The sequence below is a fragment of the Phallusia mammillata genome, chromosome 2 (assembly GCF_965637545.1).
Source record: "Phallusia mammillata chromosome 2, kaPhaMamm4.hap1.1, whole genome shotgun sequence".
Lineage (NCBI taxonomy): Eukaryota > Metazoa > Chordata > Ascidiacea > Phlebobranchia > Ascidiidae > Phallusia > Phallusia mammillata.
In genome coordinates this window covers 30,751,990-30,875,767 of record NC_137253.1, presented here as the reverse complement: position 1 = coordinate 30,875,767, position 123,778 = coordinate 30,751,990, and the positions used below count along the sequence as shown (strand labels likewise).

At 35.1% G+C, this 123,778-nt stretch overlaps 8 protein-coding genes across 8 annotated transcripts; all 8 read left to right on the top strand.

Annotated features, from left to right (window-relative positions):
* The first annotated feature begins 2,168 nt into the window (after positions 1–2,168).
* LOC145213294 (uncharacterized) lies at positions 2,169–10,050 on the top strand. Its single transcript, XM_080081522.1, has 15 exons — positions 2,169–2,316; positions 2,827–2,909; positions 3,431–3,584; positions 4,393–4,475; positions 4,871–5,024; positions 5,088–5,170; positions 5,998–6,151; positions 6,219–6,301; positions 6,736–6,889; positions 7,314–7,396; positions 7,960–8,113; positions 8,597–8,679; positions 8,738–8,891; positions 9,178–9,260; positions 9,884–10,050. The coding sequence occupies exons 1-15, from the start codon at positions 2,204–2,206 to the stop codon at positions 10,048–10,050; spliced, it is 1,785 nt and encodes a 594-aa protein (XP_079937648.1). The 5' UTR covers positions 2,169–2,203.
* Positions 10,051–10,689: 639 nt separating this feature from the next.
* LOC145213293 (uncharacterized) lies at positions 10,690–19,324 on the top strand. The gene is made up of 16 exons (XM_080081521.1): positions 10,690–10,759; positions 11,758–11,911; positions 12,368–12,450; positions 13,161–13,314; positions 13,789–13,871; positions 13,927–14,080; positions 14,517–14,599; positions 14,810–14,963; positions 15,451–15,533; positions 15,910–16,063; positions 16,707–16,789; positions 17,672–17,825; positions 18,451–18,533; positions 18,596–18,749; positions 19,022–19,104; positions 19,167–19,324. Exons 1-16 carry the CDS (start codon positions 10,690–10,692, stop codon positions 19,322–19,324), a joined length of 1,887 nt encoding a protein of 628 aa, XP_079937647.1.
* A 566-nt stretch (positions 19,325–19,890) lies between these two features.
* Positions 19,891–33,288, top strand: LOC145213292 (uncharacterized). Its single transcript, XM_080081520.1, has 21 exons — positions 19,891–19,958; positions 20,012–20,165; positions 20,772–20,854; positions 21,732–21,885; positions 22,424–22,506; positions 23,302–23,455; positions 23,718–23,800; positions 24,522–24,675; positions 25,174–25,256; positions 25,319–25,472; positions 25,554–25,636; positions 26,403–26,556; positions 27,069–27,151; positions 27,517–27,670; positions 28,175–28,257; positions 29,554–29,707; positions 30,161–30,243; positions 30,333–30,486; positions 31,575–31,657; positions 32,460–32,613; positions 33,165–33,288. The coding sequence occupies exons 1-21, from the start codon at positions 19,892–19,894 to the stop codon at positions 33,286–33,288; spliced, it is 2,478 nt and encodes an 825-aa protein (XP_079937646.1). The 5' UTR covers position 19,891.
* A 17,192-nt stretch (positions 33,289–50,480) lies between these two features.
* LOC145213291 (uncharacterized) lies at positions 50,481–51,347 on the top strand. The gene is made up of 5 exons (XM_080081519.1): positions 50,481–50,593; positions 50,652–50,734; positions 50,795–50,948; positions 51,013–51,095; positions 51,154–51,347. Exons 1-5 carry the CDS (start codon positions 50,481–50,483, stop codon positions 51,345–51,347), a joined length of 627 nt encoding a protein of 208 aa, XP_079937645.1.
* Positions 51,348–59,662: 8,315 nt separating this feature from the next.
* On the top strand, positions 59,663–63,764 carry LOC145213290 (uncharacterized). The gene is made up of 19 exons (XM_080081517.1): positions 59,663–59,775; positions 59,833–59,915; positions 59,978–60,131; positions 60,192–60,274; positions 60,332–60,485; positions 60,546–60,628; positions 60,693–60,846; positions 60,908–60,990; positions 61,053–61,206; positions 61,284–61,366; positions 61,429–61,582; positions 61,640–61,722; positions 61,798–61,951; positions 62,508–62,590; positions 62,656–62,809; positions 62,870–62,952; positions 63,008–63,161; positions 63,228–63,310; positions 63,589–63,764. Exons 1-19 carry the CDS (start codon positions 59,663–59,665, stop codon positions 63,762–63,764), a joined length of 2,268 nt encoding a protein of 755 aa, XP_079937643.1.
* A 450-nt stretch (positions 63,765–64,214) lies between these two features.
* Positions 64,215–65,273, top strand: LOC145213289 (uncharacterized). The gene is made up of 4 exons (XM_080081516.1): positions 64,215–64,224; positions 64,275–64,388; positions 64,587–64,740; positions 65,168–65,273. Exons 1-4 carry the CDS (start codon positions 64,215–64,217, stop codon positions 65,271–65,273), a joined length of 384 nt encoding a protein of 127 aa, XP_079937642.1.
* Positions 65,274–66,751: 1,478 nt separating this feature from the next.
* On the top strand, positions 66,752–74,721 carry LOC145213288 (uncharacterized). Its single transcript, XM_080081515.1, has 13 exons — positions 66,752–66,961; positions 67,282–67,349; positions 68,007–68,166; positions 68,650–68,756; positions 69,345–69,453; positions 70,059–70,232; positions 70,972–71,004; positions 71,063–71,191; positions 71,863–71,958; positions 72,156–72,341; positions 72,927–73,123; positions 73,718–73,916; positions 74,549–74,721. The coding sequence occupies exons 1-13, from the start codon at positions 66,919–66,921 to the stop codon at positions 74,719–74,721; spliced, it is 1,674 nt and encodes a 557-aa protein (XP_079937641.1). The 5' UTR covers positions 66,752–66,918.
* Positions 74,722–75,208: 487 nt separating this feature from the next.
* LOC145213505 (uncharacterized) lies at positions 75,209–119,390 on the top strand. Its single transcript, XM_080081807.1, has 64 exons — positions 75,209–75,369; positions 75,848–75,918; positions 77,019–77,166; positions 77,692–77,798; positions 78,020–78,128; positions 78,746–78,925; positions 79,370–79,508; positions 80,360–80,452; positions 81,189–81,310; positions 81,899–82,043; positions 82,459–82,586; positions 83,192–83,319; positions 84,198–84,315; positions 84,767–84,898; positions 86,176–86,389; positions 88,084–88,220; positions 88,780–88,992; positions 89,522–89,737; positions 90,368–90,556; positions 91,019–91,082; positions 91,373–91,494; positions 91,989–92,099; positions 92,545–92,711; positions 92,935–92,996; positions 93,074–93,148; positions 93,239–93,342; positions 93,783–93,911; positions 94,178–94,321; positions 94,762–94,857; positions 95,476–95,568; positions 95,869–95,953; positions 96,379–96,488; positions 96,978–97,052; positions 97,575–97,697; positions 98,167–98,358; positions 98,804–99,004; positions 99,546–99,764; positions 99,944–100,141; positions 100,456–100,638; positions 101,136–101,327; positions 101,846–102,034; positions 103,307–103,504; positions 103,912–104,039; positions 105,198–105,285; positions 105,647–105,838; positions 106,216–106,413; positions 107,294–107,401; positions 107,477–107,575; positions 108,545–108,757; positions 109,079–109,279; positions 109,713–109,919; positions 110,308–110,511; positions 110,595–110,690; positions 111,310–111,435; positions 112,015–112,221; positions 112,751–112,936; positions 113,421–113,654; positions 113,979–114,151; positions 114,597–114,752; positions 115,080–115,205; positions 115,379–115,497; positions 115,983–116,193; positions 117,135–117,307; positions 118,013–119,390. Exons 1-64 carry the CDS (start codon positions 75,273–75,275, stop codon positions 119,307–119,309), a joined length of 10,560 nt encoding a protein of 3,519 aa, XP_079937933.1. The 5' UTR covers positions 75,209–75,272; the 3' UTR covers positions 119,310–119,390.
* The last annotated feature ends 4,388 nt before the right edge of the window (positions 119,391–123,778 follow it).

Here is a 123,778-nt window from a genome sequence, read left to right as displayed (position 1 = left end):
TTCTCTTACACTGTGGTTATGATGTGATTGTTTTGTGTACAGGGAGCTTGAAAAACGTATGTCAAGCATAAAAACTGATGCTGACAGCGGAACAAGTTCAGCTCAATTGGAATGCTTCGGAATAAGTAACTAAATTGTCACATTTCTATGTTGTTTTAAAAGAGTGTGTTTTAATATAGTATTTTTGGATGATAATATGGAACACCAATGGAATGAATACATTTAGGCACAAGGCATGATGAAGCCATTTGGAATAATAGCAGTATATTTTTAAATAACCTTTTTTTATTTTATTGTAACACAGTTGTTGCTAGATGATTTGCCACAACCAATTTTGTCAGAAAAATCTGCAAAAATATATCCTACTGGTGTATGTCACCTTTGTTAGCTTTTTAGGGCATATTATTTTGGTCAACTATAAATTTCCAACCATTTTTTTCTTGTGGTCATTTGCAATTACCAATTATTCAGAACATTATGTTAACAAATGATATACTTCAGTGTGGATTGGAATTTGTGCTTGGAAATTATCTAGAATCATTTCTTCTGGTTTGTTAAATAAGAGTTTGTTGTAATTTGTGACTTGCAGGCAAACCGTTTAATCACAAACAATCGATTTGCAAACCTTTTTTATACAGTTATCTAAATTATGCTATTGGCAAGCTAATTTTTATAACAATTGGCTGTGGTTGGGAATATTGATTCCTGTGTAACTAAACATATTATTCCATTAACCAGATATGTGCATATAACTAGTAACTAGTATAGTTAACCTAAAACTAATAGAAGTATTTAATTCATCTTAACGCTCTGTAATTTTTCAGCTTTGCCTGTGCAGTGTCCAACTTACTATGGAACCCACACTCTCGATTGTCTGAAGGCTGTTTGGGCTCTTGTTGGATGTTTGCCAGCAGGAAAAGAATTTCCCGGTGTTTTGCCGACAGCAACTGTCAATGCCCTTGCTAAACTCAACTACAGGTTGTAATGGTTTGTTACAAATATGTGTTACAACTTGTTTAACATGTGCTTATGCATTTGAACATATATGTATTGTACGCTATGGTTAAAATCAGATGGGGCTGCATGTTTGTTTCTGAGTGATTGGCGCATGTCTAGGGCGAGCATTAAACTTCAGAATGTGAATAGAGATTTGTTTCACACCAATGTTTAAAGTAGTTGCATAAGCGGTTATTGCAGTAAACAGCAGAAAAACATGATTAGAAAACTACATAGAATATTCGTTATTGATGCTGTTGAGGCCTTACAGCAGACAGAACAGTGCAATTATGCACAGTAATCGAAACAACAAACAAATCTTGCACTTAGCATGTGTTTGCCTAATTGCTGGCCACATTAAAAGTGTTAAAAAGTGTTTAATTGGTTATATTTATCACTACTTGGGAAAAAGTTTTCTTTTAGGTATTTATAAACCTATATTTTATTCTCTAAAACAGTTTTCTTTATGATGAGTTTGAGTTCGTAAAGACTGAAGCAGATTCTGGTGATTTGGTGCAACAAGAAAACTGCTTGGGAACTCGTAAGTCATAACGCACTGTGATTTCTCGATTGAAGGTCTAGATTTGAACACATGTAAAATATTCGGCCTTTTTTAACAGGTTTTAGCAAAAGAATAGGAGACTTATATTAAGCCACATTTTATAAGATAAAAACTTGTTTTATGTTTAGTGTTACCTTTGAATGTAAAGCTGTCCCGAAATTGAATAAAATAGGTTTATTTTTTGTCAATAACGTGAGGATTAAAACATAGCATAAAGTATGATGCTTCACAGTTTATTTTTTACCACTTTGCCACCTTATAGAACTATTAGGTGCCTAAATAATAACTAAGGTCTGGTTAAATTAGGTATGGATGACCGAAAAGCGCTTTAGTTTGTGAAGCAATGAATAAAAAAGCAGTTACAGTGGCAATAATATACACAATCTAGCAGAAACATAACCAGCGGTGGGATTAAGTCGGTTCGCACCAGTTCTGTAGAACAGTCTCACAAAATTTTATGCAAACCGGTTAGCATTACTGGTTACTGTCAATGGACTTTTTGCAACAGAACCGGCTGTAAAATATGACTTTTGTGATAGAACCGACTGACAAAAAATGTGAATCCCACCACTGTACATGGCCTAGATATCCCAATGTATTTCAGCATTACCTGCGACATGTCCTACTTATTTTGGGCCTCATTCCATGGACTGTCTGAAAACAGTTTGGACCTCTGTTGGATGTTTGCCAGAAGGTGAGGAATATCCTCCCAAACTATCGACAGCTGAGTTTGCTGCGCTCTCTATGTTATCTTACAAGTAAGTAGCTGATATTAATAAAATTAAATATCGAGTGTTGTTGTATTCATAATTGAAACTTAGAGCTGGAATCACCCAGTCCGTTGCTTTCTGGATGAAGACTAATGAGCCTTATAGCAATAGATGTTAGTTCAGAAAAAACATTTAGTCGTTCATCCTTGAGTTTAAAGATATATATATATATTTACGAATTTTTCTGCTTGTTAGCAGATACTGATGATGCTATAAAAGTGACATATATATATATATTTAAACCTAAAGGATGAACACTTAAATTTTTTTTTTTTTCTGAACTTTTTTGTGTAAAAAACCACAACTTTAGCTTGTTTTTTTAACAGAAAAAATTGTTTGTGTTCAACACCGCTTAAAATATCAAGGTATCTCAAGATTGTAAGATTTGGCATGTTGCATTTAAGTGTTAATGAAAGTGTTAATCGAAATATATGACGTACCAGTAAACTGCAAGTACTCTTGTTGTATCTAAATATTTTGTTGTATTTTTTTCAACAGGACTTTAAAAAGTCACAAGGAAAGTGTAAAGGCTGATGCTGACAGTGGAGATGCATCTGCACAAGTAAAGTGCTTCGGTGTAGGTGAGGTTATTTTGTGTGTATTTGTTTATACTGGGCAACCTTTTGGAGACTTTCAACAGAATCGCCAAGATAGCTGTGTGGTTGGCGCACTAGCCTTTTTGTTGGTTGTTGGTTGTGGGTGTAAATTCTGTCTTGACCGCTTTTGATTACCTCAACAAACATCTTGAGCGGCATTGCTTTTAACGTAGTGGAACCTGATGGATGAAACTAACGTAAATTCATTGCAATTTACCTGGTTAAATGTCTGAACCAGAAATGAAATTAACCAGACTGCTATAAACTGAATCATCTCTATTTGTTATTTTCATGAATCTAAAGCTAAAAATAGGAGCCGCTAGAAAAATGTCACATAAAATTTAGTCTTACAAACTGTTCTAATTAGTTTTGTTCCCAAATAAAATCATTAATGTTTTTAAAGTTACGAAAACAAAAATAAATAAATTGCATGTAACAAATATTATTATTATGTTTAGTTCTATACTAGTATAAAACACAGGTTATAACAAAACTTTGCAACACAGTTTTACCTGCTCCGTGTCCAACATATTACGGAGCCCATTCAGACAAATGTCTTGAAACAGTTTGGAAAAAGGTAGGATGTTTGCCGGCAGGAAAAGCATCGCCGGACAAGCGGACAGTATTGGAGAGAACAACACTTTCTACACTGGATTTAAGGTGACCGAATTATTTTATTTATGTTCTGTTGTGTGTATTTACTGGTTGGTGTTAGTCTGTTCATAGATTGGCATGCATTTCACTTGCACCTCGCCATGTTTGATACTAGATTATTAAAAAGCTGATTATGAAGTTAGTGTGTCTTGTTGTATGTCAGTGACAATTTTGAAGGCAGCACCACAGTGATTGTGTAGAACAGTGCTTCTCAAACTTTTTTTGTTGTGACACCCCTGGACAAGTTTTTGTGGACTTGCGACGCACCAGCAATTAAAAGTTAATGAGAAAACTTATTATTAAAGTTGTGTTTATTGATACAACAACAAAAAGCCACATAACGGATCTATTCTGCGACGCCCTTAGAAAATTGAAATGACACATAAGGGCATCGCGACGCACAGTTTGAGAACCACTGGTGTAGAAGTCAGTTTTAGAAATACAGGTGTCATGGCTTCAAACCTTACCACTGGCAGAAATCTAACTCCATGGTAATGAGTAAAGCAGTGATTCATACCCTTTTTACTTGCTGACTTCTCCTAGAAGTTTTTTTTCATCCCAGAAACCCCCTTTGTGTTCTTTACTAACAAATGAATAAACTAGCAGAATATGTACATGTATTTTGAGTGCTTACAACTCTACTTTGCTGGTAACTTGTCTTTATGTTTGAATTTTACTTTGTAATATTGTTTGGATCAAGTCAGTTTTGGGTCACAATCAAATTTTATTTTCTCATCTTTTTAATGTTAGAACACTGATATGGTGACAACAGGATACTAAGTAAAAACCTTTGACAAGAATGTTTGTTTTTCAGAGCTTTGAATGCTTCATTAAATGCAACAAAAACTGCTGCAGATATGGGAGATCCTGCTGCCCAACTTGATTGCTTTGGATTCGGTAGATTATTATTTTTTATTTATCGAAACTCTCTTTGAATTTTTAAGGTTTGAGCTTCAATAAAATGATTGTTAGGTGTTTTTATCTTTGGGGAATAGCAATGAAAAGATAAAAATCTCAGAGAAATGAGTTTTGTTTCTTTTTTAGACTTCCAAGAAATATGCTGTGCATAATAGTGTGTCAAAGCGACATTTTTGTCAAAAAACACAACATTTAACAATATGTCTTGTCATCATAGTTAATATTAATGAATGTTTTCATACTTAAAGCCACATAAACTATTAAATACCATTTGAATCATCTGTTGATTGGTACTTTTAGCATGTGAGCAAGCAATCAAAATTTTTTTTGGTACTATAATAACTATGTCTTATGTTTGTTGACTATTTTTTTAGTTTTGCCGCCATCATGCCCAACATACTATGGACCTCACTCAGTGGCTTGCATGAAAGAGGTTTGGGCGTTAGTTGGATGTTTACCAGAGGGCGATGGTTATCCAGACAAACTGTCTACATTTGAAATTTCGGCTTATGCAGCACAAAACTACAGGTAACACACAGGTTTTTCATCTCCTTTGTCGCACTTGCTTACTGTTGATGAATTTTCTTTTAGTGAATTAATGCGAAGCATGGAAATTATAAAGAATGAATCAGACGCTGGCGATTCCGCTCAACAACTTAACTGCTTTGGAAGAAGTAAGTTATATTTTTGACAAAATTCAAATATGTTCTGTTGGCACAGAGTGTTAGTTCAATGGCTTAGGCCAGTAGTTTCCAAATTGTGATTGTAAACACATTTTTATTAAATAAACCACAGAGGTTACAATTTGCTTTCAACTTTTTAAAAATAAAATCTGCCATAAGAATAAGCTGTAGACCAGTGGTTCTCAACCTTTTAAGTTTGCGGACCGGTAAACTTTCAAAAATAATTTTGCGGACCGGTGGACTTTCAAAATCAACCCAAAATGTAATCACGACAAAAATATGCAGATCAAAAAAATACGAAAATGCAATTTAATGAGAAGTTTGCTGCTGTCTGTTTGATATCATACGTGTTAAACGCGGTTCTAATGAAGTTTTTTGCAAGGCGAAGTAGAGCGTTGACTTCCACACGATTTCTCTGCCTTCAACGTCTTGCATTTTGCAATTGAGATATAAAATTGTAATATATTTGGCGGACCGGCCGGAACGTTGACGCAGACCGGTGCCGGTCCGCGGACCGGCGGTTGAGAACCACCTGTAACGCCACATCGATGCATGACATAGGCCGTATTGGCTAGTATAGCCATCTAACAGCAGTCCAGTTTGTTGAGACTAATTGGCTAGAACACCTATCTTTGTCACCAGCTGCACTGATAAGACCCTATAGGCTGAAATAGTGAGCACTGTTTGCAGTTTATCATTTATTTTCTTGATGGTAAAAGAATGTTTTAACAACTGTATACTTTTTTTGCGGTTGCATGGAACCAAAACCAAGTGTGTATGTTTTGGAATTAGCGCTTATTTGCATTTTACTGTTTCAGATTTACCTGTTGCTTGTCCAACATACTATGGTCCACATACCAGGGCTTGTCTCAAAATAATTTGGACCATGGTTGGATGTTTACCAGCTGGACAAAAATACCCAGACAAGTTAACAGTACCTGAATATACAACAGTGTCTGTATTATCATACATGTTAGTGATTCTCCAGATCGGGCTACATTTTTTGACAGGTTTAATTTTGTGTTTTGTGATTTTTTAGTGCAGTAAAGTCTCAGTTTAACCAAACAAAGAAAGATGCAGATGCTGGTTCAAGCACAGAGCAACTCAACTGTTTCGGTGTTGGTGAGTGTTTTTATATATATTAGAAAACCAAAGTATAGTTATTCCTGTTCATAAACAGATACAGGCACCATATACCAACATTTAATAGGCAATGTATGCTAATCGGTTAATTAAAAAAAAAAATGCAGTTTTTTATGCACTATGTTGGTATATATTTTGGCCTAAATCATGCTAAATGCATTTAAACAGATGTGATGTCTATGTACTTTCGCCAGCTTATTTAAAATTGGAAGCCTTACTTGTTTCTTATTCCATGTTTAATTATGTTGATGCTTGTGATTTCTCATTTTAATCTCCACTTGTTGTATTATGCAACAGACTTTTGGTGATGAAGTGACCTTTATAGTATTTTGAAACATCAATACTAAGATTCAATGACTAGAAGAGCTATATTAGGTTTATGAAAATAACACCATCTGGACTCTTTTTTCAAGATTTCCCCCCGAGTTGTCCAACATATTATGGTCCCCACACCATTGCTTGCATGATAGAGGTTTGGAACAACGTTAAGTGTTTACCTGCAGGACTAAAATATCCACCAAAACTTCCTACTTTCGAATTTTCTACTTTGTCAGCTCTTACATACAGGTAACTGTGGAGTTCTGTTGGCTTGGTTATTACATGTTTATCCTCAGTGGGCGGGCAACACCAAAACATCTAAACACTGACAGTTAGTCTGTGTTCAAGATCCCAACAATACTACAAGTCTGTTGAAACGTATATTATCTGTATTTTCCCTGATCAGTATTATTATTTGATGTTTTTGGTTTGTCTTAATTCATGTGTTTGGATCAATGTCGCTCGAGTTTCTTGCCTTGGAAACCACTAGTGGCTAGGGCAGGACTAGAACCCTCAACCTTGTGAACACAGGGTGGTTGCGTTAACCACTCAGCCATTTTGACAAGACTTCAAACCACACATTTTAAGTTTGCCAATCTTGTTTCAGTTAAATTATTTGATTCCAGATTTACTTATTACTTGTCAACAAACTTATGTCTCTGTTCTGTTTCAGTGGTCTGTTAAACAGCACACAAACTATTAAAAGAGAAGCTGATGGTGGAGATGACATACAACAACTTAACTGCTTTGGAATAGGTGACCTTAAATAAACTGTTATCCCTGTGTTGTAGGCCTGTGATTAAATAAGCTCGCCCACATTTATCATGTTATCAAATAACTTTTCCAGTCAAATATCAAAAGTTCAATAGAGATGTACGCCAAGGTCACCAACTAAACAAGAAATTTTACATAAATTTCCAGGTGTAATTACTTTGGAAAGAAAAAAATGTACCATGTGTGTGGTGCTTAGCATTAACTGTTATACATATGTTGTAGGGCTCTGTATAAATAAACTTTCCAATAATTATCACATTTTGAAATAAGTTCGGTGTTTCAAATTGAATAATCAAAAGTTTAATAGAGATGCATTTGGTCGCTAATTAGTCATTAATTTTTGGTCACTAATTAAATGTTTACATACTTTTCCATGGGTAACTACATTTGAAAAAAATATGTACCAAGACTTTATGTATTATGTTTAGTAGATTTGAATTAAGCACTACCATAAAAACGTTGATGCTTTGTAATGAGTACCTGGCTAATGTTGTGGACCTAGTTTTTTTTAAAAAGCTCAATTATCAGTTTAAGCATTTTTGCAGACCTTCCTGTTAATTGTTCAACTTACTATGGACCACATTCAGATGATTGCTTGAAAGAAGTTTGGGCATTAGTTAAATGTTTACCTGCCGGCAACAAATATCCAGATTTGCTCACACTAACTGAAAAAAATGCTCTTGCAAGCTTAGATTTTGCGTAAGTATTTATATTTATGTGGATTAATTTGGTACTTTGCTTGATGTGCTTAAATACTTTGAAACTGTTTGATTAAATTTAGTATAAAAGAATTAAAATTTAAAATGGAGATTTAGGTTTGTGATTATTATAGTTGTAGAAACAGAGGTTGAATAATAATGAAAGATAACTTGTATACAGTGAACACTTTATATTACTGAAATTTCAGCTATGAATATTGTTGTTGCTATCAGTGACATTTGATAAAATTCCCTATGTAATGTACAATGCTCTGTGGTAGTTTTGTTTTTAATCAAGATTATCATCAATGCCTGGGACTAATTGATTTTGTCATGGGTATGAAAAAAACATTATCAACTTTTTATGAATAAAACTCTTACTTCATCAAAAAACTCAAAAAGTAGGAAACTCCAGCCATTCATCTATGTGCCTGCAGAGTTATTAGTTTAATATATGTCTGCAAGAGTAATGTTTTCTTTGCAGCGATTTGGTGAACAACATGAACACAACTAAAAACTTAGCAGACGGCGGTGACTCATCTCAACAGCTCAACTGTTTCGGAATCGGTAAACAAGATATCTATGCATTTTTCTATGGATTTTAATGTTTTCTTTTTAAACACAGATTTACCCACTGAATGTCCAACCTACTATGGCCCTCATTCAGTGGGTTGTTTGAATGTGATTTGGGAAAAGGCTAAATGCTTAACAGCAGGGCAGGACTTCCCCAGCAAACTTTCTCCAACCGAGCGTGCAGTGTTGTCTCCGCTAACATACACGTAAGTATCTATTATGATTAATTTATACACATACTTTTGCCTTTCATGTATCTTTAAGTTTCCAAAAGGTAAAACAATCTATCCATTATGGTTCTGGAGTGTATCCATTTTGATAAATTGTAACAACAGAAAACTGTGCTTTTCAAATAGTTTTAATTTTTTTACCTTTGTACATCCTAAATGACTATTTTAAATACCTTGAAATGATGCAAGTAACAAGAAAATGGGCTGTGTCTCATTGCTGTAGTTGTTTTTCACATTAAACAAAATTGTTTTTGTTTTTTAGGGCAGTAAAAATGCAATTTGAAACTACAAAGGCAAACGCAGATGCTGGGTCAAGTACGGCGCAACTCAATTGTTTTGGAATAGGTAATAACTTTGATGCTTTATTCAACAGCAGTTCAATATTATAAAAATTGTGCTCCACGAAATATGTGCTTATGATGCGGCAACGGCAGTTTGAGAAAATTTAAAACGCACACTTATACACACAAATGTAAACACAAATGTAATCATACAACAGAGGTCGCCACAATGTCATAACCTTTCTGGTAAAAGCATCAGCTTATTGTACTTAATGGGTTGAATCAGTGTACGCTGCCTGGAGCTTGCTTATCATGTAATGTTTTGTAAATCCTGGTAAATTTATTCTGGAAATCAATCCCTGTTTCTATTTGAATAAGACACTAAAGATGCTTTTTAGGAAAATATATTTATTCTTTATAAGACTGTCATCTGATTTTAACCGGGAAATAAACATTTCCCAACTTGTGATGTGTAATGTTTTGTCACATGCAGTGGTGGTATTCAGCCGGTTCGCATTGGTTCTATAAAATCTTCTAACAAAATTGTATGAGATCAGCAAACTGGGCTTTATGTAACAAAAACGGCTGAAAAATATGATTTTTGTGATAGAACCGACTGACAAAAAATTTGAATCCCACCACTGTATGTGACAAAACATTATGTGCCTGTTGATTTCATGTTTTCAGATTTTCCTGGTGTGTGTCCAACATATTACGGTCCTCACTCCTTGGATTGTTTGAAAATAATTTGGAACATGACAGGATGTTTGCCTCAAGGTCACAAGTATCCTGACAAATTAGGAACGACAGAACAAATTACGTGGATGCGTCTCAGTTACAAGTTAGTTATCTAAACAATATGGTACTGTCAGATACATAAATGGTTCTTCTTTATTTTGATGTTTCTGTATTTTATATTTTTTATGTGTCAATTTGTTGAAACAATTGTCTGAAAACATTGCTCTGGGTTTGCCTTCTGTTTTGTCATTCTGCCAAGAGATTTTGGTGGAAATTTTGCATAGTACACTCATACAATTTCACCAATAAAATAAAGTTAAATGATCCCCTACTATGAAGCTGACATATGCAGCCTAAGAGGCAGGGGATTGTGCTTGTGATTCGACTTATGGCGGTTTCTCCACTGAGCCTGTGTAGCTTAGTTGGTAGCGTGCGAGTCCCAGAAAGAATCCTGTCGTGGGTTCGAATCCCCACCTCAGGGCCAGATTTTTCTAGCCTATGTCTTACCATATGGGAATGCTTGGTGACCAACTGATTTGGTATGATGCCTTTAATGGGCCTGGCACACTACAATGTATATTTGAGTATGCTGTGATCGCTGGTCTGCATGACACTTCAGGGCTGATCCCAATTAAAAGTTTATTGTAAAAGTTACATCGATTTAACTCTAAAGCAAATGCCTAAAATTACTCCAATTGTCTAACCACTTTGTTCATTTTGTTTTAATGAATTTTGTATTAAGTGCACTGTTCAACATGACTAAGACCATCAAGGCAGACGCAGATGCTGGCGTAGACGTTGAGCAACTTAACTGCTTTGGAATAGGTAATAGTTTGTGTTCGTGTATTGCAGCTATTTGAAATCGTTGTATCTTTACTTGACTGGCAAAATAACACAAAGTGTATGGAAATGTTGGTTGTGTTGTTAAACTTACATATGAAGACTGCTTTAAGAAGAAACAGACTTGATTACTCTATTTGTTAGGGATGTGCCAAAATTGCAGATGTTCTGTTTGAGCATTAACGTGAGATGCTCGGTGCTCGGCCGAGCATGCTCGGTGCATTATGATGTCCCAAAAAATCCCCTTTCTACCTTTTAGCTCTACAAGGCCTCTTACGTCACCAGCGGTGTATTAAGCTGTTACAGGCCTCAGAAATACACGTTTTTCCACCATCTAATACATTTGAAAAATCATTTGTTTTGGTTCATAGACACCCTTTCGAACACTAGTTACTTATGTTAGCTGGGCATGAATATGCAAATTTAACGCTCAGGTCAGTTTGTGCAACTGCTCAGCCGAGCACCGAGCATCAAAAATAGGGATGCTCGGTACCGAGTACTCTGGTTCTGGCTCGACTCGGCACATCCCTACTATTTGTCTTTGCATGCTGCAAACTCCTTTGTAGGCGTAACTGATTGATCTTTTTAACACAAAATTTTGCATTTTATATGTTAAGTCGCCAAAATGAGATGTTGGTTGGATTGTGCGAGTTATAAAAGGCATTAAAAAACAGAACTATAGAACAAACACTTGAAATATCATAATCTTACATAAAACTTCCAGACGGCTTGTACATAGTAAATGTAAATATCAATTATACAATGCAGGCATAATTGATATTATTTATTGTATATTAACTTGCATTGTTATCTTGTCATTTATGAATTTTTTGATTATGACAATAAATACCCTTTTTTGTAACTGTACATACTATTTACCCATAACAGTTTCTGTTTATAGTTAAGACTGTAAAACATATTTGCCAGTTTGTGACTATTATCAAAACGTAAAAAAACATCAAATCAATGTATTCTGATATTAGACCTCCCTATTAAATGTCCAACCTACTACGGAGCCCATTCTTTGGATTGTCTAAAAAGTGTTTGGGCAGCAATTGGATGTTCCATTGCTGGTTACAAATATCCGGGAGTTTTGACATCATCTGAGGTTGCGACGCTATCGTCCATGACTTACAAGTAAAGATTTGTGTTCTTTGCAGTAAATTGTAGTGATGGGACAAGTACCCTGTACTCGGTATCGATGGTATTAAATGATTTCAGTGGTATTGATACTCGACGTTCTATACTGAAAGCTGGTTTACACTGTAAGAATCCGTCAACTTTTTTGCTAAAATTTGATTTGGAAAGCATAAAATCGGGAAAAAGTTCCGCCAGGTTACATATATTGTTTTTGCTATCATGTAGAAATCACATTTTTCTACATGCTTCTGCATATGTGTGTGTGCGCACATGTAGCCGGCCATGGCAGATAAATTAGCTAGTTATATACAACTAAGTACAACACTATATTTAAATACTCAGTAATTGGTATCAAAGGTATATACACGTGGTACTAGGTATCGGTACTCGTTTCGAAATCTGGTATCGTCCCATCACCAGTAAATTACTTTGTTCTAATTCACTTTTTCTTAGATCTTTGAAGGCACATATGACTTCCATAAAAGACAAGGGAGATTTGGGTGACAAAGCTAGCTACATTGACTGTTATGGTTTCGGTGAGTACTGAACATTTTTTCAAACTTAAGTAGCTATTAAAGCTAGTGAGAGAAAAATATTTTTATGTTGCAACTGTTTCTTGTTAAGTTGAGTTTATTTTGCTTGATGAAAATGAAACATAGCGACACAATTGCACTGAAAAATCACCAAGCCCAGTGACCAGTTTAAAATGTTCTGAAATGCAAATTAGTGAATAGCACAATTGTTGTTTTGTAATTCAAAATACAGTTTATTGCAGAGCACATAGTAATAAAAATGAAATGCAAATTTTTCAAATCCTTTCTCTGGTCTATTAAAAAAATTAAATACATTTAGTCTTACACCCTGGTCAATACTGTCAAATTGATTGTTATGACAATATGTTGAAAAAAAAATTTAGTATCCAGCAATACCATGTTTATTGTTTTTATTTATTTGCTTCATTGAAAAAAAATCTGTTGCCATTAGACATGATTGCATCAAGCAAAAATAACCCAATTTCAAACTTTCCTTTGATCAGCAAAGGTTGATAACTTCCAAATATTTGTTGAACTTATCTCAGAATTTCTTTAAATAACAAACTCTTTATGTTTGTTTTTATGCCATTTTTATGTGAAACATGTATTTCCAAGTTTTTTCTTCTGATTATGTTTCTTTTATACGTGTTTGCTTATTTAGCCTATGTTACAAAGTATTTTTATTTCAAAACACTGTTTCTATTTGTTTCAAGCATCTAGCAGTGCATGTGCGAACTTCTATGGTCCTCATAGCATGACTTGTTTACGAAGTGTTTGGAAATTGGCTGGTTGTCTACCTGCTGGTCATGAATATCCAGATAAACTCCTACCGTTGCAACTCAATATTCTTAACGGAACAAACTACACGTAAGTTTGTTTCCAACATTTTGAGCTGGTAAATCCATTGCTGAACTGCATCTAGCACCAAACATTAGTTTATGAGGCAGTCCATATATAAGCATGCCACACACTTTCATAGACTAAAAAAAAAGAATAAGAAAGTCTTTAGTAAAATTGTCCCAGTTTAACATTTGGTCTTCATGTATGCTAGCTTTTCCATAAGCTTTTACATTTTTTTTGCACAGCATGTAAAAGCTTTCAATTAAAACCATCTGGCTCAAAATATACTTTTGCTTAGTCCACACTAGTGATGCACCGACGGGTTCGGTGCATCACTAGTCCACACCTGTAGGCATTTTTGAAAATGTTTCCAACAATCTTTGATATTTTTTAAACCCTTTTTTGGTTATACTCCATTTATGTTTGTAGCACAAAATCCAGATACATTTAAAGAAGTGAGAAGTCTTTCTATGATTCTAACTATGCCTGTTGTTTTTACAGTGCGTTGGTTAATATTATGAACACAACAAAACTGGAAGCAGATGCCGGTGACTCTACGCAACAGCTCAACTGCTTTGGAATTGGTAACTTCTACATAACAAACTTGTTGCCTAGATTCTAACACTTTGTTATTTGCAGATCTACCAAATTTCTGTCCAAATTTCTATGGTCCACATTCTGTTGATTGTTTGAAGGAAGTTTGGAAGTTGGTCAAATGTTCGCCAAACGGTGACGATTTTCCTGATAAACTAACTCTCGCAGAAAAAGCTACTCTATCTGTTCTAAACTATACGTAAGTGGCAAATTTTTTTTTCGGTTTGGTCAAGCTCTTAGTGAAGAAACTTTCGACCATGAAAATTAAATGAACAAACATAACTTCTGTTGATCAATTGCTGTTTTTGATTTTAATGTTTACAGACTTAGTTTCTGGCAGACTACAATTTTATGGTATGGTTATTAAGGCAACGTTGGTAACTGCTATGCTAGGTTGGCTTAAAAAAGAGTTCAAAATAGTTTTTAAATGCAGATTTTTTGTCAGTTTACAATGAAACTTAAAAAATGTTTTTTGTTTTGTTTTGTATAATGAAACATGGAAAAAATGAACTACAAAACTGATTGACTACTATATTTAAAAAAAATTAAATCAGGATTTGTAAAAAATAAAATCAAGGAAATTTTTCCTGTGATTTACTTTGTGCTGATGATTTAATCTTATGTTTTCTTGATAGAGCTTTACATGACACATTGAGCAAAGTAAAATCTGATGCAGACGCTGGAATTTCTACAGCACAGTTGAACTGTTTTGGAAAAAGTAAGAATTTATTTTGCAAAAAATTAATTTTTTATCAATGAATTATTTAAACTTCTGATCTAAACTTTCCCAGATATTGTGCATTTTTTTATTATATATGCGCTACAACTGTAAAGGCATCATGCTCGTTATCTAACATTTGCATTCTCAATAACTTACATGCCTCAAATGACAATATATATTGTATATATACAATTCTGTTTATTTAAGATCTTCCCACCCTCTGTCCTACTTACCATGGCCCACACTCTATTGACTGTCTGAAAACAGTTTGGAGCATGGTTGGATGTTTACCAGAAGGGCAAGACTTTCCTGATAAACTTTCACCACTGGAGGTCGCAGCTTATGCTGCAATGAACTACAGGTAATGTTATGCACCTGTTTACGGCAAAATAACACTACCAAGCTTGTATCACAACATATAAAGAAAGGTGGAATGGTTGCAAGAATGGTAGTAGAACTGGGAATGATTCCCAGAATCAATTTACCAGGATTTAATGCTAATAGCTTATGGTTGTAAAATGTTTTAAATAGTTCTGCACAATGTTACATTAATTGTCCAAACCTATTTCTGTTAAACAATAAAAGACAGTTTTAAACTTTAAAGTAATGTTAGTGAGCAGTGAGTAATGCTATAGATTTGATTTTAAACAAGAAAACTGCCTAATTTAAAGTGCAAACACCCCAATAGGTTTAGTGGTCTCTGCAATTGCGGACTGCCACAGAATTAACAACTTTCCTTTGAAAACTACTGTGCCAAACAAATTGTTTTTGAAACATTAAAGAGTTGACTTTGGCAAAATCTAGACGCAGTTGTTTATCATTTTATAACTTACCATCCTATTTTGTAGTGAATTGGTTGAAAGCATGCAGACGATAAAGAATGAATCAGATGCTGGAATCCCAACTCAACAACTTAACTGCTTTGGAACTGGTATACCTAATATTTTAAAAGTTCTTCCCACCCACTTTATTTACTGTTTCTGATTTAGAAATATAGTAACTTTCTTTTCCAAACTTCTTCTGAAGATTAAACAGACTATTTTTCAGCTAAGTGATAAACTGCAGTTTAAAATTGAATATGTATTAAAAATGCTTTGTTAGGTGTTTTAAGTTGTAAACATTAGAAAATGTTTTTGTCCAGTGTACAACAAGATTTTACAAAATGCTAAACTCAGCTAGAATACTTATGGTGTCTTATGTTGTAAACAAAAATTTTAGTTTTTTTGCCAACATACAAAAATATATAAAAAAGCAATGACATGTACACACTTTCCTAAACATTTTTTACAACTGTCACGTTTTCAAAGATTTTCCTGCATTTTGTCCAACCTACTATGGTCCCCATTCATTGGATTGCTTAAAAACTGTTTGGAACAACAGTGGATGTTTACCAGGGGGAGATGAATATCCACCAAAACTTGCAACTCCTGCCAGAACACTGCTATCTGCTTTAACATACACGTAAGTTTTAATCGAAACAGTACAACAGCACTTCTCTATCAATTCTGGTCAATCTTATATCCAATATGCCAGGCTTTTTCTTGCAATTAGCCAGAAAATGGATTTCTCAGAAATAATTGGCTGTGGGATTTACAATCTGCATACAGTAGAGTTAAAGAATGTGTCAATATGCAATAGAGCAGACTTGTATTAAACCATTTAAAAAAGAGAAAGATACTTTATTCATTTAATACAGTGGTTCCCAACCGATAAATCCTGACTTAACAATTCAAAACTGTATCATTCCTTCCCCAATAGATTACATCATAGATGCCAAACCTTACAAAGGTCATTTAAAATTGGGCCTTCAAATTCACAGGCCATATTCCCAGAGCATATTCCCAAGTGTCTATTTACAAACCACATGTAAAAAATAAAGTTAACAAGTTTGGAACCTCTCCGTGTGGGAACAACTGATTCAATAAGTTATTCGAATAGAACCTTTATTAATATTTCCAGTTCAACGATTGTCTGATTACCATGAAAGGCACAGATATGGGGAAACTTCTACAGATGTTTTATTAGGATGTAGATAACAATCGAAGTTGTTTATTTATTTTTCGCATTTTGTGGATCAGATTTAAAACTAATATATTTTTTTCAGTGATTTAAAAACACAATTTGAAACCACAAAAGCTGATGCAGATAATGGTTCAAGTACAGATCAACTGGAATGCTTCGGAATAGGTACATTAAGTTTTGCCTTTAAATATTTACTGCACAAATGTTTTGACAGAATTATTGTCAAAACCGGAAGCAAAAGTTATGAACTAACACAGGGTGGTTCAAGACCGGGAGGATAGTTGGCCACATTAGGACTCGCTACTTTGTGGACTGCAATAGGAAAATATTTTTTTGTACTCTTGTCATCTTACAATAGACATATATTGACCTGCAGTTTGATGATTAGCGCTATAGCAAATCCCCACTCGATGACTGAATACAGAGATTGTCTGCGTGTTGCAGGCCAGGGTTTGGACCACCCTGAACTAGCTTAAAGTGGTCTCAACCCAGATTTAATACTTCTCATTAGCACTTTTTATGTGCATTCAATTGTATGCCGTTATAAATAAATAACATTAGACTTTAATAAGTCACTCATCATTGAAGTGTACTCAATGTATGACAACGGAATTTCTTCCTTTCACTACAAAGTATAGCTTAAACCCTAATGTGGCACTGCATGCTTTTATTCACAGACTACCTTGCACTAGACCAGTGGTTCTCAATGTTTTGTGGACCATGGCCCCCTAAAATTAACTTTTAGGCTCTGTGGCCCTCCTCAATGTGTAAACAAGAATTCATAATAATGAAAAACCTCAATATAGACAGATAGTATGTGAAAATCGATTAAAACATTAATTATGTGCATTAAAAAAGAAAATGGCTTATAGTGTGTGTTTCTAGTAAACCTACTCCCGTGGCCCCCCTGGGGGGTCATGGGCTCTGGTTGAGTGCCACTGTATTTTCAACACAATGACTTCAAATAACGTTATTTTCCACATAAATTAAAAAATTATGTTCTTGTGCAGCTAAACATTTTTCAATCACAATTATTTCTGTTACAAGATCTTCCCACCACATGTCCAACATATTATGGACCTCACTCAGTGGAATGTATGAAAACACTTTGGAAGCAGGTTGGATGTTTACCTGCAGGTTTGCAGTATCCTCCAATCCTGTCGGTTGTTGAGAAAACAGCTTTAGCAAAACTCAATTACAGGTAATGCTTGTCTTATTTTACAAATTTGTACTTAATCTAACTTTTTTTGAAAAAGTATTTGGTTTTACTCATGTAGTTCTAAAATCATTTATCACTCTTACAACTCCTTCTACTGAATCAGTAATGATTCATTTTTAACTTTGATAAACATTGTTTTCTGCCAACACAGTAAAGATTTATGATGTCTTGTTTAGAAAGTTGGTTGGATGCTTGCTTATTAAAAGTTACACTGTAGTTAGGTGATTGCTTCCTGCGTTGTAAAAAATGTACGCAATCTCGTCATAAGATTGTATTTAGTTAATCTTTGTATGCTCTACTATTTGCCCGCCATTATCCTTTTGGGTGGCATGTTTTTGTTGTACATTTTTAACAAAACTATTTTGTTCAATCTAAATAAATCTGTTATGTGAACTGAACATTTCTTTTCGGAAATAAGTTTGTAAAAATCACTACTGTTTGGTCGTTCACAATGTTTTAGGCAGCAGTTTTGAATTGAAATAATATTGAAACTAATTTGTATTTTTAACTCTTCTGTGAAGATTTGCTTCCAGCAATAAGAATAGAAACACAAAATATTTTTTATGCGAACAAAACGCTTTTGAAAATAGGTTATTTATTTTCACAGTGCTTTGCTTGGAAATATGAACAAAATAAAATCAGAAGCTGATGCTGGAAACAGCGGTCAACAATTGGACTGTTTTGGAATCAGTAACTTATTCTGTTTATTGTAAACGTCGTATTACAGGCCTTACATTATTGTTTTTGTTAAGGTCCTCCCGCCTCTTGTCCAACTTTTTATGGTCCGCACACACTGGATTGTTTGAAGGAGATTTGGACCATGGTTGGGTGTTTACCAGCAGGAAACGATTTTCCTGATAAACTTCCTGCTCCAGAAGTTGCGGCTCTTTCAGCATTAAACTACACGTCAGTTCAGTTTTGTTTTCACTGGGTTGTGGTCAACATATGAAGACAATAATCACATTTAAAAAAAAATATATACAAGAAAAAAATTATACAAATTTTTTACATTTGTTAAAATGTTTCATTGCTATGGTGGACTAAGAATGTAAAATATGTTTTTAAAATTTGCTATTGTGAAGCTAGTTTAGCTTTGGGTCACTGTGGTTTCTTCTACCAAATTAAATTGACTCAACCTACCCAAAAAACGTGCTAACTTTATGGGTTTTTATTTTTAGATTTTTGTTTAACCAAACTGCTTCTATAAAAAAAGATGCTGATTCTGGTGATGTTGCTGCACAACTAAAATGCTTCGGAAAATGTAACAACATTAAATTAAGAGTTAACTTTAAATACAATTTTACAACATTTTGTTGTCATTAGCCTTTCCGCCTGAATGTCCCAATTTCTATGGACCCCATTCGCTGCTATGTTTGAAAAAGGTTTGGAGTTTGGTTGGATGTTTACCAGAGGGACATGAATACCCAGATAAGCTTTCTCCACATGAAGTTTCCATTCTTAAAGCTCTGAATTATAGGTGAAGAAAATTTTAAATTGTAATTTTTCTGTTTTGTTATACCACTGTTTGCCAAGGATTGCTGAAATCGGGCTATATTGCATGTTCCAAGTTCTATGAATTAGTTTTTCCCCTTTTAATTTGTGAACAGGTTTCTGTAACATGGCCAAACAGTATAAACAGTATATTGAAATAACATTACTTTTCCTTTTGGAGTCCTTTAGCCTACTAGAACACCATCTAAATATGGAACAAAATTTGACCCCCTGTACCTATTCAACACATCACTATTTAAAAATTATCGCTTTTATCTGCACCTGTTCCCTTGTCATATGTGCTGTTCTCTCGTCTTTTTGCTGGTTTTACCTACTGGTTGGGTTTTATATTTTATTTGAAAATGACGTAAGATGTGTTAAAGCGTTAGTTTTTTTACAGCACTATTGGTTATCAATATCAATGTTTAGAACTGTGAATCGTGTACTATAACAATACTTAAAGCATATCTCGACAGTAGTGCCAGCACTAGTTGTTAACGTGCCCTGCACAATACTATACTTTCTTTCTATAATGTTTCAGTACACTGATGGACACCATGACTTTGATCAAAACAGAAGCTGACGCTGGCATTTCTTCCCAACAACTAAACTGCTTTGGAATTGGTAAGTACAAATTATTCCATGTTTAACATCATGTAATAATGGTTTTTGTTTAGATTTTCCTGTTCAATGTCCAACCTACTATGGACCGCATACCATGGACTGTTTGAAAATAATTTGGCTTAAAGTCGGGTGTACGGCAGACGGTGATGATTTTCCACCAAAACTTTCGTCCATAGAAATCAACGTTATGAAGACTTTAACCTACACGTAAAAGTTTACATTTATGCTATTTGTTTGGTTGTTTATAAGTTTACTCCGGCTATGTTGTGCATCTTATTGTTGGAAATAACTTGGTCACATTTTTATGGTTAGAAACTTGAGACAAAACCTGTAAACAGTTTTAAGTTGCATTTTGACATGCGGGCTCAGCCACCATTACATGTGATTATTTAAATAACAGAACATTCAATAACCTTTTTTTCCTAGCAACCTAGCTGCATTATGCTACACTTCATACACTTGCAGTGTTTGTTATTATAACTTACGATAGTTGTTATTAAACAGGTGTGTAGTGAAAAGTTTTACAACTTGTTGCTGTTTGTATTTCATACTTGTATGACAATTATTTGGATACCCATTGTAGCAGTTCACTATTGTTTGTTAACTAGCTGTAAATGTTTACAAATTTACGGTGTAGCTGCAGCGCGTTCAACCATTATCCACCAATTGTGCCCTTCACTATTTTGCGCTCCGTATCGTTTTAACGTTGCTCAGCTATTTCCAGCGTGATTGTTTTAGTGCTATTGTATTGCTAGGTGATAATTTTATTGTAGTGTTTTTGTGTGCTTGTAACTAAAGTTTTCTCTGCAACAGAACTTTATTGACACAAATGAACAACACAAGATTGGCAGCTGATAATGGATCAAGCTCTTCTCAACTTGAATGCTTTGGAACAGGTGAGCGTTTGCAAAGAAGTTTCATCTTAAACTGTTTATTTCCATCTGCTGTGAAAAATCTACTAACCCCATGAATCATGTCCGCTGCACAGTTAGCTAATTTTCGATAGGTGGCGTAAAGAGCACAAATCCTTGTTGAAGATGGTACATCTTAAAATATGTGCATGGTTAGGGCTATTAGGGTTGGGGTAAGGTATTAAAAATTCAATGAAACAACCCAAAAATTTAGTCCCTAATGTAAATTTTTTATAACTTATTTTCAAGTCCTACCCCTGTATAACCACTAAATATATAAATCAGACCCTATGCCACCTGTCGAAAACTAGTTAAATGTGCTGCTGATGTGCGTTATGGTGTAAGTAGCTCTACCATCTGCTGTGCTTATCTTCCCACAATGCTCCAACCATGTGTTTTTGTAACCTTTAGACATATATTGCCTTGTAATGACGATGTACGTGTAGCATGTTCAGCCCTCAGCCAGCGATTGTGCCCACCACTTTTTGTGCTCCATAACATTTTCTTTCACATAGTGAAATGCTTAAAGAACCATATTCCTAATGCAGGACAGCCATAGGGGACAATTTTTAAAATCTAAATGGGTCAAAAATTAACCGAGGTATACTGTATATTTTTGGCCATTATAAGCCTTGGCCTTCATAAACTAAAAGATTTTTACCTGGCCCTTGGCTTTAGGTTTTGCTTTGAGCTAAATGCTAAATGATAAAAGCAAGTTTGATGTATTTAGCCTTTTATTTCTGATGATGGTATGAACACTTGCCTAACAGTCTGAAATGAAGTATATTGTTGTTTATGTCAATTGTTGCTATTATATTCCCCCATTAAACTTTTCGTGTATATCAGTTCTTTTTTTGGACAGATTTTCCTTCCACCTGTCCAACCTACTACGGCACACATACAATCGAATGTTTGAAAACGGTTTGGGGAATGGCAAAGTGTTTACCTCAAGGAGATGGTTATCCACCAAAACTTTTGGCCTCAGAAATTTCAATTCTTTCAGCACTTAACTACAGGTTTTGTATTTGTGTGGTTTTGTAAACCAATCAAACAGCATGCAATGGTTGGTAGATAAAGGGCCGGTTCTCTGCACTGATTTTCAGCATAATACCCATTATTGGTATCAGTAAAAGGGCAAAACGATGTTCTGACTGGCTTTAGTTAGTTGTGTGGATGTTTTTTGCCATTAAAAGGATACAAATTTAGGTATTTTACTACAAACAAAATGTTAGCTTTAAATGTTGGTTTTTGGCTTACTTAACTACTGATCATTGGTAGCGGCTTTGCCTGATAGGTTGTGTATAAGGTTAACACATATTGCAGATGCCTCAACAATCACTACATCAGTAATATGTTTTGTGTTACTGTATTAAATACAATTTAAATCATTTTTAAATTTTAATGATGTTGTTCATAAGACCATCATAGTACGCCAGGCCTATTGAAAGCTTCATAAGTTCATGAGATGTTATATATACGAATTAGTTTGATATGCACTGAAATACCAACAAATCTGCTGATAAGTTGTTTAAACATTGTTGTATCCTCTTGTAGCACTTTACTGGATGAAATGAATAAAGTGAAATCAGAAGCAGACTCTGGAGATCCTGCCCAACAACTTAAATGCTTCGGAATTAGTAAGTCATAAACCTTTATTGGCACAGGCTATTGGTTATGGACTAGATTTTATATTTGTGCACGCTTAAAGAGGTTTATAGAGACTAAACATTTCGCTCAGGATTGTAAAAGCTAACATAATTTGTCAAAAAAATGTCCAATGTAAGGCGTCTTAATCGTTTATGTTACTTCTACATTTACATGTTTTGAAAAGCTATTTTTGACCACAAATACAATCTGATATATTGTATGAATTATATGTGGATCATAATTTTGCTTTAACAACCATAGTTGTAGACAGGTCATGTAGGCCTGGTCCAATTCAGTTTCATGTTTTATAAAACCTTGTAAATTAAAAAATAAAATAAAAATTTGTATGTTTATTACCACCACATCAATTTCGGTGTTGAGGACTTTTTATGTGCAGTTTTTTTTACTAATCTTAATTTATATAAATAATTTCAAGGGAAAGTCTTTTTGTTTACGGAAGGTCATAGCACATTGATTGCCTATGTCAAGAAACTCCCTTAAAGCATGTAATGTTTCAATTAACAATTGTTGGTCTTCCAGAACATTTCAGTGTGAACACCACTAAATCGGTCACTGTATTTTATTTGTTTTACAAAAACAAATGCATTTCGCTTTTAAGCATCATCTTGAAAGAATCGTTGCAGTTCTTTGCTTTACTTTCTTTAATAAAAAAAGATTTACTATGTTGGTGGTCTTCCAAGGTATTTTTTTGGACATCAACAATAGTTAATACATTATGTCTCACTGCAAAAGTTTGTTTATGTGATATTGTGTGATATTACCAGGTCTCCCTACAGACTGTCCAACTTACTATGGACCTCATACAATTGCCTGTCTGAAATCTATTTGGAAAAATGTTGGCTGTTTGCCAGCTGGTGATGAATATCCAGACAAACTCTCCCCAGGGGCATTGGCAGCCATTAGACCACATAATTATAGGTATATCAGTTTTAATTTTTTTGCAAAGAATAAAGAAATGTTAACTGATTCCAGCTATCCATCTATACCTTTACTGATTACTGGTCAAACTGGCGATCCCCTACTACAAAGCTGACATCTGCAGCTTACGAGGCAGGCAACAGTGCTTGTGATTCAACTTTCGGTGGTTTCTCCACTGAGCCTGTGTAGCTCAGTTGGTAGAGCTTGAGTACCAGAAAGACTTGCGTCACTTCTCAATCAAACTACTTTCATTTTTTTGCAGTGCCGTGCTACTTCACATGACTGAGATAAGAAATGAAGCTGATGCCGGGATTTCATCGCAACAACTAAACTGCTTCGGAATAAGTAACTTTACACTTTTATGCTATTTCTTAGTGATGGGACGACACAAGGTTTTGAAGCAAGTACTAATTCCGAGCAAAAAGTTGCCCGATTTCTTATAGTGTAAGCCAGGCTTTGGTATTGAAAACTGAGGCAAAATATTTCAATATCGAGAGTATCGGTACCACTAAAAATTTTTGATACTGTGTACTGGGAACCTGGTACTCATCCCATCACTACTAATTTTGTCTGTTAAACCAGTCAAGGTGGTCTTATGTCTATGGCTTGAAAAAAAAACCCAAGAAGTTTAAACTTTTTAAATATGGTACCCATTCTAAAATGACATAGTTTATTTTTGACATTTTTAAGTACGTAACAGTGTAAATGCAATGAAAATATTTGCAATGCCACCTTTCTAGTTGTATTGTGACTGTTGTGTCATTACAGTTGTATACTTTAAACAACAAAATAAGCTCCACCTACCATTTTAGTGGGGGGTTTTATATCAACCTTGTGACAAATGATTGTCACTAAAGTTTCAATGTAGCGATATATTAGTGTGACCACTGGTCTGCATGAATGTTTCAGCGCTGATCCCAGTTGTGAATAGATGTTAATCTTAATATATTGTTATGTCCAATGTTTTTACAATTGTTTAGTTTAGTGTGAGACATGAAATATACCCTATGAACAGCAGCAATAGTTAGTGTAGATGCAGCTTTTATTAAAATTTGTCTAATATTAGGTCCTCCGTCCACATGTCCTAAGTACTACGGCATCCACACATTAGATTGTTTGAAAACAGTCTGGAAAAATGCTGGATGTTTACCGGAGGGCGACGAATTTCCTCCCAAACTTTCCTCCACAGATTTTTTCACTCTCTCGGCATTAAACTACAGGTATGTGACAATTTTTGTGGTTTCAAAATCATTGAGAGTATCTGTGTTAAATGAAAAAAAAACAAAAACAATTTTAATAGAAATACTTGAAAATCGGTTTACTTGCAAAAAATACTTCACATTTGTTTGCATGTTTAACAAAAATTACTTTTTAACAGTGTAAAGTAACACAAAATGACACTGTCGTATTTTATACCAAAGAAATTTGTAATTTTGCTAACATTTTGCCCACCAGAATGGTTTATTGGCTTCATACAATATGTTTAATTGCCTTGTTAACTTAATTGCCATATTTTGGAACAAGTCATTTATGTTTAGAAAAAAGTTATATTTTTAATTTTTCAGTCAATAATAGTGTCCAAAATTTTGTAGTAACTTATAACTTTTTCATCAGTAGTTTTGTGGTAACTTTTTATATCAGCACCAAGTAAAACATGTCTCGCTTATGTGCACATGTTTTGTTACAGTATTGTATTTTACAAATATTTTGCTGTTCAGCCATTTGTTTGATGTTATGACCAAAACTAAGACAGATGCAGATGCTGGAAGTTCAGTTGAACAGTTAAACTGTTTTGGAATCGGTAAAAAACACTTGTATGCCGATTGTATACAACTATGTTTACAACAAATTTTTTTGTTTCAGATTTGCCAGTGACCTGTCCAACTTACTATGGACCACACAACGTGGATTGCATGAAAACGGTTTGGAAAAATGTTAAATGTCTATCTAGTGGTGATGAATATCCTGACAAGCTTTCTCCACCAGAATTTAGTAGGCTAAGTGCATACAACTACAGGTAAATGACACGACAACATATAGGGTACACATAACTGCATATACATAGCACTTGGACTGTTACGTTGTATATTTTTTGCAGTGCTTTGCTTGCCGATTTTACACAGATAAAGTCAGAAGCAGACGCTGGAATCATCGCAGAACAACTCAATTGCTTTGGCTTTAGTAAGAATTATTTTTTAGTATTTGTTTATTGCTTAGTGTTCTATTTCATAAAGAGTTTAACTTTTCAAAAAACATCATTTAGATCAGGGGTTCTTAACCTGGGGTGCACACACCCCCAAGGGGTGCGAGAACTGTTCCTAGGGGGTGCGGGGATGCTGAATCATTAAGGTTGGTTAGGTCTATTCTATTTAAGCAATTACAGAAGGGGGAGCGAAAATTAGTTAGTGATTTGAAAGGGGGTGCGAAAATTGGTTAGTGATTTGAAAGGGGTGCAGCAAGGAAAAAAGGTTAAGAACCACTTTTAGATTGTTTGTCTTTAGGTGCAATAATATTTTTTCTACTTTTTTAAATAACTCAGGAAGCGAATATATCTTTTAGTTCTGAGCATCAGCATACTTGGGGTTTTAAAGTTAAAGCGGAGAAACTTTTCACATAACTTCATTGTAGAAACATGTTTGCTGTAGAATGCACGGTAGTTTAAGGATTTTTACAGTCTTATTTTGCTAAAGAAAGCGTTTGAGCTGTTTTTTCTTCATTAAAAATGCAAATAAATAATAAGTAAGCTGTAGACAGTGCACAATGTTTCAACCTGTAAGGTCTCATCAGTGCAGCTGGCGACAAGAGCTGTATCGGCTGGTACAGTCATCTAACGGCACTCCAGTTTGTTTGGAGTAACAGGCTAAAAAAACAATGCCTCATCTATTTTGTTTGATGCCACAACTGGGCATTAACTACGAATGTTTTATCCCAATGTTTTATTCTTTAGGTTTTCCTTTAACCTGCCCGGCCTTTTATGGTCCCCACTCAATAGATTGTTTGAAGACTGTGTGGAGTATGGTGGGATGTCTTCCAGCAGGACTAGAATTTCCTGAGAAGCTCAGCCCAACTGAAATTAATACTTTGTCAACTCTCAACTACACGTTAGTGTTTCGATTTTTATAACTTTGTACTATTTAAATTTTCTATAATGCTATAAAGTGAAAAAAACTGAAAAAGATAAAAATTATAAAGTTATTTGGCATTGTGGTATTTGGTTTTTATAAAATTATTTTTTATTTAGCAATGATCCACCAAATGTGCCAGTTTTTTCTGCCTTATGTGTCCACATTTTCAGCTAATTTCAACTTCATGAGTGTTTCAGTCAAATTTTATCAGCTTTTTCACCAAGCTAAATGAACTGAACACAACACAGAAAATCTGCCAAATTTTGGAGTCTAATTGAAACTGTATTATTAATCCAAATTTATTTAATCATTAAGTTATCCATCCTTATGGATTGGGATAAATGTATTTTGTCTATGTGGCATCTTAAGGATGTAAAGGCATGCACAAGAGTATCAATTGGTGAAATGCACAAAAACAACGATAAAAAATGTGTAAAATGAATATATTTTCACTATTTCTTTTTGTTTCTATATTATTTCTCTGACAGATCTTTGTTTAATACAATGACACTCATCAAAACTGAATCAGACGCTGGAATATCAGCACAGCAAGAAAATTGCTTTGGAATTAGTAAGTCCAAAAATTAACCCAAACTAGTTTGCTAGTAATGTTATGTGTATTTTAGACAAGTGGCAAAGAATTTGGAAACTATTTTTTAATTCAAACTTTTAATTTGGTGTGTGGTTTTAAGCCAAGCGGCATCAAACATTTTCAAGACAATGTGATTTTGTTCAAAATGTAATTATTTCAAATTTTGTAGCAGCAAGTCTTAGGTGCATTATTACCTTTTAGAAATATGGTGGTAAATACTGCTGCTAGATAGAGATTTTTGGGCATTGAATCTGACAACTGGTAAAGAAGCTTGATGGGGGTCATTGCTTCTGCCCCAAAAGCTCAATGGGTTAAATTCTTGACTCTTTATTCTTTTATTTTAGATCTGCCTGTTGAGTGTCCGAAATTTTATGGACCCCACTCTGTTCCTTGTTTGAAGAAAGTTTGGGCTTTAGTTGGGTGTTTGCCTGCCGGAGATGAATATCCTGACAAGCTTCTGCCGGCAGAGATCAACTTTTTAAGCTCCTCAAACTACACGTTTGTTTACTTAATTATGGCTTCTATTCTATTTTTTTATTCCAAACTGTTTGGGAGTAAAAGTTATTTAGCTGTGTATTTTTTCTGTTCTTCTCTTCGTTTCCTGGTTTAGCTTAAATTTATTGACCCAAAATTGCTATGTAACGGTTTCAAATCTATATAGATGTTTAAAATCTTAGGAGAGGTATTACATTTTTTGTTTTTGTGCACAGTTTATTAAGTGTCAAGTTTTGACAGTCGGGTGATTTTAGTTAATTTAAACCCAATGGTTATTGCTGTTTGTTTGTTAGGCATTTTAGTGTAGTATAGTTTGGATTTTTTTGCACAAACTATTTGACTTAAATTAAATAGTTTTTTGCCAAAAATCGTTATGTTAATTAAAAAAAAAAGGTTTTATACATAAAGGCAGTTCAGGAATTATGAGCATTTAATGTAAGAGTTACAGCCGTGCATTAGAACTTGATCACAGTTTCTGTACCAGTTCTATCTGAACGTTGTGTTTAGGGCCTTGCATAATTTGATGAGTACCATTAGGAATGACGCAGATGCAGGAAGCTCTACAAAACAGTTGGACTGCTTCGGAAAGGGTTAGTACAGTGCGGTTTAAAACATTGTACTGTTTGAAACTTATGCAAGGTGTTACAGAAAAAGGCAGACTTAAACGTCAGTCATCTATAGTTGTTTTGCGGTAAATGCTGAGTGCAGCGTTTCCCAACCGTGGGTCGCGACCCCAACTGAAGTCACCGGACAATTTGCCTGGGGTCACCTAAAGCAGTGGTTCCCAACTTGTTTTAGGCAATGGACCACTAGCCCCAATATAATAAACTCGTGGACAACTTCAATGTTGATATATAGCCTACTAATTATATCCTTGGGGTCACCACAACTTGGCAAATGTTATCAAGGGGTCACAGCACCAGAAAGGTTGGGGAACCGCTGGCTTAGTGCATAGACTAGAGCAGGGGTGTGCAACCTTTGTCACTGTGGGGCCAAATACAATTACCATGATTAGATCGCGGGCCGCACCACAAGTTGATTTTACTTTGTTGCATACCAAATATATGCCTATATTGAGTTAACAAGTAAAAGTCGCATTTATTTATAGCTGCATTATTGCAAGGGCGCAAAGAAATACCACCAGGCGCATTAATCTGCTAAAAATATATGATTATTGGACTCGTTTGCCAGTAAATTAGAAATTTCCAGCGTCTCCGCGGGCCGCACAACCATTATCAACGGGCCGCATTTGGCCCGCGGGCCGCAGGTTGCACACCCCTGGACTAGAGTGTGCAGAATAAGGGTGTTCAACTTATGTATTTGTTTTCATAATTAAGAGGAATAAATTGCCTAGTGTTTCTATCCGTTTAAAGCTTGTTACACTCTTCAATATTAAAACAGTGTTTTGTGATTGATGAGACTGCATTTAGTAACAAATTAGATCATGATTGATTTCTAGTGTCATCATGCATCCAATCATAAAGCCTAAAAACATGAAATAAAAATAACACGTGGTAATCTCTTACTGGTGGAGACTGCTGCGGCTTAGGGGTTAAAAATCACTAGCATAGACCAGTGAATTGTAATGGTGTCAAATGTCAAAGCTTGCTGACTAGTTTAGTGGTTTGTTCAGCGCGTTTGCCTGCCACATTATGGAACAAAAAGGCCTTACCTAAAATTTGCTGTCCTTTGTTTGTCTGCCACATTATATGACAAAAAGACTTACCTGAAATTTGCTGTCCTTAGTAAAGACATTGCAAAGGCAAAGCTAAAGAATGTCTGACAAATATACTATGATAGTGTGTCGTGTAAAAACTTCTGTACATTGTTCAATCATAAACTTATCTTACAATTTGGCAATCAGATTATATGTTTTTTTTATGCAGCTCTTCCTACTACGTGTCCAAAATACTATGGACCACATGATCTTGATTGTCTGAAGACCACATGGGGTTTGGAGGGTTGCTTGGATTCAGGCAAAAAAGCTCCAGATAAAATAACAGCTACTGAGCGAGGGATCCTTTTTGCAATGAATTTCAGGTTGGTAGCTTTTTGACAAACAAAAGTTTTGCTTCTGTTTATATATTTTTTACATTGTTGGCAATATTTTTGCATTTTATTTTAAATTTTGAGTTGAAGAGCTTCATTTTAACACTATAAAACACAAAAACATTATTGACCGGCCACTCTTCAAACAAATCTGTTTAATTGCTTGTTCTTTTTAATCGGATAGTGATTGTTAATTTCAAGCCTATAATTTGCTAAAATAACTGTTTAAATGAATATTTCAGGTAATTTGTAATGTGACAAATTAAGATATGTGCTCTTTATACTCTGCATGTCATTTCACGCTGTTTTCTCACCTCTATGTTGCATGGTTTTTACATTCATTTTATTTAAAAATTACAGAAATAGCTGTCAAAATGTTATGTTCTATACAAATATATTGGCTTGTTTTTTTGCATACAATTAAACTGTTCATTTGCGTTATAGTGCGCTTGAAAGTGAATACAAAGCAATAAGGACGAGTTCAGATGCTGGCAACAAAACAGCGCAAGAGAACTGTTTTGGATTTGGTACGAATATAAAATACCCCGGTCCACTAACTGCTGTTTTGAAATGTTAGCATTATTTGTCTTCATCGCCATATGATAAATATTTGTAGTTTTTCCCCCCACTTGCCCTACATTCTATGGACCACAATCAATTGCTTGTTTGAAGTCTGTGTGGAAACTTGTGGGATGTTTGCCAGAGGGACACGACTACCCGGACAAGCTTCTTGCTTCTGATTTTTCTGCTTTGACAGTTCTTAATTTCAGGTACACATTTACTTTTTTTTGTCGAAAACAGTGTTAACGAGTTAAAACAAGCTGTCATGTTATTTCACGCAACACTTTAAAGCAGGGGTGGGGAACCTTTGTTACTGTAGGGCCAATTATAAATATCAAAACTGGATCGAGGGCCGCACATGTGTATAACACAAAGTGATTTTGCTTTGTTGCTCACCAAATCCGCTTAACTACAAGTATAATTCGTATTTGATTCTAGTCACATTTTGCCAGGTCGCAGAAAACTAGCATCAGGCGCATTATTCAGCTCAAGAATATGTAATAATTGGACTCGTTTGCCAATACTTTTAAAATCCAAGCGTCTCTGCGGGCCACACAACCTTTAACGAAGGGCTGCATGCAGCCCTGCGGACCGCAGGTTGCCCACCCCTGCTTTAAAGCCATACGAAAAAATAAATCTCACTAGGGAATGTTAAGAAGTTGATTCAGGTAGTACAAACTCAGCCAACCTAAAAAAAATTGAGGCAATTCACCTTTAGGTTGCACAACACACTTTGGGAAACACTTTGATAGAACATGTACCACCACTTCAAAACAGTTTAGTTCTCCAAAAAAAACTAACATTTGTGTTCTAGCTTAATGTTTTCATTCTATGTCTGGAAAACTAGCCTAAAAATGATAAAAGGTGCGTAATGGGAAAAAGGTTGAAGAGCACTGGTCTATCTATCACAGTGGTTCTCTGTCCCCCTACCAAAAAATGTATGTTGAAAACCCAACTAAACTGTATAGTCCATGATCTACTTGGAGAATTTTTTGCATTTTAAATTAGGAAATTAAATCATTTGAAACACACATTTAATTCTGAGCATTATAAAAGAAAATGGCTCACTGATTTTTGGTGGATGTTTATTGTGAGCCTACACCCATGCCCCACTGGTCTACACATTCAAACAGGGTTAGGTGGTATGTCATGATAGAAGAAGTCATCAGGTGGTAAGTGATCTATAAAAGGATAGAGAACCACTCCTATAAGGCATATATGAACCCCGGGTTAAAAACCCTTAAATTACAAGTGCAAAATAATATTTTCTATGATCTAACATTTGCTTTGTTTGAAGCTCCCTTTTAGATGAGATGACTCTCATAAAATCAGAAGCTGATTCTGGTGATGCCACTCAACAACAGAACTGTTTCGGAATTGGTAAGTTTTGTTTATTTATGAACAAAAGCATTAGTTACAAAACAAATGGAGTAAGTGATGAGTGAAGCTTTCAGTTTTTGTGCAGCTGCGTGTAGCAAGCAGACATCATACCTGCTTCAACATACATGGCATTGCATCATTGATAATGCTAAGGCATTTTGATAATGTATTTCAACAAGTGGTAGCTAAGGTTTATGCAATTAAACAGTTTATGTTATTAACTTGATTGAATTGTAGTTGCATATGTACCAAATTTTCTTAAAAAATGTCCCAAAAAGTTTATTTTTTGGGTTAATTGCAAGTTCTTTCCTTATTCTTAGCTTTATGTCGATTGCAGTATTGTTCATGAAGTAATTATGGCTTGTTATGGATCCCCTTCCCTGCATTTCACTCATTTTTTTTCTTTTCCCCCGGTGAAGTCAGTGAAGTGTCCATGCACTTTTGGCATGAAATCTTTGGTGAACTTAGATAAAACTTTCACAGATGGTAGATATGGTTATGCAGATGTGCCCCCAGTATTTAGCCCACTTGCTCCCAAAGTGTAAAACGCTTTTGCATGTTGCTGTGCACCACAAACGAAAGATTTCTGTGTTGTAACAGTACAATAAAGGCAACAGAACATACGGTACAGAGTTTCTGCCTGCAGAAGCAACTAAGGTTGTAAAAGACGGTGGATAATATTGGACATATTTAAAATTAAGTTAAGGTTATAAAGTATGTGCAATGGCAAAATGTGTGAAGCCAGCCTTCTAGTTTGCCTTGCATATTTTTTACGTGTTTTTTTATCCTACTCATGTTTCAGTTCTTCCTACTACCTGTCCAACATACTACGGACCCCATTCATTGGATTGTCTGAAGAAGGTTTGGATAAATGTTGGATGTGTAGCACAGGGAGATGAATATCCAGAAAAACTTTCTCTAGCTGAAATATCTACACTGGGAGCCCTAAACTACAGGTTTGAAACGAAACTGCATTATGGAAGGAATTTTTTATATGTATGTGTGTGTGTGCATTGAAACAGGGAAATGACTGCTGTAGAACAGGATAGTAACAAATAGACAACATGACATCAGGAATTATGTTTCCATGACAATTGTTAGACAAACAAGTCACAATAGAAATGGAAAAAAAACTAATCTTTAGTAATGCTAACACGTACAAATCTTAATAGTTGGACTGAGCTATTACGGTGGCAAAACTATGAGTAGCAAACTTCAAATTTCAAAAAGTATTTCAACAGGCAATCATGTTTTCACAAACAATAGAAATGAGAACGCACAAATATATGCTAGTTGCACATATTAATACTCTGCCTCAGAACTATCTTTGCAGCTTGCTCTTCTCTGACCTTTTTTAAATATAGTCACACAATAGGAAAAAGTTTGTGGCAAAAATTTCTTTAAAAAGTGTTTGTTTAAAAAGATGAGAAGCCTTGGTCTAATTTGTTTCAAATAATTGTAACAGTCTTGATGTTATAATCTTTTTGAGATAAATAATTCTTTGCAGTGCTTTGGTCATTGATTTCGAGACGATCAAAAATGAATCAGACGCTGGAATTTCAGTACAACAAGAAAACTGCTTTGGATTGAGTAAGAATTTCTGCAAATTATCTGTACCGGGTTTGGTATAAGGCTTGAAACTTCACAAGTTCTGTAGTGCTCAACTAAACTGAATTGAACTGTAGTCGTTGGTTTAAATCAGTGGTTCTCAAACTTTTTCATTATGTTTTCAAATTGGTCCCTTTGCTATTATTTCGAGGGCTTGCGGTCCTTAAGCTTGAAAGTGTATTTCAGAAAAACGAAAGTTGATTGCAGGATTTTAGCTAGTTATGCAAAATTGCGCATAACAATGATCCAAAGATAGCATTTGACATCACATACAAGACAAAAAACATTACGATTGTGCGCAAACAATTGCATTTTTGCTAATTGTCATACAACAAAGGTTTTTGTTTAACAATGGAGACAAATTCTACTTGGATTTGAACTTATTCAGTGGCACAAACTGATGCCAAATAAGATTATAGAATTACTTCAACCTTTTTGCGGTTGCCTCAAAATTTCCTCACGGACCCCTAACAGACCGCAGAACCCAGTTTGAGAACCACTGGTTTAAATAGTGTTGCAAAGCATTTTTGTTGCTTTGGCCTTCTAAGTTTGTTACATTATTGTTAAATGGACTGAACAACGCATTATGTAGACTAGACCAGTGAAGTTTTGTGATAAACTGTTTGTATAAGCTTAAAAACACTTTGGTACGCAAGCATGCATCTTTCAGTGTTTTAAATCAGTAATGTTAACATGGTTGGTAGTTGCACATAGATCTCGTTGCTACATAACGTAAAAAAATACATTGATATTTATATTATCCTTGAGGCTAAATGGAAACTGCTGGACGAGCTACATATTTGTTAATTTATGAACCAAGCATAAGCTTCTACAAGACTTGGGATGAAGATATGTTTTTTATTGCAGACTTGCCTGCTACTTGTCCAGCTTACTATGGAGTTCATTCCCTTGCTTGTTTGAGGACAGTATGGCATTTGGTTGGATGTTTACCTGCTGGTCATGAGTATCCAGATAAACTTGGAGCCACAGAGTTCTCCGCATTGGCCTCACTCAACTACAGGTGAATTAAGGAGAGAAAAATAGAAAACCAGATTTTTGGTCTTAAAATTGCCTTTATTTTGACAAACAAGCATAGAGCATGTTTTTTACTGGATCACTGAGTATTGTATTTTGCTACCAAGTCTATTAATTAGTAATACACAAACAAAAGTTTCAGTTGGAATAAATAGTTGATAAGCCACTTTTCCGATTCTATTTGCCTGCATGGGATTGTGATAAATAAACATAACATTTTCTTTTGTAAAATTTTTAAAATGGTGGTGGATAAAAATCTTCGTAAATTAAATTTTAAATAAGATATATGTATGGCTATTTACCAAATACATTTTTGTTCACTTTTCAAGGAATTTGACAAATGCAATGCTGCTTGTGAAAACTGAAGCTGATGGCGGAGATTCAACACAACAACTCAACTGTTTCGGAATCAGTAAGTTGAGTGTTTGGTTTGAGTACACTTAAGTAATTGTCCTGTAAACCAGTAAAATCTTAAGCTATAACAGGATGTTAGAAATTCCCTACCTCAGTGATCTTCATCCAACTTCTAATGATGTTTTCTTATCTGGAAAAAAGTATAATAAAGTGTATCTCCTAAATAATGCTGTTTAACAGAACATATCTACTACAAATATATATCTTTTTTGTGTGCCACATGCTGTGGTGTTAAGAAATTATTGTAAGTAATGCCTAAAAGCAAATTGAACAAATTGAACTACAACATTTGAAAAAATGACACTAAACATAATCTGTTGCATGGTTACAATTAAATAAGTACTGTTTTAATATTTTCACTTTCGGTTTGTAACATGCTCTCTGTTTAACTTATCTGAAAACATTTATGCATGTAAAACAAAACTCAATCTATGGGTAGTTTTTCAATCAAGTGTTTCTGGCTCATTGACCACAAATATTAAATCTGGATCTGTTCTAAATTATGTTAAAAACATATTTATTCTTGATAGTTCTTGATATTTGCTCACATATTTCTTTCTGCAGGTATTTGGGTGTGATGTGTCACTACAAAGTACTAATATTGGCGATAAGATAACAACATGAAAACCCAGATAGATATTAACACATTCACATACCCTCTTCCCTTGCAGATTTTCCCCACACCTGTCCCAAATTCTATGGACCTCATTCTCTTGATTGTTTGAAAACACTTTGGGGAACGGTGAAATGTCTGCCAGAAGGCGACAAACATCCTGAAAAACTCTCACCATCGGAGAGCGCTAAACTCAGCTCCACTAATTACACGTAATATATTACTGTATAGCACTGCTTCCTAATCAGTGGGCCATAGAGTTGTTTCCAAATTGACTGCAAGGCTAAATTAACCCAATAATGAGAATAAAGAAACTAGATGAATGTGGTGACCATCGATTTTATCAGTGTTACAGTTTGGTTGCAAAGTGCTCATTATTCTTTAAAACAATCTGCATTGACAATTAAACTTACACCATTGAGCAGCTATTAAGTGGTATCATTATTAATAAACATGCCCGTTGCCTTTTGTCCTTTTTCACTAATGTTTAAGTTTGTGGTTACTAATTTTGATTAAAAGGGACTACTGCTTTATTAATATCATACAGAAAAAAATAATACTATTAAGCTTAACTTGAACATAAGATGTTTAACATTGTAGATAAGTTTCTGTGCAAAGCACAATTTTTACCATATAGCTAATGTATTTATTGTATTAACTTATTGTACATCATGCACCTACAGAGCTTTGTTGAATGAATTTCAAAAAACCAAATCAGAATCAGATGCTGGTGATTCAAGTCAACAGTTGAATTGTTTAGGAATTGGTAAATATACAGATTTTGTGACCAATTCATATGCATATGTTCTGATTTGTGGTGACTGTAAAAAGTGTAATTAAAGGCTAGTTGGTTTTTCAAAATATTTTGGCAAAAAAATAGCATATTTCTTAATGTCTGTTTTGACATGTAATACATTGGTATGTTTATCTATTCATTGCTCTGAAGAACCCCTGCTGTCTGATGGGCGAAACGTCAACAAAAAGTTCTTGAAAAAACCACTAGTATTTTGTTTGGCATTACACCAGCTACACCGATTTGTTAAACATTTAACCTGGACGGAACGCTTGTTAGAAAAAGTTTAAAGCTCACAAATCAAAAATGTGATTTGAAATCGTGTTTTGCAACATTGCCACCAGCATCGTTGGTCTTGTAATACACTTTTATTGTTACACTGGAAATAAGTGACAAAAAAGGAACATGCTTTTTTCACAGGCATTTTAGCTAATGGTCATCCAATAATCAGCAATAAAACAACAAATTTAAACAGTCACCTGATTTTGCACAGTGGCTTGTGTAAACCATTTCTGATGTCTATTACTGCCACTATATTATTTCTTATACTGATCAATGTACAGATTTGTGTTTTTTCCAAAACTACGATAATATCTTGTATACTTCAGACCTTCCAACAGAGTGCCCTACATATTATGGTTTGCACACACGAGACTGCATGAAGGTTGTGTGGAATTTGGTTGGCTGTACACCATTGGGGCACGAGTTTCCTGATAAACTTTCAGCTTCAGAAGCTGACGTCTTGTCAAGACTTACATACAGGTAAATGTTTTTACTGGGATCAGTAAAGTGTTGAGATAGGTTCTTATGGTAGGCTAAAAGGCGCCAACCACATGATAAACAAATTTTGATGCAAATGCACTTTATTCTAACTACCTCTACTACATGGATATCGTCTGTCTGGTTACCAGGAAAAAAGCATGATAAAAGTTGTTTAAAGAATGGTAATTTTTTTTATTGTGGTGGGAAAGATGCTTTTCTTTACCAATAACGAACATATGTTCTATCATGGTAAAAACAATTCATCAGTGATATAATTTGCAATTTTTATGATGCAGCTACATTGATATTGTCAACCTCCACTTAAGAATGCTGTTGTAGTGATATGTTTGACTTCTTTGCCTAAATTGCTGAATGCTATTTTTACAATACAAGCAAGTTTGAAATGTAATTGCTTCCTCCAAAATCTAAACCCATGTTAAGAAGAACTGCATTAGTAATGCAGCCCTGATGCACATTGATATGGTTGACCTTAGCTTAAGGATGCTGTTTTAGTGATATACTGGTTTTCATTGCTTAAATTACTGAATGCTATTTTTACGACACCAGTAATTTTTAAATGTTCTTGTAGAGACATCAATGCAACGATGGCATCAATAAAAAACGAATCTGACCATGGTGATGCTACTGCTCAGCTGAACTGTTTTGGCATCAGTAAGTCTTATGATTGATTGTTTGTCAACACTGGTGTTTCTGTAAGTGTGTGCCAGTTCCCTCTCTAGTTTAACAACATTATAGATGTCTAAGTAAAAAACGTCAACATTTTTTCTTTAATTGATTTGATGTGTAAGCAATGAAAAACAAAAAGGGTGAATCAAAATTTTTTAGGATTTAATTTTAATTTAAATTTTTAGGGAATTTTGGGCAAAATTTTCGGTGTGAAGAGAAACACTTTACAATTGAAATGTTTTTTGACAAACAATCTTTTACTTTCCGAAGATCTTCCTACTGAGTGTCCAAACTTCTATGGAGTCCATTCAATTGATTGTTTGAAAACAATTTGGGCTTCAGTAGGATGTCTAGTAGCCGGTGACAAGTATCCCGCTAAGTTGTCAGCAACAGAAATCACACATTTCAGCATCTCGAACTACTCGTAAGACTTTTAACGCACATTAGTACAGAATCAGTGCAACTTCCTTCAAAACTGTATGTTTTCAGGGCTGTGTTACACTCTTTTCAATTTACAAGAACAGAGGCTGATTTCGGTATATCTGCCGAGCAACTTAATTGCTTTGGAATTGGTAAGTCTATTTGTTTCTTTAAAAGCACCGAGCCAATAGATGATAAGCTGCAGACAGTGCACACAGACCTGTAAGTTCTGATCAGTGTGGCTGGTGATGAGAGATAGGGTGAGGCCTTACCAAACTGAATGCGGTTGGATGGCTACACCAGCTGCACTGATAAGAGCTTATGGGTCTGTGTGCACTGTCTGCAGCTTATTTTTTTCAATTTCTTAATTGGATGTGATTCGCTAGTGGCTTATTTTTGCCTCAGTCCATAGTATGTTATAGGAATGGGCCAAAAATGCAAGTATTCTGTTTAGTCATGCACGCTCGGTGTATTGTGACATTACAAGCTGTTCTACATCATACAGTTTTGGCCTATCCCTAATATTAAGTTTATAGAGCTCTTCTGGCAAATGTAGTTTGTATTCTATCCCTAATATGTTAGACAACCTCAATTGAACAATATGTTCTCTCATTTAAGTGGACTTTTACTTGATTGCTTTATTACTGCTGATAACTTTCCTTTAACCAATAGACTTGCCTGTCTTCTGCCCACTGTTCTATGGACCCCGATTGAAAAGTTGCATGGAAACTGTCTGGAAATCTGTTGGTTGTGTAGCAGAGGGAGATCAGTATCCTGACAAACTAACTGCCACTGAACTATCTGTCCTAAGTAATGCAAACTACACGTATGTGACATTTTTTCGACAACTAGTATAGATTTTATGTGAGAACAATGTGTCATTTTTTGTGTGCAGATGGCTAATTGACTCTTTCCAGGCCATAAAAGATAGTTCAGACTTAGGCAATTCTGTAGATCAACTAAATTGTTTTGGAATTGGTAAGCTCAGTTTTGTTCGCTGTGTAACTTCAATATAGTAAATCCTTTCTTGCTAATCAAAATTCCTTTTTAAGTAAAGCAAAGTATTGCGACCATTAGGGGCTATTAATTAAAATCAGATGTATTAATTAAAATCAGATCTTTATTTATTGGTTGTATCTTGTTGTTTTATATCTTTGTTTTCAGGAACTGATGATGCTGATACAAGCGAAATGCATTTGTTTTTGTAAAAACAAATAAAATAAAACGACTAATTTAGTGATTTTCATGCTGAAATTTCCTCATTTTAGTTCAATATGTCGAAATATTTAAAATCCTAATTGTTAATTTTTAGATTTACCTACTCCGTGTCCAACCTATTATGGAGTTCATAGCATGGATTGTTTGAAGGCAGTGTGGATCATTGCAGATTGCTTACCCGAGGGAAAAGAGTTTCCTGACAAACTTTCCATTTCTGAAATCGCAAATTTATCTTCAACCGATTATTCGTAAATATATATGCTATTGCTCCCAGGCATAATATCAAGTTTATAGAGCTCCTCAAATGTAGTTTTGTTCCGCTGTTTCCACATCTTATACAAGTCGCCTTCATCAGGGTAAATAACACTGAATGCGCGCGTAGTACTACAGTGCACGGTAAACAAAGGAAAAAATAATTAAACGCAAGCACGTCACAACACGACACAATTGGATTATTCATAAATTTATTGTTTTAGTAAAAGAAGCTTATATTAGATGTCAACTTTCAAACATTTCAACATTCCACAGCTATTCTCAACTTGGTGATGGTTATAGTGCAATTATGTTGCTATTTTTTTATTTTACCATGATAAAAAAAAGCGTAACATGCAGATGTGTTTTGTGTTTGCAGAACATTGCTGAAGCAATTTCAAACCACGAAATCAAATGCTGATGCTGGGAGTTCAACGGAACAACTGAACTGTTTTGGAATTGGTGAATGCTCCTTGTTTATTACTTTGCGTTTTGTTTTCATTTGATATTTTTTCTTAATTTGGTTCTCTTGAATGGAACATTGAATTGTGGGTCACTTTATACTTTACCTTAGCAGCAATTGTTACCATGTTAAGCATAACTCCTGGTAAATTGATTCGTGTTCTATTACCATTGTCGCAACGATTTCCACCTTTCATTCTAAATATATCACAGGTTGGACAATGTTTATTTCCAGGTTATAATATATTCATTTTTTAATAAGATTTTTAACTGATTTTAACCTGGAAATAAAGATCTTAAATTTGCGACATTAAGCACAACAGCAACAGCATATCTGTGTTCATTCGTTTTGCAACCTTCGTTTTTTTGCAGATTTACCTGTTACTTGTCCAACTTATTATGGAATTCATTCGTTGCCTTGTTTGGAAACTATTTGGGGTATGGTTGGATGCTTGCCAGCCGGTCATGAGTTTCCTCCCAAGCTTCTACCTACTGTTCGGCATGCAATTGCTGTCAACAATTACTCGTGAGTTTTAAACATTGTTGTGTAACAGCAGCGCATTCAGTAATAATCCGCCAATTGTGCAATTTACTGTTTTATCCATAATGTTTTACACCGCAAAGTTATTTGAAATACACATTATTGTTTACTTAAGAGAAACTATTTAATGATGGAAATAACAGCCAAACTAGACTTAACAATGACATGCTTTATTGTTTAAATGTTTTAGCAAATGCTCATGCCGTCATCAGTGATATGAAATGACACATCAGTTACCAAATGAGTCACATAAAAAACTTTTATTTTTTGTTGCTAATACCTGGCTCTCTAAAAAAACAACACAATTAACAAGTACGGTAAAAACGGATTAAAAAAAAATCAGACCTTTTCTCTTGACCTGAAACACATATTCTGATACAAACAGTGTTTTTCTTGTGTTGTGTTTATTTCTACAACTTTACTGAACATTTGTGAATGTTTATCATTCCAAAATATGTGTTTTGAGCTTTTCAGCATATTTTTAATAGTTTGCCTTTTTAAAAAATACTATGCTGCATTTTATTTGAACCTCCATTTTGTTACAGAGCTGTTGTGCAAATTATGAACACAACTAAACAGAATTCAGACATGGGAATTGTTGCAGAACAACTCAACTGTTTCGGGATCGGTAACTCACCGTCATGCCTTCGTGTGATGTGTTTAACTATCAGTATTAATTCAAGTATCTGTTTAGCATTGCCTTCCACCTGTCCGAGATATTATGGAATTCAAACTATGGATTGTTTGAAAACTGTCTGGGGCAACGTCGGATGTTTACCAGAGGGACATAGGTTTCCTGATAAGCTTGCATTTGCCGAAATCTCAGCTCTTTCATCGGCCAATTACTCGTAACTCGTGCATTTCCTAAGAGTTTTATCTGTTTTATTAATGTGTTGTTGCTTTATATTATGTTTAAAGGACTTTATTGGACCAGTTCCAAGAAATTAGAACTAATGCTGATTTGGGAGACGCTGCCGCACAACTGAATTGTTTTGGAATCAGTATGTTTTCTGTTTTAATATTTACATTTTTTTGTCTATTATCACAAATTTTGTTTAGATTTGCCCATTGAGTGTCCAACTTATTACGGTCACCACACAAAGGCTTGTTTGAAAGTAATTTGGAAGAATGTTGGTTGTTTACCGGCCGGAGATGAATTTATTGATAAACTTTCTTATGCTGAAGTGACAGTCATGGCAGGGAGAAATTACTCGTAAGAAAAAAGACCGTCAAAGTTTCAAAAACGTAGACTGAAAAAGTTTTTTAGGTTTTGTCGACCAAGAGTTCTAAAGTAGAGCGGAGATTAACAAACAAACAACGGAGGCTGTGCTTGTTAAGCTGTTGTTATATAACACTGTGATTTCATGTAGTTTACAACAGTAATATGTTATTTATTGGGGTAACTTTAAAAAATATCAAGAGTGGTCAAATATTGCTTACAGCATTAAATGACTTTGAAACTTACTTATTTGGTCTCATATGTTTTCATGTCAATTGTTGTTAGATACAGATTTATCATTAGCTTTCAGTTAAAGTTATCTATTGTTCTTTTTTTAGTATAACAAAGTCTGCAACTAAGGTGAATAATATAGGTTATAGTTTACAATAGTAATATATTATTTATGGGGACCACATTTATATCAAAATCTAAATGACTTTGATGTCCTCTCCTTTGCTTTCATGTTTTTTTTTATCAAATTGATGTTAGACATAAGTTTATGATTATCTTTCGATTGACTTGTGTTCTTTTTAATCTGAAATATCTCTTTTAATTTAGGAATGTAATGGATATTATGACAAACACAAAATTAAATGCGGACTCTGGAAACTCCACCGATCAACTAAACTGCTTCGGTGTCGGTTCGTAAACATATTTTTTGTGTGAATACTTTATATATTTGTTTAGGATTGAGTTGTAAATTTAATGCATACGAAAAATGACAGCTGTGCCAATGTGTAGGTATGAAGGGAAAATATTTTTTGTTTAAAATTTGAAACCTGTGTATTTTGATGCATTTTTTTACCAGCTCTAAAGTTAAACAACTTTATTTGCTTGTTGTTTGTTGTTAAAAGACAAAAAACCTCAGTCAATTTAGGGTTGATGTAAAAGAAGTCATTCAGCCTTTAAGTGAAATATGTATATCGGAAAAATTTTAACGACAAATAACTTGGTGTTGTTATGAACTTAAATATATTTGAATAAAATATTTTTGTAATCTTTTGAAAGAATTGTTAAAAAATCATTGTCCTTTTTTAAATTTTGGTCTGTTTTTAGATTTACCAGACAAATGTCCAAAATATTGGGGAGTTCACACAATGGATTGTTTGAAGACTATTTGGAGCAATGTTGGATGTTTACCAGAGGGACATGAGTTTCCTGAGTTGTTACCCATCACCCAAATTAACAAACTTACCAAAACCAACTATACGTGAGTACTTATGTATATGTTTTGAACTAACTTTATTTATAAACTTGACCAGAGCAATATTTTCCAACGTAACCTTTTTAATGTGCTAATACTGGAAAATTCTTCGTGAAATCTGCTAACTTCATACAAAAACTTCAGTAAATTAGCTTAAGCACAACCCTTTTTTCATTCATTTTATGCTTATTTGTGAGCATTGGTAAGGTAACACATAAGTGTCAAGGTTTTAAATTAATGCTTCCAAACACTGTATATGCCTCACTAGGGGCACAATTTTGTGCCCATTTTCTTTTTTATTGATGTCATATTCTTTCAGCTTGTTTAAACCACATTATTGCAGTCTTAAGCTTTTTTTGTTGAAAACTGGTTAATTCTGTTGTGACATGACATTTATATAGGAATATTTATATTACCACATTGTGCATTGGAAGTTTCTAAATAATCTTGGTATGGATAAAAAAAAGTTCAAAAACGGGGTCTGAAATCGTAAAAAAACTGATTGAGATCTATGTATGCCTAAGGTGTAAACCCCACAAAAGGAATGTTTCATTCTTACCTGAATATTTCAATTTGTTGGTTTAAGTTTGCTTTATTTCTTCAGAGCTTTGCTGGCTGACTTTCAAAGTGCTAGAACCAATGCTGACCTGGACGATTCCGCAGAACAACTAAACTGCTTCGGAATTGGTAAAGCAGAATTTAAGTTTATGTAAACATATTCCATAGAGCAGGGGCGTGCAACTGTTTATCGCAGTGGGCCACAACTTACAGTTTTAATGATGCTGGGGGCCAGACAATAAAGCAACACATATCTTTTTAAACAGCTTATTTAATAGCAGAGCGCACACAATCAAGTTACTGTTTGATCAATGGGAGATTTTTGCTAACCTTTTCGTAGAATAAATGTCAATATATTTACTGCACCTATAAATCATGTTAATAAATCATTGCTAGAAAGGCAGTTCTGTCATAATGCACACTATGATGCATCAATGGGAATATGTCGTCACAGTGGATAAAACCTCATCACGGTGTGACGTTTTATAAAGTCAAAAATACCAGTGATGGTGTACAAAAAGCAACATTCCATGCTCTAGCAGTAAAAAGTATTCATAATTATAGAGTACTTTGAAGTCTGCGCGGGCCACGAAAATAGGTGTCGCGGGCCGGACACTGGCCCGCGGGCCGTATGTTGCACGCCCCTGCCATAGAGTGTTATTGCATAGACAAACCCAGATTTCAGATCTACTCTTCCAATAAAATTATTTAAACATTTTATTAATTATTATTTATTTATTAGACTGACTTATAAGTTGTGGCTTTAAAATTAACTTTTTAGTAGGGTCATTAAAAATTACAAATTTAGGCCTTTTAAAAGAAACAAAATATTGGCTTTTGATATTGGTTATCGGCCTATATTGGTTAACATTTAGCAACTAAAAATTTATGAAGTTGGTGTGGTCTTTTGGTGGTTGGAAGTTTGGAGGTTCAATTTAACCCAAGTTTCCATGTAGGGAAATAAAGAATTATTAGCATAATGCCAAAAGCATAAATGCCAGATCACCTACTGAGAAAAAAGACTCAAATAAATTTTGTTGTTTGAAAGAACATTGGTGGAATTAAATACAATGATTTTGGTGTATTTTTTAGACTTTCCCCCTGAATGTCCGAGATATTATGGAACGCACAATTTGTTGTGTCTCAAGGTTTTGTGGGCAATGGTTGGATGTTTACCAGCAGGTCGCGAGTTTCCACCCAAACTTTCACCTGCTGAGTTTACAACTTTGTCAAACACCAACTACACGTAAGATATGTTGGCAGCTTAAATATTTCAGTTTCAGTATCTCATACGAGCGTTTCTCTCCCCCCCCCCCCCCCCTCAATACACAGTGTAAGATGAGCCTAGGAAATATTTTTATGAGATTTTATGTCCACCTGATAATATAAACTCAATATTGGTTTCATAGTACACAAGGCTGCATCGGTGCTTCAGGGCTGATCCCAGTATGAACATATTCATCTCAGCATATTGGTTTCATTCATTCACATTTTTATTGCTTATGCCAGTGGGTACTCAAAAGAAAAAAGTCTGAGTCCCCAAAAAGCGAAAGGGCCACTTAGCTTAGATATAACATCAGTATTCAGTGTATAAATATCTTAAACTTGTTACTGCTCTATACAAGCTTTTAGAAACTTATGTTGTTATCATGACACAGTATATGTTTCCAAATACAAATTTCTTTTTAAAACTATTACTAAGTCATATAACGCTTGATGAAAGTTTGTCGCCTATGAATATATTTTATTACATCTATTTTACTATTGTTTAAACTTTGTATGTAATGCAGGGCACTGCTTAATCAATTCAACACAACCAAACAAAACTCAGATTTGGGAGTACCTGCTGATCAACTAGACTGCTTTGGAATAAGTACGATTTTAAGCTTTTTTCACATGCTAGCTTGATAAAGCATTTTGGTGTCATTAGCAGGGTTGCCATTCCGTCCTTATTTCTAAGATTTGTTCTTGTTCTAAAGCAGGGCTTTCAAACTTTCTTGCTCTGCGACCCCATTTTAGAAAAGAAATTTCTACGTGACCCCTTGATGGGTGTAGCCTATACATGTGAATGGTGCTTAAACAATAAATTTACGCACGTATACCATGTATTGTGACAATGACACAATAATGCACGATGCTTCGCAACCCCTTATTATATTCTGCGACCCCAATTTGGATGGCGACCCACAGTTTGAGAAGCCCTGTTCTAAAGGGCATTGTCTTAGAAAGTTTTTTGTCCTTATTTCTAAGAAATGTTCTTGTTTTTTGACTTGGGTCCTTTTTTTCTTATTTTTAACTATTTTTAAGTCATATCCCTACTAAAAGTAAACATATACACCTGAGCTGTCGTACGACACACAAAGTATTTTTGCAAACAAGGAGTTGCTGGAGCAGATTGTTTTTTGGTAAAAAATATGGCAATGTCACTGCTCGCATAAATGCAAAGATTTGTTCAAAAACATTTGTTTTGTTTTGTAAAAAAAATTTTTTGTTGGTTTTACTTATTTTGGGGCCCATGCTGATGGCAACCCTGGTCATAAGATATTGGTCCCACTTCAGAACTATGGTTTTGTTAAACAGACTTTGGTATGGTACCAGTCTCTTTTTTTCATGTTGTCGCGCAGTTTGGTGCACAAAACGCTTATGTTGGGGAGAGTGCCATTACCCTAATGAAGACTTTCTTATGGGAGATTAAATGTGAACTCTTTTCTTAACAAGCGATAGGCTACAACATACAATTCCTATAGAATTAAATGGATTGATTCCTATTAGTATTTTTTCACTAAAAACAAAAATATTTCAGCTATGCCTGCCACCTGTCCAAGATATTATGGAATACAAACCATGGATTGCATGAAGACAGTTTGGAGCAATGTTGGATGTTTACCTGATGGTCATAAGCATCCTGATAATCTTACTATCGCTGAAAAGGCAACACTTTCATGGACAAACTATACGTAAAACTGTTTTTTTTGGATTGGTTGTCAAATATCATAAAACATAGCACTGGTATTTATTTTTCAGGACTTTGTTAAACCAGTTTCAAGCTATAAGGACAAGTTCAGACGCAGGAAATTCTAATGATCAACTAAATTGTTTTGGAATTGGTAAAAATAATTTATGTTGGAAGATTTCAATACTCATAATTAAAACTCCAGTCCGTTGCTTGATGGATGAAGACTAATGAGCCTTATAGCAAGATTCTATTTGAATAAGATACTAACGATGCTGCAAAAGCAAAATATATATATATCTTTAAAACTAAAGGATGAACGACTAAATGTTTTTTTCTCAACTTACAGCCTGAACATTGTTTGCAGAAATGTGTATTTTATTACAGACTTCCCTGTGGAGTGTCCAACCTACTATGGTGTTCATACTATGGATTGCTTAAAAGTAATTTGGAAGAATGTTGGGTGTTTAAAAGAAGGTTATGAATACATGAACAATTTGACATCATCTCGAATAGCTTACCTACAAGCCATCAATTATACGTAAGTACATTAATTTATCCTAAAAGTGCAAAACTGTACTTAAAATTAAATACCCCGGCTCGTTGCTTGGTGAATGAAGACTATAATAGACCTTAATTTGTATTGATTTAGGTTCATAAAAAAATCATTTGTCCTTAAGATCTGTTTTATGAACATAAATTAAAATGCAAAAAAAATGAAATAACTCTGCTTTCAACTGTTTTCAAACATTTTTCCTTTGCACATTACTTAAATCTTTGACAACAGTTTTATTGCTAAAACTATTAAGTAATAAATTAGTAATTGCAGTCATTGCACACTGTTTTGACCTATAAGATAACAAGATATTGATTTGATAGTTATCTGACAGTTTTTGTTGACTTCAAGCTTGTTAAAGTAATCACAAATGTTTAAATCTCCAGGCTTACCACCTATGGTAATAATCTTACCCGAATTCGTTGGTACTTGAGATTGAATTAAATTCCTGTTGCATAGTCATACCTTAATTTGCGCACATATGCAGTAATATATTTTTTCAGAGCTGTTTTGAATATTTTTAATACAACGAGAACAAATTCTGACTTGGGAGATTCAATGGAACAGCTCAACTGTTTTGGAATTAGTGAGTTTGATACAATTTATTTTAAGTTTCACCCTAAAATCTTCCTTTAACCCTGTAAACTTTTTCCACTAATTATGCAGACTTTCCTGCTACCTGTCCAAGATATTATGGAATTCACACTGTTGACTGTTTGAAGACTTTATGGAATAGGGTTGGTTGTATTCCAGAAGGACATGAGTTTCCTGATAATCTTACATCTGCGCAAATAGATGTACTAGGATGGACAGATTACTCGTAAACTGTGTGCTTTATTATAGATCTGTTTAAGTTAAAATTTATTGTTGCAATTCTGCAGAACACTGTTGGCCCAATTTACTGCTACAAGGACCAATTCTGACCTTGGAAATTCGAAGGATCAACTAAACTGTTTTGGAGTTGGTAATTTAAAAATACATTCAAATGTTTGTATAATTCTGACAAAACAAGCTTGAACTAATCAACATCAGTTAATCCAGATTTTTGCCTAATCTGAACACATTTTTTTGCTCCAAACGGGTCCAGATTACCCGAGTTTTACTGTAACTTTATTTACATTGCTCCCTCCACTATTTGTACCTTATCCCATTTGGTTATCCAGTCACATTTAGAAGCTGAAAAATAAGACAAAAATAATTTTATCTGTTACAAGTTTGGGATTTTATAATTTATGTTTGATAGACAATGGTAAACATAGCAAAATATCTGTTGAAGAAAACCTCTTTGTTTTTGCTTATCCGGTTGAATTTATTAAGGTTCACCCCATCAAGACCTGATAATCTTGGTACTGTTATATTTTATATTTCAAGTGTGGTGACATATGTTTGTTTTTAGATTTGCCAACACCTTGTCCAAGGTATTGGGGAATTCAAACCATAGATTGCCTGAAGAAAATTTGGGCTATGGTTGGATGTTTACCAGAGGGACATGAGTTTCCTGATAATTTGACTTCTGCACAAATATCCATTCTTGAGTGGACGAATTACACGTAAGTTGTAGGCTTGTTTGGCTTCGTTCTTGTTTTGGTTCTGTGATATTGCATTTTGTACAATGTCCATGGAGTAAGTTTGCCAACAACTTTACAGAGCAATTTTAAACCAATTTAACACCACAAGAAGAAATTCAGACCTGGGTATAGCTACAGAACAACTGAACTGTTTTGGAATTGGTAAAACATTTTTTAACTCTTTTTTTACTTGTTTATTGTTTCGTCTGTTGACATTTTTACTGTCTCTAAACCACACAGATTGTTATAGTGTGGTCATTTTTTCTCTCAGATATGCCTAGCACATGTCCGAGATATTATGGAATCCATACAATGGATTGTTTTAAGACTGTATGGAATATGGTTGGGTGTATTTCAGTAGGCCATGAATATCCTGATAATCTCACATCTGCTCAAATTGCTAACTTGTCATGGTTTGACTACAGGTGTGTAAAAATTTAAACTTCTCATTTTCGACGTGTTTTGTTGAGAATATAAATGATGTACTTTGTGAGGATCTGGTTAAGTGTATGCCTGACACATAAAAATATTGTGTGAAGCACAAAAATTTAGCTTACAATATAGGCTGTATGGAGGGAACCTCCGGTGTTCCATAACGTTTATTATGGCCTGCAATAACTGCCAAAGTAACTAGTTAGTGTTTATATTTGAGAACAGTATTGCCTCATTGATTTTGGCATTATTAACTGTGGATTGAACTTTTTTGTAGAATTTCTAGTTTACAATTTGCTTTACAACAGCATAACATTACCGTACTCTCACATATTCAATACTTTTTTAGAACTCTGTTTAATAAATTTAACAAAACGAGGACAGATTCGGATTTGGGAGTGTCTAAAGAACAACTGAACTGCTTCGGAATTGGTAAATCCTATTTATTATTGGGAGATTATTATGTTAACTTAAAAAGAACTTTGTAATTTTAGACATGCCAAGCACATGTCCAAGATATTGGGGAATTCATACTATAGCTTGTTTGAAAACTGTCTGGAAAATGGTTGGATGTTTACCAGAGGGACATGAGTTTCCTGATAATCTTACTTCTGCTCAAGTTTTTAACTTGTCGAGATTAAATTACACGTAACACATTTGTCACTGTTTTATTTGAATGATTTAGTTATTTACATGATTTTTGGTTTTGTTTCAGAACTTTATACGACCAATTCAACACCACTCGAACAAATTCTGACTTGAATATTCCACAAGAACAACTGAATTGCTTTGGAATTGGTTTGAATTTTTGTTTTATGGCATTTTTTTCTTTGTTTTTCTTCAATCTACCATTTTGCCATGTGGCCATAAAACATAAAAAAACGAAGCATTGTAGGTTGCTTGAAAAACAACTACATCAATCATTGATTTATTTTATTTTTATAATTGAACAAACACCTGTATTGCTAAAATTGAAGATTTCAAAAATTAATATAGACTATTTTTTAATTGTATTTTATTTACTGCTTTTTTGTTTCAACTTTTTAAACTTTGTCATATCTCTAGATTTTCCTGCCACCTGCCCAAGATTTTGGGGAATTCACACTGTTGACTGTTTGAAGACTTTATGGGATATGGTTGGATGTTTACCAGAGGGACATGAGTTTCCTGACAATCTGACAACAAACCAAACTTTTACATTGTTTCGGACGAATTATACGTAAATATTTTCATTATTGTTTTGCTGGTTTTATACCCAGTATCAAAACCTTTTTTTTGCAGAACTTTGTTGAATCAATTTAACACAACAAGAACAAAATCTGATTTAGGAAATTCTAAAGAACAACTAAACTGTTTTGGAATTGGTAAATGTTCTGTTTTATTTTTGACTTTCATGTGGTCATTTTGGCTTCATGTTGCATGATTTTAAGAAAGAAGGTTATAGCGATTCAGCATTGCCACTAAATATTTTTATGTGTTCTAAATAGATTTTCCGGCCACCTGTCCAAGATATTATGGAATTCAAACCATGGATTGTTTAAGAACGGTATGGGGCAATGTTGGATGTTTACCAGAGGGACATGAGTTTCCTGATAATCTTACATCAAATCAAACTTATGTTCTATCTTGGAAAAACTATACGTAAGGATTGGCATGCTAGTACAGCTATAATCAGATTTTATCTATTTTTTGTTTCCAGGACATTATTAAACCAATTCAATGAAACAAGAACAAAATCTGATTTGGGAGATTCTGCAGCACAACTCAACTGTTTTGGAATTGGTATTGTTTATATTCTTTTTATTTGGGTTTGTCATATTTTCATTTACAAATGTCACATAGATTTTCCTGCAACCTGTCCGAGATATTATGGAATTCAAACCATTGATTGTATGAAGACTTTGTGGGACATGGTAAAGTGTTTGCCTGGTGGACATCAGTATCCTGACAATCTAACATCTGCTGAAATTTATACCTTGTCTTGGACAAACTACACGTAATTTTAGAAGCAATACCTCAGTAGATATTGAAATACTTCAATCAGTTGTATATTTTTGCAGTGCTCTGCTGAATAAATTCAACACAACAAGGACTAAATCTGACTCAGGGGATTCTGCAGAACAACTAAACTGCTTTGGAATAGGTAAAGAACTTTACCTTGATAGCATGAACTTTCTTTATGCATATTTCTCATTTTACAGACTTTCCTGTTGAGTGTCCAACTTACTACGGCCTCCACACTGTGGACTGCTTAAAAGTAATTTGGAAAAATGTTGGTTGTTTGCCTGAAGGACATGAATACATGGACAACTTGACATCGGCACGAATATCATATCTATCAGCCACAAATTACTCGTATGTGCTGCTTTCAATGCCTTTGTTCTGTGCTAACTAAAATTTTTGTTATGATTCAAGGGGTGTGCCATTAATAAGAGTCAAATGCCATCATTTTAAATCTTGTCGTATTACAGGTGCACAGGTTTTGCATAGAGTTGAAAAACAACAGAAAATCTTTTTACGAAACAAACTAAGATAAAAATTGATAAACAGTTTAACTGTAAAAATGTAAAGATTTGCCAATTTAAAGACTAAAAGTTTTGCTGGGCTGGGCTTGATCAGAAAGTAGAAAAAACACTTTCAATTCTGGGTTTCGGTCTTTGTATTTTTCGACATCACTGCCACACCAAATTTTACTGTCAAAACCTATTTATTTCAGGGTATTTGTTATTTTTTGCCCATTAGTCTCATACACTTTTTTGTTTTTCAGAGGTGTACTAGAAATAATGAACACAACAAGAACCAAATCAGATTCTGGAATTTCAGCTGAACAACTGAACTGTTTTGGGATTGGTAAGGGATAGTAATTTTGCTTTGCTCTGTTTAAAGGAGTTTTGGTTTTACTTTCACCTTTACAATGTAGATTTTCCTCACACTTGTCCAAGATATTGGGGCATCCATACAGTTGACTGCTTGAGAACTTTATGGAATATGGTTGGATGTTTACCAGAGGGTCATCAATTTCCTGATAATTTGACGTCAAATCAGACTTATGTGCTGTACCGAACAAATTACACGTATGTGACCAAGTTTTAATACTATCGTTTGAAGTTTAGGATTTATTGTTGTTGTTCTGGATTTCTTGACCAATAAGCTGAAAAAAACGTGTTTAAGCCTAATACACCAGGCAATATTTATTTGTGTCATGACTGAAAAACAATACAATATTGTCGTTACTACTTTACATTGCAACTTGAAATGAATATGAACTGTTTTGTTTAAATTACACTACAAAGTTTGCTTTATGATGAACCAAGTTAAGCGTGCAATTTTCCTCTTTTACTTGTTATAGTTTTTAAACTTTATGCACAATAACTTTTGCAGAGCTTTACTGAAGCAATACAACACAACAAGAACTAACTCAGACCTTGGCAGTTCTGCAGATCAACTGAACTGTTTTGGCATTGGTAAAAACTGTCTATTAAAAAATAATATCAACGTTTACCAGTTCACTGCTTGTGTTAGACTTTCCTGCCACATGTCCAAGATATTATGGAATTCAAACCATGGATTGTTTAAGAACAGTTTGGAGCAATGTTGGATGTTTACCAGAGGGACATGAGTTTCCTGATAATCTTACATCAAATCAAACTTATGCATTGTCCTGGACAAATTACACGTAAATTATGGCAATGTTGTGAGTTGTACAAAATTTTTGTTATTTGTTTGTCTTTTAGAGCTCTGTTAAAGAAATTTAACACCACAAGAACAAATTCAGATCTTGGAATTTCAAAGGATCAACTTAACTGTTTTGGAATAGGTACATTGTCAAGCAAAATGCTTTGTATAGTATTTTATTATTATACAACTTTTTTAGATTTTCCTCACACTTGTCCAAGATACTATGGAATTCACACTGTTGATTGTTTGAAGACTTTATGGGATATGGTTGGCTGTATTCCAGAGGGCCATGAGTTTCCTGATAATCTCACAACAAATCAAACTTTTACTTTGTCTTGGACAAACTATACGTAAGCATTGGTGGTTTTGAAGGAAAATGATATAGTTTGATGTTTTTTTTTGGTTTCCAGTGCTTTGCTGAATCAGTTTAATGCAACAAGAACAAAATCAGATTTAGGAGATTCTGCAGAACAACTCAACTGTTTTGGAATTGGTAGGTTGTTTTTGGCCTTTGAATTATACCTTTTTTATTTATTTTGCTCTTTATTCAGATTTTCCTGCTACCTGTCCAAGATTTTATGGAATCCAAACCATAGATTGTATGAAGACATTATGGGATATGGTTGGATGTTTACCAGAGGGACATGAGTTTCCTGATAATCTTACATCCAATCAAACTTATACACTGTCTTGGACAAACTATACGTAATGTTTTTGATGTAATTGATTCATTTTTACTGTTTAAATGAGGTGCTTTACAGTGCATTGTTGAATAAATTCAACACAACAAGAATGAATTCTGACCTTGGAAATTCTTCTGAGCAACTAAATTGTTTTGGAATTGGTATTTTTGAGTAATAGAATAATATGTTTTAGATGTGGTTGTAATTGCATGTTTTGTCAAGATTTTCCACACACTTGTCCAAGATACTATGGAATTCAAACCATAGATTGTATGAAGACATTATGGAACATGGTTGGATGTTTGCCAGAGGGACATGAGTTTCCTGACAATCTTACATCAAATCAAACTTTTATATTGTCTTGGACAAATTATACGTAAGTGCTTTACCAAAGGTTGTATGTCAGGGCGTATAGTTTCTTCTGTATGACTTTGGGTTTGTTTGAAGGGCTTTATTGTCACAGTTCAATGCAACAAGAACAAAATCTGACTTGGGTGATTCTGCAGAACAACTGAATTGTTTTGGAATTGGTCAGTATCAGTTTAAGCATCTGGTATTGGTTTTAAGTATTGCTGCCCTTTTTAGATTTTCCTGCCACCTGTCCAAGATATTATGGAATTCAAACAATCGACTGTATGAAAACATTATGGGATATGGTTGGATGTTTACCAGAAGGACATGAGTTTCCTGATAATCTTACTTCTGCTCAAATAAATATATTTCATTGGACAAATTATACGTAGGTCTCTTGTTTTGTTTTCTGTAGGTTTTCTTTCCAGACCTAAATATTTTCTTATAGCATAAACTGCAAACAATTGTAAAATGGGTCAGTTTTGGTGATAGAGTTTAATAGTTGCTTTTTTAGTTTTCGATAATGTTAAAAATAGTTGCTATTGTAGTATCTGTCTTCATGATTTTTTTTACTGAGTGCTGCTTTTTAGATGCTAATTTAGTTGCGTATGTTACCTAATGTGATAGTGTTGCTTCAACTTTGAAACTGCTGACAATGCTTTGTCACATTTGTAATCTTTGTTAAGAGATAATGCCTACAGTGTTTTACTATAATTTGCAAAATTCAACAACCCCAATTAGATTTTTCATTCAAGTCATTTACTTGGAATGCTTTTAGTTTGCTGCTCTTTTCTTAAAATTGACTTTTCTGGTCTAGTATCTTGTCAGCCAAAAATGTTTAGGAATCACTGCTTTAAACTGTCTTACACATTTTTTTCCTTTTTTTAGAGCATTGTTGAACCAATTCAACACCACAAGAAAAAATTCAGATTTGGGAATATCAGCTGAACAACTGAACTGCTTTGGAATTGGTAAAATTTTATTTGCTTTTGTGTGAGTTTTTATAGTACATCTAAAATGTGCAGGATCGCTTGGTGCACCTAAGTACCACTTTAACATCGCTTGGTGCACATTATACCGTTTGGTACACATTATAGCAATATAAAGGTACACCAAGTGATGTTACAGTGCACTAAGTGATGTAAATGTGCACCAAGCGATATAAAGGTGCACCAAGCGATATTAAGATGCACCAAATGATGCAAAGGTGCACCAAGTGATATAAAGGTGCACCAAATGATGCAAAGGTGCACCAAGTGATATAAAGGTGCACCAAATGATGCAAAGGTGCACCAAGCGATATTAAGATGCACCAAATGATGCAAAGGTGCACCAAGTGATATAAAGGTGCACCAAGCGATATTAAGGTGCACCAAGCGATATTAAGATGCTGCAAATGATGCAAAGCTGCACCAAGTGGTATAAAGGTGCACCAAGTGATATAAAGGTGCACCAAGCGATATTAAGGTGCACCAAGCGATATTAAGATGCACCAAAGGATGCAAAGGTGCACCAAGCGATATTAAGATGCACCAAGTGGTATAAAGGTGCACCAAGCGATGCAAAGGTGCACCAAGTGATATAAAGGTGCACCAAGCGATATTAAGGTGCACCAAGCGATATTAAGATGCACCAAAGGATGCAAAGGTGCACCAAGTGGTATAAAGGTGCACCAAGCGATATTAAGATGCACCAAATGATGCAAAGGTGCACCAAGTGGTATAAAGGTGCACCAAGCGATGCAAAGGTGCACCAAGTGATATAAAGGTGCACCAAGCGATATAAAGGTGCACCAAGCGATATTAAGGTGCACCAAGCGATATTAAGATGCACCAAAGGATGCAAAGGTGCACCAAGTGGTATAAAGGTGCACCAAGCGATATTAAGATGCACCAAAGGATGCAAAGGTGCACCAAGTGATCCTGTATATTTTAGACGCACCCGAGTTTTGTACAAATTTCCTATCTTTTTTATTTTGCAGACTTACCTCACACCTGTCCGAGATATTGGGGAATTCACACAGTTGATTGTTTGAAAACTTTATGGGATATGGTTGGATGTATACCAGAAGGACATGAGTTTCCTGATAATCTCACATCAAATCAAACTTTTACACTGTCTTGGACAAACTACACGTATGTACAACATTTTTTTGCTGGTTGGGTGGTTTTTTAATTATATATGGTACATATTTTTTCAGAGCATTGTTAAACAAATTCAACACGACTAGAACAAATTCTGATTTGGGAAATTCAGCTGATCAACTTAATTGTTTTGGCATTGGTAAAGTTATGAATAACGTTATTATTATTTTTTAAATATGTTGAGCATTTTTAGACTTTCCTGGCACCTGTCCAAGATATTATGGAATACAAACAATAGATTGTATGAAAACTTTATGGGACATGGTTGGATGTTTACCAGAGGGACATGAGTTTCCTGATAATCTTACATCTGCTCAAATAAATATATTTCATTGGACAAACTATACGTAAAAATACTTTTAAATATAATCAAGGCTGTATTTAAGGTTTTCTATTTTTCAGTTCTTTGTTAAACCAATTCAACACAACAAGAACGAATTCAGATTTGGGAAATTCATCAGAACAGTTGAATTGTTTTGGAATCGGTACAACACATATTGCTGTTCATAGTTTTCATGTTTTATTGAAAACACATAGTTTTATTATGTTTCTAGATTTTCCTCACGATTGTCCAAGATATTATGGAATTCAAACCATGGATTGTTTGAAGACTTTATGGGACATGGTTGGATGTTTACCAGAAGGACATGAATATCCTGATAATCTGACATCAGCACAGATTTTTACACTTTCCTGGACAAACTATACGTATGTGTTTGTCAATTTTGATTTCATAGAATAGGAACAGCACATGTCTGACAGAAGGCACATTACAGGTGTTTTTCATCTCATACTAAGTGGGTTTCATGTTTATTTTGACTTTGGTATTGTGTAATTGAAAAAAAATACATTAATGGTGTTTATTTTGTCATCCTTTAAAGTTGTTCTGCTTCATGATTAATCAGTGCATTGACATGTTACATTCAAAAAGTTGCTTGTCCTTGTCAAAGACAATAGTTGTAAAAACAAAAATTCAAGGTCTCTGAATTTTGACTTATTGGTTTGGTAATAAAAATGGAAAACTTTGAAATTAAACTTTTCAAAAAGTTTTCAGTTTGTGCCATCGAACAGTTATTATTTTGCAACACAAATTTTACATTGTTTTGTGCTTTCCTATTTGTAGGTTGCCTGTTTTAACTTTGATTTAAATTCTGTGTTTTGGCATCGTTTTGGTTAAAAAATGTACATAAAAAAGGCATGAATTTTGTATTGCTAAAAATGTGTTTACACAGGGTTACAGGGTTCCCGCGGGCATGGAAAACCTGGAAAGGTTATGGAATTTAAATTTGTATTTTTAAGGCCTGGAAAAGTTTTGTAAAAAGCCAACATTTGCAAAAGTCCTTGAAAAAGTATGGAATTTGGCGCCTGTTTTACCCTGAAAATGCCAGATAGAGATAGGAATTTCAAATTACGTAGCGCATGTATATTCGTTGCAAGTATGGTAAATTGGCTGCATCTACCAAAGCCTCTTTGCTAGTTTTACTATGGGAATTGCTCGATTTTTTTCCAATAAGGTTATGGAAATTTGTTTTTTTTTCTTGAAAAGTTTTGGAAAAGTCATGGAATTTATAAACTAAAATTGTGCGGGAACCCTGTTTACACAACCTTTTTTCATCTCATAATTATTACACTATAACGAAGGCAAACTTTGATATGCAGATCTATTTTTATTGCAGGGCTTTGTTGAATCAATACAATGCCACAAGAACAAGTTCTGATTTGGGAAATTCAGCAGACCAGTTGAATTGCTTTGGAATAGGTACAAGTTGTATTTAATCTATCTAACTTACCTTATACCTGCACTAAATTAACTTTTAATGGCTTGCATAAGATTTTCCTGCCACTTGTCCGAGATATTATGGAATCCAAACCATAGATTGTATGAAAACATTATGGGATATGGTTGGATGTTTACCAGAGGGACATGAGTTTCCTGATAATCTTACATCCAATCAAACTTATGTTTTTTCATGGACAAATTACACGTAAATATCTCCCTCTTGTGTTTGCTATTTTGAGAGTTATTGACATAAAATTTGTTGTACAGCTCGTTGTTAAACCAATTTAACACCACAAGGAGGAATTCTGATCTGGGGGATTCAGCAGAACAACTAAATTGTTTTGGAATAGGTATACCTAGCTCGGTAAAGAATAAAAGTATTTTTTTGTGATTCATTGCTTATGTAGATTTTCCTGCTACATGCCCAAGATTTTATGGAATCCAAACCATAGATTGTATGAAAACATTATGGGACATGGTTGGATGTTTACCAGAGGGACATGAGTATCCTGATAATCTTACATCTGCTCAGATTTTTACTCTTTCTTGGACAAACTATACGTATGTATAACTTGAAATCTAGTGCAATATTAAGTGCATTTGTTTTTGTTTTGTTTTAGTGCTTTATTAAATCAATACAACTGGACAAGAACAAATTCTGATTTGGGAGATTCTGCTGACCAACTTAACTGTTTTGGAATTGGTATAATGTTTAAAACGTGTTGATGATTTGTGTATGTTTATGCTGTGTGTGTTTTTAGATTTTCCTGCCACCTGTCCAAGATACTATGGAATTCATACAATGGATTGTCTTAAAACTCTTTGGGATATGGTTGGTTGTATTCCAGAAGGACATGAGTTTCCTGATAATCTTACATCAAATCAAACTTTCACATTGTCATGGACAAACTATACGTAACTGAATAATTGTTGACATGTGCTATGTTCCTTGTCTAACAAAATGCCAGCAGCTTTCTCATTGTTTAGAGCTCTACTGAACCAATTTAACACAACAAGAAGAAATTCGGATGCTGGAATTTCAGCTGAACAACTGAATTGTTTTGGAATTGGTAATATTTTGGAATAAGTATTTTTGTGTAATTATTTTAAAATGTTTATGTCTAGATTTTCCTTACACTTGTCCAAGATTTTGGGGAATTCACACAATTGATTGTTTGAAGACTTTATGGGACATGGTTGGATGTTTACCAGAGGGACATGAGTTTCCTGATAATCTTACAACTAATCAAACTTTTGTGCTATCGTGGACAAACTATACGTAATTGGTTCTGTAATGTTTATTTTAGTGTAGGTTTTTCATGTTTTTTATGCTTCTGGCAGAGCTTTGTTGAATCAATTCAATGTGACCAGAACAAATTCTGATTTGGGAGATTCTGCAGAACAACTTAATTGTTTCGGCATTGGTATGTTCCTAATGTTTTTTCAACCTTATAAAAACAAAACTGAGAATGGAAAATATGTCCACATAACTGGGCGATTCAATGAAATTACAGGAAATATATATATTTTGCGTAACTTTCATCTTTAGTGAGTTTAAAACCACAGGCAAACAATATGAACAAAAATAATCAATAGTAAACAAAACACTATGTGTCTTGATGTTGTTTATTTTAAAGGTTATCAGTCTAATAAACACATAATTTTATACAAACAGATTTTCCAGCTACATGTCCAAGATATTATGGAATTCAAACCATAGATTGCATGAAAACTTTATGGGACATGGTTGGTTGTTTACCAGAGGGACATGAGTTTCCTGATAATCTTACATCTGCTCAAATTAACATATTTCATTGGACAAACTATACGTACTTGCACCATGTATTTTTTTTAATTAAAAAACTTACTAATACAGTTTTATTTAGGTCCTTATTAAATCAGTTCAATACTACAAGAATGAATTCTGATTTGGGCAATTCTGCAGAACAACTGAATTGCTTTGGGATTGGTAAAGCTTATAATTTAAGTTTGTGAAAACAGGTTAACCAAATCATTTTTTGCATGTTTTAAAGATTTTCCTGCCACTTGTCCAAGATATTATGGAATTCAAACCATGGATTGTTTAAGGACTTTATGGGACATGGTTGGATGCATTCCAGAAGGACATGAGTTTCCTGATAATTTGACATCAAATCAAACTTATGTTCTATCTTGGACAAACTATACGTTGGTTAAACATTTAATTTTGTAGTTATCTTGATTTTAATAAAAGCTGTTTTGCAGCGCTTTACTAAATCAGTTTAATACCACAAGGAGAAACTCTGATTTGGGATATTCTGCTGAACAATTAAACTGTTTTGGAGTTGGTAAGTTTTTCTGTATTTTGACTGTCATTGATTAAACTTTTTTTATGGGTAATTATACATAGATATGCCTGCTACCTGCCCAAGATATTGGGGCATACATACAATCGACTGTATGAAAACTTTATGGGACATGGTTGGATGTATACCAGAGGGACATGAGTTTCCTGATAATCTGACAACAAATCAAACTTATGTGTTGTCGTGGACAAACTATACGTAAGTTATTCAAAGGTCTTTATATATTTGTAAAATCTACCACCTCTTATTATTAAACAGGGCATTGTTAAATCAGTTTAACACAACAAGAAGAAATTCAGATGCTGGTATTTCTGTTGACCAACTTAATTGCTTTGGTATTGGTAAGTTTTGGGTCATTGGATCAGTATTTTACTTTCTTATAAATTGCATGTGCCTAGATTTTCCTCACACTTGTCCAAGATATTGGGGAATTCACACTGTTGACTGTTTGAAAACTTTATGGGATATGGTTGGTTGTATTCCAGAAGGACACGAGTTTCCTGATAATCTCACAACTAATCAAACTTTTACATTGTCCTGGACAAATTACACGTAGGTTCTTGGAAGACCAATAACTATGTCTTAAATTTATCGGCTGTTATTGTTGTACAGGGCATTGTTGAACCAGTTTAACGCCACACGAACACGTTCTGATTTGGGAAATTCAGCTGATCAACTTAATTGTTTTGGCATTGGTAAGTCATTTGTATTCCTTTTACAATTTAGTTCTGCCAACATTGTTTGTATTTTCTGAACAAGATTTTCCTGCTACATGTCCAAGATATTATGGAATACACACAATGGATTGTTTAAGGACTTTATGGGACATGGTTGGATGTATTCCAGAGGGACATGAGTTTCCTGACAATCTAACTTCAAATCAAACTTATGTTCTATCTTGGACAAACTACACGTAAACTATCCATGTTTTATTTATTCCCTCATATTTTTCATTCAAATATAACTGTTTGCAGAGCATTACTGAACCAGTTTAACACAACAAGGAAAAATTCTGATTCGGGTATTTCTGCCGAACAATTAAACTGTTTTGGAATTGGTAAAACCTGTCAATAATTTTCTTCATTTCGACCCCCTTTTCCTTATTTGATTTATTTCTAGATTTCCCTTACACGTGTCCAAGGTTTTGGGGAATTCACACAATGGATTGTTTGAGGACTTTGTGGGACATGGTTGGATGTTTACCAGAGGGACATGAGTTTCCTGATAATCTGACATCAAATCAAACTTTTACATTGTCCTGGACTAATTATACGTGAGCTGAAAGTCAAGTTCTTTTTTTGTGTCTTAGGTCAATTTGTGCCTGTAACTGACTTTTCTGTTGTGTTTTAGAGCATTATTAAAGCAATTCAATGTTACCCGGACACATTCAGATTTGGGAGATTCAGCTGAACAATTAAACTGTTTTGGAATCGGTATTTTATTAAAAATTCATTCCTCTTGTTCATGTGATTGATGGTGTTTTTCAATTGTGTAGACTTTCCTGCTACCTGTCCAAGATATTATGGAATTCAAACCATGGATTGTTTAAGGACTTTATGGGACATGGTTGGATGTTTACCAGAGGGACATGAGTTTCCTGATAATCTTACTTCTGCTCAAATTTTTACACTTTCATGGACAAACTATACGTGGGTTGTTCAGGCAAATTCTTTTCAAGTTTAGGATTCATTTTGTTTGATTTTTAGAGCATTATTGAATCAATTTAACACAACAAGAAGAAATTCAGATATGGGAGTTTCTGCTGAACAACTAAATTGTTTTGGAATTGGTATTTTGTTGGAATATTGTTTTTTTATGTGTTATAAATCATGTTATTTATCAAGACTTTGTGCTTTTTGTCAAGATTTTCCTCACACCTGTCCAAGATATTGGGGAATTCACACAATGGATTGTTTGAAGACTTTATGGGATATGGTTGGATGTTTACCAGAGGGACATGAGTTTCCTGATAATCTGACATCAAATCAAACTTTTATACTTTCATGGACAAACTATACGTAAGCAATCTGAATAACTTTTGTCTCCTAAATTTGTGCCAGGGGTGTCCAACACGTGGCACATGTGTCAAAAACAAAGCATTTGAAAATGGCACGCAAGCTTATGCACATTCAGGTGGTAAACAGCAGGATTTGTCAGGCAATTATTATTTTTTTATTGTTTCTTCTTGGCCTTTATTCTAAAATTAGTAAAGATATCAGTATCAAGGTTACACAAAGCTACTAATTAATTTGGTCGTTTTTTAGCCCCGTTGCAAACTATTTGTATCTTGTGTCGCATAAACGGAATGAAAGGTTTCTGGAGTATCAATAAACAAGTTTACTCGCATTGGACGACATATTTTTTTTAAATTTATTAGATTGAGCCCATACCGTTAAGACATGGTTTGGAAAACATACCAAACGTTGGCACGCAAGCATATTTCAAAACCAAAATTGGCACAGCGGTGTTTTCGAATTAGACACCCCTGATTAATGCTAACCATTTAAACTTAATCAATTGCATATTGTGAAACTACTCTCTAAAGAAAGAGTAATGTCAACTTGTTTTGTGCAGAGCTTTATTACGTCAATTCAATATCACAAGAACTAAGTCCGATTTAGGAGATTCTGCAGAACAACTCAACTGTTTTGGAATTGGTTTGTTGTTATATATGCTTTCATTAGTATTGTCACTGTTGAATTATTTTCTGCTATGCCTTTAGATTTTCCTTACGATTGTCCAAGATATTATGGAATTCAAACCATGGATTGTTTAAGAACTTTATGGGATATGGTTGGATGTTTACCAGAAGGACATGAATATCCTGATAATCTTACATCTGCTCAAATATATACTTTGTCATGGACAAACTATACGTAGGATCATAATTCTCTTTATTTAATGTTTACAATATTATGAATTGTCAAATGTTCCAGGGCTTTGTTGAATCAGTTCAACACCACAAGAAGAGATTCTGATTTGGGTGTTTCTGCTGAACAACTAAACTGTTTTGGAATAGGTATTATTTGAGGCTATTATGTTTTTTTGCTTTATTAATGTTTGTATTTGTTTAGATTTTCCTTCTACCTGTCCGAGATATTATGGAATCCAAACCATAGATTGTATGAAAACATTATGGAATATGGTTGGATGTTTACCAGAGGGACATGAGTTCCCTGACAATCTTACTTCAAATCGAACTTTTGAATTTCACTGGACAAACTACACGTAAGTATGTTTATTATGCATTTAAATACATAATGGTGATGTCTCAATTCTTTTATATTTGTACAGGTCTTTGCTGAGACAATTTAACATCACGAGAACAAATTCTGATTTGGGAAATTCATCTGAACAGTTAAACTGTTTTGGAATAGGTAGATTTTTTGATTTTTTTCAGGAAATATATTATGTTTATGTAAACGAGTATTGCTCTCCCAGCAGTTTTTATTGTAAATATTCGCTGGTTTGGTGTCCCTTACAAGATAATAGCCTTTATCAGGATAATAGGAAATGTCTTATATGCCATTATTCTGTAAAGATCCCTTGTATGCGACGCCAATCTGTCTGGAAGAGCACATACTCGTTTATTATGCCTGGGAGTGATAGCTAATTTACAGCTTTTTATCTTTCTTGGTTCTGATGTGTTGTTTAGACTTTCCTGATGAGTGTCCAAGATATTATGGAATCCACACAATTGATTGCATGAAACTTTTATGGAATTGGGTCGGTTGCCTACCAGAAGGACATGAATTTCCTGATAATCTAACTTCTGCTCAGATATTTACATTGTCATTGACAAATTATACGTATGTCCAACTTAGAGTATAGTGTGATACACAAATATTCTTAAATTTGTATGTTATTTAAGAGCTTTACTGAATCAATTCAACTGGACAAGAACAAATTCTGATTTGGGAGATTCTGCAGATCAACTGAACTGTTTCGGAATTGGTATGTGTGTTCCAAAGTTATGGATTTTTATGTACTGAGATATATCACTCATTACATATTATATAGATTTTCCTTATGAGTGTCCACGGTTTTATGGAATTCAAACCATGGATTGTTTGAAGAAAGTGTGGAAAAATGTTGGATGTTTACCAGAGGGTTATGAGTCTCCTGATAATCTTACATCTAACCGAACTTATGAGCTTTCATGGACCAACTACACGTAATTATTGATTGTTACTTTGTAGTAACTAAATTATTATTTTGTGGCAAGGGTCAGTGTACACTTGCCCATCAAAAGTTGTTACCGGGCCAAACACAAACAGCACAATGCAGGCTAGTAATAAGCAACAAAATGTGTGTTCCATTTAAGCACTGCAACATTTCAAGATGACCAAAAATTCCATGATTTATGTTACAGATCTTTGTTGAGTCAATTTAATACCACAAGGACTCTTTCTGACTTCAATGTTTCTGCAGAACAACTCAACTGTTTTGGAATTGGTAAAAAATTATATGAAACTTCTTGTAGCTCAATTTCAACTGAGGGTTTTAGTAAAAATCAGTCTGATTTTTTAGTTATGCAATGAACACAGAATGATTTTAACTGAAAGCTTTAGTTTAATATACGTTATCTGCAACTGGAATTCTTGGCAATGAGTATATTTTGTTGCAGCAGAGTAACACAGTAATTTTGTGTAGATCTTCCTGGTGATTGTCCTCGATACTGGGGTCTACATACTGTGGATTGTCTGATAACAGTTTGGCATATGGTGGATTGTTTGGATGTTGGTTATGATTATCCATTGAATCTCAGCAATACATCTGTGTATGCATTATCTCGCATGAACTACAGGTATTGCATTTAAGACTTTTGGATATTACACACTTGATGATTCTGTTTTCTTTTAACTAACTAACAAACAAATCTTGCTGTTTGTTTTTAACTTAACTGCAATAACAATTATCTTAATATTTACCAGTAAAAATCAGGAATTTTTTTTTGAAACAACATTGCTATTTCCAGATCAGTCTTGTATGTTGGTTGTTGCACAATAATGAATCCTTACGTTCAAAATCCTACATTTTTTCTAGTTATAATGGCATTGCAAATGATTGTTATATGTTATGACAAAGTTTTGTGAGTTTATAACAGTTTAATTTTAACTGCTGTGAATTGTTGTAACATTTGCCTGTTATCTCCTGAAACTGTTTGTTTTGCTGTTTTGTATTGTTAAACTTTTTGAATAGTGCTTATTGTACTTTTTGTTTTGATTCAACAGCTTTCTACTTTATTCTTTCAACACAAGCAGATACAATGCAGATGCTGCAAGTGTGCCTGACCAACTTGCCTGCTTTGGAATGGGTAAATTAGATGTTATTGCTTGAAGTGCTGAAAAGTTCCTCGTGCTGATCAGTATTTTAATATGTGCCAACCTATAAAATGTAAACAGTGGAAGACTTTAGGTTGTGTATAGTTTAAAACAGTTTACAACAACTATATCTAACTCGTTTTTTGGTCCAAAGTCTTTTGCTTTTTTGGTTTTGGTTGCTGTTGTTATAACAGTCTGCTTTTCTTCCAGAGCCGTCCAAATCGCTTATTAACCCCTTTTTCATTGAAAAGGTCACCAGGGGGAGCTGGTAGCCACCTTAAGAGTCACTGATCGAAACTTAAGCCTAAGCAAAACTTTTAATTTTTCAGTGTACTTTACAAACTGCTCGACATACTACTGGAATCTGACAGTGGATTGTTTGAGTTTTGTTTGGCATCGAGTGATCAGATGCTCTGATCGTGGTCATGGTTATCCTGCATCAATTAATGACACAGGACTTATGCAGTACTATGGCTTTAATCAGAGGTTGGTCATTAAACCCATTATTACGGTAGATGTCTGTTTGATGTGATAATCTGACTTATACAATCAGTCCTGACATAATGTATTGATCTAGTCTAGTGTTTCTTTAACTTTTTAAATTACCACAATTATCAGCCTGTGCCATTGATAGTAACATGGAAAAGTCAGTCAATAATTTTCTGGATAATGTAAAAGAAACTGACTATTTTTTTATTTGGGGGCACAGTTTGAGTACTACTGATCTAACAGTGATAGCCTTTTCTAGTAGACTCCTTTACTTGTTAAAGTTCTTGATTGGTTTTCTATTTGACTGATTGTACTTTAAATTTGTGTAATAGAGATGTGAGAAGTTGGATTCAAACTATTCGATATGAGGCTGACAATTATCACGTTGATCAGCAACTTTACTGCTACGGAATGAGTAAATAATCTATCCTAGATCAAGTCTTTTATGTAGTAATGTTATTGACTTGTTGGATATAACTCTGTAATGTTGTAAACCGATGTCAAAGTAACCTAATTGTGTGAAAAATCAATTAAACATGTTTTTGCTTCTGAGTCATTGAGTCTTAGACTAAAAAAATCAAGTATTGATGTAGTAATGTCTTTAACTTGGATATAACTCTTTAATGATGTAAATCTCTGTCACAATAACATAATTGTGTCAGGTCATTCACACATCAGCTAGGTTTGAGTTTTTGCTTCTAAATCTGAGTCATTAAGTCTCAAAAAAACTCATGACTAGTTTTATAAGATGATACATTTTAAATGGCTACCATTTTGCAATGTGCTAAGTTGAACTACTATTGCAAAAGGTTTAAAAATGTGTTGGTTACATAAAGTTGTTTTGTTTAACTACATATACTGTTGCTTTCATCAATTAGTTTCTTTTTCATGTAAAAAACAGCTACTGTAGTATATTACAAAATGTTGTGTATTTCACTTGCATTTCAATGATTGTAGATTTAACTACAGCAAGTAAACAAAATTGTGTTTTGCATTTAGAAATTCCATTAGGTTGTACATTCTATCCTCATCACAATGACAATTGTCTGAGTTATATTTGGTTGAATCCCATTCGTTGTGTGGTGGAAGGAACATTCTATCCACCAAAGTTAAACACTTCCCATAAACACGTCTTGTATCAAAGTGGTGATCTGTATGATGTGCTTGACACTATGTGGATATTGTTTAAAGATCAGATGATGTGCTATGGACTGCGTAAGCATTATTGTATTGTGGTTTGAGTCAATAAATATTAGCTTTGTGTGATATATGAGTATTTTTTCAATCTACATTCCAATGTATGTAGATAAAAAGACATTTTCAAGTTCCTAATTTTGTTTTGTAATTCTCAATAAACTATTATTTTACACTGGAATTTTCTACTGTAAACATTTTTACCACTTTTTTGCTTTTTGTGTTTTTATTGAGTTGTATAATGAATTCTGTAACTTACTCTTTATATATGCTAAGCACCTCATAGTTTGTGACATATAAACTCTTTTTGGTAAGTCTGCAGTTTTTCTGTTTTGATTTAGGATTTCCAACAGTTTGCAACTACTTTCCGCCACACAACAGCACTTGTTTCGATCTTCTGTATCAGCAGGTAACAAATACTAAATTTCAATTCATCACTTGTAGTTTTATCCTAGGTGCATAAAATGTTGCTTTCCCAAGTTGAATGCGTCTTATTTTGAAAAACTGTACATGAAACACTGTGAACACAATATTGTTGTTGTTGCACATTGTTTTAGATCACATTTTTACCTTGCTTTGTGCTGACTGTTGGGTTTATAGCAATGAAGGATATTGATAGTTGGGGGGAATTCTCATCAGGCAATAGTTTGCTTTTATCTGCTTCGGTTGTAAAAATAAATTAGACACGATATTTTGCATTTATGTGCTTGGGTTTCAAAACAATAGGACAGTGATTCCCACCCTTTTTGACTAATTCCTCACTTAACCCTTTGAAACATTTTCATACCTCCCCAATAGACTGCATAGTAGATGCTAAACCGTACAAAGAACATTGAAAATAAATTGGGTCTTAAATCAACTTCACAGGTTGCATTCACAGAACTTGTTCTTCACTAGCTATACTCACAGAACTTGTATATTTATATTGAGTGTATATTTACAAACCACACAAAAAAATTCCATAACCACTGCAGTAGGACCTAATTTGTGGATAAGCATCTGTGAACTCCTGCTTCATTGTTCTGACCCAAAGAACAAACTTATTTCATTTTTTAATGTTTTTTAGGCTGGATGCAACTATATACTTGGGGAAATACCTCCTCAACTGATTCCTGGTTTAAACACAACACATGTTAGAGAAATACTTTATGAATTTGACATCATAAAAAATCATGCTGACACAAATATCACCATGGGACTCCAAGCAGAATCTTGTTACCAACCTCGTGAGTATGTTAGTTTGTTTCCTAGGTTGGCGGACAATGTCTTACAGCTTTATGGTCACTTTAATTTCCGGTAGATGTGTCTGTGTTACATTGAAAGTCTGTGGAACATTTGTGAGTTTTTTTGTTGTTTGCTGTTGGTGACTTTAGTGCTAGTTCAACCAACCAGGTTTCAGTGGGTTGGAGCAATGCCGCCTAAATTTCTTAGTCATGGAAACACAACTGCACCAACCACTTGGCTACCTTGGTGTTGTCAAGGCCAAAGCTAAACACTTTGAACAGGCTGTTTTACTGATTATAAATACCATATTCCAAAGAGGACGCATGTTTTATACATTTTTCTAGCTTTGTTCTTAAATTTTGTTCAAAATAGTTGTTTATTTTCAATGTGATAGGCAGGTGTGCACTTTAAAACTTGGGCTAGGTTGACCCAGCAGTTTTACCACAAGCCCCTAAAACATTAAACTTCATTTTGACTTGTTGTAGTTTGGTTTAAATCTGGGAATGTGACATTGTTGGTTGTCAGAAATGGAACAAATTACACCGAGGCTTTGGAGTTTTGTCTAGATCGTGATGCGGTTATCTTTAATGAGGTAGGTTTTTTTGGAAGTGTCAAAAAATCTCAAGATAAATAACTAGAACTCTCTCTTATTTACTCCTTTTTGTAACATACACAATAATGCAACGAATATAGTGGTGACAGTATAATGGATAAACTGTTCTTTTGATCAACCGACAATTAAACTTACAGCATTTGTATCTTATATATATGTGACTCATCTAACATCTTCAACGCCTTGAATGAGATGTCAAAGCATCAGATGGGTCAAACATAATTGTTAGTTGACCAAAAGGACAGCAATATAACATCCATGCTAAAAAATACAAATGCTACAAAATTTAGCCTTTCCGGTTTATATTAATTAAACCAGTGGTTCTCAAACTCGGTTTTCGGGGCCGCATGCGGCTCCCAAGTACTTATTTTGCGGCTCGCACCAGACCTCTAAAAAACATAAAACATTGCTATTTTAGCTTATAAAGTCATCTTCTTTAATGATTTTTCAAGGTTTCGTTTGTTTTGCGGCTCCCTACACACTTAAAAAATACCATTTGGCCCCGACAATAAAAAAGTTTGAGAACCACTGAATTAAACTGTACAGAATTTTCCTTGGTATTTTTAGATCAACGACACTGGCATTCAAAAGATCATTGAAAGGAAGTTATATAACTCAGTGGAATACTTTAATCTGAATGATTGGTGGCTGGGAATAGATGACCTTGATACTGAAGGTCGGTAAAATGTTGTTGGTTTATATTAAATAGGAAGTTATACGACAGGGTAGATTTTGGTACTGAGCAGGCCTAATACAGATTATAACAAAAAATTAAATTTACTTAGTTGTTTTGCCTTTGTTCTTTAAAAAAAAAATTAAACTATATTGGTCCCAAACTGGTGCAACAGCTCTTGCTGTCCTTGTATATGTATATATTCACCTCACAAGCTCAATAAAAATCTTACTGCATAAGTTGATTTATTTGGCTTCAGTGCATAAACTGCAATAAAAGTGTTATGCAAAGCAGTGGAACATTGTAAATAAAAGTGTAGATTTTTTCTCCAATTGACTAACAACATCTTTAAGTGCAAGAATGTAGAACCTATGTTTGCATAATTTTTTACTGTGATAATGAACTTCTGTACTCAGTGACAGACATTTTTGCCTGTCTGATGCTTTAACTTCAAATGCATAGAAGATTAGTTTGGCTGTCTATGTCACCTAAAAAAGCATGTCGTGTCATGGAAACAATAAAAACACACACAAATATTATTCATAATTGTGTTTTGTGCCATGGCTAGCTACATTGAAGCTCTGTGATAAGCAAGTTTACATCAATAGGTGACCTTATATGGAACATTGGGGATAAGTTGTTGCCAGGGGATTATGTTAATTGGAATCCAATGTACTTTGGTTTTCATCCAACTGACGATTGTGGAATATTCGAAGCAGACCAGGGCTGGAAATGGAATATTCGTGACTGTGCAGAATCTCATCCATTTGTTTGCCAAAAGTGTAAGTAGTATTTGTTAGGTTGTGTTGTCACTCTGTGCTTAATTTTGCGTGGTATAGGTTTAACACATATACTTTACTGGATACAGGGGGCAATAAACTGAACACTGAATGCTTGGTATCTTATGTAATTGCTCATTTATCTTATGCGTATTTGTTTATTCATTTTGTTTCGCTTTGAGATTCCTTTTTGATTTGAGTTTCTTTTTTTCAATCCAGAACTGCTGTAGTTGTACTTAAATAACTTCAAACTTTAAATCAAACTTTGTTCATTGAATGTTTAGTGTTTCTAAATATTAACTGGATTGATATCATTTATTTAGTATTATGTTACTATTGTATGTTTGGAGTATAGTAATTTGTAATGTATAGACTAGAACAGGGGTCGGCAACCCCTGGCATGCATGCCAAGGTTGACATGCCAGGTAGTTTTACATGGCACACAATCCGATTTTCGTGTTTATATTGAAGTATCAATTTAACTTGTTACACTGCTTGTTTATAGTTTTTGTCATGCCATTGTCTTAAATTCAGCCTTACATGCACAAAACACTTTGCTTTCTCTTTATTATTGTTATCTGTTGGCACAAACCACTATTATTTTGAAAAACGTTGCACACAAGGTCATTAACACATGGAAACAACAAGTAAATTGGCACATGTCGCCTAAAAGGTTGCCAACCCCTGGACTAGAATGTATTTAGATAACTGCTTTTTGACCACTTGTTATACTTTTTAACAGATTTTTGCAGATACCCACCCAGAGTTATGAAAGGTAAACATACAAATAATGCTATTATGTTTTACATGACAAACAATGTCTCTTTTTCTAGAAATAATGAAAATAAATTTCATCACGAAAGACACATGTATGCCTCCGTGTCTGTTGCATGAAAACTGCGTCAACAATACTTGTGTATGCTCAGAATTATATTATGATTACAACTGTTCGTGGAATGCAGGTAATTACCTGAGAATTAACCACTTTTTTCAAGTTGTAAATTCTCATTCCTGTCAAAAGAGCAAAAATTGTGGTTTGAAAAATGTTCTCAATGCGAAGCAATTTCTTTTCCCTGTCAATCTTTCTCTGTCAAAGCGCATGCTGGTGCAATCGTGCCCTACTAGTAGAAGAAAATTTGCTGCACAAACAATAAACCCCAACTTAACCTGCAAACTAACTAGACTTTGGTCTGTGCTTTAAATTATTTGTATCAAAAGTAAACTAAAATTGGCTGCAGACAGTTTTAGGCTGTTTCGACCCAAATGCTCTTATCAGTACAGCTGGTGACATGACACTGACAGGCTAGTGTAGCCAGATTTCAGCACTTAAATTTCTTGAACCTTAAATGCTGAAAAGTGATTCCTCACAACATATTGTGAGTGCCACAACCAGGTCTGTAAGGCCAATGTCACCAGCTGCATTGATTAACAATGAGACAAGACTGCATCTTATGTATTATCGTATCTGCACATCGCTATCAAAAGTTGGCTGTGTATGTTTTATTCATAACTTCATCCTAGGTTTGATACTGGTATACACTAATGTTGGTGACAGTGCTTAGTGTAGGGACAAAAACTGTAGATGGAACATTGCATTAGGATTATAACAAAATATTTGTCTCCACTTTTGCAGGTCTGTATGCTGCAGGAGATGGCAGGATTGGTAACAAGACCTTTGTCACATTTAAAGGAACTGCAACTTACGAACAAGCAACGGAATATTGTGCAGGTTTGTTATAAATTGTTCTAAAAAATATAACATGTGTTTTTTTGTTAAAAAAAAGTTGTTGATAATCAGGCTCGCATAGATTGTACCATTTGGTTGCATAGGCTTAAACTAAACCCCTCAGTTTTTTTTCATTAATACTTTCCAGTTATAAACTGCTTTCAAAGACAATAATACAAATTTGTGTACTTACATTTTAGACATTTGGGGAACATTAGCTGTGCCCAACACAGCAGAAAAACATGAATTCATTCTTTCCAAAGCAACTGGAAATTTGACTGGTTTCGCCACGGCTATGTGGCTTGGGATGACCGACTTGGACAAGGAAGGAGTTTGGAAGTTTGTTACCGGGGAACTGGTTAACTTGCCACCTGATTTTGTAACAAGTATGAGAACTGATTTTTATCAAACAGTAGGGCTAAGTACATCATAACATATTACAATGCAAAATGAACAAATGTTTTAACACAGGGGTGTGCAACAGTTGTTCGTTGGTGTGCCAAATAAGCAGTTATAAAATTATGGGTCACCAGAGACTCAGTGTGAGAGAAAACAGTCACAAATAATAACAGACCGGTAATTTTCTGAAGTCCTCATCATAAAAATGCCCACCCTCTTGATAAACGATGGATGACTTCAGAGTTTTCAGCTTGTTTTAACGCTTGCTTAAATTAAAACAGAATTGCCGGAGGGCTTAGTTGGGTAAATACATTTCATATTGCATTTCACACATTTATATGTATTTTAACTTTTCCTGTTATTATCAACAAATAATCTTTTTTCCTGTAATTTGTGTTTTTCTACTAGCTGCCTGTTTGTAGAAACTCCTATTATATAAAAGTCTGTTTACAAATATAACTGTTTTTTTAGAAAATATAACTGGTTTGTTTCGTTCTTTAATGTACACTGACATTTATTGGGTGGTCAGTAGAATATGATTGAAGTGACTTAAATGCAAATTTCGTGTATAGATTTGACTGGTGATGGCAAAATTCCATGGTATTCATACAACACAAGTTCCAGCGACAAGCGATGGCATTTTTACTACGATGAGGCTGATCTTTTGTTGAACAAATCTGCAGCGGTTGATTTTTGTGCCCATATGGAAGGTCATCTTCCTATTATTCGAGATGATGATGAAAATACTAGAATGGGTGACTTTCTAGCTGTAAGTTTGTTTGTTCTGAATGCTAATGAAAAAAATACCTTTTTTTCTCAATTGTGTGCTTTGTCAGTTCTCTGGTCATTTGTTTGGATAGTTTCAACAGAGAATTAAAAAATGAAAAAAAAATTACCACACAAAATGAATTTTATGGTAAGTAAAACAGTTAATTATGGGTCCCATTCCCTGAAAGGGTCAAATATTGATTTTACATGATTTGTTTTCTTTTTCCCGCCCCAAAGTTTGTCCGACGCGTTTTGCCATGAAATGTTTGATGGATGTGGATGAAACTTACACAGATGGTAGACATAGTTAACAGGAAATTAAAAAAAAACTTACCACACAAAATGCGTTTTATGCTAATTCAAACAGCTGATGGTAGAGATAGCTATGTAGATGTTGCTTCTTTTGTCTTTTTTTCAAAATAACAGTCTGCATTTTACTTGGCAATCTCTATTATGTTTCATGGTTGATAAAATTTTTTGAGATTTTTTGATGATTGTCTTGTGTTATTTATACTTTTCAAGCGAGCACAGACCACCATGACCAACTTCGGGGTAACTAGCTCAGTTTGACTTACAAGGCTTTTTTTTCCTTCAGGCCAACCAAGCAAAATGGAAACTGGCATATCCTGGTGTGCCAGACAGAGTAACCCATGAAAGTGCTTGGATAGGAATGTCACGAGAAGCTCATGAACCATTGCAAAATTTAAAATGGGACGATGGGATTATTGCCAACATGCCAACACTGTGGTACAACTGGAGAGGTCTCAGTTTGCCTTCTGAGAATATCAGCAAAAGTAGGTGCACTGGAATAGCAATAGTAGGGTTGAGATTTCTTGACCAAAACAAAAAATACATACGTCAGAATTAGGACCCAGTGTAGAATAGGATTTCCAAAACAAAACAAGCCACTAAAGTGTATATAAATGGGTGCAATTGATGTGGCCTTCATATCACTGATGATGAGCATTTGCCGAAACGTTTGAACAATAAAGCATGTCGCTTTTTACGTCTATTTGGGCCATTATTTTTACCATTAAATTTATGAACAGATCCGTATATAGTGTTCCAAAACAAGCCATTTTTGGAAGATTTTTCCTACTTTTAAATCATTTACTTTGACTTTTGCTTCTGTCAAAGACTAAATTTTCACAAAATAAGCAACCTTAAGAACTGATCTAACAAGTTAATAATGCTAACAGTGGCGTTTTCTCGTGTTGAAAGTGTATTCATGTTGTAATGTCAAGCTACCAATCATGGTGGCCACATTCAGGGTGAAACTACATACGGACTATTGTTGAAATTATGGATGAAATTATTATAGGAAGGCTGAGACGGCAGGCTTTAACGAAATTTGTCTGCGTTTTGATATATTTAATGGTCACACTGAAAACTCATTACCTGCCATGCTACATATTTCTTTTTACAGTGTACCATAGTTGGAATTACCCTCCAGAACCAGATGGTGTTCGTTTGCTTGGTGGAGTTTCCTATGATGAGTTTTGTGTTGCAATTAAAAGCAACAAAAAGTGGTTTGACTGGGAGTGCTCCAATAAGCTACATGTGATTTGTGAATTGGGTGAGTGTGTGGGTGAAAAATGAAATAGCGGTATATAGGAATGTGCCAAAACTGCAAATTTTCTGTTTGGTCAAACACCCAGTATTGATGTGAGATGCTCAGTTCTCGGCCAAACACTCTCAGTGCATTGTGACATCACAAACATCTTAATTCCACGCTTGTTTTGTAGCTTTCCAAGGTACTGATGTCACCAGCAGCGTGTTAAGCTGTACAGACCCCAGAAATATGATAATATAATGCTCGGGTCAGTTAGAGCAACTGCTCGGCCGAGCACAAAACAGCGATGCTCAGTACCGAGTACTTAGGTTCTAGCTTGGTTTGGCCCATCCCTAGCGGTATACCTGAATTTGAACTGTTTTGTCAGGTTGTGCACAATCATTGATGATGCCGAGACCTTTTTCATTTGTAGCCATTTCAGAAATCATAATTGTAGCCATTTGTGAAGAAAATCATGTGGCAAAAAAATTATACAAATCATTTTCTTACAGGTCCTTTTTCATTTGAGCGTTGGCATAATGGTGGTAGTTTTCATGCTGAGCCGAATGACGGTTGGTGTAGAGAGGACTGCGGTGCGATGAGACTCGACCTAACAACTGGATCATCCAGTGGTACAACCAACTTCTGGAATGATTTTATGTGCCAGAGAAGGTTAAGTTTTGCCTGTGAATTAGGTAAGACATAGAGGTGTTGTATGAAAACTTACCTGGTGTTAAGATTGGTGCTTTGCAGCGTGTCAACTAAGTTTTGTTGTGTCTTCATGGTGATATTACTTAAAGTTATTCTTTGCTAGGGCAACCTACTTGTGTTATGTTCTCACATTGACAAAATTTTAAATTTTAAAAGTTCTTGTGTTGGGTAACTGCAGACACATAAATATAATGTTACTCTAAATATAGCACCATTGTATTTCTGTTGTATTAAAAGTGATTTAGAAATTGCTTTCTTCATTACAGAAGTCTTGTTATAAGGTGTTTGATAAGCACTTAGCCTTTTGTAGTCTACTCGACTTGTGCATATAACTTGTTCTAAGTAAAATAAATAAAAGGTTTCGGGGTTGACATTATTAAGCTTAAGGTTGTCAAAGTGATTTGGTAACAGTTGAAAACAGCAAACACAGTTTTGTCTTGCTAAACAAAATTTTCTTTGCAGACTTGCCAGTTGAATGTACATCATACAACCCTCCGCTTGCACATGGTTGCATTCAAATTCTGTCACAGAGGGTAAGTTGCACAATTGATGAAACTGTTTAATATAATATTTGGATACTAACATCTACCAAAAACAAATTCTTAAAAATATAATGAAATGGTTTGGAAGTTTATGAATTTGAAATAAATATACTCAACTCAACATGACTTTTGAATCCTTTTTTTTTTCACTTCTGATTTCAAACACAACAATGTCATATTGTACATTCAAATTACATTACAAGGCAGGCTACATTGCTAAAAAATACTTAAGTATCAGTCTGGTACAGAAGGATAAAAAATACCGTTCACATTTTTAATTGCAACAGGTATACACTTTCACAGATAGGCACTACTAGGGATGGACCGAGTTGAGCCAGAACCCAAGTACTCGGTACCGAGCATCGCCGTTTTTGATGCTCGGTGCTCGGCCGAGCAGTTGCACAAACTGTCCCGAGCGTTAAATTTGCATATTCATACTAACATACAAAATATTTGTTTGAAAGGGTATACAAGAACAAAAATGACTGTTTATTTAAATGCGTTATGATTGTGAAAAAACGCGTACTTCATGTGCCAGCTTAATACACCGCTGGTGACGTAAGCGACGTTGCAATGCTGAAACTTGCATGTAATAGGGAATGTTTGTGACGTCATAATGCAACCGAGCGTGCTCGGCCGAGCACTGAGCATTAACCTGAGATGCTCGGTGCTCGACCAAACAGAACACTTGGAGTTTTGGCACATCCCTAGACACTACCAATTAATATATAAACCAAGTTCAGCATAAACCAGTGGTTCCCAACCCTTTACAGATGGCACACCACCTGACATTTTTTTTATCACTGCATACTACCTAAACCCTGTGTGAATGGGTAGACCAAGAGATAGGCTTTTTAAGGCTGGGCTAGCATATTTCCATAACCAGCAAACTAAGCAATTTAAAAGGAATATCCAAACCACTGCTACAAGTGTTGCATGAACCGCAGTTTTAGAACCACTGGTGTATACCCTAAGCTTGCTCAGTGCTCAATCAAAATGTACATTTCAGGTTTTTACTCAGCCTTTGATTATATTACATAATTAAGCAGCATTCACAACAAGTGTTTGACTTCAACATTTACCACTTGCAGGCAAATTGCAATCCAACCTTATTATCTACAAACCTAATGGACCACTTGGGACAGAGAACACTGGGCAACCTATGGAGTTATCTTAGAGAAGTTGAAATAAGAGCTCATTCTGATGTTGGACTTTATTCTGAAATGTGCAAATTTGAAGGTAAATCAATTGATTGGTCTAAAGTTTTATAGTTTACAAATATAACAACACCTGGAATGATGCCATATAATCGTTTTTTGAGAAAAACTTTTAATTACCGTTCCCGGGATTTTTTAGATTTTGCAAATTCCAGCCAAAAAATTTAACGTTTTTTTTCTAATTATGTCATCGCCATGTTGAAAACTAGTTTATTTTTGCTGCAAGCATCTGATTCGGTATGATTTTGTACATTAAGACATATTTGCAATCCCACTTAGCGACAGCAAGTTTCGTGAATTACAAACAAAAAATTCGGTTTTATTTGGTACCACTGGGTAGTGCATTGTCACAAAAATGATTTATGATCTTGTTTAAAAACGCTTACAAATTTTATCCCTAAAATTACCAAATGCCCTATTTCACAAAAACATGTTTTTGCTTGATTGTCTTTCTCTCAGAAGTTTTGAAACATTCCCGGGAGGGAACCCTATTTTAAACCTTTTGAATTTTTAAGAGAAGTATCTAAAAGCCCTTTTGTTTGCAAAGGATTCATATTTCTTAAAGAGGGCTTTGAAATTTCGTACGATCTTGAAGCATTGACTTACACAAAAGCAGAAGAACGCTGCAAAAATCAAGATGCTGTTCTTCCAATGGTAACAAAGTTCTTTGATTGTTTTTGACATAAATAAAAATACATGTGGTGTATAAGATCTATTGGCTACTTACACTTTTCAAGGTTATTGACTGTTAACAAGTCCTGATACCAGTTATTTGTAACATTACATTACATTGTGCATTTTATCTGTTGGAGGTGTTGCAGAAAACGAACGAAAAATGCCTAAGCTTTAAAAAAGTTTATTTTCCTAAATTTCAGCTTGCAAACTCTTCACTTGCTGATGATGTGATAAAGAAGTTGAAAGATTCTCATCTCAGCACTGGAATCAAAAGATGGTGGATTGGATTGACTGATAGAGATGTTGAAGGTTTGAAAAGCATTTTTATCTATTAACAATTACATTAATGATGTAGATAAGAGTTTTGGTTGTGTGGCAATGTGGTTCCTGGTAAACTTTTAAGCCTGTCAAGGGATATGTGATAAATAGTTGATATCTACTGCTCTAAACCATGCCCACAATTTGTTTGACTTGTAAGTAAACAACATATATTGGATAAGATAAAGCAAAATGTGTGACCACCTTTGTTTTGTACTAAAGAGCAGTAGTTAGAAGTGGAGCTGTGTGAATCTCTACATGCACCATTAACCAAAAAGGGGTTGAGGTTCATATATGTAGTAGCACTAACTTTTACCACTAAAATAAACCTGACTCGAGTTACAAATAACATGGACCTGTATTTTGTTTCCATGTGCTAGTTCAGTATCAACCATTTAGGTATCATTTTGTTTTATCAAGACTGTTTACATACCTAAACATATATAAGCTAGTAAAATTAGTGTTTAAGTTGAAAAAAGTATTTAATGTTGTTCAGTGGTCCCAGAGACCCTTATATCAACTCAAAATGTAGGCCTTATATCAACTCAAAATGTAACACTTTGCCAGTTGTTTGCATGTTTAAAGTCAACAACACCATTGAATCCTAGGTTTTTATGAATGGTCGAGTGGTGAACCCTTGGATATAGCTAAAGGAGATTTCACAAATTGGTCAGCAAACTATACGGGTCCTGAGTCTGCTAAAGACTGTGTAGCCATCGATGTAACGGATGGAATGCATTGGATAGTAGATGGCTGCAAGGCTGCATATGGTTTCATGTGCATGAAGGGTAAAATGATTTTTGTTTTCATTTTTTTTTTGCTGATGATTGAATAATTTTTCCCAAGACAAGTGTATTATAATTTTCAAGGATGAAGTTTTGTTGTTGTAAACTAACTTAATTGGTCCTGAACATAAATAAATCTGGACAAGTTGGATACTAATTGCACTTGGTTTTTTATTAATGTTTGGCAAAATAATCCAAAATATATCACCAAGCAGAGGTGTATTAATTTTGATGTGTTTTAATAATTTGGGTGGCAGTTTGCTGTTTGGGCAGTTATGGGGCTTACATGCTTTGACCAACAGATGATTATGTTCAACAGTTTGCTTTTAATAACAAATACGTTAAAGCTTTCGCACAAGCTTCATCAAACAAAACAAATTTACCTGCAAGAAACAATTCTTTTTAACATTAGAAGACTAACCCAATGTTGATATTTTACTGGTTTAGTTACTCGGCAGTATCCCAGCAAATATGAAGCTGTACATCGCAATGAAGTGTATCACCTTCGTCGTGGTAAAGCAGCACTACCCAGTATTTATGCGAAATCAGTTGAGGAAGCTCAGAAGAACTGTGAAAAAACTAAAGGGTGCAGATTATTTTACTTTTTTGCACATTATTCCAAAATTTCAAAAAACAACTGGCTTTTACATTGAGCGTAAATATTTCTTCAAGAAAATTCAGTGTGAAAAACCACTAAATATGTCGCTATATTTTATTTGTTTTATCAAGACAAATGGATTTCGCTAAAAAAGGCATCATCCAGACTTGGACAACTAGATTTTTTTTCGGTTTTTCAAATTAGATTAGAATTAAAATTAGAGCATCTCCTTTTTTGCAAATTAGATTAGAATTAGAATTAGAATTTTCTCAAAATCTAGAAATTAAACTAGAATTCAAACTAGAATTAGATTTAAGCCAACCAACATTAGTTTGTTTCAAATTTGAACTTGTAGATTTGCACATTTATAACAATACGATTCGGTGCATCTAAAACGTGTTTAAACGGAGCTGAGTGTCAAATTTCACTGAATAACGTGTTTCAGTGATGTAGTTTGGTCTTGTTAATTGCATGGTTTTGTGCGCTTTGGTTACAAAATGCATGCTCAGATCACATGCCTAAAAGTGCCGTTGGACAAACTAGCGATTTTGGGAAAACTGTGAATTAGATTAAAATTAGAATTAGAGCAAAATGGCGATAATTCTAAATTAGATTAGAACTAGAATTACCGCCATTTTGCTCTAATTTGCCCAACTAGACAACTAGAATTATCTAGTTGTCCAAGTCTGGCATCATCAGTGTCCTCTTCAAATCAGAATGTCTATTTTACTGAATTAAAACAATACAATATTGATTAATTTGATTGCTAAAGCAAAGGCAATAAATCCTGAAGCAAGAGTTTATTATGCTTACAATTTTACTGTTTTAATTTTCACCAGAGATCTTGCTGATGTAAATGATGATGTCACAGCTTGGTTTTTAAAGAACTACATTCTAAATCAACCAAATGTAACTTATCACCATACATCCAGGTAAAATGCCTTTGGCCCTGCAAATGAAAAAAGTATGAACTATGTGCTGACTACTGGCACAGAAAAAAGTCAAATTGTATAAACTTACTGATAAGACAGGGGTTGGCAACTATAAACAAATTCAGCTCATCAAGCAGTATCATTGGGCTCCAGCTCTTTTAAGAGGTGTATGGCGTAAAAATATTGTTTAAAACAGTTTCTCGTTGGTAACAATGTCATTGTAGTTTCAAAGCTTAAATATTCAGGAAGGTTAGGCCAGGGTACTTTGCACCTTAACCTTGCAGCTCTTGGTTTTGGTGTGCAATATGGAAAGGTTGCTGACCCCTGGTATAGGTCGTAATGACAGTAGGGATGAGCCAAAACTGCAAATGTTGTGTTTGGTCGAACACCGAGCATCTTATGTTAATGCTAGATGCTTGGCCGAGCACACTTGGTGCATTGTGGCATCACAAACACTCCCAACTCCATGCTAGTTTTGTTCCAGGGTCCCTTATGTCACCAGCAGTGTAACCGAGCATTGAAAACAACGATCCTTGGTACCTAGTACTCGGGTTCTGGCTCGGTTCGGCCATCCCTAGTATCCAGAATTGAAACCAACACATTTTTTAAGGGTTGAGTGTTTAGTTGAACTTGCTACATCCTACCGCAACTGCTTTACTCTCTACAGTTTGTTAACAGGAGAAATTCATCCAACATGTATGTATAACACAATACTAAAACTAGTTTACCTGTTTAGATATTGGCTTCATCTATATGACAAGCCTCCAACTAAAAGACTCAGACCCCAAGACAGAAACTGGGTTTGGAGAAAGAATGGAACTGAAAAGCCGTTCTTATATTCCTCACCATTCATTCGTGGTATGTCATGCTGCTACATATATTCAGATGGCATTTTAGGTAGCTGTAGCTTTTAATACCCTTTAATTTCCGTATAACAATGTATTTTTGAGCATTTTACCTATGATTCTATTTTGTTGTTTTAGCATAATTTTTATAGTTTAATCATAAACATTACTGCCAAGGTACTGGTGTATATAGAATACATTGTTCAGACATTTCGACAATCTCTGTTGTCATCATCAGTGCAGGTGATTGTCGATACGCCTGAACGATGTATTCTATATACACCAGTACCTTGGCAGTAATGTTTATGATTAAATCACTTTTCAAGTTCATGCATAGTGTTCCTAAGCATTTTTATTGTTGTCTGGGAGGTTTGCCTCAATTGCAGTCACAAAATGAAAAAAAATCAATCGTACAAAATACTTCAAAAGAGTGGCAAACAATCATTTATTTACGTAACAGAAATATTAGTTTCGGCTATTTATAATGCTTTGTCAGTTTCTGTCTCTGTCAGTTTATTTAAATAGAATCTATTACACAGGCGGATTCCTGTAGATTGTTATGACATTACACATACACTTAAGTTAACATGATTATTTTCAGATGGGTTTAAAATTGAAAACATTGGTAAGATAAATTCAACAAGAGCTCGACTCTCATATGAAGAGCGGTGTCTCTATGGCGACCATAGAAATGGTACTTTCGGAAACCCCTTTGGGAATTTTTTGCAACATTACTATACCAGGAGGTATGAAGCACATTGGTATTTTAAAATGTGCAATTATTCAATGGACCACAACTCGAAGAGCATTAAATAAACCTTTACCTAACAAAACATTATAAATATTGATGCATATTGCTTGACTTTGTAATTAAAAGGTGCTTGTAAAGTTATCTCTTAAGTTTGCATGAAACATGGATGTTTAAAATTTCTTGCTTACCAATAGATACAAATAACTTGCTCACTTATAGCTGTGTGTTTTTCTTTTGTCACTTCATTAAAAGGTATACAGCCCACAGTTAATAGGCTAAAATTGAAAAATAAAATAACTAAAATCTAAGAAAGTAATAAATGGCCACTTACAAACACCTGAGGCACGATACAGTAGAATTTGTTTCATTTACATGCACAACAAAAAATACTGTGTTTTGATTGGTTGCAGCAAGTCATGTGACTTTAACCGTCCTGAAAGGATTGAGTGGGTGTGGGTATCACAGTTTCATCTCATGCATATATTCACTGAACGGTGTTTGACAGCGCTTTTTCCTATACATGATATAACTCATGCAGGTTAGTTTAAATATATGTTTGGTCGTACAATTAATAACTGTATCTTACCCATAGACTTGTAAAGCAAGCTTCGTGTTTAGGGATATTGTGCTACAATAAAATCTTACTACCTAGTGGTGGTAGTAGTAAACAAGGCCCACATTTTGTTACTTATATCCAGAATACATATTAAATTGTTGGCGAAACTAGTAGCTATGGGATGGATTATTTTTTTCCCTTGAAACTAGAGATCTGATATCGATTTATTGGTAGTTAAGTAGGCAAGCTGATAACCAATATTAAAAGCCGACATTTTATTTGTAGTAGAAGGCCTAAATTTATATATTTTTAATTGAAAAAAAAACTCTGATATCAGTCTGAGGTCCTTGCGGATATCAGTGTTTTCCTACTTTAGACTTGGTTTCGAGTGTAGCAAACAGTTGATGGGTTAAAAATTCAGAATAAGCTTTTGATTATGGACCTTGCAATTGTGGTTCAACCACTAAAATAAATGTTGGAACATAACATTGTGAAAACTATGTGTATATTGCTGTTCTTGCTTGTAAAGTTAATGTTCTGTGTTTGATAATGACAGTATAATGATACGAACATGTTTGCATGTCAAGGTATGTTCCCTGGTGTTCGAGTCCTTCCATGCAACTTGTCAGATGTCAATCAACATTGGATCTGTCAATCAAGCAATCCCTTTCACATCAAGCTGAGACACAAACAACATACTTATCTATTTGACATGGTGAGCATGAATATATATTAAGCAATGAGGCCTCTACTAAGCAATGCGTTTTAAATTCATTGTGATAAATTTTAGGAAGAAAACTGTGATAAAGAACCTAGGTTTAAACTAGAGTTGCACCAAATTGACCTGATTTGGGTTTAGTCGAAACCGAATAATCAGCAGTTTTGCCAAATTAATTAATCATAACCAACCGAATCATTTATGACGCCATGTGAAGTCACTCAGTGTATTCCACAGTAATGCAAACAGTGGTGTTACAGAACAGACTAGTCGTGTTCTGTTATCATTTGAGTTGTATGTTTAAAAGTTGCCTTGGACATACCTACCAGCATGACAATGAATTGCTGAATTTTTGTCTGAAGTGTACTGGGAAAAACAAACCTTATAAAGCACCAAAGACACATTTGACACTTCAAATTGGTAAAGATTTGGTTAATTCAGCTAAATCTTTGTAAAATTGACAAATTCGGCTGAATATATTTGGCAAAGGGAATATTCATTACATCACTAGTTTAAACAAGGAAAAAATGATTTCTTACACTACAACAACACTTTACCATTACTGCAATCGACACTAAGGCGTTCATCTGACCAGTTGTGGCAGAATTTTATGTTAGAAGTTGAACATTTTTCGGTGCTTGTGATTTGACTTTCATGAGGCTTAATACTGGGCTTGTTTAGATGAGGTGGTAGAATGCTGTTGTGGTTCAAAGCTAGATTTTCTTTGTGACATGCTTATGATTTCTTACGGGCTAAGTTAAGTATTGCATTCAGCAATGTAATGCTGTTGTGTTTTTTTGAATATAACGTTGTGTTACAACTTAACTTTTGTAACAACAGAATAACGTCAAATCTTTAATTGAAAATTTCTGCAGATTGAACCATTTGACCGAGCTCATCTCGCTGGTTTGCATTTTAGTTCTGACTGCAAATCTATGTGGAGAACTTTACTAACTAATAAATATCTTTGTGATGAAAGATATTATCCTGCAAGTAAGTTCTTACATTCAGATTTGGAAGTGATATTTCCCACACCATACAAAAATATCCTTATTTATTTGTTTTCTCCTAATATGTTCTCAAACTAATTTCTTAGACAACCATGAAATTTCTCTCTGGCCATCTAAGTGGCCATCACTGCATTCTACTTTTTTGAATTATTGCATAAAAACATCAGTTTTAGTACAGATAAATCTGATGAATGGTATAATGACTTATGAGTTTGGTTTGTTGAACATGTAACGACTCATTTGCATTAAAACAATAACCAAGCTGAAAATAGCTTATCAATTAATTACAAAAACATGTCTGGGTATGTATGTAAGTGACCAGATTTGTCTGTATTGACAACTAAAAAGCCAATAAGCCTGTTGGGTATTGTGTTTGTTTCATGACACCATACCCTTTGCATGTTTGGCTGATTGCCCAATTTGATTACCTGCAGGAAATCTGTTTGTGGTGAATGTGGATAAAATGGTTCCTCCCCCTAAAAGTGCAACAAACTGTTCCAACCCAACATTCAGTTCCAAAGTGTTTCCCAATGAGATGAAAATGCATCAAGCGTGCGAGCTACGAGGTAACATTTGCACGTGACAGTAAAAACCCCGTTAATATATGCAATGCTAGTTTTATTTTAGCACTTTAGTGTTATTTCTGTTTTTAAGTAAGAAATTATGGTATGGCAGGCCTATTGAATGCATTGTACTAAATCTGATTTACTGGTCAATCTGGTGATTCCTTACTATGAAGCTGACAACAGTGCTTGTGGTCCGACTTTGGCCAGGTCCTGCGTAGTTCAGTTGTAAGAACATCCCGGAAAGACCCCTGTCATGGGTTAGAATCCCACCGCAGGCTAGATTTTTCTAACCTTTGCCTTGTCATATGGGAATGCTTGGTGACTGGCTTGATTCAGTATCAAGCCAGCAATGGGCCTTACATACTATTTTTTGAAGAGTTTGCCATGATTACTGCTCTACATAAATGCTTCAACGCTGATCCCAGTTATGGATATATGTTCATCCTAACTTTGGCAAGACACAAACCACTGCTAAAGCAACTTATTTCAATATCATGCTAACGATGCCTTTAAAGTAAAATATATAAGCAAAATGTTGGGGATGGGCCGAAATTGCAAACGTTCTGTTTGGTTGAGCACCGAGCATCTCACGTTAATGCCCGGTGCTCGCCTCAGCACACTTGGTGCATTGTGATGTCACAAAAGTTTCCAATTTCACTCTAGTTTTGTAGCTTCCCAAAATCCCTTACATAACCAGCGATGTATTAAACTGTACAGGACCCAGAAGTGCATGTTTTTTGTTCTTCGATACCTTTTCAAACACAAGTTTAGTATGTTAGCTTCACATGAGTATGCTTATTTAATGCTCAGCTCAATTTGTGCAACTGCTGGGCCGAGCACCGAGCACAGAAAATGTGAAGCTCGGTACCGAGTACTCGGGTTCTGGCTCGGCTTGGCCCATCTCTACAAAATGTATCTTGTTTGAACAAGATATGAGTAATCATTTTGTTTTCAAACTAGACATTATCACAAATTAATCCTTTCAGTAGAAAACAATCACGAAATTTTGAAGTGAAAACACTAAACCCGTTGCTGTATTTTTATTGTTTTACAATACAAATACATTCTGCTCTTACAACCATTGTCAGTGTAGGAAAAACAAAAAATACACTGCTGATGTCTGTAATGCGAAATGCAATTGTTTTGTGAAACAATAAAATACACTGACTGATTTAATGTTTGTCACTTTGAAACTTCCTGCAGTCATGAATTAATGATAAGTTTGTAAAAATAATCTTGTTGGTTGATTTATTTGATCAAGCACAGAATATTTCTAGGTGGCCACTTTGCAACATTGAGTGAAGTCAAAGGCGCTATATCAGATGGGTTTGTTGATGGATGTGTTTGTGCTCATGTTGCTGGCTCACCTTATTTATATGGGGTTATGGTATTTGATGATCCAATTTGTAAGAATCTCACCGGTGCTACTCCAAACAAAGATGGGATTTTCACGTGTCCTGGAACCAGCAGTGGTTCAGCGTGGTGCTACAGGTTTAAGAAATGTTTATTATATACTAGACTAAAATTTTTAGTTTTGTAATGGTAAAGACACATCCTTGCACTGACCCTGCTAAACATACTGGTATACCCAAGGTGTTTTTTTATACTTTTGCGCCTTTCAGATTTTTAATCTCAGTCTAATTTAATATTTTGAATGTAAATTTATGATGCTAGAACTAGTGATGTGCCAAAGTTTCGGTTGCCTGAGACATTTCCACCGAATACGCTGTTTTCTGATGTTTCAGCTCAGGTTCAACTCGAATCTTTTCAAAAAACTTTTTTATTGCATGGAATTAATGCATAAACTTTCATTTTTGCCAATACGAAACATAATAAATTAACTATTTGTGGTATCTATAAAATACAAGCCATGTTGTCTGCAAAATATTACAAGTTTAGTAAAGCTTCCGCATTGTGAAGTTGATTTTGGTTTGTCATAATTGAGGTAACTCCCATCAACAAGTTTCAGTTGAAAACATCCATAAGAAAGGGGATTTTAGGTTCGGCTTGATTCTGCCGAAATTATTCGGCTTCATGGCTGAATATTTGGTTTCGGCGAACCTTTCTAGGCGGTTTCGGTGCATCACTAGCTAAAACCAAATATGTCATCCAGGGCATAGGCGCCATGCCGGGTATGCCAGGCAAAAACCCGGACGAAAACCTCGGGTATGCCGCATACCCGAGAATTGGACCAATGTTAGTCATGCGGTATTGCTTCATGGAAATTATTCTGATTCGAACCAATACATAACATACACAATTGATTTCAATCGTTATTATTTCACAGCACATGAACTATTCGCATTCATTACAATCGTGACAGCTTCAAGCAGCATTAGAATTTAAACATTAAAGGGTGGCAAAAAGCACAACAAAGTTGTTGGCGCTGACGCTACCCCGGCTATTACGTCAACAACCACGTGATAAAAAGTTTAGCGTTTGTGAACTAAATTATGAGAATACAGTTCTAACTTTTAACTGCCTTTACCTCAAGGACAAAGACTGTCTAGTTTCAACCGAAAAAACAACAACGGTTATTGTTACGTCACAACGTAAGGCTGGTACTTTTAGAGTGTTAGCTTGTCGAAAATTTCTGGCAGGTCAGGACGTTGTTTGAAGTACACTAAACTTTAAAATTAATAATGTGTCACGTACAATTCACTGCGTTAAATAGGCTACACGTTGTAAACGAAACAAACGACTTTAAAACGTATGAAACGATTTTTTGGCCAGAAGTGTTTGCGCTTTGTTGCGTGAAAACAAAGCATTTTTATAATAGTTGTTACAGAGAAGAAAGTAAATGTTTTAACATTATAGTAAATTGCGGTGTAAGGTGACGTCCAAGCTAAATCTTTTTTACCATTATTGTTCCACCTCCCCGTAATTTCGGCAAGTTGGTCCTATTTTTGTAATGTGCAATGCAATGTTAGCGCGCACAAACATGCATTCAATTGCAACAGTAGCAGAAGGGTCTGGCGGTGGAATTACGTTGTGTTAACTCATATACTGCAAGCTTTACGTAGTCTCACACTACGTAGCGACAGGAAATGAATTTGGTATTTCATGACGTCATATAATGTGGCATACCCGGGAAAAATTTAAAGCCGGCGCCTATGATCCAGGTTATGCACAGACCCCGAGTTTAATACAATAGTTGTAGAGTGTTCAATTTGTGTCTATTGCAGAGGAGTGCCACATGCAAACTTGATCAATGGAGTCCAGCACTCCCCCTGGTGTGCAACCTTCTCGCTACTAGCTCCCGACAAAGTTGGACTGGAGGAACGAAGTTGCTTGTCTCCACATTTCTTTGTGTGCAAGAAAAGTTAGTAACTATTTGTGTTGTTATTTTATACAATTATAAAATCTCTTTCTGGCAAACTAAGTGCTATCATATCAAAACATGTTATTGGTCAGTGATACAAATTTGTGCTATAGAATGTTTTAATTACCTTCCACTTTAGGGTAACCGCATTGTCCAGATATTCTTATATTTTACCGATTTACTGTATATTTAAATACTGGTCAATGTCGTTGATCTTTAGTGTCCAACAGGTGTGCTGAATCATTAAACATTTTCAGGCCGGGGCATTTCTCAATCACCTATTTTAGCTATAGGACAGTGATTATTAGCTTTCATAATCAACACTTAGGTTATTTTTAAGGCTTTCATCTTACTGTTTTACTTTTTCACCTCTTTCTTCGAGTTTTTATGTGTACATGTTTTTCTTGTAATACTACTTAATGGCAAGTTAAAAACTTTCATTTTAAAAATATTATTGATTAAAAAATCATATACATGCCTATACTCTTCTAGCTGCAGAGAGAAAACACTGCATTTTTACAACTTAATTGAATCTCTAATCATTATTTTACAATGGCAGAAGCCGCAGTTGCTTGCACAGCCCCTAATTACCCGGTCAACAGCCACACCACACTTGAAGATTGGACCGAATTTGGGAAAGGAATTCATATTGAATGTAACGAAGGTCACAGTTTCTCAACGGACCCACTTAATGTGAAGTTCGTTTCCTTTTGTGTCAATTTTGCTGGAAATTATTCCTGGAGTCCTGTTCTGGATGGTTTAAATTGCACAAGTAAGGTCTTTTTTAACTCATACTGTATGTAACATTGATCTTGAGAAAAATAAAAAAGTAGAGAAATGTTTTTTGTGTGCTTGTTTTTGTTTTGTTCTAAAATTGTCTATTTATTTGCCTTAAACATGTATGCGAGCACTTTGGTATATTTTTTATTATTACATTTTGTAGAAATTTCTTAGCTGCAGCAGCTCTAGCATTCAAGGTTGTTTATTTATTTCAGTGTTTTATACTCCCAAAAATCTGTTGGTATAAAAATGCAACTTTGCTCTTGCCTTTATTTTGCATAGGCTGCACAAACAATGACTGTACTATTATATACTATTTCTTGTGTGTTGTTCTATCCATGTAAGTTGGAAAAAATCAAATCACATTTAAATAAATCAAAGACCATGTTTTTTTTCCCGAAGGGTTTACTGAAATTGGTATCGTAAAATATGTCTTAAACCCATTTACTTGTTGTGCTAACAATGGTCATTGTGGCTTCTAAAATATAATACCATCATTGTTGATCCATTGTTTGTTGTAGGACTCAGTTGTCCTGATCCTCCAGCTTTGAACCACTCAACTTCCATCACAAGCCCACCAGGCATATCAGCAGGCAACTTTTCATATTCTGATAGGATCACATACACCTGTGATGTCGGATATGGGATCGGTGGTAAAGTTGAAGCAAAAGTTGGTGTGTCGGTTTGTAGATCTGACCAAACTTGGCAACCACCACCAATAAAACTGGCTTGCTCTGGTAAGTTTTCTGGCTTTGAGAAGGCATACCTTATGTGCCTTTTTGATGTTTTTAATCCAGTTTTCAGGTGAATGGTTCTAGCACAGTGAGAATCAAATTGTGTGCTACCAGTACTACTGTAAATGATTTAATAGCACTTTGTAAAATTGTTTTTGTTAAGTTGTGTCAGATTCTAGGGTTTGCTGGTTTGCATGGTAACACTCTTTTTAAGCTTACTTGTTATGGAATGCATTCTCACCTAACACACTACATTTAAAAGCTTTATGTTTTGGGAACATCTGTTCTTTTTTATGTAATGATATTGTTTTTTTCTTCTTACTTTTTTTAAAAGATTGCATCAAGGCTGTGCCACTGAATTTAATAGATTTTGCATTTTGTAAATACAGTGAACCTCAATCTGGTCTTGATGGAAACAAAAAAAATTGCCTGGATTAGTTATTCAGCTTAACCAATGTCCATTAGTTAAAATCATTACCACATTATAAATCATTTGTGCCTTAATTTTTGTCTGAATTAGGCAAAGAACCAGATTAACCAAGTCAGGTTTAACTTTGGGTTGATTGGGGTTGGAGTATTGTAGTTTTTTTCGTTTAAACCCTTATTATACCAACTTAATTGATCTGTTTACAGTGGTTCGATGTGCTCGACCTCCTAGGATTGCAAACAGCTTAACAGATTATGATCCAGTGAGTCAATCACTTAACTACTTGTGCATGAAGGGTTACTGGATATCGAGGGGCTCCTACAATGTGTCAGGGTTTGTTTGTAATGCCACTGGATACTGGAATCCTAATCCACTCACCTCTGTTGCTTGTGTTGGTAAGATTGTAGACAATTACTTTTTGATGCTGTTTAAATTGTACCGTGTTTTTTAATGGAGGGTAAAAAGCAAAGTTTTGAAATCTTTTGTTTTAGAAAAGGGAATTTGAGTTTTTTGTGTTTGTGCATAAAAAGTGAGTTAGTATTTGTATTGTTTGCTAGTAATGCAAGGTTTGTGTGGTAGTACATTTTAATTGCCTTCCACCTGAGAGGAAAACAGCATTACCCAGATACAGTTACTTGTATTTTAACTTTTTACAGTATAGATACTGGTCAATTTCACTGATCTTTATTGCCTAACACAAACATGTGTGTGCTAATTTGTTAAGCATTTAAGATGGTATTTTTTGAATGTCCATGTTTCAGAACTTTGCCTCTTATCCACTCAGAAACACTGTGTGATGTAGCTGTATGTGAACATGTTTCAATATTTATTTGTTATGACTGAGATTAAATGTTTAGCACTTACATGTCGACCTCCAGCAATCCCACCAAATGCAGAAAAAATCACAGTCACGAGTTACAGGTTTGTGTTTTACCTTGTTGTGTGACTAAATTATCTTTTTACAAATTTGTTGTTCAACTGGTGTGAGGCTAAATGGAATACCAGTTGTTTTTTAAGAACTTATAGTTTTGCTGTTGCTTCGCCCATCAGAACAGTGGGCTTCTTCATAGATATTTGCAAATACAGATGCGAAGGCACACGATAAATCGATATATCATTTTTCAGAACAGTTTGTGTTTTGATTCTAAAGCAGAATCGCTGCTGCTTTCTCATTATTATTGTTCCAAAAGTGTTTTCTTTCTCTTCAACAGATACCTGGCCAATCTTACTATTCACTGCTCTATTGGTTTCTCTATTGTACCTGAAGATCTCCGCATCATGTGCAGCAGATATGGGGACTGGGCACCTTCACCGGACAACTGGTGGTGCAAGAGTAAGACAACACTTTGCATTGGTCTTAATTATTTGCTTGGTTTTTTGTTAACTGTTTTTTTTTCATCACTTGGTTTTCGACCCTAATCTGTTAAGCTAAACATGTATTGTAGGAGAAAGTTTTGATGCAATGTTTAAAAGTTTCAAGACATTGGTTTACCAAAAACCTTTTTAAAATAATGACAAAATTTTAAAAAAGGATTTTTTTGCATGTGTTTGTGAAATCGTTATTGTCTGAACATTTTTGGGAGCCTTTTAATTTTTAGGTATACCGATAATGCTTGTCTTAACATACTTGTAATCTGACATTTTTTCCTCAAAAAAATAGCCTCAGTTGATACAATACCCTCATTTAAACCAGATTCGGTTAATCTGGATCTTCACCTAATTTGGAGATTTTTGTTTTTGTCTAAACAGGTCGCTTTTACCAAGGTTTTAAATTCATTTCTTGTGTTTATTTTGTTTATGATTGTTTTCCCTATGTTCTTCTTGCAGACGTTACCTGTCCAGACCCGATTGCTCCTGGAGAAAATGCTGTGCTCGATTCCAAACCTCAACTGGAATATTTATACCTGGACACACTGCAATACAAATGCACTAAAAAAGGTCTGTTGGGAACCACACAACCTACTACATGACTTGGCTCTGACTTTTAACTTGGTTTTCAAACCATGACCTTTGAAAGCCGAGTTGCAATTTGAAGACTGTTTAGATTAGTGCAATGGTTGTCAACTTTTATCAACAAATACCAACATAACAATTTAATCATTCTCATTCCTTCTCAATATACTCTGTAGTAGATGCTAAACCATACAATATGATTTAAAATTGGGCATTTTCCAACTCTACAAGACATTTTTCCAGGGCTAAAGTGTCAATATTTACAAACCATATGTAAAAGTTAAATTAAATTGCTCCCCTCATGTTTTACAAATTCCCCCCTGGTTTCGAATCACTGGATTAGTGGTTTTTGACTGTTTTCATTATGGTTACCCCTGAGAACGTTTGTTGAGTTCTGGTGTAACATTTTCTTGTGCAATTGCTTATGCAGGATACGGTTTGAGAAGAGCTTTCCTGCTGTACAGTGCAAAGCAGGTTGGATGTTTGACTGTGAGTCGAACTGGAATCATTTCCATCTCATCTCGGTGTCAAGCTGAGGCTGCAGCTGACACTTGGATGTGGGAATGGGAGAACCACATTAAGTTGGCTTATACTTGGGTATGGGATTGCTTGTTTCTTTTGGGTCAAACCTTAAGATTTAACTTTGAGTTCAAGTGCATTGTGCCTTCAACTATTTTTCGCTCCATAACATTTTACTGTTACGCAGCTATTTGCGGCTTGGTGGTTGTTTTCGTGCAATTGTGTCGCTATGTTTATTTTTCACCAAGCTCTACTAAAGCATTGTTTTCGAAAAGTGACTGTTTGTAATATTTCTCTGCAGACATGCCTTGCTCATTCAGGAACTGATGTCATAATGCAACGATGCAACTTGGCTAATGCCAAGTAAGTAAAAGTGTAATAGTAAACATTTGTATTTCGGCAATCTATTCATCCTTCCTATCCTTTTCTCTATGTTACAGCCAACAATGGAATTGCCCCTTTCTAGGTGGAAATGAGTTTTTATTGAAGGCAATGCATTCTAATACATTTCTGAGGTATTTTAGTTGAAAGTTTGTAATTGTTGTACAAATGATTCTGGATAATTGCAACTTAAATTAAAAAATTCCCAAAATTATTTTGTTCAGTTCTGCCAACGTAACTGGTGAAGTTCACATGAGTAAAACTATTCAAACATCAGCATCATGGATGGCTGAAGTGAGATCACACCGAAGTGTTTGTACTATGCAAAGTAAGTGGATTTTGTCAATAATAATTCAACCTTATGAAAGTAAGATTATATCAGTGCTCTTCAACCTTTTTTTCTTTTGGGCTCCTTAGAGACCTGACTTTTATTTGGATCTTTATGATGAGTTGTTTGGAGAAATGGGCCGAACTGAACCAGAACCGAGTACTCGGTACCGAGCATCACTGTTTTTGATGCTAGGTGCTCAGCCAAGCAGTTATTTAAACTTACTGGAACATTAAATTTGCATATTTATGTAGTGCTAACATATGGAACTGCTAGTGTTGGAAAGAGTATTAACGTGAGATGCTCGGTGTTCGACCAAACAGAACATTTGCAGTTTTGGCCCATCCCTAGTTGTTTGCTAAACTTTTTTAAAGGATTACTTTATATTTTGTATGTCAATGTCTATGATGACTTAAAAAAAAACGATACAATACTTACAGCTCGGTATGAATCCATGCAGTCAGTTTGTACAAGATACAAGCGATGGAACCCATCTCCACCTCTGTTGAAATGCACAATCCAACATTGTCCTAATCTTACTGCTATTCCTGGGACTGTGCTTACAATATGTAAGTTTTTTTCATTGGTTAAATTGTAGGGTAATGGTTGTCAAACTAAAGAATTTAGCTGTAATAACAAGAATATAAAAAAGCTTGTATTAAACAAATAATCCTAATGCAAATTTGCCCTGATGAGTTCTGTGCTTGGTTTCAAATAAAATAGTTGTATTTGGTTTGTTTCTACCTGATTTTTCCACACTTGTTGCTGCTAACCTTAGAGCTTTTTAATTTGGGGTTGTAAACTGTTTTATGCTTCCTTTTTGTTTGTTTTTTAGCTGACAAGGTACCTGTGTATGAAACTGATGCCACATACAAATGTAAGGACGGATTCTGGTTGAAGCCAGGATTAGTTGAAGCTCATTTGATTTGCGACGAAACTGGAAACTGGCATCCCCCTGTTGGGGCAGTGCGATGTACAGGTTAATAAGTCATCATGTTTTGTACACAAAATGTCTATTTTGTATGCAAAAAATGTAAGTTGCTTTGTTAACAAACTAGTTGTTCTCTCTTTTACAGAATGTGTGTGTCATTTTTAATACTTTTCGAGCATATTTGACAACTTTTTACCTTTCCTTTTTTATTTTGATTTTTGTTTAATGGTAGCATGTATTTTAATCTTTTTTCCGGCATATTTCATTTAACTTAGTCACAGAAAAATAGAACCAGTTGTGGGATTCAAAATTTTGTCAGACGGTTCTATCACAAAAGTCATATTTTCAGCCGTGCTCAAAAATCGGTGTATCAGATACGCTGCAAAAATCCATTGACCGTAACCAGTTATGCTAACCGGTTCGCTGATCTCATAAAATTTCGTGAGACGTTTCTATAGAAAAGAACTAGAGCTATATACTTGTTGCAGAGTTATCATGCAGCGCTCCCTATCCAGTTCAACGGACAACTCAAACTGGAATATTATGGACATATAACAGTAAAGTTTTATACACCTGTTTTCCAGGTAAAGCGAACCAAAATTTTAATGCCCTGTTCATGGACAGTCAACCCCTGCAAATTTTTATTGCAATTTATTGGCTTTGGGACATACTACACCTTCAACTTGAAATTATGTACAACATCTCATACTAAACCGGTTCAAATCTAACTCAAATTACAATAAGTTCCATTGTTAATGAAACAATTTGAAATACCAAGTTATGTTTGGTTGAACACACAGCATCTCAGGTTAATGCTGGTGCTTGGTAATTGTGATGGTGTATAAGTTGTACAGGCCCCAGAAGTACATGTTTTTTCACCAACTAATGCATTAAAAGAGTCATTTTTGTTCTTTGGTGCCCTTTCAAACACTAGTGTCATATGTTAGCAAGGCGTGAATATGCAAATTAAATGTTCACATCATTTTGTGGAACTGCCCCACTGACCACCCATCTTTAAAAACAGAGATCCCATGTACCGAGTACTTGGGTTCTGACTCGATTCGGCCCATCCCTAGTAAGAGCTTTATGTGACCATGCTTTGGTCATTACCTCCTTCCTTGGTGTTAATCTTAAGGCCAGCAAAATTTCTAAAAATTTTTTTTTTTCCGGTTTATAAGATGACTGGTGTTTTTTTTCTCCAGGTTTTAGGATGGCTGGTGATGTTGCCCAGAAAAATGTCACTTGTGGAGCAAAAGCAAAATGGGAACCAGATCCTGAAGACTTTCTTTGTCAGCGTAAGTCACTTGTATAAGTTACATGTAATAACTCAGTGGTCCTCAATCGGGGATAAATTTAAAACCTTCTGGGGAGGAGTTTTCTGTAATTTGTGCATGTGCTTTGTAAATGGCATAGGGAATTTAACCTGTGAAGTTGATAAACGACCAAAAGTTTAAATGATTGCTGTATGGTTAAGCACATACTACGTAGTCTATTGGGGAGAAATGAAAATGTTTTGAATTGTTAATGAAGGAATTCTTCAATATAGATTGGGAACCACTGCAAACTGATTATAAACTAAGTGTTATGTTTTTCAGCTCTTCGGTGTCCTGATCCTGGACCAGTCCCAATGGCAACTTATCATCTAGCAGATGCAGATGTGGCTTACCAGGCTACTGTTGAGTATGTTTTGAATATTCAATATTTTTGTTGAAATATTGACTGTTAGATATAGATGGAAATCCACTGGGTCATTTGTGATTTACTGTCACCCTAATTGTATCTGATAATATCTGGCTAAGTTAGGGGTATTTAACTTTTTCAGAAATGTGTATATTGTGTGTGGGGGTGACTAGTACGCTAAACTAATTTCAAATGTTGGTTTTGGTTGGTAACTTTGTAATAACTGAAACTGTCAAAAAAAATGTCTATGCTTTGCAGGTTATTGCTGAAGATTTTAAGTGATAGTTAGTTTTGAGTTTAAAGACAACAGTACATGTTTTGTACTGTTGTGTTTAAACTTTTTTAAACAGTGTGCACTGTCTTACTTATTATGTATTGGCCAAATGCTCAACCTGGCTAACTACTGACATTCTCTACCATCCTAGATACACTTGCTTTACTGGATTTTGGTTCCAGAAGGATGTTTTTTCAGTTGGAGTGAAATGTACACTGGATGGGACAATTCAGCCTGATGCTTCTACTTTGAAATGTGTTGGTGAGTTTACTTTAATAGCAGTCTTATTATGATTTGTTAATAAGATGGTAGAGTTGTTGGTGCAACTGCTTGAGCTCACAAGATTGTGCGTTCTAATCCTATGTCGGTCACTTGTGTTTCTCTGACAAATTTTTTTAACCGCATTGCTCCAACTCAGTGGAACATGAATGGGTTAAACTAAATAATATCATTAAGTTCCTATTTGCTTCTATAAGGCAGGTAGCTTGACTCCAGATGCATTGCCTGCCCAACAAGTATAAAAACAAACACTTACTGTAGTTGGTAACCATTTTTAATTCATACTTTTTAGATGCTGCCACTTGGCACTTTTGTGCCTAATAAATATTGTTTTTTTGGTTTACAATGAAATATGGTAAGCATTGCATGCAAAAATCTGAGACGACTTAAATAATCTGCCTGGTTACACTTTTAGCTTTTCCAATGTGCATGCAAATGGCCTATTTAGTTCAACAATTTGTGTTGTTTTAGTTGTGACTTGTGACCCTCCTCCAACTATACCCAATTCTGCTCTTATCGGTCCTGGCCCAGGAAACTACACAGCGGGTAAAGTTAACATTGCAGTAAAATACCTTAAACTGTATGTATTTTCTCATATCCTATGTGTTCAAAGTGTTAATTACAGATAAACCTGTTTGATTGCATATCTCTCTTATTAGCATTTCAATTGTAAATTATTGATTCTATTTGAATATGATATAAAGGAATAAAGGCGAAATATATACATCTTAAATCTAAGGGACGAATGACTGAATGTTTTTATGAACTTTAATCAAGCAACGGGCTGGGAGATTCTAGTTTTAAGTTTAAATTATAATCAAATCTCAAGCCTAATAGATAGAAAGAAAAAGCTCTGCTGAATTGCATATTAGAGCTTGGAAAATTGGTTATATTATTAAACTAGAATCTCCCAGCCCGTTGCTGTTGTTCAAAATAAAACATTTGCTATATTACTACATTTAAATCACTTAGAAAAAGCAGATTTCATTTCAACCTGTTACATTGCCGTTTATGACAGTGTCATATAAAATGTAAATGTTCTTTAACTTGTTTTGGGATTTATTCCAGTGACAAATGTGACAGTGCAATGCAATACCAACTTCTGGATTGAAAAAGGTGTAACTTCACATGTTTCGACTTGCTCAGTTTATGGAAAATGGACACCAGATTTCAAATCTGTCAGATGTATAGGTGAGATACATTGTTGTTTTAAAATAGATTAAAGTGAAATATAACTATCCAGTGGTTCCCAACCTTTTTTGTCGCAGCCCAAATACTTCCCAAAACTTTGTTTTGTGTTTTTCGTGACCCATATATTCATAAATCAGGAAAGCTTTTTGAAAATTGCTATGCCAGTTTGAAAAATGAAACAAATATTGTTCATTTGTTTTGAGCTGGTTCAAAGCATTATCAGCCTGACTGATAAAGTACCCAATTTTAAATGATCTTTGTAGGGTTTAGCATCTGCTTTGTTGTATATATGGGTGGGAATTAAAATGTTTCATTTTAAGTAAGGAATTGGTCGAAAGGTTGGGAACCACTGCTCTAAAGTATTTGCTAACATTCTCAAAAATACATAGGGGAGCAGCTGCCGAAAAGGTAATGCAACATATTTCCATGGCTCTTTTACCCTAAATAGTTATTTGTTTTTTTTCCACAGCTGTAGTCTGTCCAGAACCTTACTTTGTACCATATGCAACAGTAACTGGTTCTGGTCTTACTGGCAGTAAAACTCGTAACATCACATGTAACAAAGGATTCTGGGTGAATCAGAAACATGCTGAGAAGTCTGCAATCATCACCTGTGATCCCACATATGGAATATGGCTGCCGGGAAACATTTCATGCACAGGTTTGTTTAATTTTTATTTCACCTGAATTTTGCACTTTGATGGTGATTCTGTTTTGGGTTAAACCTTTGGCTAAAACCATGCTTTAAATTTTGTGACCAATTGGACTAACTTTGCTCTCAATGAAATGAATTTAGGATCTGGTTCCCATTTGGTCAAATATTTGGTATAATCTTAATCTTTTGGGATTGGGTTCATGAATCACAAGTATCAGCATCAAACGCTTGGTTTTCCCTAGACAAGGATTTTGTTATCCAATCCCAAAGCTATGTGTATAAATCATAGTAAGCCTGCCCACCCAAACATTAAATCGGTACAGCACCTTCTATATGTCTTGTGTACTTTAGTTTATATATGTATGTGTTTACTGGTCAGCATGAACCCTTTGGGACTGGCACTAATAAAATAATTAAATGTATTTTACCTTGGCTAACATTATCTGTTCAGAAACTAAATGCAATGATCCTGGGCAAGTAGAGAATGCCAGAAGACTGAGAGTTGCTACAAGCTTTACTTACCTTGAAACAGTCACGTACCTCTGCAATCATGGGTACGAGTTCATCAACAGCACATTTAAGTTAGGGTTGGTGGCTACATGCTATGATGATGGATTGTGGTCACCTTATCCAGCACTGCATAAGTGTCAAGGTAATGAACAGTGCCCTTGTTGCTTTGTTGTACAATTTAAGCTAAAATATAAACCATCATGTTATTTTTAATCAGGTAAACTTTTGATACTTGTTAGGCTTAAGAATTTAAGTTTTTAAATAGCTGAATGTCCCTAACTTCCCAACATTTGTTGACGAATTCATCTCTTAACAATTCAAAACATTTTTATTCCACATCAATTGACTATAGCCAAACCATACAAAGATCATTTGAAGTTGGGTTTTTTATCAATTTGGGAGGATATATTCCCAAAGCTTAAGTGTCTCCTTACAAACCACATGTACAAATTTAGGTAAATTCCTCCCCTCAAACTTTGAAATTTCTCCCTTAGGAGGAATTCCTTGGTTGGGAAGCACTGGTATAAATGAATGGGTAATCTATATTGTAAACCAAAATCTAAGCTGCAGAAGCAGGTGACAAGACATTGACTGTAGAGGCTAGGATCTTGATACACAATAAGAAGCAACGGCTTAAATAAAGATATATTACTTGTCAACTAGACAAAATTGTTTTCTTACAGAAAAGCAATGCAAATTTACTGTGGATTACTATGACTATGGCAATATAACCGCTCCATGGGCACATGGAAACAGTTCTGTGTTAAGTCTTGGCAAAGTTGTGACCTTGAAATGTGATGAAGGTTACTGGGTAGTGCTGGACAAAGGTTATCACTCAGTGGATTTTACATGCAAGGAAGATGGCCTCTTTCATCCAAATCCACTATATGTTTCATGCACAGGTAATGTATGAAGCAAGGGACTAAGTTTAAATATATATAGTTGAACTGTTTCAACATTGGTTTTATAACACCTTGGATAAATTTTGTTGCAACATATCATATTTAGTGGTTTATTATGCATGATATTTGTCATTTATCATTCGTATTACAGATCTCTAATTAAATATCACTTTATTTAGTTGTGACATGTCCATACCCTCCAACCATTGCACACTCAACTAGGACTGGCGTCTACACTAATTATGGTTCAAAGATATTCTACACCTGTGATGAGGGTTTTGCTTATTTGACCATGCCAATCCCTACTACAAAATGGGAATTAACTTGTCAAGCTACCGGAAAGTGGGATTTACCTTTCAGTGCTGTTCAATGCAAATGTGAGTAGAAAAGAATTGGGAATATCAGGGAATATGGTTAATTGCATAGAAATTTTTTGTCTCAAATGTATGCATTTGTTGAAAAAATCATACGGTCAATCACATAATCTGCTTAATTGCATAAAAAGGTTGGTTGAATTAGGTGATTAAATAAATTGGTGGAGAAATTATTAAAGAGTGTAGGGCATACTTTTATGCATTTAATTGCCAACATACACGTATTTGGAGTAAAAAAAAATTTGATCTTCACATTGCATTGATACAAGCAACAACAAAAAGCATGACAATGTATTGGTTTTCTACATTTCTTCCAGTTGTTAGCTGTGCTCCACCAGGGGCTGGTGAAGGAGCTGATCTTATTGGAGAATCCTTTGCATACAACAGTGTAGTGACATATCAGTGCAAACATGGCCTCTGGATTGGCAAAGATCAGTTTTCTGTCAACGCAACTTGTCATGGCAATGCCACATGGAGTATAAAACCACCAAAATGCAAAGGTACCTGTTTTTTTCATGAAATGTTTACACTTCAAAAAGATATTACCATGATGTATAACAGTTTTGGTGTTATGTAGAAATGGCTTGTGTTTGATGTGAGCTAAATCTTTTGTGACTATCAACTTGTTGTTTTCCAACAAATACTTTTTCCTAAAGTAGTTAGCGGGCACCCAACTATAACTTGGATTGTCCTACTGCACTATTACAACCTCCTTTTATTACTTTTTCCAATTGAGATTTTATTTAAAGGATTGTCACTAATCTGACTGAAAAAGTGATTATTGGTGCTTGTGCTTTACATCATGTAATATGCTGCAAAGATTCCCGCAATAAACAAATACTTATCAGTAAAAAAAATTCCAGTATCAGTAAAATATGTCAGACCAACTCATATTTACTGAGTTGACCATGCAAATATACAATGAATAAACGGCGATTTGGTTCATCTTAAAGAAATGTAAGTTGATTTTATAAAGTCATGATTGTTTTTTCTACAGCGGTGGAGTGTGTCGACCCTCGTACTATTACAAGCCATGCAACATTTGATGGAGAAACCCACACATACCTAAGTCTGGTGACAATCAACTGTGACCCAGGTTATGAAGTTGAACCACTTAAAACACACGCTACAATCAGATGTCAACAAAATGGGGAATGGCATTTAAGTCATGACAAGTTTACATGCAAACGTAAGTAAATTGTACTACAATACTGCATGAAAAATCACATATTTTTTGGAAATTGATTTTGAAAATTTGGGACATTAGTGTGGGTCAGCTTTTAACTTGATTGGGGTAATTGAGAGAGAGAGATGAGATGAGTTTATTTTGCTTGGCAACACAATATCAGTAACACAATCACGAAGCCGGAAACAGCTGCGAAACGTTATTGAGTGCAAAACATTGAAGGGAACAATGGGTGGATAATGGTTAAACGGGCTTCAGCTACACCATATTTAAAAAGGCGTTAGATGACCGGGGCTCACAAGAATATGAGGTTGACTCATTGTGCGTAAACACAACTTGGGGTGCAACGTTGGTGGGACCGTTAGTTAAAAGAAATGTAGAGACAAACTTTAAGAAAGATTGCAGCAATATAAGAACATGGAGCCAGCTGGTGACAAAACAGTGACCATGTGAGTTGTTGTCAAGCCACATTACGGCATCCCAGTTGACCTTGTACCAATATACCCTTGTATATTCTACAGCCGTTGTTTGTCCACCTCTACCTGAAGTTCCCCAGTCAAGCAGAGGCCCAGCTAACCTTACACTGTGGTCAGAAGTAACATACACTTGCAATGAAGGCTATTTAGCTGCTCGCAATGTTAAACACATTAAAGCATTTTGTGCTGAAGGAGGCTCATGGATTCCTGATCCCAAATTTATCAAGTGCTTGGGTAAGATTTTGTTTGTTAAATATATGTAACGTTTTACCTATGGTACTTTGCAATGGGTTTTACTGTACTTCTTTAGCTTGTATTTGACACATGCAATCTCTGTGACTCTCCCAAGATGTTGTGACTTGTAACTTTATTTGTTAAAATATTTTCTTTTAAATGGATGCAACTCAAAAAACTTGTATATTAAAGAGTATTATCCATGGAAACAATTATTACAGTGTTCAGCATAATTTCTGGTCATCTAATACAGGGCTACTCAAACTTTCTTGCTCTGTGACCCCATTTTAAAACAAAAAATTCTACGCGACCCCTTGATGGGTATAGCCCAGGGATGCACAACCTTTTCGCTATGACGGCCGCATCACAGATCTTTATTTCACCAGCGGCCGCTTATTGCCTGTTTGCTTGTGTTTTAAAATTACTGATGTAAAAAAATATGTATATATTATTTATAAAGATACTATCTAATGGCGCCTAAAAAGCTTAAATAAATTTCTATCTTACTACACAAATTGACAGCCTTTGCTTTTATGACGTCATAATCTATATTGTGACGCTTGTGGTATCTGCTTTTTCGCATTGTTTGCACACAATGGGCATAAAAAAGTCTGGCACATATGGCTACTAGGCTAGTAATACTCTTTAAGTTCCACAAAATGTGTTTAGAGCCGTTTGAAAATCAAAATTTTTGGCAAAAGAGTTTTTATTTACGTCACGGCCGCCAGTACATATATTCTAATAAACATGTTCATGGCCCCACAAACTTGTCTCTGTACAGCCGCAAGGTTGTGCACCCCTGGTATAGCCTCTACACGGGAATGATGTGTAAACAATAAATGTATGCATGTATACCATTTATTGTGACTGACATAATATCGCAAAATGTTTCGCGACCCCAAAATTATATTCCATTTATGCAAATCAGCAATCATAGCACACTTATATATAAATCACTATATACCAGGCCCATTGGGACTCGAGTCCCAGAAAGAAACCTGTTGTTGGTTCCAATCCCATGGCAGTCTAGATTTTTAAGCTTAAGCTTGCCATATGGGATTACTTGGTGACCAGCCGATTTAGGATCATGCCTTCAATGGCCCTGGCATACCGTGGTTCAAATACACAACTTAAATACACCAGGCTAAGCTTCAATAAAGTTTTGGAAGACTTAATATTTGCATATGCTTAAGTTCTAAATTGTGACATATTTTTTTATATCCATAGAAACAAACCTTTATCATTTATCAACTTTTTTTCTGGTGATTTCAGAACCCACTTCATTCTTGTGTGACCCTCCATATTCAATCAGCAATGCAGAAATATATGCCGGCAGTTTTAGCTTTGAATCAGTTGTTTCAATCACTTGTGTTAATGGATACTGGATTTCACCTGGAGTTTACTCTAGCTCACTTAAATGCAACATCAATGGGACTTGGGAACCTGATCCATCCACTGTTAAATGTCAATGTAAGTTTTTTCTAGTTTATACAAAATTCATGCACAAAAATAGAAACCAAAAATGTAAATTGACATTGATTTTTTTTATCTTGTTATATTGGTCCTCACACTGAATTTATGTACTTGGCTTTGTTGTTTCGGTCAACAAAAAATAGTCTAAATTTATTTTTTGTATTTAATGATGCTTTATGTATTTTTTTAATCTTTTATTATGAAGCATTTTAATTACTTTGTTTTTGGTCCTGAAACGGAAGGCGCCACACTCTGGTTTCATACACCTTTTTTCCGATGTTGTTAACACTAAAAGTGGTCTAAATTTATTTTTTGTATTTAATCATACTTCATGTATGCAATGACACTTGAGTTTTTTCTGCTTCATTGTGAATTATTTTAAAGCTGTGTGCATTTTATTCCAGTGATCAGTTGCCCAAAAGTAGTTGCGAGACCCAACTCAATCTACATTGGTTCAAGTTATGGTTACAACTCTGTGTTGTATGTTCAGTGTGATGAGTCATATAGGATATCTGTGCAGGATGAAACAGGGGTAAGTTTACCTTAAAACCAAATCAGTGCTTATAATACTCATAATTGAAACTTAAAGCTGAAATCACCCAGTCCATTGCTTGGTAGTTGAAAACTGATGAGCCTTATAGCAATAGATGTAAGTTCAGAAAAAACACTTAGTCGTTCACCTTTTGGTTTTAAAGACATGTTATATATATTTCGCTATTGCAGCATCGTTAGTTTCATTCTATTTGAATAAGATACTGACGATGCTTTAGTAGCGAAATATATATAACTTGTCTTTAAAACCAAAAGGTGAACCACTAAGTGTTTTTTCTGAACTTACATCAGTGCTTATAACTTTTATTTGTTTATGGACCATTTTAAACACTTGACAGAGTTGGTATGGATTGCTTATTTTTACAATTATACAATTTTTGGATGGGTTATTTAGTATTGCTTTTCTACATAAAAATAAACATGTTTTAAACCATTTAATCCAAAAGTTGGCTCATCTTTACTAATTATGTTTGTCAGACATGTGATCTCAAAGATTGAAAAAAAACTTTGCAAAAGAATAACAGCCAATATCTGTGTATGTAGCCACACAACCTTTCAACAATTATGTTATATGCACAGATATTGGCTTTTGGAATGAATTTTAATAAGTTTGTTTTCCTTTCTGCTTCTGTATTTTGTTGGGTTGGACTCTCCTTTAACAGCTTGTTGATTTCAAAAAAGCCCCCTTTATTAGGCTCATACACCAACACCGAAATTAATGTCAACAGTTAATGTTACTAAAAACATTCCAAGACACTTCATATGTTAAACATACAAAGTGTTAAATGACTATTTCTTTCTTGTAGCAGTTTTCTCTTTTGGATGGTCAGATTTATTCCAGAGCTCTCATTGCTAACATCTGTAAAGATGCTCATGTCTGTCACATAACGCTTTTAGTAACGGTGTAGCTGCAGCGTGTTTATCATCTTTCCACCAATTGTGCCCTTACCTTTATTGTGCTTTATAATTCCCAACATTGTGCAGCTACTTCCGGCTTGATGAATATTTTTGTGCAATTGTGCTGCTACGATTTGTATCACCGATGAAATAAACTCAACTCAACATCCACTTATATATCCACCTAAGTATACATATTTTTTTAGAAATTACTTACTGTACACTTTTCACTTTTCTGTAGTCATTAATCGAAACTCGTGAGACAAGCATGCCAATTCAGTGTGGAACTGGGTATTGGGAACCTCAGCCAGCAAGCATTCATTGCATTTGTGAGTAGAAAAGATTCCACTATTGCACATTAGTTTAAAATGTGCATGGTTTGAGTCTATAGCACAAACTTTAATTGGTACAGGACACAGGATTAAAGACTAGCTTTACTAAAAACAAAATTGCCAGCAATGTTGAATAAAATGTGGACGTTTAGGCACTTGTTTTCGCTTGTGTATTATTTATTTTCACAGATGGTAAAATTTGTTTTTGTTAAAACGTTTGCTGAATCAAAAATCTATGTTTTATACAAAAAGCTTCTAAACGTTAAGTGCCTAGTTTTAAAGCTGTTGTGATTTTGTTAAAGTCAGTTAAAAATGCTTTTAACCCATATTTAAATCAGTTGCATCTTTACAATTACAGATGTGAGTTGTGACCCGGTTAGTGTCCCACCTACAATGATTAACACAAGCAGTTTGCTTAGAAGATTTGGTTCAAAAATAACGTTTCAATGCTTGGAAGGGATGCAGATAAGTGAAAATGTCTTATCCACAACTGTGTTCTGCAATTATGAGGGAACCTGGTGGCCGGAAGTTTCATCCCTAGTTTGTCATGGTACATACAAAGGCTGTGTTGTTTTAATTACCCTACATAATGCTTATTGGAACCAATTTGTTTGTAAACTTAGTATATTATTATTAGTTTTATTGCTTAAAAACACTAGATACAGACTTAGAGGGGGGACTTGGTAAAACAACTACAGGTCCCAAAAAATATTGTAAGATATGTTTAATATTTCTTGTAGCAAAGTTTCTAGTAGTAATTTTTAACAAGTTAGATTTAAACTAATATTGACTCCTACATTGTTTTTGTAAAACAGTGTGCAAGGTTGATATTTTTTTATCTTGATGTGCAAATTATCTTGGAAATTGGGTAACCTTAAAGTAGATTTGTTTACTATCCTAAATCATTGTTAAAACCATTGTTTCAAGACATCACCTGTGGGCTTCCTATTAATCCGATACATGGTTTCTTTATTGGAACTAATATAACTTATGGAAGCTCCATCACTTACAAATGCTCTGATGGATATCGATTGTCCGTAAAAGGAAAATTTGTCAGAGAAGTCAGTTTGGTTTGTGGCAAGTTTGGTGTTTGGGAGCCAAGTGATGTGGTCACTGAATGCTCTGGTAAGTTAACAAACCATAGCACCAGGATAAAGTAAGTCCTTTTACATTGTTTTTTAGGTTCAAATAAGTAATATAAGTGAGACTGAGTAAACTGAACAATGTCAGAGCCTTCAGCAGGCAGTATGGTCATCGATGATCACCGTTTATGTGATTAAATAACTAAGAATGTAAAATATTTTCCTAGTAACAAAATCAGTCAATGAATATTGTGAAATACACACTTATTTTGCCCAATTGGCATCTTCACATCCTTATTTAAATAGAAAATACTTTCTATTCTTGGTTACTGAAGTCCTTTAATATATTAGCAATGAAAAAAACTGCCAGAGAGATTACATATCATTGTTGTCATCCTGCATATCTTTTATTCTTTGAACCTTTTCAATCAGGCTATAAGTTTTTTTTATATATATTTTAGTAGCAATAGTATGTTCTTGGTCTTTTATTTGCATTATTAACAAAGTTAGGTTGAAACAACAGCCATTTTGCCTTTGTGATCCACATTTCTGTTCATTTTGTCTGCAGAAACTGAGCTTAATCATTTCACAAACTTCCACCCAAATTCCTTCTTTGTCATATATTATTCGGACAACATGATTTAGTCAATACAAATTTTTGGATGTTTTTCATGGCTGCTTGCAAACCATTTTGACTTGCACAGGATAATGTGTTGCTAACTGCATTTGTTTGTTTTCGCCTCTATTTTTGTTGATATTAAAATATCAATAATCCTGTTTTCCATGAAAACTATTCTTTTTGATCCATTATGACACACAAACAAGCAACTTTTAGTTTTCAAACTGTCGCTTGTCATAAAACAGAAATATAAAAATAGAAAATAATCATTTTGGACCACTACTTCAACTGTTCTTTGATGCAGAGGTTCTATGTGATGATCCTGGCTTTATGTCCGACACCACTCGAAACCCTGCTGGTCTTTTTGTTCATTTTGCAATTGGTGATTTAGTTCATTTCACCTGTGTTGAAGGTAAGCTTTTGTGGTTATGTTAATTGTAAATGTACATAATCTCAGCAACTTTTTACAATAAGCTGTAATTACCAGGGACTTGGTTCCATGAAGGTCGGTATACTGAGGAAATTGCTTGTGGCGGTGATGGAAACTGGCATCCTGGTTCATTAGACACTATAGGCTTTTGTCAAGGTATTCATCACTGTAAAGTATTACATATTTCAGAAAGCAAGTAGACAAAAACAGGCTCTGGGGACCTTTTTTTCTTACTTTACATCATTTTTTACAAGTGATTATGCTTAGCATCCACTTATGCAAAGTAGAGATTTTTCAATTGGAATGTCGAAACAAATACCTTTGTTTATTGCTTGTAAATTTTAATTGGATTCAATTTTTTACCCATTAACCCTTTAACTGCGGCGGGCGCATAAATGCCTGGTTCTAAACAGCGATAAAAATCGTATTAGTGCGGATATTTTTTACAACTGGGGTGCGTTTGAAAGCTTTTTTGCCTATCTTCTATCGATTTTGCATAAAACCCTAAAGAGCAAGAGCATGTCTAAACATTAATTTTTGTCAAAAAGAATTCAGCAGTTAAAGGGTTAAACCACAAAATATTTGTTTTTTGTTATACCAGTCATTTAGGTCAAACATATAAAACTTTAAACAATTGTTTGTAGTAGGTTCCTTGTTTCCTGTTAGTCAAAAAAGTTTCCCCAACAGGCCCAGTGGTAACCTTTACATGCCCCAATACGTGTTTAAACGCCTGTTGGACAATCAAATTCCACAGGAGCGATTGGTTGGTTTACAGTCTGTCGAAAATGGCCGCTGCTTCATACATGGCCACGTGTGCCATCGGACTTTGTTCTCGCTAGGATAGAGCTGTAATGTGAATAATTATTTGTATCACAATGACAGACATTACAAATATTGGTGGCAGGCGTTACATATAATATTTGTCTACGAGGGCAGAGCCTGTCAGTTACCCCACCACGGTGATGAGGGAAAAAGCTCTTCATTATGCGAAACAATGCCTCGATGCATACCCAAACAATTACTACATACCCTTTACAATGCTGTTTTGACACTGCACTGCATGAGACAGTTTGGTAGTGATGGTCCACTTACTGATTGTGAAATGTTTTTGGTTCTATTGTTTAGCGATAAAATGCTGGAATCCTCCAAATCTACCCTACTCAGTGAGACCAAAAGGTTGGAAAACAAAAACCCAATTTGGTCGGGGTCAAACTTATGTGTATCAGTGTGAAGTAGGAAGAAAGTTTAACAAGCCACCACAACTTGGAGATTATCATTATACTGAGTGTCTGGCTAATGGAACCTGGTCTCAATTGCCTGAAGATCTCAAATGTGAAAGTAAGGTTATTTGTTCCAGAAAGGTGATTGGTAACTGTTATACTAAACATTCATAAGCAAACTTTGAAACAGCAAGTTTTTCTACCAAATTTATACTATCCAAAAAATATTCTGTTGTTCAATTAAATATTATTTTTAAGGTAACATTTTTTCGTGGTTCAAGATCAACGTAACTTCTTTGTTTTTCTTTTAAACTTTTTTATCTGTGCCCCCAATTATTGTTGCAACTGACCTCTGGTGCCCACCTTGAGAACTGCTGATGTAACTTTAAACTATTTTTTAAGTTTGTAAGATAATATTATTCATAAACTGTCTTTTCAGGAGTTTACTGTGGTCTCCCACAAGTCCTTTCTCACTCTTCAGTTGATTTCACTGACTTTATGGTTGGATCGAACATAACTTTTACATGCAATCAAGGATACAGACTTACACCAAGTGACGCAAAAACACAGAAAACAATTTCTATACAATGCAGTGCAAAAGGAGGATGGGTTCCAGACCCAAAAACATATGAATGTGAAGGTAGGACAAACTTGAATGCTTCAGTTTTTTTGGTAAGTTGGAGTGCTGACCCATTCTAAAACATTCAAATTGCATTAAAACTAAGTTTTTTCCCTTGTTGATGCATTTACCTTGGAAGTCAAAAACATTTTTATAAAGAACAGACAAATACATTAATTGCTTTATCTGTTTAATTGCATACCGATAGTAGATTCCACCTAACGGTGTTATTCAGTTATTTGCATAAAACTTGCAAATTGGGTGTGCAATTACATGAGATTTGTAGTGAAAGTTTCAATGTATTCGCAAACCATAAACAACTAGTCACTTAGTTTGCCAAATATTATAGGAAAAAATGTTTTTATTTTACCTACTGTTAGATTAAAAATAATGCCTTTCTCTCCTTTATTTTGCTATGTTGGTTATTAGTAAAGCCAAAGTGTAATTTTTTTAGCTGTGGCCTGTCCTGTTCCTCCACTGTCAATCCCCCATGCCATAAAACACGGGTCAGTGTATAAAGCCGGCCATACAGTGACATATTCTTGTGACAGCGGATACCTGATGTCTGGATCGGCAAAGTTTCAGGGTTTAACTTATGCACTGAGTAAATGCCAGGAAGATGGAACATGGGATGTGAATCCTGCCTCTTTTAGCTGCAAAAGTAAGATATCTATCGCACATGATATTTTACACTGCAAATTAAATCCTAAATAAGCATTAAGTGATGCATTAAACCAAAGTCAAGAATAAACCAATTTTAAGAAAAAAAAGATACTTACAGTATGATATGCTTTTATATTTGCTTGTTAAACACCAGCGTGGTGCACCAAGCTTGTCTATCAAAAAGATGCTCTTAAAAAGTGGTTTGTTCAATATTTATGGATTTGTTGGATTCGATGTTGCTTTGGTTTATAGCTATGGCAAACACAAGTACCTAAGACAGTATTAAAACATATAACCATACAATATTTACATCATAAACTAACAAGTTGACCATCTTGTGTTGGACTAATTATAAAATTAATTGTTTTTTACTTCGCTATTTATAGCCCTGTCTTGTCCAACACCACCTGATATTGTCAATGCAACGGTTGCAGCTTCTGCTACATATTACAATGGTAAAGCAAGATACAGGTGTGTAGAAGGGCATGTATTCAGTCAAACCACAACTGATATTTACAAGACTGAAATTGTCAGTACATGTTCCGATGAGGCCAAATGGATTCCTGACCCAAATTCGTTTTTCTGCTTTCGTGAGTTGATACCATAAATTTGTAAATTTTGTTGTATTTTAGCATTAAAGATGTTCCAAATTGTATATATGTTTGTGCTACAGCTTATGATTGTGGAAAGCCAAAAAACATTTTGCTTGCAAAACTGAAAGTTGTCGTGTCATTTCTGCATTCAACTGCCAAATACACATGTCATGAAGGTGTGTTAGCTTCATTTTCTTATGCTGAAATCATGGTGAAATAGGCCAAACAATTATCACAGGCACTGTCTCACACATTTACCTGATCTAAAACATAAAACTTTGCTGCACATAGTGAAAATAGAACTGAAATAAATTGCTACATTCAGGGTTCCCGCGGGTATGGAAAACCTGGAAAGGTTATGGAATTTAAATTTGTATTTTTAAGGCCTGGAAAAGTTTTGAAAAAAGCCAACTTTTGCGAAAGTCCTTGAAAAAGTATTAATTTGGCGCCTGTTTTTCCCTGAAAATGCCTGATAGAGATGGGAATTTCAAATTATGTAACGTTCATATATTTGTTGCAAGTATGGTAAATTGGCTACATATACCAAAGCCTCTTTTCTGGTTTTACTATGGGAATTTTTTTCGATTAAGGTTATGGAAATTTGGTTTTTTTTTCTTGAAAAGTTTTGGAAAAGTCATGGAATTTATTCATGAAAATTGCGCGGGTACCCTGTACATTTAAATCATTGGCAAATGTTGCTGATGTCTTGCAAAAAAACCTAAAATGGTATTGATATAAAATGTTGCTTTTACTTGCAATTGTCTGCAAAAAATTTTGACAAATATAATTTACAAGGTTATGTTGTTGAGCATGGAGAAGATGGGTATTCCATTGAAGGCAAAACTCTGCCCACTTATATAGATGTGAAATGTGATGTGACATATGCATGGGAGCCGAATCCAAACGACATCACATGTACTCGTGAGTATAAAAGTTTAACAATATGCATGCGAGCAATGTGGGTATCCCGGCCTTAAGTCATGTATTTTATCAATTATGTATCATTTGTGTACATTTGGCTTTCTGTTTTTTATAATGTTTACTTTCTAGTATAATTTATTCTTTATATTAGAACACAAAAATAGATGACAAGTTTTTTGGCTTTAGGATTTAGGAGTGATGCATTTTTACGATAAATATTCGGAACATATTAAATCCGCATTCAATATTTTTTAATGTTTACTTTTTATTATAATTGTCTCATGATCAACATTTGCCTGTTTAAGTAATAGGTAGAATTAGGTCTCATTAGGTTTTAGGTCCCAACTTGACTGGTTCCACCAACGTAGCGCCCCGCCAGTCTTGATGTCCAAATGCGCCAACCTCCAATGTGAGTCCCTGTCATATAACACTTGCAGTGTAGCTGCAGAGCGTCAACCATCCCTCCACCAATTGTACCCTCAACTTTTGTCGCGCTTTTTAACGTCTGAACGTTGCACAGCTATTTTACATCAGTTGTCTGATATAAGTCAACATAACTCTTTCATTTTTTACGTACAGGTATCCAATGTCCTTTTCCAATAAAACCTCTTTATGGTTACATAGTTGGTGGAAAGCGAGATGTCCATGACAGGATTGTGTTTAAATATGAAGATAAAGCGTCGGTAATCTGCACTCGTGGATATGATGTTTTTGACAAGGAGAGATCTGCAACATGTTTGTCAAATGGCACCTGGAGTAGAAATCTTTCACAAGTCAAATGTTCTCGTAAGTTGGAATGTTGCTTTTGATCAAAGTTACAAAATCATATGACTTGAATGACTCCTGTGGTAACAGCATACTTGTTTGTGATATTTTTTCATTTTTATTTGGGAAGTCAATCGCAGTAGATAAATTTTGCCTGTGAACTATTGTTACAACTTTTTCTGATGCTTCAAGCAACAATTTCCAACTTTTAAGAAGTCACTATTTTATAAAATCATAACAAACTGGAAATCTTTTTTAAAAATAAACCCTTTTACCTTTATGTTGCTGTTTAAATTTTCTTAAAGTATTTGCAGGCAAGTGTCATTGTTTACATCTCTTAATTCTATTTTAGGCCTCCAGCCAATACAAAACTGACAACGTAAATTTTTGCATGTGTCAAGAAATATACACAATTATGTTAAAAAAATGGCACGGGATTGTTTTAACAGCATGATTTACTTAAATCTCTTGACCTGTCTGTTTTATTTTCAAGTTTTTAAAACCCGTATTGCAATTCTTATTTCTAATTTACCCCAAATTTAACATTCAGGTGTGCGCTGTCCAAATCCTGGCAGAAAAAGACACTCCATAAAGCTGGGTAAGGATTATCGTCATCAGTCCAAGGTCACCTATCAGTGTGAAGATGAGTTTTTTATTGAACCCGGTGTAACTCGACGAACTATCCAATGCAGTGATAATGGAGATTGGGTGCCTTCACAATACTTTGAGTGCAAAGGTAATTTTGTTTTTTTGCATAGCCTTACACCAGCTGAATGACAAATTTGTTTAAATATTTATCTCCTTGCAAAAACCCCAAAAATGTCATAATTTTGGAACCTATTTGGAATTGATGGTGCTACAAGAAATATAAAGCCACTTCCATAGAACAGAAGTCATATTGTTTATGTTGCCTTTTCATACATACTTTCACTATTAGCTGCAGGTTTGTTGCTTACAATCAAGTGAAAATCCATAAGGTGTATGTTTCTTGCACCACAAGAAAACACATGTTGTTGGAGTTTTAATATGCCTAATGTACGAATATTAGTGTAACAGGTTTTTAAAAATGCTAACCTGTTAGTACTGTTTGAGTTGGGGTAATGATTTGTAAACAAACTATTATTATAATTTGGTCACATATTCCTACCACCCTTATGTGTTTGATATTTTATGAGTTTTTGTTACCACAGGTTTCGTTAAAATGCACATCTATATTTCAGTTGCCAAGTGCCTTAACCCAGGCACTGTGGACCATGCAGTGCAAAATGACTTGAGTCACAATTTCAGTGTGGGTTTCTCATTGCAATACAAATGCTCCCCTGAGTTTTATGTCGGTCACGAGCAGGATGCACTCGGAGAATGGGTTGCCAACCCTGATAAAGAGAACAAACTGGAAATAAAATGCACGCCAAGTGGAAAGTGGAACCCCAGGAAACATCACATTCAATGCACAGGTTAATAATGAAAGCTTGCAGTGTGTTTTCTTGTTTCAAGCTTTTTTTGTTTAAGTTAAACATAAACTTATACTGTTGGAGGCATTCATTATTTTTTGTATGGCTAATCAGCAGATAAGTCCTTGCAGTAAAACAGTTACACAAGCTAAACTTTTGCCTGCTGTGTGTGTTTGCATTAGCAGATGAACTAGATTTTTTGCTACATAATCTGGCCCACAATAGGGTAAGGAATTTAAGATCACAGAATAAATGTCATTTGTATTTAAGACCCTTTGCCAAATACTTATGTTCAGTCCCAATTATATTACTTTCCATCCTCTACAGACAAATTACAGCCAACCACATTGAACCAGCTTTCAAGAGCAAGCGATAAATATTATTACCTTCCACTTACTCCCGTTCCAGTTATGACATTTGTAACAAAAGTTGGAAGAATGCAAGCGAGAAAGTCAATGTCTGTGTTAGCTAAAAATGAAAAGTCAGAATGTGCTCCTCAGGTATTTTTTGGGATGTCAGCTACAATATCTTCTTACAATACTCTCTTAAAGTGAATTACTGTAACTGTATATATATCTAAATCACAATGTTATTTTAATAACAGAATAACTATTTTTTTACAGTTTTAAAAACAAATCCAGAATTTTAAATGCTATTGTGTTTTATTAACTTTCAGTAGAACAATCTATTACTTGTAATGTAAAAATGTAAATTTTATGACAAATCCAATTTATTAAAGTCCAATACAGTTGTTCTAGGTCCATGTGATTTAAAAGTTTAAAGTTTGAAAACATGACGCAATCTTATTTTTTGGTATACTTTAAATTCAGACGGTTTAAAATTCAAGATCCCGAATTTGCTATTCTAAATGATCTTCTTTTGTTCAGTTGAAAACTAATTGCATTTCCTAATTTTAGTCTATTCTCCCAACCCTTTTATCTTAAGGTATTCTCTGAGCTTGATCAAGGGCATTGGTTGGATCTGTCACAATACAATATTGAAACAACTCATGTTCCAAATATCATTGCTGACAATGGTTTAGTTTGTGGACCTGATAAAGCTCTTGATGGTGAACTTGACACTTATTGGATGCCAGTGGAGGTAATAATGTGGTTGTTTTGTTTTTTGTCTTCAAGTAAACTCGTATGTTTAGTGTATTTTGAAATAAACTTGTTTTACTTAGTTATTGCAACAAATGTAAACCAAACTATATGTGTTTTTTTAAACTATACCAACCAAATCAATCGGTAAAGAAACATACTTTGTTCTCTGCTTTTCAGTAATTTTTGAAACGTTTTATGTCAAACTATGTAACATTTAAAAAAAGCTGATTCAGATTCAGACAAGGAGTTGTTGGTTGTGATAAATGGCAACACCCACATTTTAAATAAAAGTATTTTGTATTGACCTATTTTATTTGGTTTTTAGGCTCCATTATCAGGTGAACAGTTTGACAGCTGGCCTGGTTGGACTTTTACAATTGATCTCAAACTTGTTCATGTGATTGGAAGTATTCGTCTCTACTCCTCCACCAACTTTAAGAATGATGTCAAGGTTAACTTGTGTAACAAATTTCTCCCTTCTTTAAAAGTGATAACATTTCTTTCAGATGTGACTGCTACGACATAAGCATGTTGTACACTAGTTTAAAATCAAATCTGTGTATTTCTACAGTAGTTGATGTTTTTCACAAGGATTTTTTTAAACATTTATTGTGTTTTTTGCAGTCTTTCTACATATATGTCTCCACTGACAACTTGCATTGGAAATATGTTGGGCCTTTTCATTCCCTGGTTGGCACCACAAGAAAATATTTCTTTCGGAACTTTGATTTTTTTCCTGCAAGGTAGAATTTTTCGCAGTAAGATATGTAGACAAATTGTTTTTACACTGAGATGCTTGGGTGTTTGGTTATTTGTTTCATTTTTACCGTTGGTTTGCGAGACAACCCCTGAATGTGTTGTACTCGAGATGATTTGTAGTTAAGATGGCTGCCTCGTGGCTTGAATGTCGAACCTGTTTATGGACTTGATTAGCTCATCAAGTTCTGATGGGTTGAGCTGATTTCACTGTGGTTTCATAAGCAAAATAAGAACAGTTTTAAAACTTTGCAAGCACAAGTCGTTGGCGTTACAACCTAGCCAATTTAGTAATGTGTTTGAAACACTGCTACAACTGAGTGGGAACTTCCTACATTGCATGCCCCGAATTCAATCAATACAAATGAACCTCATTTATGGAGTTAAAAAAACGAAAGAACTTTTTGAGCCTTTAAGAATAAAACTATAACAACCATTACTAATTTATATTTGTTTCCATTGACTTATCCAGGTTCGTCAAACTTAATATAACTACCACTGCACTAATGAGTCCTCCCATAGTGTCAAGCTTCGGTTTGTACGGAACTTTGTTTCACTGCCAAGAAGTAATCCAGTACCACTCGGACGCCTTAGCCGTACCAACGTTGATCTGCGCTGTATTGGGATTCTATGCTCTCCTGCTGGTGCTTAGTGTCAGGCAGGACATGAAAAACAGATGGAAGGTATAGTGGGGATGCTTTGTTGCTGTGGTTTTGTCTAAGTCAATTCTTGTGATATGCCAAAGATGGGACAATACCAGAGTATAAGTAGGGCTTGGGCTTGTGGTAGGTATTGAGATTTGAATAACACAGGCTTAATTAGATTATTTGTGCCGCACTTTTATCAACTTTTGGGCCTGCCTAGATCGGGTTTCATGTCAAAAGAGGTCGGATTTAGGTTGAGTTTCGGGTTGGGTCCAAGTTCCTTTCTTACAACTTTAAACAGGGTTCTCGGAAGCTATCAGTACCGCTTTTTAACAGCGCTCAAATGCTTTACCATACCTTGGGATCACAATTTACGTAATTTCACGTTAAATTACGGCGTTCTTACATGGTTTGAACTAGTGATGCACCGAACCCTCCTAAAAAGGTTCGGGCCGAAACCGAATATTCGGCCATGAGGCCGAATAATTTCGGCCGAATCAGGCCGAACCTAAAATCCCCTTTCTTATGGATGTTTTCAACTGAACTTTGTGTTGTTGATGCAAGTGAACTCAATTTTGACAAACTAAAATCACTTTCACATTGTGTAAGATTTACTAAACATCTAAGTTTTTGCAGACACAGTGGCTCGTATTTTATAGATACAACAAATAGTTAATTTATGATGTTTCGTATGGGCGAAAATGAAATCTAAGGCCTTAATTCCATGCAATAAAAAAGTTCGGTTTCGGCCGAATTTTCAAAAAAGTTCGGGCCGAAACCGAAACATTGGAAAACAACGGATTCGGCCGAAATGTTTCGGCCAACCGAAACTTCGGTGCATCACTAGTTTGAACCACTTTTTATTGGGGTATTTTAAGGCAGAAACGACAAAAACCGCAGAAAGTTTATGTCATTTATCATGTATTGTAACACCCGACATTAATCGCGTTTTTTGTCAACATTTCTCGGTTTCTCTGCAGAGATATATCCTCTCGATCCCATCGCCTCCTATCGATCCACCTGCTTATGCGTACGAGCTGTCAATCAGCACCGCATGGAAGAAGATGGATTCTGATCTCTTGTTTAAGATCCAAGGCACGAGGGGTTGTAGTCCCATCGTTTGGCTTCGGCGCAATTACCCCGGTATACTAAGGTATGATGCTAATGCGGTAAGGTTAGAGTTTGTAGCTACTATACTAGTTGACACCGTTCATGTAACTGTAGGTACCACCGATTCTTGTGACAAGTGACACATGTCACTATGCTACTGACACACTTTTTTTTCTTCAGTGTAACTTCAGTAGTTTCTTTGCATAAACTTTTTGCAAGACTCTTTAAGTTAATGTTTTTGAATTTTGGTTAACTTTTGTTTTGTAAACTAACTTCCATAATGGTTTGACGAGCAGCACCTATTTTTTATGATTCCAATTTGTGCACGCTGGTTTTTTAAACAGTTTTTAAGCATACCTTAAGTGTTGGACATTGTAATTGTAATACAACTTATTGTCTGACAATTGATAAACATTCTGACATAAAAAGACACACACCATTCACTAAACGCTCGTTTGAGCAAAAATCCTAGAGTAGTGGTTCCCAACCGGGGAGGGATTTTAAAACATACGGGGAGAATTTACTTAAATTTTAAAAAATTATGTTATTAGTAAATAGACGATTATGCTCTGATCTGTGATGTTGATTGAATACCTAATTTTAAATGATCTTTGTATGGTTTAGCATTTATTGTAGTCCAATTAAAAGAAATAAAAATATTTTGATTTGTTAAGGAAGGAATTGGCCGATTAAAGTTGGAAACCACTGTGCCAGTGATTACTTACCTATAAGATACTTTCCATTTCAGACCAGGTTTTACTGACACTCTAGCGGTTCACGTTCGATCCGACTTCGGCAATCCGGTTCACATCGACTTCGTTGCAGTAAATCGGGAATCGGTTCCCAAGCAGCTGATCAAACTGAAAAGAACTAGATCCCGTGAAAACAAAGGAGCCCCTCTAAAAACGCGAAAATCAATCTCAAATACTCTCATCAGTTTGTTTAATTCTGATAGAGATTCAATAAGCAGCGTTTCTAGTGGAAGTAGCAGCCCGATGCCAGAATGCATGGCCTTGTCTTATACAGCGCTCAAAAATCCCATTTCGGAAGAGAAATGGATAGCTGATATCGCTCCGTATAGTCCAGGAACCGGATTCTGTTCTTGTGGAACCGAAACAGTGACCCTAGTTCACAGTTCTGCTGTAATTCTGCCAATGGACCCGTCGCATCTGAGCCAATCTCAACCGGGGTGTTTCAGTAACATTTGCGCCTGTCATATTCTTAGTTGTGTGTTTCGAAATCGCCCGTCCAGTGTCATTCGTAACACCCTGTGCATTGAGAAGGTGATCCTTGCCCTGGCCACTACAGTAACCGCCTTCTTTGTCACGACCTATCACCGCGGATTTGACGATCCAACCTTGTACGGTCGGAGTTTGGACGAAGATGAAACGTCATCACAGCTTTCCGCTCTACTGAACGCGCTTTACGAGACACATCACGTGACCGTGTTGACCACGTTCATTGGTCTATCCGCGCTGATAGGTTTCACGCATCTTGTGGCGGGAAAGTGGCATCGTGAGTTGGAAGACCGAGTTTCGTATTTTCAAGGATTAAAACCTGTGTACGTTGGTGTTCTATCCATTTTAACCGCCCTTAAGCTAAGGAGCAGAAGAAATTCGGATTATCTGCAAGTTGGCGACGACTTTAGGCCGAACAATGACCACAGCAGTGCCAAGAAACGGCGGAAATCAAAAATACTAACCCACAGTCCAAATCCACCTTCAAAACGAAATCTACTATTCACTGACACCACGACGTCTGGCAATAACACAAAATATACTTTACAGCCCTGGAGAATTAACACACGCTTTGCACTGTACCTTGCCTTGATCGTGTGGACTTTAGTTATCAGCATATACCTCTTCATAGAAGGTTCAAGATGCACTGGAGGAGCTGGAGAGACGTTGGCAATCGTGTTGACTGTTGACTTTGTTGTGGGACATCTATTGGTGATGCCCTGTGTCGGCGTGTTTAGTTGTTTTGCCGGAAAAGTAATTGTGTTGTTGGATAAATTAGTGCAAATGCTAATGCGCAATGCCTTGTAAATTTGCTAAAGTCGAATCGTTGTGTATTTTTTTGGGGTTGGATCGTTTGCAAGTAAAATATGGCTGGTTGTCTTTTCTTTACTCGAGGAATACCGACCATTAATCGCGTAAATCAACCGAGACACCGCAAGCTTAAGTGAAGTGATCAACGAAACTTAGAATCCTGGAATAATACCAAAGTTGAGAAAACACGTATTATGGCTCTCCTTTCTTGAAGGGGACGCATTTTGATTTCACTCAGTTTTTCTCTGATGTTTGTCTATGCGCCTTTGGCATGAAATCTTTGATGGATTCGGATGAAACATTGACAGATGGTAGATGTGTCATCTCTTTTTTTTGACTTGATAGCCCCAGTATTTACCCCATTAGCCCCCTCAAATAGGTTCATTATTTAAACAATTTCTGAATTGGATGATTTTTTTACAGTTAGTTGAATTTAAGCTGTAGGCCTAACTGCCGATAATTGTGTTTCACCCTGTAGCGCAGAGTTCTCGAACAACTTTGAGGGCCACTATCGAAACATTTGTTACAGTGTAAATGACAACAAAAGATTGGAATAGAAAGTAAAATGATTATTAATGCCACTAAAAAAAAACATTATGATAAATAACTTACGGTTATGCTGTAAAGCAGGGGTTCCCAACCTGAGGTACGCGTACCATTAGTGGTACGCGAAGGTTTTTCAGGTGGTACGCGAGAAGCTTTCGTCTTTTCACAAAAACTAGGTGCGCCTGGAAATGACTTTCGATGCGCTGTTAGCAAATTTACACCGCGCATCAACCAATAGGCGGACAGTAAACAAACACAAAAATCTCGTTATATTTAGTTGTTGTGCTTTAGTGTTATTTTAGTACGCCACTATTCTTCTTCTGAATAAAATATATTTCGATCAAATTAGTTGTTCTGCAAGAAGTGGTACGCGTGGCAGTACAGAGCGTCCTAGTGGTACGAGATCGTAAAAAGGTTGGGAACCCCTGCTGTAAAGCAAAGTGACAGCGTCAACTGTGCTTTGTGTGAAAACAATCACAATTGCTGATTCTAGCGATAGGCTATTTCGATCATCATATTAAATCGTTGCCTATAACACCAATGATTGCATCATGTAAACTCACTGGTCTGGCAGGGTATTCCGCCTAAACTAGTGGTTATCAAACTTTTTTATTGTCGGGGCCAAACGGTAGCTTTTTAAGTGAGTAGCGAGCCGCAAAAAAACTAAACCTTGAGAAAATCACTAAAGATTGGTTTTCTGAGGTTTGGTGGGAGCCGCGTTTAAGGATCACTGGCCAAAACACATTAACTTCTAAAAGATAGCCTTACACCCCCAAAAATGGGTAATTTTTTTTCAATATTTGAGTAAAATGACATATTGACAGTTTGTATATTATGCCATACTGAGATGTCATTGTCCTACTGAGACCCCCTTCTAGTTTTATAAACGGGCCTTAATTTTGTTCAAAACAAAGGGTGGCTCTGCGAGGTTAAAATTTTCATGCATGTCAAGTATCTTTGATGGCCTTTTGATTTTTCAAGGTAAATTGAACGACAATATGATTTTTAAGATCTGCGATTCTATTACCGGTTTATTAACAGAATTGCAAGCGTCTATTGGGTCAGAATATCGAGTCTTGCATGGTTATCGGCTGAAAACTAGATGACACCAAGTTCTTTCACATCAATACCATGTAGATATATAGCGAAGAAACAGATAGAACACGGTTAAGATACTAGCAAAAAGTGTGCATTAATCGAAGCTAATTCCGACGGCACTAAACAAATGTCAGCAGAATGATCAAACAAAAATTAACATGCTGTCTAACCACGATCTTTTGGGTTGACAAATCCGGTCTGGGGAATCCTAAGGCTATAGCCTCTCCGTTTCTTCGATTTTCGGGGGTCAAAAAATCGAAGAAAAATTCGGTTTTGGGTGGGTTTTCGCCGGAATATTCCAGTTTCAAACTGGTTCTAGCCGGTTTTAGCCTCCTACCGAACCCTCAAACAGGTTTAAACCGGAATCGAAAACCCGAAATTTTGACCCGATTTTCGAAAAAACCCTAAGGCTATAGCCTTTCCCTTTTTTCGATTTTCGGGGGTCAAAAAATCGAAGAAAAATCCGGTTTTGGGTGGGTTTTCGCCGGAATATTCCAGTTTCAAACTGGTTCTAGCCGGTTTTAGCCTCCTACCGAACCTCCAATCCGGTTTAAACCGGAATCGAAAACCCGAAATTTTGACCCGATTTTCGAAAACACCCTAAGGCTATAGCCTTTCCCTTTTTTCGAATTTCGGGGGTCAAAAAATCGAAGAAAAATCCGGTTTTGGCTGGGTTTTCGCCGGAATATTCCAGTTTCAAACTGGTTCTAGCCGGTTTTAGCCTCCTACCGAACCTCCAAACCGGTTTAAACCGGAATCGAAAACCCGAAATTTTGACCCGATTTTCGAAAAAACCCTAAGGCTATAGCCTTTCCGTTTTTTCGATTTTTGGGGGTCAAAAAATCGAAGAAAAATTCGGTTTTGGGTGGGTTTTCGCCGGAATATTCCAGTTTCAAACTGGTTCTAGCCGGTTTTAGCCTCCTACCGAACCCTCAAACAGGTTTAAACCGGAATCGAAAACCCGAAATTTTGACCCGATTTTCGAAAAAACCCTAAGGCTATAGCCTTTCCCTTTTTTCGATTTTCGGGGGTCAAAAAATCGAAGAAAAATCCGGTTTTGGCTGGGTTTTCGCCGGAATATTCCAGTTTCAAACTGGTTCTAGCCGGTTTTAGCCTCCTACCGAACCTCCAAACCGGTTTAAACCGGAATCGAAAACCCGAAATTTTGACCCGATTTTCGAAAAAACCCTAAGGCTATAGCCTTTCCGTTTTTTCGATTTTTGGGGGTCAAAAAATCGAAGAAAAATCCGGTTTTGGGTGGGTTTTCGCCGGAATATTCCAGTTTCAAACTGGTTCTAGCCGGTTTTAGCCTCCTACCGAACCTCCAAACCGGTTTAAACCGGAATCGAAAACCCGAAATTTTGACCCGATTTTCGAAAAAACCCTAAGGCTATAGCCTTTCCGTTTTTTCGATTTTTGGGGGTCAAAAAATCGAAGAAAAATTCGGTTTTGGCTGGGTTTTCGCCGGAATATTCCAGTTTCAAACTGGTTCTAGCCGGTTTTAGCCTCCTACCGAACCTCCAATCCGGTTTAAACCGGAATCGAAAACCCGAAATTTTGACCCGATTTTCGAAAAAACCCTAAGGCTATAGCCTTTCCCTTTTTTCGATTTTGGGGGTCAAAAAATCGGAGAAAAATTCGGTTTTGGCTGGGTTTTCGCCGGAATATTCCAGTTTCAAACTGGTTCTAGCCGGTTTTAGCCTCCTACCGAACCTCCAAACCGGTTTAGACCGGAATCGAAAACCCGAAATTTTGACCCGATTTTCGAAAACACCCTAAGGCTATAGCCTTTCCCTTTTTTCGATTTTGGGGGTCAAAAAATCGAAGAAAAATTCGGTTTTGGGTGGGTTTTCGCCGGAATATTCCAGTTTCAAACTGGTTCTAGCCGGTTTTAGCCTCCTACCGAACCTCCAATCCGGTTTAAACCGGAATCGAAAACCCGAAATTTTGACCCGATTTTCGAAAAAACCCTAAGGCTATAGCCTTTCCCTTTTTTCGATTTTCGGGGGTCAAAAAATCGAAGAAAAATTCGGTTTTGGGTGGGTTTTCGCCGGAATATTCCAGTTTCAAACTGGTTCTAGCCGGTTTTAGCCTCCTACCGAACCTCCAAACCGGTTTAGACCGGAATCGAAAACCCGAAATTTTGACCCGATTTTCGAAAACACCCTAAGGCTATAGCCTTTCCCTTTTTTCGACTTTTGGGGCTCAAAAAAATCGAAGAAAAATCCGGTTTTGGGTGGGTTTTCGCCGGAATATTCCAGTTTCAAACTGGTTCTAGCCGGTTTTAGCCTCCTACCGAACCCTCAAACAGGTTTAAACCGGAATCGAAAACCCGAAATTTTGACCCGATTTTCGAAAAAACCCTAAGGCTATAGCCTTTCCTTTTTTCGATTTTCGGGGGTCAAAAAATCGAAGAAAAATCCGGTTTTGGGTGGGTTTTCGCCGGAATATTCCAGTTTCAAACTGGTTCTAGCCGGTTTTAGCCTCCTACCGAACCCTCAAACAGGTTTAAACCGGAATCGAAAACCCGAAATTTTGACCCGATTTTCGAAAAAACCCTAAGGCTATGGCCTTTCCCTTTTTTCGATTTTCGGGGGTCAAAAAATCGAAGAAAAATCCGGTTTTGGGTGGGTTTTCGCCGGAATATTCCAGTTTCAAACTGGTTCTAGCCGGTTTTAGCCTCCTACCGAACCTCCAAACCGGTTTAAACCGGAATCGAAAACCCGAAATTTTGACCCGATTTTCGAAAAAACCCTAAGGCTATAGCCTTTCCGTTTTTTCGATTTTTGGGGGTCAAAAAATCGAAGAAAAATCCGGTTTTG

Excerpts from the sequence above, each read along its gene's own strand:
- LOC145213294 (XM_080081522.1), top strand. The coding sequence starts at position 2,204 with ATGGACTGTCTGAAAACAGTTTGGACCTCTGTTGGATGTTTGCCAGAA. Across the intron at positions 6,152-6,218 it reads GTGTCTGTATTATCATACAT|TGCAGTAAAGTCTCAGTTTA; the intron begins GTTAGTGATTCT and ends GTGATTTTTTAG. Across the intron at positions 8,892-9,177 it reads TTGTCTCCGCTAACATACAC|GGCAGTAAAAATGCAATTTG; the intron begins GTAAGTATCTAT and ends TTTGTTTTTTAG.
- LOC145213293 (XM_080081521.1), top strand. The coding sequence starts at position 10,690 with ATGACTAAGACCATCAAGGCAGACGCAGATGCTGGCGTAGACGTTGAG. Across the intron at positions 12,451-13,160 it reads CATTGACTGTTATGGTTTCG|CATCTAGCAGTGCATGTGCG; the intron begins GTGAGTACTGAA and ends ATTTGTTTCAAG. Across the intron at positions 18,534-18,595 it reads ATTGGACTGTTTTGGAATCA|GTCCTCCCGCCTCTTGTCCA; the intron begins GTAACTTATTCT and ends GTTTTTGTTAAG.
- LOC145213292 (XM_080081520.1), top strand. The coding sequence starts at position 19,892 with ATGACTTTGATCAAAACAGAAGCTGACGCTGGCATTTCTTCCCAACAA. Across the intron at positions 23,456-23,717 it reads ATTAGACCACATAATTATAG|TGCCGTGCTACTTCACATGA; the intron begins GTATATCAGTTT and ends ATTTTTTTGCAG. Across the intron at positions 32,614-33,164 it reads CTGGGAGCCCTAAACTACAG|TGCTTTGGTCATTGATTTCG; the intron begins GTTTGAAACGAA and ends AATTCTTTGCAG.
- LOC145213291 (XM_080081519.1), top strand. The coding sequence starts at position 50,481 with ATGGATTGTTTAAGAACGGTATGGGGCAATGTTGGATGTTTACCAGAG. Across the intron at positions 50,594-50,651 it reads CTATCTTGGAAAAACTATAC|GACATTATTAAACCAATTCA; the intron begins GTAAGGATTGGC and ends TTTTGTTTCCAG. Across the intron at positions 51,096-51,153 it reads ACTAAACTGCTTTGGAATAG|ACTTTCCTGTTGAGTGTCCA; the intron begins GTAAAGAACTTT and ends CTCATTTTACAG.
- LOC145213290 (XM_080081517.1), top strand. The coding sequence starts at position 59,663 with ATGGATTGTTTAAGGACTTTATGGGACATGGTTGGATGCATTCCAGAA. Across the intron at positions 62,591-62,655 it reads ACTCAACTGTTTTGGAATTG|ATTTTCCTTACGATTGTCCA; the intron begins GTTTGTTGTTAT and ends CTATGCCTTTAG. Across the intron at positions 62,953-63,007 it reads ACTAAACTGTTTTGGAATAG|ATTTTCCTTCTACCTGTCCG; the intron begins GTATTATTTGAG and ends GTATTTGTTTAG.
- LOC145213289 (XM_080081516.1), top strand. Across the intron at positions 64,389-64,586 it reads ACTCAACTGTTTTGGAATTG|ATCTTCCTGGTGATTGTCCT; the intron begins GTAAAAAATTAT and ends AATTTTGTGTAG. Across the intron at positions 64,741-65,167 it reads TTATCTCGCATGAACTACAG|CTTTCTACTTTATTCTTTCA; the intron begins GTATTGCATTTA and ends TTGATTCAACAG.
- LOC145213288 (XM_080081515.1), top strand. The coding sequence starts at position 66,919 with ATGTGGATATTGTTTAAAGATCAGATGATGTGCTATGGACTGC. Across the intron at positions 68,757-69,344 it reads ATGCGGTTATCTTTAATGAG|ATCAACGACACTGGCATTCA; the intron begins GTAGGTTTTTTT and ends TGGTATTTTTAG. Across the intron at positions 71,192-71,862 it reads CAACTGTTCGTGGAATGCAG|GTCTGTATGCTGCAGGAGAT; the intron begins GTAATTACCTGA and ends CCACTTTTGCAG.
- LOC145213505 (XM_080081807.1), top strand. The coding sequence starts at position 75,273 with ATGAGACTCGACCTAACAACTGGATCATCCAGTGGTACAACCAACTTC. Across the intron at positions 84,899-86,175 it reads TCAAGCGTGCGAGCTACGAG|GTGGCCACTTTGCAACATTG; the intron begins GTAACATTTGCA and ends GAATATTTCTAG. Across the intron at positions 97,698-98,166 it reads CAAATCTGTCAGATGTATAG|CTGTAGTCTGTCCAGAACCT; the intron begins GTGAGATACATT and ends TTTTTTCCACAG.